The sequence below is a fragment of the Schistocerca cancellata genome, chromosome 7 (assembly GCF_023864275.1).
Source record: "Schistocerca cancellata isolate TAMUIC-IGC-003103 chromosome 7, iqSchCanc2.1, whole genome shotgun sequence".
Lineage (NCBI taxonomy): Eukaryota > Metazoa > Arthropoda > Insecta > Orthoptera > Acrididae > Schistocerca > Schistocerca cancellata.
This window is the reverse complement of record NC_064632.1, coordinates 390,658,791-390,802,969: the sequence shown is the minus strand read 5'-3', so window position 1 is coordinate 390,802,969 and position 144,179 is coordinate 390,658,791.

Sequence of the window (144,179 nt, the reverse complement as noted above, 5' to 3'; positions counted from 1 at the left end):
GTATTCGTCGTGGCATACTATCCGCAAGCTCATCGAGACACTGTTGGTCCAGATTGTCCCACTCCTCGATGGCGATTCGGCGTAGATCCCTCAGAGTGGTTGGTGGGCCATATCGTCCGTTAACAAACCTTTTAAATCTATGCCAGGCATGTTCGATAGGATTCACGTCTGGATAACATGCTGGCCACTCTAGTCGAACGATGTCGTTATCCTAAAGGAAGTCACTCATAAGATGTGCACGATGGTGGCGCGATTTGTGGTCCATGAAGACGAATGCCTCGCCAATATGCTGCTAATATGGTTGCACTATCGGTAGCAGGATGGTATTCGCGTACCGCACAGCCTTTACGGCGCCTTTCATGACCACCAGCGGCGTTCTTAGGCCCACATAATGCTACCCCAAAACAGCAGGAAACCTCCAACTTGCTTCACTCGCTGAACAGTGTGTCTAAGGCGTTCAGCCTGACCGGATTGCCTCAAAACACGTCTCCGACGATTGTATGGATGAAGGCATATGCGACACTCATCGATGAAGAGAACCTGATGCCAATCCTGAGCGGTCCTTTCGGTATGTTGTTGGACCCATCTGTACCGCGCTGCATGGTGTCGTGTTTGCAAAGGTGGACCTCGCCATGGATGTCGGGAATGAAGTTGTGCGTCATGCATCCTATTACGCCCAGTTTGAATCCTAACACGACGTCCTGAGGCTGCACGAAAGCATTATGAAACATGGTGTCGCTGCTGTCAGGGTTCCTCCGAGCCATAATCCGTAGGTAGTGGTCATCCACTGCAGTAGTAGCCCTTGGGCGGCCTGGGCGAGGCCTGTCTCTCTGTATCTCCTCTTTGTCCGAACAACATCGCTTTCGTTTACTCCGAAGCGCCTAGACACTTCCCTTGTTCAGAGACCTTCCTGGCACATAGAAACAATGCGGATGCCATAGGACCACGGTTTGACCATCTACTCATGGTTGAACTACAGGCAACACGAGCCGTGTACCTCCTTCCTGGTGGAATGACTGGAACTGATAGGCTGCTGGACCTTCTTCCGTCTAATAGAAGTTGCTCATGCATGGTTGCTTACATCTTTTGGCGGGTTTAGTCAAAGGGAGTGTGCCTGTGATACAATATCCAAAGTCCACGTATATCTTCAGGAGCTCTGAGAACCGGGGTGATGAAAATCTTTTTTGTATATGTGTATTTTCGCTAAGTTGTGAATTTCTCTGTAATTAATTATCAGACAGTTCTAATTCGCATGGTTTGTAGGTAAGAAATCATTCAATGGCTTCAATTTGAAATCTTGGAAAAATCTACCCCTCATTGATCACAGTTAGAAAAACTAACAATTGTGGGGATTTATCACACCTATCTATATGACATGCTAAATAGAGAATGATATAAAAAGAAGAAATAATGGTAATGGCAGTAATAACAGATATGACACTGAATAGTATTGACAATGAAAACACATGATGTGACAGAGCTGTAGGTATTGTCCTAAGAGTCTTGTGAAATTTATGTACAGTAAACCACCTACTGATACTTGACATAAAAATATATGTCATTTATGTAGCTTTGCCCAGATATTCAAACAAAACAAAAACAAAGTATCAACAGTATGTGCATGCACCATGCGAGGTACATAATTACGAGAATGGCAATCCACAACAAATCTCGCGTTACATGTTCAAATGGCTCTGAGCACCATGGGACTTAACATCTATGGTCATCAGTCCCCTAGAACTTAGAACTACTTAAACCTAACTAACCTAAGGACATCACACAACACCCAGTCATCACGAGGCAGAGAAAATCCCTGACCCCGTCGGGAATCGAACCCGGGAACCCGGGTGGGGGAAGCGAGAACGCTACCGCACGACCACGAGCTGCGGACGCGTTACATGTACTTCCATGATCACACACACGACAGACGTTCAGCAAACAACGCAACATATTTTTTTTTTTCCAAAAGCAGTTTGCTTTTATTTGGGTTTTCAATACATCATATTATTCCCCACACTTTTGGTCACAAAATCCTATCTTCAGAGATAGTCTCAGTTCAATGCGATGGCCTTAGGCCATCTTACTGGGACGGTCTGTGTGCTCACGTGGTACCATGCTACTGGTTGACGTTAGAGCCAATGTCTTGCTGTATCAATAACCTGCCCGTTATCTACGTATTGCTTCCGTGCTGTGCATCCTTCATTGGACCAAACGGATGGAAGTCGTAAGATACGAGATCCAGGCTATAGGATGGATGAGGAAGAATAGCCCAACGAACTTTCGTGAGCTATTATCGAGTGCGCAGACGTCTGTGAGACCTTACGTTGTCATGAAGAAGGGGAAGATCGTTTACATTTTTATGGCGACGAACTCGCTTAAGTCGTTCCTTTAGTTAGGTGGTGTGGTACCGCTCCATGGATTGTCCTTTTGTTTTCTATCCGCAGTGATGAATCCATGTTTCGTCACCTGTGATGACGATCGACACCAACATCGTCATGATCAGTCTTGCAGCATGCAAGCAGTTCGACACAGATGGTCCGGAGGCGCCCTGCTAAACCCACAGGACAGGACAGGTAATTCAAGCTGAGGAAACGAGCCCAAAAAAGCGGCTGTCAGTTAAACTTGAACATATAACCTTTTATTTGATCAAACATTACAAGAGCCATTAAATTATGTTTTTTAAAAAAGCACAGCTTTCGCTTTGGAACTTAATTAGCGGCTGAATGCGCCGTACAATCTCATGCCTTAAGGGCAAGACCACTTTAATTTAAAAACGGCTGAAAGCCAATACCTTAAAACTCAACCAAAATCAGAAATTTAAAAGGAAAACCTTATCTTAAAACAGTTCCTTAATTAAGCTGAAGGCCCAAAGAAACTAACACTTTAAGAGCAAACAACTTAAATTCAAAATCGGCTGAAGGCCCAACACTTAAGACTCAAAGAGATTAATTTTGAAAATTCCAAATCCTTTACATAGAACAGTTCTGACGCCCTAAGGGCGAAACAACCTTAATCTAAAAATCGGCTGGAATCCATACAAGTACAAAGAACAAGAACAAACAAGAAAAGGCAGTACACCCAAGGGCGCTCATAAGATCCGAGAGTCGGCCTGAAATTCAAATACTAACGCTCGCGTAGGTGAGACAGTCAGTCTGCCCAGCCTTTGTCGATCCGACGACAACCCAACCGAGAGATAGTCAACTGACCCACCAACAGGATAACATCCGCTTCACCAGACCAGCATACAACAGGGAGTTCAATGGAACAACGTAGAAGGTACTGGCGCCCACAACCAATTATACATTAAGCTGTCATACTGCTGGACAGCGACAACACGATGAGGGAAATACACTTCCCAAATTTACGCCAACGGCCGGGGCAGGTAACTGGAATGTTAACGGCCACAAGTCAGAAAACTCCGCTGATGCACTTCAATTCCAAAAACCAAGTACAATTAAACTCCAGCAGAGATTGGCTAAAATTTGCCAACTTGAAAACACACATTGTTGCTCATGGGAATATCCCAACAGCCGACAACGAACTCCAAACGACACAATGTGAACAGTCGTGACTTGCTGGTAGATTAAGTCAAAACTCAACTTCCATGGACAGAATCGGTGATCCATGAACCTCATAGCAATGTGAACAGCACCACACATTCTGACACTGCATAAAGGCCGCCAGCGGGCCTGGCAAAACCACGCGCCACAGAGATTTCCTCACTGCTCCACGCCAACTGACCAACTGCCCAGGCCTGGAAATGGGAAAGGACCAAGTATGCGTTGGCCGATGAGACGACCAACCGAACGACCAACCAACCAACGGTCGTCCCGCTCCAATCTCCCTCCATCGGACAGTTGATGTGTGTCGCCAGCGGTCGGCGAGCACTGGTTGTCGGCGCCTCACCGACGCTCTGTCCCCAACTTCACTGCTGCTGGGTCCCAACTCCACTGCTGGTCCATCCCGAACTGACTACCAGACACACGACGACACAGAAATACTATTGGTCGCTCCATAGATGGTACAACATCGCACTTATAGAAACGAGCTGCTGCTGCCGCTCACGGGCAAGTAAGGCATGAAGTTAGAGACGCCAGTAAATGGAATAAGAAAACGAGGCGGCATTACCGTAATAGAAGATGACAAACAATAAATGGGATAAACGCGAGCCGTGCACAGCTCAGGTCATTCAGTGGTCTTTAAGGTTTACTGTTAGACGGCGAGGAACCCAACGAGAACCTACGTTTGAGTACCCCAACTAGTGGATGAGTGTGTTAGTACTATTAACAGAGATGTCCAGTTGTGCAGCGAGGTGTTTGATCGTGGTTCGTCGATCATCTCTTATGAAAGTGTGCACACGCTCCAACATTGCAGGAGTTGCGTCTGTGTGAGGCCGGCCGGCACGCGGGAGATCTGACAGTTTGACGCGGCCTTGTTGCGATTGTGACAGACGCCTCGCTCAACGACTCACTTTTCTTTTGTTTACTACCAGGTCTCCGTAGACATTCTGCATGTGCCAACGAATAACAGCGATAATGTGGTTTTCCGCCAAAAGAAACTCAATGACAGCTCTTTGCTTGGAACGCACCTCCGCTACAAAAGCCAGTTTGAAAGCTACTTACAGCGCTGCCACCTGTGGGAACTTCTTGAAGCTATAGGAGCTGTAGCGGGAATATTCTACAATGTCCCACAACTAATTCCGCATATTCGTAATCGAAATTTCCCGAGAAAAGAAATGGGTTGCATTACTTATTGAACGCCCTCGTACATACAAACGAAATAAGTTCCGAAGAAACCACTGCTGTATCAGAAAATAATGGCAAGAAGATCAACGCTAGCTCGTCAAATGTCACGTTAAGGGCCGGCCGGTGTGGCCGTGCGGTTCTAGGCGCTTCAGTCTGGAACCGTGTGACCGCTACGGTCGCAGGTTTGAATCCTCCCTCGGGCATGGATGTGTGTGATGTCCTTAGGTTAGTTAGGTTTGAGTAGTTCTACGTTTTAGGGGACTGGTGACCACAGATGTTAAGTCCGATAGTGCTCAGAGCAATTTTTTTTTGTCACGTTAAGGGGGCCTCAGTGCTACAAGAGCAAGAACCCAGCACCGGAAAGAAGCAATCTCAATATGCTACAAAGAACTCTGGGAATTACATCGAATCTGTCAAAGTTTCAGAAACACCATTTCATCAGTCACGCAAAGAATCAGTTAAATACCACAATGTTCATAGTTATTCTTCAGGAAAATAATTTTTAGCGAAACAGAAGCATACTTAAAACGTGTGGGTACTGTGCCAGTCGTTAAAGCCATCAAGGAACCTACCTCAAACGGATCCTCAAGACACAAATACTAATGATGTTTCCATTGCAGTTGAATCAACACCTAGTACAACTTCAGTATGAAACATCGAAACCCACTACCCACAGATAAGTCAACAGACAATGTAGTGGGACGCGAAATTGAAGCGTCACCCATACACCAGTATCAGCCAAGTTTGCAGGTGAATATATGTTTAATTTAGTTTTCTGTTTATATATTTTTGTAATATTTGTAATGGTTGTGAATTGTCTAAAGTTTTGTATTTATTTTTTATGTTTCATGTACGGAGAGGACGGCGCAACGAACGGAGACAGCATCTTCGCTGCCGGGACCAGAGAGAAAATTGCTGGCCACTATACGTCGCGGGTCGACAGCCAAAGAGCAACAGAAGATCCTGAAAACGAGTTGTTGCGTCGTGCTTCTAAAATTTGAAAATTAAGAATTTGTAATGTTTCTACAACAATGACGTCATAGAAAGTTTAATCATGTTGTAAATGTTCAGTTCTGTCTTGTCAAGGCTCAGGTTCACGTCTATATGTAGGAAGGTAATAAACCAGTGGATGCTACTGAAGTTGAAATACGTGTTCCGAGAATTTATTTATGAAGAATTATGTTACGTAATTTATTTGACAAGATTATTAATTTTTGACAACGTTAATCGCGAGTTTGAATCTCGAAAGTTTATTCAGTGTGGTTCTAACATTTATTAAAGCAGATAACGTGCATTAATACAATTTCTGAGGAGAAACAAACGAAATCTAAATTGAAAAAGTTTACTCAAACCAATTGGACTGAGTGACGTAATTCTGCGCATACGACTCAAATGATGATGTTTTAGTTACAGTTTCGTTCAAGAACCATTTAGAGACAATTTAAAAATAACTTAAATAATTTTGAAGTGTGTTGTAACTGACGTAGGTGACGAAGTCTGCACATGGTCATATGTCAAAAGAAAATCATCCATACAAAACATACGTCGTTACACTACACCGTGGCGACCTTAAAAACAGGACTTGTGTGCAACTAAGACACACAGGTACGAAACAAAACATCAAGAGTCTTTCGGAAGTCAACGCGAGTTTTCGTGGAGCCTTCACCAGCCAGCGGCGACTTCGCGGGTGTGGGCATCTGATGGAGCGCAGCCAAGCAGTACGGTCACGCAGTTATTCCACGAGAAGGCGCATCTGTTGGGCAGCAGCTGAACGCTGCAAACCCCGACAACCTTTTTTACTCCTAAACTAACATGCCCAGTACGTCAGCTGGGGGGCGTTCCTCCGGCTGGTATTAGAGGTGTTGCTGAGGGCTTCGCCTGTCTACGGTGGTGCCGGGCGTGGTTGCAGCCAGTGACGTCTCCGGTGTTCGACTCAGCGTCCTGCCGGTTGCGGAAGCGGGGTTGCAGCATCTCAGCGGCTGCATAGACGGCTGTTATTTCTGCAGCCCATAGCAGCACACTGATCATTGAGAACTACAAACTAAAATATTAGTGTCCGGTGAGTCTGTTTTAAGTTGGGAGTGGAGTGTTGTACGTAGGGAGTGTGCTTTTACAGGATTGTTGATTACAAGTCTGCGTGTGTAACTAGTTAATATCTTACAATAATGACTGGAAGTGAAATGTCAGACGAAGAGCAATCTATGTCCGATAGGAGCGTGAGATCCCTTTTTAGGGCGATCGCTAAATTGAAACAATCTAACCAAGAATCTACTGCTAGATTAAAAGAGGAAATAAAACAGTCTAACAAAGAATCTACCGCTAAATTGAAACAATCTAACGAAGAATCTACGGCTACATTAAAAGAGGAACTTAAAGGGGAGCTAACAAAATCGACAGACCGGTTACAGGAACATCTTAATGAAACCAGTCGAGAATTAAGTGATAAAATAGAGGCTTCTAAAGTTGAAATGCTGGAAAAACTAGTAGGACTTAGTAATAAGATTTCTGATAATTGTAAAAGGTTAGAAGAACATATCCAGGAATCGCGTAAGGAAAAAGCTCGCATGCGAAATGATATTACTGACTTAACCAAGAGACTAGGTAATGTCAATGTCTTAGTTGTAAATGAAATAGAGAAAAATAACGACAAGTTACGAGATGAATTTTCTATGCAAACAGAAACTGTTCGTAGAGAATTATTAGAATCTATTAAAGAGGTTTCTACCAAACCTGTAGAGATTTCTTCAATAGATAATGTAGAATTAGAGATATTAACTCATCGAGTAGAAAATGATCATACTGAAATAGAAAACATGAAATTTTTATTTACCGAAATATGCAGTAACCTTGAGACTTCCAAAGATAATAACATTGACGAAGGTACAGAGCGTTCACATCGTGAACACAGTGAAGAATCGATATTAGCTAACCGCGTATCCGATACAGAAATGCGAATACAGGAAATTACTAAACGGTTATCGGAATTAGATAATAATAAAAACATTTCAGGTAGTAGAAGTAATAACGTAATCAGAGACAACAGTCACATCGTGTTTGCTGGCTCGGACGACAACAATACGAATAAAGAAATCACGGCAAGCCAATCCGATGCAACTCCGTCTCTGCAATCTAAACAAAATCCAACTATGTCTCTCGCAGAATGGTGGGATGATATAATGGCAAATTCAAATGTAGCAAGTCGATTTCCTCTATTCAAACCAGGAGGCGAACTTCACCCTATAATCTTTATAAAAGCTTTTGAAACTTCATTATCTCCTAAATGGAGTAATGAAAAACGGATTCAATTTGTAATAGGGCATTTAGATGCAGAAGCTGCGGAATGGGTAGTACTGCATAGAACTGAGTTTAGGGACTGAGATGATTTTGTTAAGCAGTTTAAACAAACTCATTGGTCAAGAGGAAAACAACAACACTTAACTTTAAAGTTGTTAGACCCTGCTCCATATTCTAAACGGTGGGGAGGTTATAGGAATTATTTCGAATGGCATTTAAACCGTGCTAAATTAATTGGAGAACCAATTATTGAAAGTCATCTAATACGAGTCCTAATTAGTAGGTTACCGTATTATGTAAAGGAAAGAAAAATGTTATTCTACGAATTGTCCATCCGAACGAGAAAAGGAAGACTTGTATTAGTACGATCTCATCCTAAAAGTTCGAAAATCAATAAGGAATGTAGAAAATTAAAATATAAAATGTTCAAACGTACCTACTCTGTGTATTTTAATTTAAAGAAAACCTACTGATTACCAATTGTTCGTCTAAAATTATGAGCCATATGTTTGTGACTATCACAGCGGCATCTATCACAAAGCGAAAAAAGTGGTCCAACTAAAACATTCATATTTCTTTACGTACTACACGAATATGTAATAAAAAATGGGGGTTCCTATTTAAAAAATCGCAGTTGATATCCGTTTGACCTATGGCAGCGCCATCTAGTGGGCCAACCATAACGCCATCTGGTTTCGCCCTTCGAGCTAGACAAGTTTCGTTCTTCGTAGTCTTTTCGTTTGATGCTTATTATGTGAGATATTTGGCCCGGTCACGATAAATGGACCACCCTAATATATATATATATATATATATATATATATATATATATATATATATATATATATATATATATATATATATATATATATATTTCCGTTCTGCAGCCGTTTGCAAACATGTTGCTTAGGGAGGTATACAACAGGGTAGTCATGGTGTGGTTGGTTACGTAAAGCTGAAAGAAAACGAAATGACTGGTTTCAGCAGCACGCAGTATTTTCTTTCTCGTCGTCGTTTTTAACAGAAAACCTATACAATGTTGTGTAAAAGAATTAGAGTGTCATGTAAAATTTGAAGGAAGTCGATCAAGCACTTTTTGAGCTGAGCATATATTTATAGTGCCTCATGTGCAAAAAAACTTTGATTCCGATGACCGGTAAGATAGCAGCATTGACTGACTGCACACCCTTCTACAAGTATTCCCGGGTGGTGGCTCTGGGGTGTTTGTCGACTGGCAGTAATCGGAGCTACAGAGTTAGTGACAGTGGTTCTACCTGACAGTCACTCATGTGTACAAGTAAATTATTGCTCATCCTCTCAATAGACACTGAATCATGCCAGTCATTGTCTCTGTTGACCGATCAAGTGCTACAGGCATGCAACTCCATCCCACAAACTGACGTGTAGCAAATTTGTATAGCACAATCGACCCACTTTCGCATGATTGCAGTCAGCATTCTGGAGGTTCATCGGATATTACTGTACCAACACTAGGAGGCTCTCTCTCTAGGTTGCTGGTCCATACATTTGATCGGATAGCTTGATTTTCTGTAATGTGACTGTTAACTTCAGACTAGAGATATTCGAAGATGTTATCATTTATATTTGAGATACAATATATTATTTGCACCCTTTCAGGATATTTCAAGACGAAGGGTAAATAATCAGGAGGCTGTGGTATAGATATCATTCAATTGGAATGTATAAATGCTCAGGACCAGGTAAATAGTTATTTGAAGTAATTTATTGACTCAAAAATGCAGTTTACAATTTACAACGGTTTACATTAAATTTTCAAAGTATCTAAATCGATTTCAATAGAACTTATCTTCGCAGTTAAACCTTTAGCTGCTCTGAGCACACCTTGGTCCATATTTATAAGAATAGCATTGTTCACAATGCGTGCAACTGACTGATCTATTGTCTTTATATTTCCTTTGCGGGCTCCATTTTCCGTCCACCCTCATAGGCTCATGTAGGCTCTGTACTACACTGGCATAAGATCTAGTAACGAAGACGAGCAAGCAAATCTGAGCAGTGCACGTGAAGTATTGGTCAAAGGATAACGACGGAAAACGAATAATTGTGTCATACATCATCTCTTCTTGATTTGCGCTGGTACTTTTGACATCTGCAAGCTCTTTCACCCAGCATTCTCGGAAATCTAGTTGAAATGTTCTAAACATTGTCTGACTCCCAATGTTTGCTCTCTTCACTTCATAGCCAAGTTATGTATTCCTTATGGTATGTCCCACAAATCTGTTCCTCTGTCTATTAAATAAGTTACAGAAACATCTGCTTCTACCCTTCTCTTTTGTCTCTGTTGTCTCTGCTTCCCTGTTTGTTGGATGTGGCGAACTATCTAGTAGGTTGTGTATCCTGTGTTACATTTTCGTCTTGTTTACTCGATTCATTATACTGTGGATGTAAAATTTATTTTATGTCGTAATCTGTCCTTTGCTAAGTCGATGTAACTTGGTATCAGGGTCGAGTTAAACCAATGCATACCCAGCATTGTCAAAACACACTGTATAATCACATTTCCAGTGTTGCGATGGCTGCAGCGTAGACGCTATTTAGCATAGACACTTGTTTTGTAATACTGAAATGGGAGAATGAAGCGACGTCGTCCAGGACTGGGGTCAGATGGTTGCTTACTTGCACGGGCCTTTGTGTAATGTTAAGTGTGTCGGCAATTCTAATAGGCCGTGCTGAAATGTAATGCCTCCAAGTTTTTTATGTGAAAACTATTAAAGCTTTTAAATAAAATAAACGTTTTAACACTCCACATCTTTATTGTTCATGTGTAGATATTGGAATCCTTCTGCCGTTAGGCAGCGCGGAATTGTGGTGAATGGAACGCCGATGTGTAACGTAATTATTCGGTCCGTGAGAAACTAATCTAGTTTCCAATCCGAAGGGTTCCTCCACGCTTGGAGTACCCTCTCCACTGTAACAATTTGGTTTATTACCTCTAAATATCAAGTAAATGAATTACCAACTCAATTAAGTATGTAAGCATTTAATAACTGGGCAAAAGGATTGTAAAAATGAAACATGGCCTTGGAACAGAGGAGTGGACCGAAGAAAGCATAACACGAAACTATATCACAGATATGTCCAATGACTGAAAAATTGTTACTGGTTTAAAGAAAAAACTCAGAAAAATAAGTAGAAACACCAGTGTATTCGCCAGTGCTTATGATGGAAGGAACTATCTGGTTGTGAATGTTAAAACCGTGCAATTAAACCGTGATGTAAGTTGAATAGCCTCACATCCCCCTCGATTCAGTGAACGCATCACCGACTTGTTCTCACCATTCTCATATACTATAAATGTGGAAAATGGCAGCAGTAAAGGCTGCAGATACTCAGTACAGCTCAACGTCTATGCTCAGCTGTAATCGGGAAAAGTCACTATTTACGATGGCTTGGAAACAAGAGTCTACTCTTCAACGCCCTGCAGCTAGTGTCCTATCTTCAGTTTGTATGCGGTAAGAGTCCTCTGACCTAATTCTTAGAAACTTGGTTGGTTCTGCCACTGTAGGAGACCAACCTGGGAATTGTAACACACCTTCCAAGTTCTATCCAATAATAATTTTATAAATATGTTTAACAAATTTCTACTCTTCAAGTTTTTGTTAAGGTTAACCAATGATGGCATGACATGGGGAGATAGTCAGAAAATCTGCCCCACTCCATGACCGGTTTCTAACCACAGCAGACCAAAAGGCATACAAGTAGAAGCATGTGAGAAAACACACCTTCTACAGAAAAGGTTATTGTGACCCATTCAGGTTCTCTGTTACTAGGATTTTAAACGAACTATCTTCAACGGCATGGTCGAAGAGGAAATATCCATTCCGATAGTTGCCTGTTCTGAGGGCTATATCTGGCATGCAGATTTTACCTATCTTTGAAATGATTCCTCTTACCCTCTGGCACAAAACAGGTCCATGGCAAATACGTTGCCTCTGAGGCGCCTGCTGTGCATGAATGAGGAGTAGCGAGTTGTTTGTCAGCTACCTGCTAGGGAGCCTTGCTTTCAGCTCTGAACAATTTTGGGACTCTCTAGTCCTTTCGAGCTTAAATTCCTTGACCGGGGCCAGCTAGGAGGAGCTCCCAAGGTTGCAGACAATAACGGGCTCCCTTCTACGTAATAAACAGGAATAAACAGAAAGAAGCAGAAGAAGTAATTAGTTGTGCAGTCATTGGATGTAGAGAATATTGTCTGCAATCATGATGCAGCTTCAAAGGATAGATTGTACTACTGGGATGTGCCTATTACGATGTATATAATATGTTTCATGACAGTATGGACATAAATAGCCACACAACATCATATTCAGTTATCCTCAATTTGCTCCTCAAGCAGTTCATCCGTGGAGTTTGGGTCCTGAGCACAATAGAACACTTTTGAGATGAGTTAGAATGTCGACTTCACTCCATGCTTGAACGTCCAACGTCACTGCCTTCTGTGCTTTAGGCTCCTGATGTAGAATTGTCTGCCATTCCTCCACAGATTTTCAGATGCTCATAAAGGTATATGTCCACTAATAGGTGTCTGGATACATTTGATCAGACAGATACCACACGTTACAAAACACTGCCGACAAACTACATCTAACTCAGTCTACCTTTGTTATTTAGTCTATGTTAGTTATTTTGAAAAAATAGTTCATGAGCCCACTCGAAGCGTAAATGGTTGCTAATCATACTTGACCTTTTAGCAACAAACAATCCTGGACAGCTGCCCAGAGTGGTCGCGGGGTTCTAGGCGCTACAGTCTGGAACCGCGAGAACGCTACGGTCGCAGGTTCGAATCTTGCCTCGGACATGGATGTGTGTGATGTCCTTAGGTTAGTTAGGTTTAAGTAGTTCTAAGTTCCAGGGGACTGATGACCTCAGAAGTTAAGTCCTATAGTGCTCAGAGCCATTTGAACCAATCCTGGACAAATAGTGAGTATTGTGACGAATACAAGGATTAGCGACCACAAGGCAGTTGCTGCTAGGCTGAATACCGTAACACCTACAACCATCAAAAAGAAACGCAAAGTATATCTATTTAAAAAAGCTGATAAAAATGCTCTTAACGCCTTTTTAAGAGACAGTTTGCACTCCTTCCGATCTGATCATGTAAGTGTAGAAAAGTTGTGAAATGTTTTCAAACAGATAGTATCGACAGCAATTGAGAGATATATACCACATAAATTAATAAGTGATGGTACTGATCCCCCACGGTACACAAAACGGGTCAGAGCGTTGTTGCAGAAGCAGCGAAAAAACATGCCAAATTTAAAACAACGCAAAATCCCCAAGATTGGAAAAGTTTTACAGAAGTTCTAAATATGGCAGGTACTTCAATTGGAGATGCTTTCAATAATTTCCACAACGAAATTATCCCTCGAAATCTGGCAGAAAACCAAAAGAGATTCTGGTCATACATAAAGCACACCAGTAGCAAGACGGAATCAATACCTTCATGCGCGATAACAATGGTTAAGTCACTGATGACGGTTTTCCGAAACTCCTTCACCAAACAAGACGAAGTAAATATTCCTGAATTCCAATCAAGAACAACTGCCAAGATGAGAAACATAGGAGTAGATATCCTCGAAGTAACGGAGCAGCTTAAATCACTTAATAAAAGCAAGGCCTCTGGTCCAAATTGTATACCAGTCAGGTTCCTCTCAGAGTATGCTGATAAAATAGCTCAATATTTAGCAATTATATACCACCACTCGCTCACAGAAAGATCCGTGCCTAAAGACTGGAAAATTGCTTAAGTCACACCAATACCCAAAAAGGGAAGTAGGAGTAATCCGCTGAATTACAGGCCAATATCAATAACGTCGATTTGCAGCAGGGTTTTGGAACATATACTGTATTCGAACATTATGAAGAACCTCGAAGAAAACGATTTATTGACACATAGTCAGCACGGTTTTAGAAGACATCGTTCTTGTGAAACACAACTAGCTCTTTACACTCATGAGGTAATAAGTGCTATCGACAGGGGATGTCAAATTGATTCCATATTTTTAGTATTCCAGAAGGCTTTAGACACCGTTCCTCAGAAGCGTCTTCTAACCAAACTGCGTGCCTACGGAGTATCGCCTCTGTTGTGCGACTGGCTTCGTGATTTCAGGTCAGAAAGGTCACAGTTCGTAGTAATAGCCGGAACGTCATCGAGTAAAACAGCAGTAACATCCGGCGTTCCCCAAGGAAGTGTTATAGGCCTTCTATTGTTCCTGATCTTTATTAACGACATAGGAGACAATCTGAGTAGCCGTCTTAGATTGTTTGCAGATGATGCTGTCGTTTACCGCCTTGTAAAGTTTTCAGATGTCCAGATACACTTGCAAAATTACTTAGATAATATATATGTATGGTGCGAAAAGTGGCGATTGACCCTGAATAGAGAAAACTGTGAAGTTATTCACATTAGTACTAAAAGAAATCAGATAAATTTCAATTACGCGATAAGTCACACAAATCTGAAGGCTGAAAATTCAACTAAATACTTAGGGATTACAATTACAAATAAACTAAATTGGAATGATCACATAGATAACAGTGTAGGTAGAAAAACCAAAGACTGCGATTCGTTGGCAGAACACTTAGAAGATGCTACAGGTCTACTAAAGAGACACATAACACCACGCTTGTCCGCCCTATTCTGGAGTATTGCTGTGCGGTGTGGGATCCACATCAGATGGGACTTAGGATGACGTCGAAAAAGTACAACGAAGGCAGCTCGTTTTGTATTATCGCGAAATAGGGGAGATTGTGGTGTCACCGCCAGATACCACACTTGCTAGGTGGTAGCTTTTAAATCGGCCGCGGTCCGCTAGTATACGACGGACCCGCGTGTCGCCACTGTCAGTGATTGCAGACCGAGCGCCACCACACGACAGGTCTAGAGACAGATCCTAGCACTCGCCCCAGTTGTACAGCAGACTTTGCTAGCGATGCTACATTGACAAATACCCTCTCATTTGCCGAGACGATAGTTAGCATAGCCTTCAGCTACGTCATTTGCTACGACCTAGCAAGGCGCCATAGAATTTGATAATTATTATTGTGAAGCCTGTACAGTAACGAGAGATGTTCACTCATTGTCGATTAAAGTATTCTACCAGTTACTCTTGTTTTGCTAGTCTTATTTCTCTGACCTGTTCCAGACCTCACGCCAGCCTGCGAGAGCTTAATCGCGTGCCTTTCGGCTTCCTCAAAACTCCGTGAATTGGCTCCTGCCAAGTCACAACATTGGCGCTGAGGATTGGCGACGAGCCCACTTTGCGTTCGTCTTGATATTGCTTTGCCCTAATTTATTTGTGTCATGGCTTCGCCACAATCTCCAGATGTACTGTCCGAATTTTATCGCTTGCAGAATCAGCAGACGCAGGCCTTATTGGATGCCCTTGGACAGCTGGTCCAGGGTCAACGTGCAATGCAACACGATGCGGCCGCCGCCGCTCCACCGCTACAGCAGCCACAACATGCTGTTGCACCACCCTTTCGTTCGTTTGATGCGGCGTTGGAAAGCTGGACGGAGTGGTCACGCCAATTTGGATTCCATCTCGCCGCCTACAGAATTCAAGGTAACGAGCGGCAGCCTCATCTCCTTTCTTGTGTAGGTGTGTCCACCTACTGTGTGATAGTGAAATTGTTTCCCCGACGCGACGTAGCAACTCTGTCCTACGACGAAATTTTGTCTGCATTAGATGCATATTTCAAAGAATCAGTCAATGTAGTTACAAAAAGGTATACGTTCTTTCGTACAAAACGTACGGCCAGTCAAACTAATAGGGAGTGGGTTGCTACTTTGCAAGGCCTCCCTAGGGATTGTGCTTTTGAGTGTGAATGTGGACTCCCTTATTCAGATACTATGGTGCGTGATGCGATTCCACAGAACGTTTCTGATGTTCATGTACAGGAACAGATTTTGAAACTAGTCAATCCCTCCCTTCAACAAGTGATGGACATATTGGATAGGCAAGACACACTTGACCTTGATCAGAAATCATTTGAAACCTCGCCAGCCGTGTGTCACATTAACCGGCCCGCCGGGCGAGCTGCACGGAACTGTAAACAGCCCTCACGCCCGTCTGCGCAGCCACGTGTGACGCGTAATCAAGCAAATGCAGTGATAAAATCATGCCCGTGGTGTGCAACTAGACATTCATGTGAGAATTGCCCATCACGCCAAGCTATTTGCTTTTTGTGTAATAAAAAAGTACATGTTCAAAGTGTTTGCCAGAAAAAGCTCCGATCGGACACTCACAACCATTCCAGGCCCTTTGCTTCGCGCCGGAATCGAACCAAGAATACTCGGGCTCGTGAACATTCGCCCATGGAAATTCATGTCGTTAATGCCACTCCGCCCAGTGCTCATCTCCCTAACGGTGACTGTGTTCGTCGCACAAAAAGTGTGCGTCGACATCTACGGAAATCCCGTCAAGTCACAAGTGCTTCTGTCCCAAAAACAGTTCACGTTGCACGAGACAGTCGCTCTTGTCGTCAGCAGGACAATAAACTTTTTGTAGATTTGGACTTTGACGGAAACGTGATACCATTCCAGCTCGATACCGGAGCTGCAATTTCCCTAATCAATCATGACACGTACAAACAGCTGGGCAAACCTCCATTGCATGCCGCAAATGTTAAGCTAACTGGTTATTCAGGACAGCATATCCCTGTGTTAGGACAGTGCAGCCTTCTTGCAACATACAAGGGACAAACAAAACTTGTGTCTTTTTACGTCCTTCGTCCTTCTTCTGCTGTGAACTTGTTTGGTTTAGATTTATTTCAGTTGTTTAATTTGTCTATAGTAAATCAGGTCCTATCAGTGAACCAGACTGTCCCTTCAGCCAGTGTTTCTCATCTATGTGAAGAATTTGCAGACATTTTTGCACCGGGCCATGGTTGCGCTAAGAACTATAAAGCACACTTGGAACTGAAAGTCAACGCGCAACCGAAATTCTTCAGAGCGCGCAATGTTCCCCACGCATTGCGTGATGAGGTCGCAAACACGTTACACGATTTGGAAACACAAGGTGTAATTGAACGTGTGCAGGCTTCTCTCTGGGCATCACCCTTAGTCATTTTGCAAAAACCTTCTGGAACATTGAGACTTTGCGTGGACATCAGGGCAACAGTGAATCCACAACTAGTGACTGCCACTTTTCCTTTACCCCGCCCGGAAGATCTTTTTGACAAACTGTGCCCGGGTAAATATTTTTCTAAGTTGGACCTAGCAGATGCGTACTTGCAAATACCGGTGGCCGAAGAATCCCAGCGCGTCTTGGTGGTTAACACGCATCTTGGTTTGTACCGATTCAAAAGACTGCCATTTGGGTGTACATCCGCCCCTGCATTGTTTCAGCAATATTTACAAACTGTTTGTGCATCGGTCCCTACTGCAGCAAACTATCTGGACGATATTGTGATCTCCGGAAAGACGGAAGAAGAACATTTAGCCAATCTCAGAACATTATTTCAGGTCTTGCGACAAAATGGTCTTCGCTTGCGGAAGGACAAATGTGTGTTTTTTGCTCGGGACTTACCTTATCTGGACCATGTACTCAATGCCCAAGGCATGCCAGCCAAAGTGGCCGTGTGGTTAGAGGCGCTGCAGTCTGGAACCGCAAGACCGCTACGGCCACAGGTTCGAATCCTGCCTCGGGCATGGATGTTTGTGATGTCCTTAGGTTAGTTAGGTTTAACTAGTTCTAAGTTCTAGGGGACTAATGACCTCAGCAGTTGAGTCCCATAGTGCTCAGAGCCATTTGAACCATTTTTGAGCCCAAGGCATACATCCCAGTCCAGAGCACCTCCGTGCCATACAAGACTTGCCTTCGCCGCAGAATTTGAAGCAGCTACAGAGTGTACTGGGAAAAATTAATTATTACAACAAATATGTGCGCCACGCCTCTACCATTTCAGCTCCGCTTCATCGCTTACGCCGTAAAGGTGTTCCGTTCGTCTGGACGACGGAATGCGAACGCGCCTTTCGCCAGTTGAAATCGGCGTTGCTTTCCAATACTTGCCTTACGCCATTCGATCCCCAGAAACCCCTTTTTTTGATGGTGGATGTATCAGATTTCGGGATCGGTGCTGTGCTTGCGCACAAAGATGGTTCGCACGATCACCCTATTGCCTTTGCGTGCAAATTGCTCTCGTCTGCGCAAAGAAATTATTCACAGATCGAGAAAGAAGCCTTGGCTCTCGTTTTTGATGTTACTAAGTTTCATGATTTCTTGTATGGTCGTCACTTTACCATCATCACAGACCACAAACCTTTGACATCGCTTTTTCATCCGAACAAGCCTCTAGCTCCACGTACAGCGCAGGAATTCATTCGCTGGTCTATTTTCCTCTCCCAGTACCGCTACGATATCTTGTATCGGTCCACTGCTAAGCACGGAAACGCCGATGCATTGTCCCGTTTGCCTGTTGCTGAGGATAGAGCATTCGATTCCTCCGAACTTGCTTGCATATTCATTGATTCGGAAACCGATGCCGTGGTCGAATCGTTTCCGATTGATTTTCGTCGTGTAGCTACAGCCACAGCTGCTGACCCTGTCCTTGCTACCGTTTTGCGTTTTGTTGCTACTCAATGGCCCTTGTCAAAGTCACGGATCGAGGATCCGTTGGTTCGCCGATTTTTTGCTCACAAGGAGAGACTTTTTGAACGACGTGGTTTTTTGTTGTTGCGTTCTGATAATGATCAGTCCAGGGTCGTGGTCCCACGTTCGTTACAGTCCCCTGTCTTAAAGCTTCTCCACCAAGGACATTGGGGTATAGTGCGCACGAAACAACTTGCTCGTCAGCACTGTACTTGGTTCGGAATCGATGCTGCGATTACGCATATGTGCTCTTCTTGCATGGCGTGTGCCAAACACCAATCCGCGCCACCTCGGAAATTCTTTGCATGGCCAAAAGCCACTTCCCCTTGGCAACGCTTACACATCGATTTTGCTGGTCCATTCTGGAATGCTCGATGGTTGGTTCTGGTCGAGTCATTCAGTAATTTTCCTTTTGTTGTCCGGATGTCTTCCACGACGTCATCTGCCACCATCCAAGCGTTATCTGCTATCTTTTGCATTGAAGGTCTTCCACAGACTATTGTTTCCGACAATGGCCCACAATTCATGTCCGCAGAATTTCAGTCATTCTGCAAGGCCAATAGTGTTCAACATCTGACGTCCGCGCCGTTTTCGCCACATTCAAACGGTGCCGCTGAACGATTGGTCCGGACTTTCAAGTCACAGATGTTGAAGTTGAAAGAGTCGCATTCTCGGGAGGACGCGTTATTGCTCTTTTTTCCTTCGTATCGCTCTCAGCCCCGAGATGGTCGCTCGCCGGCTGAGTTGCTCCACGGTCGTCCTCATCGAACCTTGATGTCTTTGTTACATCGGCTGCATCAGGTTCCTGTGCAGCGGCAGACGCCTGCTTTTGCTCCTGGCGACGTTGTATACTATCGCAACTATCGCGGTTCACGGCGTTGGCTCGCAGGGCTCATTCTTCGCTGCCTCGGCCGCGCGATGTATCTGGTTTTGTGGGCCTCTGGTGAGGTGCGTCGGCATCTCAATCAGCTGCGCCTCTGTCGTCGCACGGGTTCTGCCGCTCCCCGTCTGCTTTCAGCGACGGTGCCGTCCGGTCAGTACCCTGGGGACCCATCTACTGGCTCGCCTCATCCCCAGGTGTTCCCGACGCTGCCTTCCATTTTGCCGCATGGCGACGCGCCGCCACCGCCGCCGCCGCCGCCTGTTCTCTCGCCGACGCCGCCCGCAGTGGACGCGTCGCTGCAACCGCCGGACGCCTCCCTGGGTCACACGCCGCCAATCGCTTCCCGTGACCAGTTGTCCTCCGCCATAGAACTCTTGCCCGCTCCAGACCATCTGTCGTCTTCGCCCGTCGGGTGCTCCGACTCGATGGAGGTCGACCCTTCGGCCCCTCCTGAATATCTACGGGCGCATACACCGCATGTTGGCGTGCACCCTGGACTAGGTTTTCAGGCGTTTCCTAGCTCCCCTCGGACCGAATGGCCGGGTGCGGGTGGCACAGCCTCGCCTGTTGTCAGGCTCCCCACCTCGTCGTATACGTCAACATGGGGTCCTCCCCACGGCGGGCGGAAGCCTTATAACACAACCGTTCGCCGATTTGCGGGGGAGGAATTTCGTGTCACCGCCAGATACCACACTTGCTAGGTGGTAGCTTTTAAATCGGCCGCGGTCCGCTAGTATACGACGGACCCGCGTGTCGCCACTGTCAGTGATTGCAGACCGAGCGCCACCACACGGCAAGTCTAGAGACAGATCCTACCACTCGCCCCAGTTGTACAGCAGACTTCGCTAGCGATGCTACATTGGCAAATACCCTCTCATTTGCCGAGACGATAGTTAGCATAGCCTTCAGCTACGTAATTTGCTACGACCTAGCAAGGCGCCATAGTATTTGATAATTATTATTGTGAAGCCTGTACAGTAAGGAGAGATGTTCACCCATTGTGGATTAAAGTTAACTATTCGACCAGTTACTCTTGTTTTGCTAGTCTTATTTCTCTGACCTGATCCAGACCTCACGCCAGCCTGCGTGAGCTTAATCGCGTGCCTTTCGGCTTCCTCAAAACTCCGTGAATTGGCTCCTGCCAAGTCACAACAGAGATAGTGTCACAGACATGATACGTGAATTGGAGTGGAAATCATCAAAACTGAGGCGTTTTTCGTTGCGACGGGATCTTCTCATGAAATTTCAGTCACCAGTTTTCTCCTCCGACTGCGAAAACAATCCGTTGGCACCCATCTGCATAGGGAGAAATGATCATCACGATAAAATAAGAGAAATCAGGGCTCGCACAGAAAAATTAAATGTTCGTTTTTCCCGCGTGCCGTTAGAGAGTGGAACGGTAGAGAGACAGCTTGAAGGTGGTTCATTGAACCCTCTTCCAGGCACTTTATTGTGAATAGCAGAGTAATCACGTAGATGTAGATGAAGTTGTCTTTCAGTATGTTTATGTGGGCCCATCACTGTACAGACAACACTGAAATTCTTTCTCAGAAATTTACCATCTTCAAACTGGCACTTAAGTAAAAAACTGCCGATTGTAATTCTTTAACAACTGACTCACTCTTATGGAAACGCTATGAGGTAGCGCCAACGAAGCATAATCTACGAGACGAGTTATTTACTTGGTTCAAGATTATCTTCTTTAACAGTCTTGTCTTTGGAACGTATAAGCATTCTTTATAGGTTAAAGATTATTTTATATTCCCTGTAGTTCACATCTGAATCACGATTGCAAAGCTTGAGTTTCGAAAGAAAAATGAGTCCTGATTTGTATAAGTTTTATATTTTGATTGGTGTCTTAAATACCCGACACGAGCCCTTTATAGGTAACAGTTTTACTTATTGAGCTTTATGTAATGTAAGACGAGATCCTGTTCCCGTCTTGGTATCAACTCAGTGGCAAGTACTGAGTCGTCTCCTTTGTTCTGGAAACTAACGCAAAATGAAACGCGTTTCACACAACAATGTAACGATAACACTTTCAGAAACGTCGACATAGATGAGGTGGTTTACTCTGGATAGTACCTTTCCATTCAGCAGTTTAAAGGTACATGTTTCGTTCTATATCAAAAGTACAGCTGTCTGCTGCACAGGAATTATATGCGCTTACACGAGACAAGTGGCCCTTATCGATACGTCACAAAACGATGAATATCTCTTCGCATTAGATATCGGTGCCCTCAGTTTATGCGGCGCGAGGCTGGCGAGACGAACCAATTATGTGGCGGCGGTGCGTGAAATTAACAGATTTTTGCAAGCAGATTGTGGCACATATTTTCTGATATGTTGCTTTCAGAAAGGAATCGGTGCACTTGTGGGTGGATTGGTTCTTCGGAACTCTTCTTCTGTACTGACGACATAGAACACATAACGAAAAAACACTACACAAATCACTGAAAAATTCGGATACAAGGACACAGCTGACTGCAGTTGTTTAATAGCATTTCAGAAGCAGAACATGACATATGCAAACAGATTCAGCGATACAGAAGGTGCAGAAAACAAAGACAGCACCGACGATCCAGGAAATACTAAATACGGCAGCTCCGACTTTTAAGAGATGCTCAAGTATAAAGCTAATTATATTGCACTCAGTTTCACGGGGCGAAGAAAGGAGTCTGTATTGATAAACTTATAACGCCACAAATCTGTGGAAGATCATACATTTTCTACGAGTTTTACGAAGTTTGTTTTATTAGTTGTACTGAATATTATTCTTGTAAATATGTTGTCAAGTTACAAATGCTGTTTGTTATCTAAGAAAGACAATACGCAAGGAATGTTAAAATTTGGTATGTAGACACGCTGGTCTAGTCAGGGAATTGCTATTGTCAAAGAGTGTAAAAACTTCAACTGCATTATCGCTGGGCGTGCAGCGCGCCAAAAAAGTAGCAGTTCAGAGTCGCGAGGAGACGATTGGTGTCGTTGGTTGTCTGTATTCGCCGGTGAGGCTATGCAAAAGTGCAAGGATAAAAAGTCTGTTTCCGAAGTGCGAGCAGTAAAACCGCAATGGTTGTTTTGGCGGATGTTTAATATGAGCAAGTTATGTCTATGGCATTTATTGAGCACACTACAAATGCACCAAGATCAATCCACGTAACATCAGGAGTACCGTGGGCCCTTGTTATTGGCTATGATATGGCAATAAAATCAAGCTGTGCCCTATTTTACCGCTAAATGAAGCCGCTGGACAAACCAACGGCATCATGAAGTGGAGAAAGATATAGACTTTTTATAATTAGTATTGTAATAGGCTGATCAGCGTAGTTGGAATTTTATCTACATCTACATCTACATTTATACTCCGTATGCCATCCAACGGTGTGTGGAGGAGGGCATTTTACGTGCCACTGTCATTACCTCCCTTTCCGGTTCCAGTGGCGTATGGTTCGCAGGAAGAACGACTGCCTGAAAGCGTCCGTGCGCACTCGAATCTCTCTAATTTTACATTCGTGATCTCCTCGGGAGGTATAAGTAGGGGGAGGCAATATATTCGATACCTCATCCAGAAACGCACCCTCTCGAAATCTGGGCAGCAAGCTACACCGCGGTGCACAGCGCCTCTCTTGCAGAGTCTGCCATTTCAGTTTGCTAAACATCTCCGTAACACTATCACGCTTACCAAATAACCCTATAACGAAACGCGCCGCTCTTCTTTGGATCTTCCCTATCTCCTCTGTCAACCCGACCTGCTACGGGTCCCACAATGATGAGCAGTACTCAAGTATAGGTCGAACAAGTGTTTTGTAAGTCACCTCCTTTGTTGATGGACTACATTTTCTGAGGACTCTCTCAATGAATCTCAACCTGGCACCCGCCTTACCAACAATTAATTTTATATGATCATTCCACTTCAAATCGTTCCGTACGCATACTCCTAGATATTTTACAGAAGTAACTGCTACCAGTGTTTGTTCCGCTATCATATAATCATACAGTAAAGGATCCTTCTTTCTATGTATTCGAAATACATTATGTTTGTCTATCTTAAGGGTCAGTTACCACTCCCTGCACCAAGTACCTATCCGCTGCAGATCTTCCTGCATTTCGCTGCAATTTTCTAATGCTGCAACTTCTCTGTATACTACAGCATCATCCGCGAAAAGCCGCGTGGAACTTCCGACACTATCTACTAGGTCATTTATATATATTGTGAAAAGCAATTGTCCCATAACACTCCCCTGTGTCACGCCAGAGGTTACTTTAACGTCTGTAGACGTCTCTCCATTTAGAACAACATGCTGTGTTCTGTTTGCTAAAAACTCTTCAATCCAGCCACACAGCTGATCTGATATTACGTAGGCTCTTACATTGTTTATCAGGCGGCAGTGCGGAACTGTATCGAACGCTTTCCGGAGGAGAATGGCATCTACCTGGGAGCCTGTATCTAATATTTTCTGGGTCTCATGAACATGTAAAGCGAGTTATGTCTCACACGATCGCAGTTTCCGGAATCTATGTTGATTCCTACAGAGTAGATTCTGGGTTTCCAGAAATGACATGATACTCGAGCAAAAAACATGTTCTATAATTCTAAAACAGATCGATGTCAGAGACATAGGCCTATAGTTTTGCACATCTGCTCGACGACCCTTCTTGAAAACTGGAACCACCTGTGCTCTTTTCCAATCAGTTGTAACCTTCCGTTCCTCTAGAGACTTGCGATATACGGCTGTTAATTAAAAATTGCTAAAATAGATTGTTTTCAAGCATAATGTCTCGTAAATAATTTTCCTAAATCGTTATACAAGTAGTATCCATCTCATCCCTTTATACGAACCGAGACAATCAGAAAATGAACTGAACATTAAGCGAACTTTAATTCATTAGATTATCAAAATATAAATTTTCCAGCTTTTGGACAATTACGTAATAACGAAATCTTTGACTGAAGTATTAATAATGCCAGGAATAGAATGATACAAAAGCCAGTATTAATTCATTTGCTAAAAAGAGAGTAACTTTCAAAATAAAAAATTGGTAGTAGAACTTTAGGTAACTTGAACACTGAATTTCTTTGTCAAAGCACAGTTTTAATTTATAGCTTGTGGCATAATTTATAACCTTAATTTCAAAGAAGTGTCAGAGTACCTGATAGGTAAATGACAGTCCTTAGCAATGAGTAAATTCAAACAATTTTCCTGCTTGCTACAATTACGTCAGTCAGTATTACGGAGAGTAAAGTAACAAAACGTTTCTGTCCAGAGCCAGTAAAGAAATCTTACTATCACTGATATTTGAAAATTAATATATGTGTTGTATGTGTTTGCTGTTAGATTATTATTTAACTACTGTGATCATGTGTGGTGTGAAGTACTTGAAAGTGTGCGTTAGGTACTGTTGCTACATTATGACGACAATAACTATTCTTACGTAATATTGCTTACGATAATGACGTTCTGTTTCAATTTAAATGTTGTTGTACCGATGAAGAACTGGCTACCGTAGGTCCTTTTCATTAAAGACATGCATTGGAAACCTTTTTTCCAAATTTACCACCAACTACTGTTAATTAAAAATTAGTTTACGTAATAAAAATTTATGAAGTTAACCGAACTTTGTTTCTAATCGTCATTGCTGAAGTACTGAGCAGTGGCGATTCGGTTATAACTTCATCTACTTATCTCGGTTTTGCATTATTCTTCGGTGTAGATGCCTTTTTCACACAGATTAGGGCTTTAGGTACGCGGTCATATAGAAAAGCCTAATTAGCCGGAGAGGTAGGAGGTTTATAAACACATGTCAGGCATGACAACACATGCAAATTCTAACACCGAAATTTCGAGGAAATCTCACAGCCTGCATTCAGCTATAGGCGGTGGAGTAATGTGTAGACGCAGGAACTTCTTTCAGAAGGAAGTAGAGCTCCTTAGAGAACTTAAAGTTGCGGCCGCAATTACGGTGGTGGGTAACGACACGTAACGGTCGTAAGGGGGGCGCTCGTGTGCTATCGCGCACGTGCCTTGGCGGCGCTCCAGGGCTTCGGAACACGTGTTGCTGCGGCCGCCACTTCCAAGGGTTCATGCCCTCTGACCTTTGCGAACGAGGCTCATTAGCGAAATCTTCGTCAAACATCGCTAGAAACCGCGCAGACGGAGGGCAAATTGCCACTCTCCCTACGTCTCATGCTTGTGAGGTACCGTCATGGGCTTCGGCGACTCACAAGGAACCCCATGAGTGAAAGGTTGCAAGTTCAATCCTTAATAAGTCTCATTTGAAAGTGTTGGATTAACAATTACGACACGAAAAATATTAGCATCAGGAGGCCGACAGAAAAGGAGGCTCTGGGAGGAGCAAGGATCAACCTTCCACAGGATGTATATAATACACTTCACAAAATGAACACCTTCACTATTCAAGAAATATTCAAAACAGACCATTAACTTGCACCATGAACACCGAATGGCAAATGACGTGCCACAGTGATCACAAAGGTTCGCAGCCGGCCACTGTGGCCGAACGGTTCTAGGCGTTTCAGTCCGGAACCACACTGCTGCTACGGTCGCCGCTTCGAATCCTGCCTCGGGCATGGATGTGTAATGTCCTTAGATTAGTTACGTTTAAGTAGTTTAAGTCTATAGGACTGCTGACCTCAGATGTTAAGTCCCATAGTGCTTCGAGCCATTTGAACCATTTGAACAAAGGTTCGCAACATCAAGATTGAAGGCGAACATCTTGGGAGTTATAAACGGTGCAGGAGGAGGTTTAGCAAGTATCCACCCTTTAAGAATACATATGGAATCATATTGGTCTAACGGGGGGATGAGTGCTGATGAAATGTGATGGCACGCAACCAAATGCGAAACATGAAACTTCCTGTGTGCCGGACCGAGACTCGAACACTCCGCTGTAGAGCGAAAATTTCATTCCAAATGCGAAACAGTCTGCCGTGAAGCTTATCGTAAAACTGGCTATCCCTTAAGGCTTAGCTTCAGATAATGTAATAATATATTTATAGGTACGGAAAAAAAATCCAGAGGCTGAATTTGTCCATTGGTTCCAGGTGGTATGAATTGCAATGTCACACTTCTTCAAGAGGGGTACTTTGCTGTAGATGAATATGACTTTTATACGCAGTCCAGTAGTCAAGCAAAAGCAAGTTATTTTGTTCAGCTATTGGCCAAAATCAGTGCTCATATCATAGCTGTGGTTCTCTTGTACCCATTATCGTACTGTTGGCTGCTGTGACGTAAATACTCCGTATTGATCTTGCAAGATCAGGCACACGAGAAAGGATCGTAGGGGGCAGAGTACCTCCAACTTCTCACAGCACAATAAATGACTTTCTAGGAAATTTACCATCCAGATTAACAGTCGGCAAAAGTGTATACGAATACGTTAATGCATTGATTATAGTTTACCTTGATACAACTCTCTTGGCACCTCTAATTTCATGAGTTCCTTTCATACGCAGTTGCTCTTCAAATCCCTACTAGTCGAAGTTGAAAACAAATTCCTTACTGAACGTTGGGATAAACTTTGCTTATCTCTATAAATTTTAGGGTCAATTCCGCAGTTTGCTGCTCATCGCCAAGTTGACACTTTGTTTGAAATTATGTTATCGTAAGTCTTCCAATTCTGTAGCACTGTTTGAAGTTATGCAGCCATCCAGTATTTTCCTTGAAATCACCATAATCTACGTCGCGCGCAATTTACTGTGCATAAAGTAGTAATTCACTGTCATGCATATCCTGTAAATTGTATCGAGAATTCCTGAAACGTGCAAACACCGGCGACTCTTGTCCTTCCTTGAATACTCGTAGTTTTTCTTGAACACTCGACGGTCATATTGCTGCGGACTTATTCGGAATTGGTTCATAATTGTTTCTTTACTATGCTGCAGATGATCCATGTACGCAATTAAGTCAAGTACCCGCTCTTTGGACAACGATTGTCGTTTAATACGTTTCACTGGATACGGAATTTGTGGCTCCCTGTCCAACAAGGGTGATGAACTACATGTCTCGACACATGTTTCAATATCTCTTTCACTTGTTGAGCACGTACCGTCATCATTGTTCTCCTCACGTACATCATCCGCACAGTCGAGCGTATGCGACACCACACATTCCTCTGACTCATCTTGTCGAAACGCCAATGTTCCACCTGCCACTTCTTTCTCACTCTGTAAAATTCCTTGGTTCCATTCTGGTGAACTGTTAACTTCGGCAACTGTTGTTGTAAATGTAGTACTATGTTTTCTTTGTTTGTCGTTACCATTGCTTTGCTTCGTATAACACAACACTGTAGCACTGTTACGAGTTCATTATCATCAGTTTTCTGCTGTATTAGCAGGTCCTTTGCCTCTCCATTTTCTGCAATCCACTGCTTCCTTCTTAAGGCTGCTGTATGTTGCGCTGTCCATCACCTCATCCAGTATCTGAAATCTGTTCCTTCCTCGCTTCCTTTTCCCTTCTACATAACCTTCTAAAACCAGTTTTAGCAGTCGTCAGTGTTTCTTAATATATGCCCAATCCAATTTCTTTTTCTTCTTTTTATTACATCTAGTAACTGTCTTTTCTCTCTCACTCTTCTCAGTACCTCTTCATTTTTTACTCTGTCCATCCAACTTATTTTTTCCATTCTCCGGCATGTCCACATCTCAAAAGCATCCAGTCTTTCTCTGTCTTCCTTCCTCAAAGTCCATGTCTCAGCGCCATATAGAAGAACACTCCATACTCGTCGACTGAATAGTTCAACTACGTTCAGTAGCCTCATACTGTGCTTGCCACTGGATAAATCCAGGCCCACCCCCTGTTGGCATTAGCAGTCAATATCGTGGTTGCATTTTTGACTATAGTGGAGCGCCGAATGCCTTTTGCGACCTCGCATTCAAGCGGTTCCATGTCAGTTATAACTGAACGGAACGGAGGTTGCAAAAAGTTTCGGAGACAGTGTCAGTGTCTTGTCTAAGACTGGAAGAATATGCTCTATACTGTTAGAAGGACGATTTGTCGTTCTCGTTTTATGAGCTTGTCTGTTCTTTCTCACTATTATCTGAACTGGCCAATCACGACTTCCTGTCCTGTGCCAGCATATTCACCCGACGTCCTCAGTTATTTGTTGTGTGTAATCTAATCTCCGAACTAAACATTCTCGGACTTCTTGCTGCGTCACTCCAGGGTGCAATATAGAGCTTTCGATTATTACCTCCACCGTCTTCGTTAGGAGCCACTAGCTGCGAAAACTGCTGGTGTGGTGGCCTTATATAGCCATCACGGGGCTTCTGACAGTAGGTAATTACGTAATGCTGTCGCAGATGGCGTCAACTTCCGTAAACATTGCGACGAATATCTCTACCTCATCTCTGCATCGTTAATTCGCTTCCATGCCCCTCTAGAATTAGATTCACTGCCACGGTTGACGTGCTCCTGCCACTTTCTTGTTCCTACAGCCTCTTTAACTACAGTATGACAGTATGTAAGAGCTGGGACAAGATATTTGTTTCGTCAAATAATATTTTGTGTTTGCGTGTGAGGTTGTGTCAAGCATTTGCAGATTTCTCCAGTTCTCGTTTTTTAATATGCCGTTGATGTTCTGCAGAGACGTCGGAAACGGTACCGACGGATTGACGGATGTAAATGCTTCCCCACTCACAAGGTATGTTAACAATTCCAGGGATCCCGAGGCCGAGATTGTCCTTAACAAGGCGTAGCATCTTCTTTATCTTCTCAGGTCGGAAAGTAGACCTTATACCTTGTCTTCCCAGGACTCTGCCTATTTTGCTGCACACAGCGCGGCAGAAGGGAAGGAGAACAGTCGGTGACTCACCACGTGAATGTTCAAAATTTCCAAGTTTTTTTTGTCTTGGAGAAAACTGACTTCATATCACGTGAATCATAGCCGTTTTGTACGTGTACTTCACGTAGTTAATTTCTGAATTCAAGTGGTTCTTGGCAGAAACAGTTTTTTCTCTGTACGCAAATGCATTTAAAACTGTTCTCTTCCGGACTGGATGATGAAAACTCTGGGCGCCAAGATATAAATCAGTGTGTATTGGCTTTCGGTTCACTGTATGACCGAGAAATCCATCCGACTTTCATTCTACCAAAACATATAAAAATGACAGTCGTCTTTATTTGTCTGTCTCGACAGGAAACAGGGTGTTTGGGTGCATACAGTTCGTATATTCAACGAAGTGCTCAAGAGTTTCTACGTCGTGTGGTCAGACCATGAAGTGTCCTCAACGTAACAATAAAATGAAGATGGACGAAGGGGGGGGGGGGGGGGGAGCAAAATGTAATGCACCTTCCTCAAAATGTTCCATAAAAACCTTGGCCATTGCTGGAGACAACGGAGAACCCATAACCATTCACTTTATCATTTCATAAAATTTACCGCTGTGCAAGAGGTAGGTGGTCGTCATAACATCTCGGAACAACTCCATCGTTCCAGCAGGAAAATACTCTGCCAATAACATGCTCTCCACAGGAACTCTTTGTGAGTAGTGAGACCGCATCTAGGATGGCCAAAATATCATTTTGGTCAAATCTAATTCGTTTAATTTTCTCAATGAAAATTATGTGGTATACTTAGTGCTACACTGAAGCGAGCTCTCTTTACAGAGAAGAGGGAGAAATACTCGTCGGAATGTTTACGCTACTGCAGTAGCAGTGGCATCACCAACCCAAACGTTGGCACCATCCGCGACAGCGTTACGTAATTACCGAACAATCATAAGCCATATGTGGACAATATAGGGCAACCATAGCAGTTTTGACAGCCAGTTGCTCCTACGAAGACGGATAGAGGTAATCGTCAGTATATTGATGTTTGACCCTGAAATTACGTAGCAACTACTCCGAGAGTTAGTTTTAAACATGGCTGTTACTCAGAAACCGTATACAAGTTTCAACAAACGATTACACAGCCAAACGGTTTGAAATTACTGTTTGGTACATTCACCTAGGCTCAGAGACCTGCTAAGGAAGTGTTCATCAGAATGAAATTATGATAAACCGTAAAATTACATTGCGAAAAAGCAATGGTCCCATTTTAGAGCAGCTATGTTCAAGTCAAATAAATCAATAAAATGTTCCAGCCTTCACCAAGTGTGCCTAGCTAGGAACAACTGCTCCAATTTTTTTGTCACCAGCCTTCTGGCTGGTTTGATGCGATCCGCTCCAAATTATTGTCTTGTGACAAGCTCCACATCTCACAGTAGCACTTGCAACCTACGTCCTCAATTATTCGCTGGATGTATTCCAGTCTCTTTCTTCCTCTACAACTTTTGCCCTCTACAGCTCCCTCTATTACCATGGAAGTAATTCCCTGATGTCGTGACAGATGTCGTATCATCCTGTCCCTTCTCCTTTTCACTGTTCTCCATACATTCCTTTCCTCTCTGATTCTGCGCAGAACCACCTCATTCCTTACGTTATTAGTCCACCTAATTTTCAAAATTCGTCTGTAGAACGATATCTCAAATGCTTCAGTTCTCTTCTGTTCCGGTTTTACCACAGTCCGTGTTTCACTACTATACAATGCTGTGATCCAGACGTTTATTCTCAGAAATTACTCCCTCAAATTAAGGCCTACGTTTGATGCTAGTAGAGATCTCTTGGTCTGGAATGCCCTTTTTGTCTGTGCTAGTCAGCTTATGAAGCTCTTCTTGCTCCGGTCGTCATTGGTTATTTTGCTGCCTAGGAAACAGAATTCCTTAACTTCTTCTACTTTGTAGCTATCAATAACTGATGTTAAGTTTCTCGCTGTTGTCATTTCTGAAACTTCTCATTACGTTCCTCTCTCAAATGGTTCAAATGGCTCTGAGCATTATGGGACTTAACTGTTGTGGTCATCAGTCCCCTAGAACTTAGAACTACTTAAACCTAACTAACCTAAGGACATCACACACATCCATGCCCGAGACAGGATTCGAACCTGCGACCGTAGCGGTCGCGCGGTTCCAGACTATAGCGCCTAGAACCGCTCGGCCACTCCGTCCGGCTTTCATCTTTGTTCGATTTACTCTCAATCCCTATTCTGCACTCATTAGATTGTTTATTCCATTCAGCATATCATGTAATTCTTCTTCACTTTCACTCAGGATAGGAATGTCATCAGCGAATCGTGATATACTTTCATCTTGAATGTTAATTTCACTCCTGATCATTTTCTTTTTGTTTTTTTGTTTCCATCATTGCTTCTTCGATGTACAGATTCAACAGTAGGAGGAAAAGACTACATCCCTGTCTTACACCATTTTTAATCCCAGCTCTTCATTCTTGGTCGACCGCTCTTACTACTCCCTCTTGGCTTTTGTACATATTGTATATTACCCGTCTCTCCCTACAGGGCATCCCTATTTTTCTTAGAATTTCAAACATGTTGCACATTTTACATTGTCGAACGCTTTTTCCAGGTGAACATATCCTATTGATTTTCCTTTAGTCTTTCTTCCATTATCAACGGCAAACGTAACTTCAGAATTGCCTCTCTGGTGCGTTTACCTTTTCTGAACCCCAACTGATCGTCATATAGCACATCCTCAATTTTCTTTTCAATTCTGCTGTATATTATTCTTGTCTACAATTCGAATTCATGAGCTGTTAAGCTGATTGTGCGACAATTCTCGCACTTGTCAGCTCTTGGGTCTTGGGAAATGCGTGGATTATATTTTCCCAAAGTCAGATGTCTATCAGTAGAGTCATGCATTCTACACATCAATTCGACTAGTCGTTATGTTGCCACTTCCCCCAACGATATTAGAAATCCTGATGGAATGGTATCTATCCCTCCTGCCTTGTTTGATCTTGCTGTTGACCACTGATGACTCTTCCGCCTTTAGGGGCAGTTTCCCAACCAAAGGAGAAGGGAGTGCCCTGAATTTCTGCCCTCTCCTCCGCCCTCTTTGACGAGGGTGGCTTCTTATGCCGGACTTCTTCGGCCGCCAACGCTGATTATTAATCGAAATTTGTGCGTGGCGGTTTTCGAAACCGGGATCGTAGAGTTTTTGATTACTAATCAAAGACGCTACCCCTAGAACACGTTTTACGGTTTATCAAAATTTCATTCTGATGAAGACGCTCTTAGCAGGTATCGAAACCTTGAGTTATTTACGAAACAGTAATTTGCAGCCGGTTGGCTGTGTAATCCTATGTTGGAAATCCAAGAATGTTTTATACAACAGTGCCGTGGCGAAAGACTTTCTAGTCGGAGTATAATCTGTCTTATGCTGGAATTGTTGCTCTCTGCACCTTGGAAGTTGTATGCATATCTCTAAGCATGTCCTATTTACTTATTACTGCTTCAAGTTGTTGTTTTCTATACATTTCTTCCTCATTCTGTCGAGATGCACCTAATTACTTAACAGTCCAATCGATTTTCGGCAGTCTTTTGTAATACCATATCCCGTATGCTTCCATTCTCCTTTTGTCTGACTTTCCCACAGCCCCGACCCACATTCACATACTTCTGTGCCCTGTACGCAAATTCTCAAAAATTTCCAGTTTAAATTTAGACCACCTGTGATACTATTAGACTACATTGACGAGAAATGCTCTCATTATCTGTGCTATTGTGATTCTTATGTATTCCTTTCTTCGACCAAGGGACGTGGCACAGTGATTATCACGCTGCACGCTATAGGGAGGCCAAAGGTTCAAATCCCCATCCGGCCATCCAGATTTACGTTTTCCATTGTTACCCTAAATAGCTCCAGGAAAATATCGGAATCGTCCCCTCAAATGGGCACGGATGATTTCTTTCCCACAGTTTCATAATTTGAAATTTTATTCCGTCTCTAATTACCTCATAGTCGACGGGACGTTAAATTGTAGTGTTCCTTCCTCCTTTCTTGTTTCCTCTGTGTTATTCTTCCAATAGTTGTTATAATTCATGCAACAATCCTTTCAAAAATTTAATTAATGATCGAAAAATCCATGCTTCATTTGCGTTCCAAGATAGCAGATTTCCCTAGCTACGTCTACTCATACGATAGTAGTTCGGCCAGTAACTTCATTTTTGCCGGTTCTCAATACGTTATCTCTCTTTGTTTAATGTCAGTTCACATTCTTTTGATATCCTCATTATCTCAGATTTTAAGAATACCTGCAAATGTTTTTTTTTATTTCCTTCACTGCTTCTTCGATATAGATATTCATCCAAACAGGGCAAATACTGCACTAGTTCCACTTATTTACACTGCTTGACATAAAAAGTGAAGAACACGAAAGGACATGAGGAAATGAAATGAAAAATCATGCGTGATCTAATTTGAGTGATATATTGAGACAAGTTCGCAAAAATGGCAGTATGATGATGATGTTTGCTTTGTGGGGCGCCCAACTACGCGGTCATCTGCGCCCGTACACAGTCCCAATTCTTTTTTTTTCGCAGTCCTTTTGCACAGTCCAACCTAGCCACTGTTACGAATGATGCTGATGATGAAGAAATGATGAGTACAACACAAACACCCAGTCCTTAGGTAGAGAAAATCCCCAACCTTGCTTGGAATCGAACACGGAACTCCGTGATCCAGAGGCAGAAAATGGCAGTATGAGCCCACTTATCGCATGTCGTTGCAGCCTGCATGCATGCATTGATTTGGTTGATTTCCGAGCTGGTACCCACATGTTCTATCGGGAATTGATCTGAGGATCTTGATGGCCACGGGAATACCTCAACATCACGCAGTTCATACAGGTACGTCCCATGTGTGGACGAACATTGTCTTATAGGAAGATGGCACCACGATACTGGCTCACGAGAGGTAAGACATGAGAACCTAGGAAGTTCTTGAAGCACTGTTGTTTGTCGGAGTTCCCTCGATCACTATCAGCCGTGAACTGGGGTCATTCTACACACAGACAGCACGCTCAGTGGTACTGCACGCACCGTTCGTGTGTCTGACTAGCAGTCACTCCTCACCAGGTGACGCTGTTATCGCCTGGACGATGCGAAAAGTAACACCTCTGTGCATTCCCAAAACTTTGACAGAATGACACCTCCCCAGGTTGCCGTCATGCTCACTGGGTGTTTTCCGGGGTAGCGCAGAACCGAAAAACATCGCTGAACACAATGCGACGACATTCATCAGCAGTCCGCGTTGCCCAGTCACGGCACTACTCACGAACCCAGTCGTCTGTGTTACGGTGTTAGTAGCAGCGACACATGGGGTGGTAGTTCCCTTGTCAGACTCCTGCTGGTTTCCGACCATGGTGCGGGATGATAAGGAGTGTTGCAAGGAGTCCATTACTTGTACTCGCATGGCAGGTGCAAATGTGAAGGCGTTACAAGTGCTTGGTGCACATTGGCGATCCACTCACTATTGATGTCCAGATGTAGATTTGACATGTCCGGAAATAAATCAAACAAATTCAACTGGGGAATTGCAACAACTGCTACAGTATTTATCTTTTCCGCCAAAATAAGAATTTCACATCTATTACAAGAAAGTGAACGTGTGATAATTACACGTATAACACTCCTGTCTGCTACTGCTATACCATAACCTCGAAACTGGAGGCAGTTGGCAAACAGAATTATTTTGTTAGCGTAATAATGGTATAAAGCAACAGAGCAGTGTTACCCTCTGGGAGGAATTTTGTTATGTTGACCGTGTTGTACCTAACAGAGGTGGCTTATCGGAAATGAAAGTCAGAATTACGTAAATATTTAAACAGTACGAACAAAATTTTGCCTATCTGCACTGTTTAACTGATGAAGAAAACGGTCGCCAGCCTAACTAGGTAAGAGAATGATTAACATTCTCGTTTAAGAAAGTAGGTATAAGTAACTCTAACGGACGAACACAACCTAGACTTGGCCACACGCGAGTGCAATGAACTCTGACACATACATATGTTTTAAGATTGAAACTAACAACTGGAGCAGCACAAACTATTTGCAAAATTATAAAAGATACCGAAGAACACTATTACTTTCAGGGCTTACACAAAGTGAATGGTCTTTATAACATTACTATTAATATGCACTTCTAATACACAAGAGAGACAAACACTTAGCAAACATGAGTATATAACGTTTCACAACTGCAGCTTTCTACTTTTACTACAGTGAGACACAAAATTAACTTATATGTAAGATACTGACTCACCTTCTGCGATTTACAACAGGCAGTAATGTGATCATTTACTTTATAAGCCTCAGTCTTAAGAACTTTTAATTTTGAAGTTAGCAACAGCACTTTAATAAGCAGTTTTAATAGGAATATTTTCAGCAAACAACATTTACTTTAACTCACTCTCTTGCCACCTTAACTTTAACTTTCTTTTTACTATGTTGAAGAGGCATTAATGAGCAAAATATTGGGCTTTAATGTTCTTTTAGTAAGGACACTCGGATATCACTTTAGCTCAAACGGAGAGGAACCTGAGAGGTGTTATGATGAGGAGAAAAATCAGGGTAGGTACATAAATTCAAATATAAATTACCTTATATTTGAGCACACTAACTCATCCATTGAGCTGATCCTCCACTGTACATCATTGTAGTATTCCGATGTAATGATTGCGCAATGTGGTGGCAACTGCATGTTGTTAGGTGGAATTGCAGGTAGAATTGCTGGACTCTGTCATTTCTTGGTGGCGATGATCGATACCAATCCCAGAATATTTCCAGCTATTTAACCATTCTTCCGAGGCATTGGAAAGCGGCAGGAAAAGCCTCTCTCGGAACCAGCACAATATGCATCTTTTACATGGCAATGCACGAACTCGTAGCTCGTCCCCGACTCGTAGCTCGTCCCCGACTGACTATCAGTTCCAACTTTTCTACCTACGCCAACCACAATTAGCGCGCGCTACACAGTTCCGTTCCCGAGGGGAACCACTACACCTTTCACATACAAATTAACTAAGAACCCTAAGTGAAGGTCAGCAGTTTACATAACAACAAACAAACACATTAAATTAAACAGAATATTTTCACGTATTGACACTTCTACAAAAAATTATTCACACAAAATTACAATCATATACAGTAAGTTTTGTCCCCTCCAAATGGGACAAAGAATTTAAATAACAGATACACTACAGTGCATAGGATCAAATCATGACATCAAGGTTTTAACAAAGAAAGGGGTATAAGTTTTGTGTTATCGTTCAATCAAACAATATTTACAGAAGCACAGCAATGTAACATTAAATGAAACAAAAGCAAAATAAATCAGTACAGCATTAGAGCTATGGTGTTACACACTGATCAGCCAGAACATTGTGAATACCGATCTGCTATCGACATAAACCCGTCCAGGCGATAACAGCGTCACCTGTCGAGGAATGACTGCTAGTCAGACACACGCACTGTGCGTGTACCACCAGTGACCGTGATGTCTGTGTGTAGAATGGGGAAGGCGCGCCATCTATCTGAGTTTGGCCGAGGGCAGATTGTGTTGACCTGGAGGCTCGGCACGAGCGTTTCGGAAACTGCACGACTTGTCGTGTGTTCGATGAGAGCTGTGATGAGTGTCTTTAGTCAGGTGAAACCACGTTCAGACGTCGGGGATTGGGCGGCTACCCCTCATTATAGATGTCGAACGTCTTAGGCTGGGCAGACTTATAAAACAGGGCAGCCGGGGAATTGTGGCGGAACTAACATCAGACTTTAATGCTGGGCAGACTACAAGTATGTCTGAACACACAGTGCACCGAACACGCATGTGCCAACGTTGACACCACGACATCGACAACTACGACTGAAATGGACAGGTACCGCCGATGGGAGGTCGCGAATCTGTCGCCTTCCGGGAGAACAGCTCCTTGACACCGGTACAGCGGCACGGAGACAAGCTGTTCTCCATTAGATTCTGGGGAACATTCTTGTAGGCATCTATGTGTCCAGTGGACTAATGCAAAGCACAGTGATGGCCAAGGGGTACCATACACAGCTACCAGACCACGTACACCCCTTCATGAAGATCATGTTTCCTGACGGCAGTGGAATTTTTCAACAAGATAATGCGCCATGTCACAAGGCCAGGAGTGTGACAGAGTGGTTCGAGGAACGCATTGGCGAGTTCCAACTTGCCCGCCCCCCTCCCCTCACCTCCGCTACCCAACTCGCCAGATCTGAACCCAATTGAACACACCTGGAATATAATTGAAAGTGACATCGGAGCTCATTGCCCCTTCTCCACGGGAATTGGGTTACTTGTGTGTGCAGATGTGGCGCCAGTCCCCTGCAGCGACTTACCGGGACTGATTGCTTTCAACCACGACGCGTCGCCTCTGTTATCCGCGCTAAAGATGAACGTACCGGCTATCACGTAGGTGTTGATAACGTTCTGGCTGATCAGTGAAAGTTAATTCAACCATTTGTCTCTATTTTTCTTTATTTTAGAGGAATTATTTCGCGCATTTTTTGTTGGTTAAGCTGTATACTAAATAAAGTTAGTTGCGAGACATAAAACATCCATTTTCTTTCCTTACACTCAAAAAAAGAAGAAAAAAATAAAGAGTACACCAAGAACCTTTTGTCTCTGTTGCACTCTCATAGATAGGCATAAAACAGTCCGCGCTTAAGTCTGTTTTATTTGTACTTCCACATGATTTACCCAACTGGCTTGTTCCATGTGCCACTGACATGAACGCTAACTCTTCATCGTCTATTTGCGTTCTTAATAAGTCTCGAGAATCACGCGCAAATAATTGTGCACTGACAATCCATATATTGCTCCCACCTAAGATTTAGGAGTCCTGTGCTGCAGTGACAGTCGATAAACTGCTGAATATCGGTGTCCATGTGTTTGGCAAGAAACAATGTCAAGTGACCAACAAAAGGCATTGTCTTTAGCCTCAGAAAAAATTCCAGTATAGTCACAGAACTTGATCAACGTTTTGATATCAAATCACGGCTCAACATCTGCCCAAGAATTTACTTTCGCCTATACCACCTCTCCTACTTGTCAAAGTTCACAGTTTTATTCCATACCTCGCCCAACTAGCCACAACCTAACGGACAAAAATTCTTTTCTATTCTACAGTAGAGTATACTGCGGTAATTTTAAATTTTCTGACAGATTAAAACTGTTTACCAAATCGGGACTCGAATCCTCGACCTCAAAACTCTGAAAACTCGTGGCAGGTCGTGAGACGTCCTTCAGTACCACAGTCGGTCGGGCACCTCCGCACCGTAGGCAAAGATCCCGGTGTATAGTCACTCTTCGGCAGAGCTTTCCGTTGCTTACATCCCTCAAAAATCACTTTATATCCTACAATGAAGCGCCAAAGAAACTGGTATAGGCATTCGTATTCAAATACAGAGATATATATAAACAGGCAGAATACGGCTCTGGGGTCGCCAACGCCTGTACAAAACAAGTACCTCGCGCAGTTATTAGATCGGTTACTGCTGCTACAATGGCAAGTTATCAAGATCTGAGTGAGTTTGAACATGGTGTTATAGTCGGCGCACTTGCGATGCGACACAGCACCAAAAAATAGTTCAAATGGCTCTGAACACTATGGGACTTAACTTCTGAGGTCATCAGTCCCCTAGAACTTAGAACTACTTAAACCTAACTAACCTAAGGACATCATACACATTCATACCCGAGGCAGGATTCGAACCTGCGGCCGTAGCGGTCGCGCGGTTCCAGACTGTAGCGCCTAGAACCGCTCGGCCACTCCTAAAACGTGACAGAAGTGCAGCCATTCCGCAAATTGCTGCACGTTTCAACTCTGGGCCAACAACAAGTGTCAGCTTGCGAACCATTCAAAGAAAAATCATCAATATGGGCTTTCGGAGTCGAAGCCCCACACGTATACCTTTGATGACTGCACGACTCAAAGGCTTACGCCTCGCCTGGGCCCATCATTGCCGACATTGGACTGTTGATGACTGGAAAATTGTTGCCTGAGCGGACAAGTGTCGTTTAAAGTTGTATCGAGCGAATGGACATGTATGGGTATGGAGACAACCTCATGAATCCATGGACAATTATTGGGATAATAAATCTAATAAAAATTCTTGTAGATAGAATTAGGATTGTTTTTCTTGATTTATATCAAGCTTTTTGATTGGAAGTCAGCAGGGTACATTTCACGCTGGTGTAGGCTCTGTAATGGTGTGGAGCGTGTGCAGTTGGAATTATATGGTACCCCTGATACGTCTACATACGACTCTGAGAGGTAAAACGTACGTAAGCATCCTGTCTGATCAACTGCGCCCATTCACGTCCATTGTGCATTCCGACGACTTGGGCAATTCCAGCAGGACAGTGCGACACCCCAAACTTCCGGAATTGCTACAGAGTGTCTCCAGGAACACTCTTCTGAATTTAAACTCTTTCGCTGGCCACCAAACTCTCCAGACATCAATATTATTGAGCACATCTGGGAGGCCTCGAACCGTGCCATTCAGAAGAGGTCTCCACCCCCTCGTACTCTTACGGACTTATGGACAGCCCTGCAAGATTCATGGTGTCAGTTCCCTCCAGCAGTATTTCAGATATTAGTTGAATCCATGCCACGTCGTGTTCCGGCACGCCTGCGCGATTGCTGGGGGTATACACGATATTAGACAGGTGTTCCAGTTCCTTTTTCTCTATACCGAATGGGTTTTTCTACTTATTTGTATTACCGTCCGACTCATGTTGCATGTAGGATTATTCGACGGAGGTTTTCGCCTGATATACAGGGCTATTACAAATGATTGAAGCGATTTCATAAATTCACTGTAGCTCCATTCATTTACATATGGTCACGACACACTACAGACACGTAGAAAAACTCATAAAGTTTTGTTCGGCTGAAGCCGCACTTCAGGTTTCTGCCGCCAGATCGCTCGAGAGCGCAGTGAGACAAAATGGCGACAGGAGCCGAGAAAGCGTATGTCGTGCTTGAAATGCACTCACATCAGTCAGTCATAACAGTGAAACAGACACAATGTGTGAATCTTGGCGATAGAGAATCCTCACGCATTCGTGCAGCAAATTCGCAATTCACCAAAAGTTAATGTGTTTTGTGCAATCTCACGGTTTAAAGTTTACGGCCCCTTTTTCTTCTGCGAAAAAAACGTTACGGGACACGTGTATCTGGACATGCTGGAAAATTGGCTCATGCCACAACTGGAGACCGACAGCGCCGACTTCATCTTTCAACAGGATGGTGCTCCACCGCACTTCCATCATGATGTTCGGCATTTCTTAAACAGGAGATTGGAAAACCGATGGATCGGTCATGGTGGAGATCATGATCAGCAATTCATGTCATGGCCTCCACCCTCTCCCGACTTAACCCCATGCGATTTCTTTCTGTGGGGTTATGTGAAAGATTCAGTGTTTAAACCTCCTCTACCAAGAAACGTGCCAGAACTGCGAGCTCGCAACAACGATGCTTTCGAACTCATTGATGGGGACATGCTGCGCCGAGTGTGGGAGGAACTTGATTATCGGCTTGATGTCTGCCGAATCACTAAAGGGGCACATATCGATCATTTGTGAATGCCTAAAAAAACTTTTTGAGGTTTTGTATGTGTGTGCAAAGCATTGTGAAAATATCTCAAATAATAAAGTTATTGTAGAGCTGTGAAATCGCTTCAATCATTTGTAATAACCCTGTATTTCCGGGTAAGCTGAATAAATTCTTAGGTAGAATTCACATTACAGTTGTTTTAAGGAAGAATGCATATTTCTCTAATAACTGATAATTTGTGGTAGCTTGTGGTTCTGCGTAGTTGTATGCAACCAGAAACAACCAGAAAACTTCTTCACTCCTGTCCCTTTTTGTAAATTTGTGGTAAGATCTTATGGGACCAAACTGCTTAGGACAAAGGTCTCTAAGCTTACACACTACTTAATCTAGCATAACTAACTTACGCTATGGACAACACACACACCCATTCCCGATGGAGGACTCGAAACTCCGACCGCGGAGGGAAGGGGGGGGGGGGGGGGAGAGGACGCGCGGACTGTGACAATACACCTCAAACCGCGTGGCTACCCTGCGCGGCTCCTTTTTGACAATATGCAAAATATCATATATTCCTTTAACCAGTTGGCTGCATTTTTCTTAATTTGCGGGTAAGAGTCTTCATGTGGATGTAGAAGGTTTGTCGGTATTATCACGTTGGGCAATGTCGCCTATGAAAATCTGCGATGCTCTGGTTCTCCGCCAAAAGAAACACGATGACAGCTCTTTGCTTACAACGTACCTCTGCTACAGACGCAATTTTGAAAGCCACCTATCAGAAATTCATGATACATTAGGGGTTGAGGCGGTATTATTTCACGACGTCCCACAACAAATTCCGCGTTTTTTGAACCGAAACCGGACAAGAAAAAACTGTCCTGCATTATCTCCTTTGTACATGTCCGCAGATGACGAAGAGGCAGAGAACGAATGAAATTCTTTTGGCCAAATCTTTCGGCAGTGGCAGGACGTTTGCCACATACTTTATTTTGGGCGTTATGAGGATCTTTACCAAATCCACCCTCTGTATACCATCAAGAATTTTTAGATTGTGTAGTATACTGATTCGTGTAGGGTGGGAAAAATGTTTCATCCACCTTAAGATAGGCAATCCAACTTACACCATCCACATTCATTGCGGATTATGTAACTTGGGTTGCCTATTTTAAGGTGCATGAAATATTCTCAGGACCATGTTAAATTTGCCCAGCCTGTATAATCTCTTGACATACCTGTGTTAATTAATAATGATTCAGTATCAACTTCATCTGCAAACAATAGTACTTTCTGACGCTAGTATCGTAGCTCTCACAAAGATCTGCGTAGACGGATATGTGGCTTTTACCTACGCCGAAATCGTATCCATTGTCGACCATGCCATGCGAAACTGTGTTTCAGAACGCAGAGTCCAAAGTTCCGAAGTAACTCCCATGGTGTACAGAATTTTCAGTCGGGGGCCGCCGGTTGGAGGTCGGAGTTTGGCCGCCTCTTCATTCATAATGAAAAAGCTGGCCGCCTGCGCCGGCAAGCAGCCGCGATACAAAGAGGGGAGCGGGAGGCGGACAGTGGAAGGGGCAGAGAGGGGGAAGGGGGAGAGAGGAACATCATTACGGAGAGACAGGGCGGCGTGGCGTGGCATTGTCCGGCCCAGGATGGCCCGTAATTAGTAGAGGAAGATTCCATTAAGCAGTACTTTGAGGATTAGTGCGGCAGCCAGGGTCCGCAAGAGGCTCCCCATTTAGGGAGGCGCGCATGTTAATACCCGCAGCGTGCCTGGAAGCAAGGGGCGCTTCACCAGCTGCTAATATACCGCCGACTAGGCCAATGCAGAGTATACAGCTGAACGCCGCGCCACATTCCTTACGCATTTGCCGCGAATGCTGTCACAGATAGACTCGCGGCTACGGATATCTTTCCTTACGCTCGAGACTTTAACATGCATAAATTTGTTAAATTCCGCGTGTAAATACGGTGGGACCACCCCGCCCCATTGCCCCCCCCCCCTTCCCGTTTACGTGGTCCTCGTTAAAACGGATCTGCGGTTCATCCAGACCGGTTTTTTAGGGTTCCGTACCTAAATCAGTAAAAAAGGAAGCTCCGTGGGATCACTTTGTTGTCCGTCTGTCTGCCTCTGTTGAAAGTCATTTTCCCCAGTAATCTTATCAAGTTGAAATTTATGTCACATACTAAGATCTATGGTTTCTTGACGGTGTAAAAAAGTGTAGCTTCGAAGCCAATGCAGTCAAATGATACGACCCTTTTTGTCACATATTTCGACGCTCGCTAACTCACTCAAAGCGAGTACTCCCCGTTGACCAAGAATCATGGAAACAATTTTTCACAGAACAAGTAAACGGAAAAAAGACAGAAAATGGTTAATTTGTAATTATACGAATATCTCACGAAAAACATGTTTCTTTTGCTATTTGTTATCCGTCTCCGAACTTGGAACTAAAACATTGTCGAAACTCTTGTAATACCCAGAACTAGGATTTTGCCAGTGTCGATGTCGATGATGTTAACAAGCAAAAATCGTCGAGATTCTCAATTACCGGGATGGATGAACTGTCGATATACATATTTTTGTGCAGAACCTTTAGAGCGCGATTGCTATACTCACTTGGGCATCTCTTTTTTATTATTATTATTATTATTATTATTATTATTATTATTATTACTGTGCTGTATAGTACACTACTGGCCATTAAAATTGCTACACCAAGAAGAAATGCAGATGATAAACGGGTATTCATTCGACAAATATATTATACTAGGACTGACATGTGATTACATTTTCACGCAATTTGAGTGCATAGATCCTGAGAAATCAGTACCTGAACAACCACCTCTGGCCGTAATAACGGCCTTGCTACGCCCGGGGAATTAAGTCAAACAGAGCTTGGATGGCGTGCACAGGTACAGCTAGCTGCCCATGCAGCTTCAACACGATACCACAGTTCATCAAGAGTAGTGACTGGCGTATTGTTACGACCCAGTTTCTCGGCCACCATTGACCAGACGTTTTCAATTGGTGAGAGATCTGGAGAATGTGCTGGCCAGGGCAACAGTCGAACATTTTCTGTATCCAGAAAGGCCCGTACAGGACCTGCAACATGCGGTCGTGCATTATCCTGCAGAAATGTAGGGTTTCGCATGGATCGAATGAAGGCTAGAGCCACGGGTCGTAACACATCTGAAATGTAACGTCCACTGTTCAAAGTGCCGTCAAAGCGAACAACCGGTGACCGAGACGTGTAACCAATGGCACCCCATACCATCACGCCGGGTGATACGCCAGTATGGCGATGACGAATACACGCTTCCAATGTGCGTGCACCGCGATGTCGCCAAACACAGATGCGACTATCATGATGCTGTAAACAAAACCTGGATTCATCCGAAAAAATGACGTTTTGCCATTCGTGCACCCAGGTTCGTCGCTGAATACACCATCGCAGGCGCTCCTGTCTGTGATGTAGCGTCAAGGGTAACCGCAGTCATGGTCCGAGCTGATAGTTCATGGTACTGCAAACGTCGTCGAACTGTTCGTGCAGATGGTTGTTGTCTTGCAAACGTTCTCATCTGTTGACTCAGGGATCGAGACGTGGCTGCACGATCCGATACAGCCATGTGGATAAGATGCCTATCATCTTGACTGCTAGTAATACGAGGCCGTTGGGATTCAGCACGGCGTTCCGTATTACCCTCCTGAACCCACCGATTCCATATTCTGCTAACAGTCATTGGATCTCGACCAACGATAGCAGCAATGTCGCGATACTATAAACCGCAATCGCGACAGGCTACAACCCGACGTTTATCGAAGTCGGAAACGTGATGGTACGCATTTCTCCTCGTTACACGAGGCATCACAACAACGTTTCACCAGGCAACGCCGGTCAACTGCTGTTTGTGTATGAGAAATCGGTTGGAAACTTTCCTCATGTCAGCACGTTGTAGGTGTCGCCACCGGCGCCAACCTTGTGTGAAAGGTCTGAAAAGCTAATCATTTGCAAATCACAGCATCTTCTTCCTGTTGGTTAAATTTCTCGTCTGTAGCACGTCATCTTCGTGGTGTAGCAATTTTAATGGCCAGTAGTGTATATGATATTGGTAACGACGGCAGCAGTAGACGACAACAAAACTATAAATTTAATTCAGTCATATGCCAATCTGTTTCACCGATTCCCCAGTGTTTTTGCACGCCAGAACCTCGCAAATGACATTAAGTAGCTGTTAGCTCATCACCACAAAGTTCCACCTGTCTAGTATCATAGCTGGGCCCTTCCACAGAGTTAAAATGTTCGCAAAATATTCGCTGTCGTCCGCCTCTGCAACAAGCAGCCCTGCGCTCTACGCACTGTCCAGTGCATGTCGCTTTAAAGAAGGAGCTGAAGTACTTCGTTTACTCAGCAGTTTTTCTCTTTTATTCCTCAGTCACGTTAATTTCTTCTCCCTGATCCTCAATAATAGTGTTTTATCACATCCTCTTTGTCTCCTTCCTCTACTTTTTCTCTCTGTCCACTGTTGCTTAAATCTACGTTCCTATAATTTTCATTGTTGCTGTGCATCTAATGAGCAGACGTAGACCTTTTTTCTACATTATAGTAATTTGTAAAAGTTGTGTGATACACTCCTGGAAATTGAAATAAGAACACCGTGAATTCATTGTCCCAGGAAGGGGAAACTTTATTGACACATTCCTGGGGTCAGATACATCACATGATCACACTGACAGAACCACAGGCACATAGACACAGGCAACAGAGCATGCACAATGTCGGCACTAGTACAGTGTATATCCACCTTTCGCAGCAATGCAGGCTGCTATTCTCCCATGGAGACGATCGTAGAGATGCTGGATGTAGTCCTGTGGAACGGCTTGCCATGCCATTTCCACCTGGCGCCTCAGTTGGACCAGCGTTCGTGCTGGACGTGCAGACCGCGTGAGACGACGCTTCATCCAGTCCCAAACATGCTCAATGGGGGACAGATCCGGAGATCTTGCTGGCCAGGGTAGTTGACTTACACCTTCTAGAGCACGTTGGGTGGCACGGGATACATGCGGACGTGCATTGTCCTGTTGGAACAGCAAGTTCCCTTGCCGGTCTAGGAATGGTAGAACGATGGGTTCGATGACGGTTTGGATGTACCGTGCGCTATTCAGTGTCCCCTCGACGATCACCAGTGGTGTACGGCCAGTGTAGGAGATCGCTCCCCACACCATGATGCCGGGTGTTGGCCCTGTGTGCCTCGGTCGTATGCAGTCCTGATTGTGGCGCTCACCTGCACGGCGCCAAACACGCATACGACCACCATTGGCACCAAGGCAGAAGCGACTCTCATTGCTGAAGACGACACGTCTCCATTCGTCCCTCCATTCACGCCTGTCGCGACACCACTGGAGGCGGGCTGCGCGATGTTGGGGCGTGAGCGGAAGACGGCCTAACGGTGTGCGGGACCGTAGCCCAGCTTCATGGAGACGGTTGCGAATGGTCCTCGCCGATACCCCAGGAGCAACAGTGTCCCTAATTTGCTGGGAAGTGGCGGTGCGGTCCCCTACGGCACTGCGTAGGATCCTACGGTCTTGGCGTGCATCCGTGCGTCGCTGCGGTCCGGTCCCAGGTCGACGGGCACGTGCACCTTCCGCCGACCACTGGCGACAACATCGATGTACTGTGGAGACCTCACGCCCCACGTGTTGAGCAATTCGGCGGTACGTCCACCCGGCCTCCCGCATGCCCACTATACGCCCTCGCTCAAAGTCCGTCAACTGCACATACGGTTCACGTCCACGCTGTCGCGGCATGCTACCAGTGTTAAAGACTGCGATGGAGCTCCGTATGCCACGGCAAACTGGCTGACACTGACGGCGGCGGTGCACAAATGCTGCGCAGCTAGCGCCATTCGACGGCCAACACCGCGGTTCCTGGTGTGTCCGCTGTGCCGTACGTGTGATCATTGCTTGTACAGCCCTCTCGCAGTGTCCGGAGCAAGTATGGTGGGTCTGACACACCGGTGTCAATGTGTTCTTTTTTCCATTTCCAGGAGTGTATATTAATGTAGCATGGTAGATCAGTGGTTCGTAATCCTTCCTGAAACTATCACACACGACTGCAATGAGATATTAGCTGGTTCTTCCCCTCCGCCTCCTCCGGCCTCCATCATCAGGTAATTAAGCTTTAGAATGAAAAAAATTATCTTTGAACACTTTCACTTTCATTTCTAAAATAGCGAAGGATAAATGGTATGAAGGTTTTGTAGGTGTTTTATTAAACCATAAATAACGGGTCAGTGAGACAATTATCACGACTCATTCCTAATAACCATTTTTATAGAACGATCCATGAATTTTCATTGTATTGCCCTTATTACCTAAAATTAATTCTCAGAGAAGAAAACTAACCATTTATATTGAGGGTATACACTAAATACAAAATATATTTCCCTAGCAGTACTTCCTCCATCTTCACCCTACACTATAATTTAAAATTAACGAAATTAAAAGGCATGAACTAAACGTAAGCCTTCTGTTCGTAAATCCTTGATTTCTGGAGGAGGAGGAGGAAGGAGACGAGGAGGAGATTAGTGTTTAACATCCCGTCGACAACGAGGTCATTAGATCAAAAGCTCTGATTATGGAAGGATGGAGAAGGAAAGCAGCCGTGCTCTTTCGAAGGAACCATACTGGCGTTTGCCTCAAGCAATTTAGGGAAATCACGGAAAACCTAAATCAGGATGGCTGGACGGGGATTTGAGACGTCGTCCTCCCGAATTCTAGTCAAGTGTACTAACGACGGCGTTACCCAGCTATCTTTGATTTCTGGAATCCTTACTTTTCAACTGGAACAAACTTAAAGAGTTCAACCGAGCGAGGTGGCGCAGTGGTTAGCACACTGGACTCGCATTCGGGAGGACGACGGTTCAATCCCGTCTCCGGCCATCCTGATTTAGGTTTTCCGTGATTTCCCTAAATCGCTTCTGGCAAATGCCGGGATGGTTCCTTTGAAAGGGCACGGCCAATTTCCTTCCCCATCCTTCCCTCACCCGAGCTTGCGCTCCGTCTCTAATGACCTCGTTGTCGACGGGACGTTAAACACTAATCTCCTCCTCCTCCCCTCCTTAAAGTGTTCAGGATGGCAATGTTCTGTATCTGACCACTGTCATTAATAATAATAATAAGAATACACCGTGGTCTCTACAGCACTAGTAGGCGTTAAGTACTGGGCTATCAATCAGTTCGTTTCCTCTTGCAAAGTGAATAATGAAGCAATTTCTAGTCTATTGTGGCAGCTACCTAAGACGCGAAAAGACGTTTTGATGGGATATTTAAATACATGTGATGTCTATATATCAATTTTACTTTCAAAGATGCCTGTAAAAAATACAAACTACGCTTTTAGTGAGTGGGCTAAGTGAAGGAAATATCCATCCATCTGTTACCCAACACACTGCATCATGCATTAAAGTTTGTATCTGAAAACGAATTAAATAACGGTAACTTATTGATCCAAGCGCGGCTCGTGTTCGTGCCGTTTATTGCTTGACATCTTGTCTTTGCGGTGCTGCTGTCCTGTTTCTTATTCGATTTACTGGCGTCATTAAGTTGCTGGCTTGCCTTCCCGTGAGTTGTACTAGCAGCGTTTATCGATAAGAGCACTGTCGTACTATCTTTCGAGGGACTACTTGTATTTCCGGGTCGTCGCGTGTCAGGAGTTCAGTCGGACGGAGCAGCAGTGAGGTCAGGACAGCTTTGACTCGCCCGACTGTTGCCGACACACATGACTCCAGTGGGGATGTCCTCTGTTGGTCGTTCGCTCGGTCGTCTCATCAGACGACCTGTATCTGTTCGCCGACTGCTTCTGGGTTCTCCGTGTGTGTCGCCTTGTGGTTCATCCTTGTTGTTCCACAGTCACTGGTTTTAGTATTGTTCGAGTTGTTGGTGGAAGTGTGTAGCTTGCGTGGTTTTGACTGAGCAGTTATTTTAATGCTGTCTGCATGCTGCATGTAGTCAGTCGGTTGGGACAGAGCAGCGAGGAACTCTCCGCAGCATGAGGCCAGGCCGGGACCACTGGCGACGTGCATGCGCTGTCGGATCATGAGGCGCTAGCTGCGAGAGCGACAAAGTTCGTTTCCCACCGAACCTGGACGCTGAAGTTGAGTGATCAGTTAACCTGTTATGAAGCGTCAGCTATTGTGACATCTCTTCGCTCATCTGCAGGTTTTTGCTCCCTGTGCCACTCGGGCTAGCAGCAATGTATGATGCGTTGTTGAAGTCGGCGAAATCTTGCGGCCGTCTTCCTATATTGTGATTAATTATTAAATTGACTGTTACTTACCAGTGAAGTGCATCAGAGGTATTTTCTGCCCTGTGATCGTTAACGTCCAAGCTACCTGCCCTGGTCGTTAGTGTACATTTCCGGCAGTGTGCCTTTCCCCATCATGTTCATGCTGGCACACCGTGTAGTTGGAAACCTTTTTAAGTTGTTTGGTTCATATTTGCTTAGAGTGGTTATTTACCCTTGGCTGTTTTAAAGGCCTGTTTCTGAAGACATAGTGGTGTTCGTATCCTCGTCCTCAGCCGATATTTTCCATCGTTGTGCCGTTGGTCAGACGAAAGTGAATTCGTTAAATTGTTGGTCAGTTCTTCGGCTGTCCCTAGTTTGGGTTGCCATCCGATTATTTAACTTCAACTCTTGGCTGCCTGTCTCACCTCACCTTACGCTTGAGCTACCTTCGCAGGCCGACCCTTGAACACTTGTGAGCACCACTTGTTCTGTTTGTTTTAGATTGTGATTTTCATGTTAGTTTGAAGTGCTGTGTGAGACCTTTGGCTGTGTGTTAATTCAGTTCCTTTTAAATTTTACATGAAGGCCTTCAGCCGTGTTAAATTAAAATTTTGAAGATTGATTTTATTTTTAATTTTTTTTCCATAAAATTGGTTCTATCTGAAATTGTTTGTAATCCAGGCCCTAAGCCGTTAGTTGTTCGATGTGTTATTCGTGGCCTTCAGCCAAGGAATTACGTGAACCCCTTTTAATAAGCCATTCAGCCGTGTATATTCTTTAAAGGAAATTTTTTATAAGAAGGAAGGGGTTTATTTTAAATTGTTTGACTTGTTGTTCAGGCCTTCAGCTATTGTTTAAAATTTGTTTGTGGCCTTCAGCCATGCAATAAGTTAACATTTCCTTAATTAGGCTATTGGCTGTTCTGTTGTATAGTGGTTGAAAAAGTTGTTTATCAATGTGTTTTAATTATAGTTGTCCTTCAGACTTGTAGTGTAGGCTTTCAGCAGCTAATTGTTTTCAGTAACATGTTTATTATTAAGAAAAAAATTTTTACCTAGTATTCTTAATTGCTTTTGATTTCTAAGCCAAGCCCTCAGCCGTTCTTGTTTTGGTGTGTTCTTGGGCCTTCAGCCCAGAATGCATCTCAAGTTCAAAAAAATGTGTCAAATCTTATGGGACTTAACTGCTAAGGTCATCAGTCCCTAAGCTTACACACTACTCAACCTAAATTATCCTAAGGACAAACACAAACACCCATGCCCGAGGGAGGACTCGAACCTCCGCCGGGACCAGCCGCACAGTCCATGACTGCAGCGCCTCAGACCGATCTCAAGTTCTTTAACTAGGCCTTCAGCCGTATTGTTTGTTTGTGATCTTTTAAACCAATGTGTAAATGAGTGATTCTTAGAAAAATAAAGTTGTGTGTTTGATTGTGCATCCACAATCATAACCTTATCCTGTGCGCTCTCTGAAACCAACTTGGTTTCACTTATGTAATCATTATTAAAGTCTTTCAAAAGAAACGATGATACAAATGGGCTTCTAAAAGTAGTTTAGTTTCGTGACCGAAACACAGTTGAATCGTTATCGTTTTTGCTCTTCAAAAAATTACATTCTACCCCTGAGTGGTAAATTACCCTAAAGCTTGAGAGCCTGTACTAGATACTTATCGTTATAGTTGGTTGTTTTGGGGAAGGAGACCAGACAGCGTGGTCATCGGTCTCATCGGATTAGGGAAGGATGGGGAAGGAAGTCGGCCGTGCCCTTTCAGAGGAACCATCCCGGCATTTGCCTGGAGTGATTTAGGGAAATCACGGAAAACCTAAATCAGGTCGGCCGGACGCGGGATTGAACCGTCGTCCTCCCGAATGCGAGTCCAGTGTGTAACCACTGCGCCACCTCGCTCGGTTTATCGTTATATGTGTAGTGTAAAATATGTGAACGCATTGTTAAATGTAATAAAGAGCCTGATGGCCCTAATCTCGCTAAATGAAAAAAAAATAAAAAAAATTCACGGACCCTAACACGCTGTCGGTGAGAAAGTTAACACTGAGCCGTACCGTACTGTATTGGTCTCATTTGTTGCGAGTATTCAGTGACGTGTAAGAGAAAGAAGGTGTCAGTGTACATAAACTCCGTCAGAACGGGCCTTGGAAGGCCCAACGGTACCGACCGGCCGCCGTGTTATCCCCAGCCCACAGGCGTCACTGGATGCGGATACGGAGGTGCGTGTGGTGAGCACACTGCTCTCCCAGCCGTATGTCACTTTACGAGACTGGAGCCGCTACTTCTGAATCAAGTAGCTCCTCAGTTTGCCTCACAAAGGCTGAGTGCACCCCACTTGCCAACAGTGCTCGCCGGACTGGATGGTCACCCATCTAATTACTAGCTAGCCCGACAGTGCCTAGCTTCGGTGATCTGACTGGAACCGGTATTACCACTGCGGCAAGGCCGTTGTTAGTGTACACGGAAAAAGATTTAAATGCACAGCATGATGGATAATAGAAAATTTTTGAAAAATCTTTTCGGTGAACAATATGAAAACTTTCCAGGATGATCAGACATAATTGTCAGGAAATCTATGTATTAGTTACGAAATGACAATTAAGCTACAATTACGATACAATTCATGATTACGAATTTCTCGCTGTTTGTTCGGCGGTAGATAAAGACGGTAGTGCTTATGAATTAAATGAAGTTGGATTCAATCTGAAGATATTATGAAACATACTGAGGCAATAACGTAGCTGGACACAACATTTGCAGCCACACAGGGCCGAACAAATGCCGTTGAACATCTGTGTCATCGTGCTACAAGTAAATGACATACGATTCTGCCTGGGAGCAAACTTGTTGATTATTTCAGGATGTAAGGCTCACTGTATTATTTTTCAGTATTTGGTCAAAATACTGTAATTGGTATGTTAACGTGAAAACAACTATAGGATGTCCCAAACGCTTTGGCTCAAATTAACCACGTGATCGTAGGTCCACAACCGATTATTTTGAGATAGGAAACCAAAGTCGAAAATGCATATTTATTATTTTATGGACATACACAACATACATCGCAAAGCAACAACGCTGCTGATACTAATTGTTCGAAACGACCACTGTTAACCTCAATGCACGAGTTAAAATGTAGGATGCAATTCTGCTGCACTGTCGACTGTATTCCAGATGTACTCTGGGAAGGCATTGTCCAAGACCACCTAATAGAACCTTATTTGCTGCCTCCCCGTTTCATTGGTCCACGTTACCCGGTGTACCTGCGTGATGAGCTTCTCATCGATGTTGGAGACCCTGCCCCTTCATTTCCGCGAAAGGATATCGTTCCAACACGACGGTGCACCAGTCCACTTCGATGTTCGTATCCACGAGCACCTGAACAAAACGTGCTCTCATCGTTGGATTGGAAAGGGAGGTCCTGCCTCAGGACCAGAGATATCGCGGGACCTCACATCTCTGGATGTTTTCCTCCTTGGTTACGTCAAGACATTGGTGTGTGAAACCCCGTAGATACCGACGAAGACTTGCTTGCTATGGTCCAAGCTGCCCGTCTGTTGGTACAACAGACACCAGGGATCTTTGAGAAAGTCTTCAGCGGCTGCCATGCATCCATTGAGACTGGCGGTTGACTGTTTGGACAATTGCTATGAGCCACGTTGTTGCTATACGGTGTACTCTCTATATGTCCATAACATAATAAATATGCATTGCCGATCATTGTTCCCCTATCTCAATGTAATCGGTTATCGACCCACTATCACTTGTTTCAGCTGGAGGCAAAAGGTTTGAGGCACCCTCTATAATGCATCGTTCGGTGTCATCGCCATTCTGTTTCTTTTTTTTTCTTTTAATTTCGGATTTTTCGATACTGCTTGGACGACGACCTATTTACCTTTAGAATATTGGTTGAAGGAAGTTGAGAATTAAACCTTGAGGTACATCTCGCATTTGTTCATTACGAAAAAGCCTTTGATAGATTCGGAAGAGCCGGCCAGTGTGGCTGAGCGGTTCTAGGCGCTTCAGTCTGGAGCCGCGCGACCGCTACGGTCGCAGGTTCGAATCTGCCTCGGGCATGGGTGTTTGTGATGTCCTTAGGTTAGTTAGGTTTAAGTAGTTCTAAGTTCTAGGGGACTGATGACCTCAGATGTTGAGTCCCATAGTGCTCAGAGCCATTTTTAGACTCGGAAGATCCCCCTGCCGGACGTACTCATTAAACAAAGATATCCCTTTCATATTATTGGTGTCATAAAAATATTATGTCATGGCAAATAAATAATATTCCACGTCAAAATAAACGGTTGGAAGCGATTTATACTAACCAAGGAATACCACAGAGCTGTACATTACCCACTACAGAATTTAATATTGACATTGTTTACGTTATGTAATTGGAGAATGGAAACACAGAGCAAGCAGAGGAATTAAAATTAGTCAAAGCAAGCGCTTAAATATGATGCTGTTTGCTAATCATCAAGTTATTATTCAACAAACGCAACAAATTAAGGATAACCTTCAGAGATCAGCTCAGCATATAACATGAAAGTCTCTGCACATAAACTTTTAGAGGTAGATATTTACAGCGAACAAAAATAATCTTAGATAATAGACCGATTGAACAAATGACTTACTTCCAAAACCTTGGACGTGCCATAATTTATGACACTGAATTCGATACGGATCACAAACTGAATAACTACGAAACCATACCGCACCCCGGCAAGAAAAGCGGCACAAGTCTAAAAATGGCATCTTTAGCTTGTCACTGAAAACTACGTGTGAAGTGCCCAAAAATGCACGAAAAATATGATGGGGTTTACAGCCCACAATGCTTACTTCGAATTTAAAGGAATCTTATACTATTTCAAACCAACTTTAAATCGAAAATGTGTAACATTATCTGCGGAAACGAGAAAAGAATTCTATAGAGTGATGACTGTCCCAGTTTTACTGTACTGCTCAGAGACATGGCTGTCGAATGTTCAACATCTTAATAAAATGCAGTGTTCAGAAATGAGGTTTATGAAATAGGTGGAAGACTGCACGATAGTGGATAGATTTGGAAACGACTGTGTGCTGAGAGAAATAAATACTTTAAGAAGGAAGTTATAACGGAATTAAAGATGGCTCTAACACGTAAACACAATACAACAAGGAAGAAATTTTACCATATAGACCGTATGGTAAAGAAGACATTGGAAGAGCAAGGCAACTATGGCAACAGCTTCCTCCGTGACTGGAACAGGTGAATTGCTTTATTCTTAAAGGAAGAAGAATTGTGTTATTGTTATACACTGTAGTTCCTCTGGGTGGTCGGTGTTGTTTAAGAGGCATTCCATCAACGTTCTGCTGAGCTTGTTCCTCGTCTGTTAGAAAAATACACTATAAGCAAAGACTATTCAGATGAGTGTCTAATCAAGATAATAATATCAGCGAACGAGGATGGAAGAAGAATGGTAAGAATTTTTCCACTTACATTGCATCGATAATCTTACAAAACTAATACGGGGGTCCTATCTTCAGTTTTAAAATCCAGGTACGCATTTAGCTAATGTTATTAATCATAAACGGTTCTGCTTACTAAAAATCTTGGAAAAATTACAAAGTTTGAAGATTAAGTATTAAGTGAGAAGTCTAAGCATAGACCACAGCCTTCCGTGTATCATTCTTACGAGGACCAGAAAGCCAGGACAATACTGATAGCAGCAGGCATAGAAACATTTAAATAGTCGTTCGTCCCTTGCTCCATAACTGGAAGGAATTTTTAAAATTAAAAAAGTTAATTGTATTACGCCTTTTAGGGAATTTGACAATTACAAATTGTGGACGAGTCACTAAGTAAAGCTTTCCAAATACAGTTAGAAACCCAACGTACTCAGTACTGAAATAAACGGTCCCTTAAGAGAAAGTTATAAAAAACTTAATGTGCCAGGCATTTATAGAAACTTTAAGCACAGCAATTATCAATTACTTCATATAGCCACTTTCGCAAACTCCTTAACCAGTTGTTACAGTAAGATTGCCACACTTAAAACATTCTTCACTAAAATTCCCTTATAAACTTACTATTTCAATCCGTTGAAGAAGCACTTGTTAAAAGATCAATTACAAACTTAACGTTGCCTGGCACTAATAACTCTCGCTTTATTTTCCTTTATTAAGAAAACACAATTACAGAAAAACTTCAGAAATTCAAATTCCCATATAGGATTTCCCTTAAAATACACATAATGAAAACAGTTACCAATAAAGGATGACTTAATGACACTTGAACACTAGTGCCAAGCTAAGATTCAGTTACATAACATGATATATCCATGTTACACTAATCTTTAAAAATGAATGTTCACATGCTCTGACGTGTTAATAAAAGACTACTAGAAAGAGCTGCGCAAGGAACTCAGCAGATGCTATGCAATCTAAAGTTTAACCATTTCCCAGTCGCTAATATTTAAGGAAACAAGTTACATCAGTACATATTTATATATCTACCAGCTTAATCCGCTTGGCGTAAGGAAGATAAATACTGAACTTTGGAAGGCGGTATGTGAACAACTGCTGGTAGTGGCCAGGCTCTTAAACACTATCAGGCCTAGACCTCGGATGATATTTCACTCCCCGCCAAGGCGCTGGCACAATCAAAAGTTTTTGCTAGAGTCACAAAGACATTCCAGTAACTCTGAAACATAGAAACACTCGGCAGAACCTTTGACTCGATATATGAGTAACCGTGTAAAGAAACACGTTACACTACTGACAGCCGGCCAGTGTGGCCGAACGGTTCTATTCGCTTCAGTCTGGAACCGCGCGACCGCTACGGTAGCAAGTTCGAATCCTGCCTCGGGCATGGATGTATGTGATGTCATTAGGTCAGTTAGGTTTAAGTAGCTCTAAGTTCTAGGGGACTGATGACCTCAGATGTTAAGTCCCATAGTGCTCAGATACATTCGAACATTTTGAACACTACTGACAAATTCGCAACTTTGACCTTAAGCATTTTACACATGGACAACTGTATTAGTGGAGTACAGGCTTTGGAAACGACAACATAAAATCATTTGATTACAAGAAACACAGAGCACTAGTAAAACTTCTGAGAAAACTTTCAAATAACGGCCATCATTTAACTAGTCCAACTGAACTCTTCCACACCATCTAAGTTCGACTGTGACAGTCTCACTATAACAATAAAATTTAAATGCCTCCGTGTGCGTCGGTCAACAAAACAAAATTAGACCACTTACTTCATATCACGTACCCATTACGAAGGAGCGGGTTCCACAGATTCACCGCTTCACTCCAAATTTTGTTCCCAGCGAAGTCACAGAACTTGTATCTCCAAGCTGCCCATGTCACCAAAACACTCGACCAATTTCATACCACAACATCACGCTCGTTCGGCAACCGTCGACTCTCGTCTCCCAGCGTATGTCACGAGATCTCGAGGTTTACCAGTCGAAGGTTAACAACCAATTCACTTCGCCCGCCAACCCGGGAGATATGACACGCGAAATGCAAAGATAGCTTAGCTCAACCACACTCTATCTCAACGATACATGAACAAAATAACAGTGGCACCAACTCACCACGGCTCACTCACTATCCCTGTTTGTGCGATATGTAGTACATTGCTAGAGTCATCATGTAAATCCTATTCTTTAAGCTTTGTTAGTAGACTTTCTCGGAATAATTTCCATCAATCTTCAAAAGTCTGACAGTTCAGAGTGATTTGTAAGCGATCTCCTTTGTAGACTGACTGCAATCTCCCATTACTCTACCAGTGATCCGAAATCTGCTACCTGCTTTACCAGCGACTGAGCCTATGTGATCGTTCCATTCCAGCTCCCTAGTAAGTGTTACACCCAGGTACTTGGATCAGTTCATCGATTCAGACTCTGACTCGGAAATATCATTTACATAGGATACCATGCTCCTTCGTTTTGTGAAGCGATCCAAATGTTGCCTGTCTTAGCACCACTTTGAAATCTTGTTCAGGTCTGACTGAATGTTTGTGCAGCCTCGTTCAGACTGTACTTCATTATAGATAACTACATCATCTGCGAAACTCTGAGCTTGCTGTTAATATTGCCTGCAATGTCATTAATACACAACATGAACAGCACTATTACGGGTACATCCGAAGGTACTTCAACATTTGTCGATTACTCTCGATCGAAGATACTACGAGCATTTTGCGCCAGCCCTACCAAGAAATCCTCAATCCGGTAATAATAGGTAGGTATAGTAAAGGGTCAAATGACTTTGGGAAATCGAGAAACTCTGCGTCAACCAGACTGCCTTGATCCACGGCTTTCAGGATGTCCTGTGACAAAAGTGTGAGCTGCTCTTCATATGACCAATGTTTCCGAAATTCATGCAGGTCGATATGGAAGAAGTCTTTCTGTTCGAGGTACCTTATTATATTTGAGCTCAGAATATATTCTAAAATGCTACAAGGAACCAATGTCTAGGCTATTGGACGGTATTTTTGTGGATCACGTCTGCTACTGTTTGTGTAGACAGGTGTGCAGTGTACTCTCTCCAGCTATTAGCTAAGGTTCCTTGTTCTGTGGGTCTACTTTAGATTACTCGTAGTTACCAAAGGAAATAACTTAGTCGAAAATTGGGTATAGATTCTGATAGGTATTCCATCAAGCCCTGGAGCTTAGTTCAGTTTTAACCATTTCAATTGTTTCTTAAGGCCACTGACACTAATATCTACTTCACTAATCTTTCCAATAGTACAATAGTTAAATCGGGACAATTCTCCTGTTTTTTTCCTTTTTAATGGAACATTTGAAAACAGGGCTAAGCATTTCTCCCTTTGCTTTGCTATTCTCCATTTCAGTTCCTGTCACGGATGTGGGTGACTGGACACTAACTTTGGTGCCACTGATAGTCTTTACGTACGACCAGAATTTCTTTGGGTTTTGTGGATGGTTTTCTAATATGGTAGTCATTGAAGGCTTCACGCATTGCCCTCTTGAGTTTCAAACGCGTTTCACTCATCATGTCATTATTCATAGCACTATGCTTGGTTTTATATCCATTACGCTGGAGTCTCTGTCTCTTAAGAACTTTCCAGTGACTGTACACTACGGAAGAACTCTCCCATCATGAACTGTTCCACTAATATGCAACTGTTCTTTCAAACTGGAGCCAAAGATCCTCTACATGCTTCTCTCCTGAGCTAAAAATTTCAAATTCTACGTTGAGATATGACAGTACAACTTATTTGTCTAGTTTGCTGAACATATCAGCCGTTATGTTTGTTTGTGTTACGATGACGACGAACGAATCGTCGCCAGTGTAGATGACTGGTGGCCAGTGCTAAATAGAAACATACAAATCTCTTCTTTGCTCATACAGCAGGTTTGCCAGTGAAGTCGATAAGGAGCTGGCTGCGTGGTCCGGGTCTACAACGACTAAAATAATTAGAAGTCCTTGGTAAAAATGATATATTGTACTTAACTGGTGGTACAGGAGTCTTCATAGTCAGGAGAAATATAATTACAAACAGAGAGCTATAGAGTCGTCACATAGGTCATACTTCAACTAAGCGCCTTGTTAGAGGTTGCTTCCTATCAGCTGAAGGCTATACTACTTTCCTACTTGACGTCCCGAGCAAGAGTGGCCGAGCGCACGCTAGAGACTTGCTGCAAGCCGCGGAGCGGCGCTAGTGGAGCTAGTCTCGATTCGCGGGTCCAGCGATATTAGTACGGACAGCGGTCGATAACTGCAACCCCAAACAAGTGTGGTATCGAACGTTGATACCACAATTTGTCTTGCCCTTTGTACTTTGGTGTTCATTGTTGCTATAAGTGCCTCATGTTCATCGATAACATTTTCGATGTGGACATGTTTAAAGAGGTCAGGTGTGTTCTGTTGCGTTTAAAACTAATATGCAGGGTGATTCAAAAGTCCGTTAACATTTGTAAGTTCAATATTCCAGGGAATAACGTAGGTAGAGAGGTAAAAATTAACACACATGACTGAAATTATATGGGATTTTATTGAAACCAAAAAATTGTACATAATGGCCAACAGACGGGGCTTCACATGATACAAAAGCAATAATTAGCGAAACAATTTTTATTTTTTGCAAGACAATGTCTGTTATAACAAATACTCTACATATCGGTCGCCATTCATCAACGATACCTGTAGCCAAGAGACACTGTACAGAATAGAAGTAGGTGTGGTGAGAAACTGCCGTCAGATGTAGGCTGTTAGCTTCCCTAAAGAGATCTGACAATCGCAGTAGACTTACGACGTCAGATAACCCCACAACCAATAATTACACGGATTTAGATCTCGGGACCTGGCAGCCCAAGCGTGACGGAAGTGGCAGCTCAGCAAGCGATCCTCAACAAATGATGTGAGCAAAAGATCTTTCACACATTTAGCAATATTGTGTGGAGCTCCACGCTGTATAAAAGTCGTATCTTCCAGCAAGTGTTTATTGAACTTTGTGATCAGTTTCTTCACAGTGACACTTGTCACAGGACTTTTACCGGTTCATATAGGCTTCTTATGGTGACAGGATTGTAAAGCTACAGTAGCGTATGCTTCGTTCTGTTGGTAAAGCTTCACAAACAGTGTCTTGCTCGATAGACTAAATAACATGCAGCGATTGCTTGCATAGCTGACTGCTTCCCTCACTACAGCTCATTTTAAACACGATTCTCACGCAGCATCACTGACGTGTTACTGTCCAGCACCATCTGTTAGCCGATTTTTGTACTCGTTTTAAGTTTCAATAAAACTTCTTGTCATTTCAGCTATGCGTGTCAAATCTTACCTCGCTATCTACATTATTCCGTGAATTAGAGCATTTTCGAATGTTTACGGACTTAGGGGTCACTCTCTATTTACACCATGAATGGGCTTCCGAACTACCTGTTCTAGGTAATTTTCAATTTGTTCTTCTGTTCATTTCTATAATTGTAAAGTTTCTTAAGTAGAACGTACAAGGTATCATGACGAAATTAAATATAAAAACAGTTGATGTCGATTTGGTTTATTATCTTATTTTATACATTACCGGGTTTTGTAAGACCTCCTAACGTTGTATACCACCATCAATTAAACGATGTTGCTGAGAGCTTGTTGGCTACTTAACAAATCACTTTATCTATAAAAGTAATTACTACGCGAAAATACTTGGCAACTACGTTTTCCCATTGTTACAGTTATTTTCGAAGAATGTATCCTCATGTGCATGCTTCTCTGTCGCGAAAACACGCACAGAAATGCACTGTCCAGTCACACCGACGCATATAGTGGACATCAGCGTCTAATAAGCACTCAAAAACGGCAGTTGGTAGCATTAGCAGTGGAGGGTACATAAACTATGCCAGGAGGATGCGGAAAACAGTGCAGTCGTCGTCGTAATGTGGAAACGGAACGATTTAGCTGACGGTCAAAAGGGCATGAACATTGTCTTTCACGCCAAGGATGGAAGTATTTCCGAAACGGCTAAGCTTGTTAACAGTTCGCGCAACCCCGTTTTTAAAGCACACCGCGCATGGCAAAAATGGCGCTATTCAAAACAGGTAGCGAGGCAACTGTTATGCATCACGGGACATAGATGACAGGAGTGAATGACGGCTAAGGAGATGTGTACGGGAAAACAAAAATGCAACTGTTGAGCATCTGATCGCCCAGATAAACCTAGGTCTTACCAGCAATGCCTTCTCAACGATCATTCAGCGAACCTCGCTGCATATGAGTCTACACAGCAGGCGCCTGGTTGATGCACCCATGCTGACTGCTGTTCATCGGCGACTGAGGCTTAAATTCGCACGTCAATAACGCAAATGGACGTCCACCGAGGCGTCCACCGAGACGTGAAACGTCTGAAAGCAAACTCCCTGCAACAGTTGTAAGAAGGTTCGAGGCTGAAATAGGGGGCGATATGGTCTAGAGAATGTTTTCGTGGCATTGTCTAGGTGATCTCGTCATTCTGGAAGACACAAAGGATCAACTCAAGGATGCATCTATTCATGGGGCTATGTCCGCTCCTACATGCAGTTTGGTTTTCCACGGTACGACGAAATCTACCAGCTGGAAAATGTAACTTGCCACACGGCCCAGTTGTGCGTAAATGATCCAAAGAGCACAAGGATGAGTTTACCGTACTTCCCTGGTCAACAAAATGCCAGGATTTAAGCCCAGTCGCCGGCCGCGGTGGTCTAGCGGTTCAGGCGCTCAGTCCGGAACCGCGCGACTACTACGGTCGCAGGTTCGAATCCTGCCTCGGGCATGGATGTGTGTGATGTCCTTAGGTTAGTTAGGTTTAAGTAGTTCTAAGTTCTAGGGGACTGATGACCACAGATGTTAAGTCCCATAGTGCTCAGAGCCATTTGAACCATTTAAGCCCAGTCGAGAATATATGAGACCACTTCTACAAGCATGTTCACGCCGTGGATCTTCAACCGAGAAACCTTACGCAGCGGCCATGTAATTGGATTCGGCAAGGCTCAACATCCCTGTCCGTACCTTCCAAAACTCCACCGACTGTCTTCCTGCACGTTTCGCAGAGCTCCGTGCTGGCAAAGGTGGCTTTTGTTAGGCCACTTAATGAGATTGGACAGTGCATCTATGAGTGACTTATGGAGGCTCCGCATAGCACACGAAAGTGGCGGGAATGCTCTGAAACTTCGATGAATCATTATACAAAGTGATTCCGCGATGATGTTTCAAATTTTCCCAGTTGATGGAAAAGGTAAAAATATCAATTTGAGGTAACAACCGACTCGAAATGTAGAACTTCCTGATACCTGAGTCAATCGATCCAATCTATCGCTTTTCGTATTTTCGGAGGAGGTAGTATGGACCAAAACAAGAAAAAAAATGTTCTGTAAACGTGGGCTCTGAAGTGCATACTTTAAGAGCTATGAGCATCTTTGCTGCAATCAAACACGTTTCTTCTGCTGAATAAGTGCTCATAAAGGTATACTCTAAAAGGGCCGTTTTTTCAAGACAATTTTTTCTTGTTTTTTGTCCATACTACTTTCTCTTAAAATATGGAAAATAAGAAACTTGCAGCAGAAGAGATACAATGTCAGAGGTATCAGAACGATTTTTGTTTATAACTTTCGACTAGCTCGTTTACGGACCAGGGTCCCTTACATGAAAGTGGTATACTCGTGCTTCATCATCCGGGACAGTTCGTAGCGTCATCCCCGAGTCACGCTGTATAGAGATATCTGACAAAACTGCAGTAAAAACTAGAATAGTAATACAGCTGCTAAGGGTTTTTCTCCATTTGATATCATGTCAAGGTCTTCTGTATTTGACCAGATAATCCAAGGGATGAGCTACGGTATTGGTTTTACCTGACAATGATCTATAAAACTGAAAAAGGGTTACCAATAAACAAATACTTGTGGAATAACATGTAATTACTTTGTTTTTGAGTGGTCTAGCGGTTCTAGGCGCTCAGTCCGGAACCGCGCGACTGCTACGGTCGCAGGTTCGAATCCTGCCTCGGGCATGGATGTGTGTGATGTCCTTATGTTAGTTAAGTTTAAGTAGTTCTAAGTTCTAGGTGACTGATGACCTCCGATGTTAAGTCCCATAGTGCTCAGAGCCATTTGAACCATTTTTTTGTTTTTGTTTTTTTTGCTTTTGACTGATGAAAAAACAAGAAAGGGGCTTGTATTCATGTCGGGTCTCCAGCCGGAACAAATCGTCTTGGGGACACGATATTTCGGCGGTCCACCTGGCACCATCTTCAGGTGTGTAGGCCGTCGCACTATCTCGCCGGTGAGACAAGGCGACGACATACTCACCTGAAGATGGCGGCCAAGTGGACCGCTAAATACTATGCCCAGATGACGAGATGTTCCGGCTGGAGACCCGATGTGAATACAACCAATTACTACACAGGGAAAGTTTACGGAGCCACAAGAAACGGTCTTGATGGGTTACGAATGCAGTCTATAAACGGTGATCAATAAGTTTTCGTTCGAAGCCCATACAGTCCAGAGTCGGTATGCTAATCAGGCAAAATCGCTTTGGGTACTGAGGTAATCATCTCACCGACACATCAACGTGACGGTACCCGTTTGGTAAAACAGCGTGTTCTTCTGCGTGGAGAGCTCCGTAGCTGCCTGTTGACCATCCTCGTCCGACAGGAACTGTCTACCCTCCAACGTCGTTTTATAAGGGACCAGAGGCGTGAGGACTACAATGAGTGCTTGAGTGTCTCCCACTTGTTGTCCGTAATGGATGAGACTGGCCTCCCAGATCGACAAGTGTCTTCTGTCGTATCGCGATCTGCACGGAACTTGGAGCACCATTCCACGACTGCGGTATTCGATGGACATACTGTCCCATACATATTCTTCATTCTCCGATGGATGTCCTCCGGTGTTTGTCCTATGGCGGAAAACAATAGAAAACCAGAACATTGATACTATTTGGACTCATTTGATAATAACGTCACTGTAGTTTACGCTTCCACACTGACCGCATGCAAGTCGGAAAAACACGAATGCCACACTGGTCCCTTGTCTACATGTCGGTGCTTATATACACACACATCAGGTTTGCTTTAGGTTGCCTATACGCTGCAGGGAAGCCCTCAAACTTATAATTATTGATCTCCCTTTACATGTGTTTGACGCCAAAATAATATTTTTATCTCTTATAGTTACAGATTAAGGGTTTCGGATGTTTTTCCTTTACTTGTACTGTGAAACATTGCTTCTTGCAGAATTTCATAATTCTAGGTCAGCGTGAAGTACCTGTATGTTATGATGATAGAGTTCCCGAGAGTAAAAACAAAAAAAAATTGTCCAGGTGCTAGAAGAATTCGCCCACTAAGGGCTCCGTCCAAATTTTAACATGTATACATATATTTCATCCATCCCGGGAATCGAGAATCTCAATGATTTTTGCCTGTTACTGATATCGATACTGGCATATTATCAGGAATTCCAAGGCCATATCAAAACCTCTACAGTAGTTCCTGAGACTAGCCCGGACATACAAACAGAAGTGAGAAGGGGATTTCAGTCTGCATCAAGGAGTTCAGTTTGTATCAATAAAGAGAGATGATTTAATAAATATCCAATTATTTGCTTACTAAAGCATATCTAAAACTTGCATTTTACGATTGTATGCAGTAATATTTTTATTATGCTTTTGACGGATGATGAATGAACGTAAGATATTTTTTATATTGTTTGATTAAAATTTAACAATTTTCCGATTTTTTCTCTTTCTTGTACAGTGAAACTTTGCTTCTGGTCAAATTTCATGATTCGATGTCTACTGGAAGTACCCTATAGTTTTTGATGAGCGAGTTTTCGAGGATCAAAACATGTAGCATAAACGACCGTATCTGTTCACTGTTTTGTCTTCGAATCTTAAATTTCTTACACTGCCAAGGAACCGTAGACCTTAGTCTCCGACGTTAATTTCAGCTTGGTAATTCTGCCTGTTCCTAAGAAAAAGTGGTTTTAATAGTCGGATAGTCAGACAGGCAAAGTGATCCTATAGGGGTCCCGATTTTACAAACTGAAGAATGAAATCCATAAACCTGTGTTGACGCCCTCAGAAGAGCATAATTACAAATAAATCCTCCTTAGCACATTGATACCGTTCCTAGACCGGATTTCGAACCAGCAACCTTTGCCTTTCGCGGTAAAATGCACTACCTTACGAACTATTGAACCACTACTCACGATCCGCCCATGCAGCCTCACTTTCATCTGCACAAGTTTCCTATTTTGCAAACTATACAGTGTTTCTCCTATGTTACAGGAGTGCTAGTATCACTAGGTAATCAAGGAGGACTGTGAGTTCTGAAAATAATGAGGTACTGGCATACATAAGGCTGTGAGAGTGGGCCTTTACTCGTACGTGGATAGCTCAGTCGATAGAGCCTGTGTTGAGGCCAGTGCCTGTCAGACTAGGACACAGCTTTTATCTGCCGTACGTTTCATATCAGTTTCAGAGTAAAAATTTCATTACCAGGTGGCCAACACATTCCACGTCAGCTCCTTGCGTGTCTTTATCGCCGTTACTGTAAATCAATTCCGGAAAGTATGTAAGGTGGGCATGTCATTTTGATTTTTCTAACTTATCGATGCGCATGTCAGAGCAAGTTATGATATTTTTTTAACACGTTGCAGGCCTGTCAGCAACTGTGATAAATGAATGTCAAAAATCCGCCTCAGTAGCGAAATCTTACTAGTCTTTACCCAGGTTTCAGCTAGAGTGATCTAGACTTCTTCAGAAGCATAAAATAAACTAATACATGCCAGAATAAGGCAAGATCAAACATAAAAAGCTAAAGTACCGTGTTACCATGTCAAGCTACCATGTCCATGTCCATGTCCAACGTAGACTCCACGTCTAAACGACCGCTTTCCACGAAGTGGGGCCAGGGCTGTACCTCAGCTAAGTAACGTAGCTTGGCATGATACCACGGTACTTTAGCTTTTTATGTTTGACCGTGCCTTACTATGATATGTATTAGTTTATTTTATGCTTCTGAAGAAGGCTAGATTACTCTAGCTGAAACCTGGGTAAAAACAAAAATGGATCGTAGCGGTCGCGCGGTTCCAGACTGAAGCGCCTAGAACCGCTCGGCCAAACCTGCCGGTCTGGGTAAAAACCAGTAACATTTCACAACTGAGGAGGATTTTTGACATATTATACTTAGTTTAGCTACTGTTAAAGAATCTTTGTTCTTGTTGCGTCAGTCTTTGCCACTTCGGAGTCTGATTGGTTTTTAGTTGTAGTGTGGTAGGTGATGGACATATTCAGTAGTGCTGCAGTGTTGTGTTTACTTGTCATTGTCTCTGTTAGATAAAGAAAGAATTATTGTAAAGGACAGCAAGGGTGAATGTAATGTATATGTTTGAAGGCGGAAGAACATAAGTTTTGAATATTTTTTTTCTTGGAGTGTCGTTTCATAGGAATAGTTAGCGTCTCAATCCCACTGTTTGAAGATGCTTTACCATGGCGCATTACCACATGGCAATATGTGGTATGCACCAGTTTGAATATTGTTTAGAAGTTTTATTTGAAAACATAAAGGTACCTTAGTAGCTGCCTGCTTGCTGTCTGCTGTTGTGCTTTCGAGAAATCTGAAACAATGTTGTCAAGACGCGAGGTAAGAGGAAATTTTGATTAGACCCAGATAATAGTTTTGCTTCATTTGCACATGTAATGTAAAGACAAGTTGTATTCAGACCAGTTACAGTTCAGATCGAATTAGGTTCTGTTTTGTTAAAGGTTAGCTTACGAGTTTAGGTAGGATAACAGTTTGTGAGCACATAGTTATGGTAATATGTAGACTTTTTATAGAGTGGGAGGTAAATTTGGACTAAATTTCAAACAGAAACACATAGTGAACAACTTACAAGTCTTAGCTCAACCTCTCTCTCTCTCTCTCTCTCTCTCTCTCTCTCTATCTCGTGTGTGTGTGTGTGTGTGTGTGTGTGTGTGTGTGTGTGTGTGCGTGTGTGTGTGTGTGTGTGTGTGTGTGTGTGTGTCTGTGTCTGTGTCTGTGTTTGTACCGTATGTGTGCCGTGTCGATGCGGAGCTAGGAAGCTGATCCGCCAACCGAGACACCCTCTGGCGCGGCGCACAAAAGACGTCCACGGCAACTTCTATTTAATTACGCGCGTGAGCGCCGAGGAACAATGGCCGCAGCGTGAATCATTAGGGAGCTCCGAGAGTCGCCACGAAGCGCCGCGACGCCACAATAGCGTCCCGTCGCCGCGTCCTAAACTGACAACCGGCGCCACCCTCCGCCTAGGGGGAGGGGGATGCAGCCGCGATCTGGGCGCGTAAGTACACACATACACACACACGTACACGTACACGTACACATACAATCACAGCGGCAGCGCCGGCAGCGTCCAATCGATACACGCTGTGGTGCCTCGGCACCGCTTACATAATGTCTCTGGGTTCCCTGTACTACCTGTCCTCGCCGTGCCGGAACGGTCCCGACGCCGGATCAGCAGCACTTTCATGGTATTACCTGACCATGAAAAGGTTAAAGTCTATACTTTAGCTAGAGGTTTAGGTTCTCGTTCGAAAATGTTCAAATGTGTGTGAATTCCGAAGGGACCAAACTGCTGAGGTCATCGCTCCCTAAACTTACACACTACTTAAACTAACGACACACACATCGATTCCCAAGGACTACTCGAAGCTCCGACTGGAGAGGCAGCGCAATCCGTGAAATGACGCTTCAAACCCTGCGGCCACTCCGCGCGGCGTTCTGGTTCGAGATTCAGCCTTACCGCACGGAACGTGACAGAGATAGGCGCTGCAGATACATACACTACTTTATCGAAAGTACCGTGATCCTTTTAGAGAATATCAATTGGGAATGTGTCCCCCCTTCGCGCTTAGGACACTTGAGCCCTCCTGGAGACACTTTCGGCGAGGTGTCTGACGCTATGTTGAGGAATGGCAGTACATAATTAGCGGCATGAATAGTTGACGTCAATATGCTGCAGATTTATGGAAAATGTTTTACGCTCACGTATTGTGACGTTTCCGAAACGCTAATATCTCCTTTCTATTCATTTAATTAATAAGTGAATTAGTCCTGTCTTGCCATTTTCTACTTGCTCCTTTCCCTGTTTGATGCGGTCCGCCACTAATTTCTTTCCGGTGCCAATCCTTTCAGCTCAGATTAACAATCGCAACCTACGTCCTCAGTTCTAAATGTATTCTAATCTCTGTCTTCCTCTACAGGTTTTACACTATAGTGCCATCTAAGTTATTCCTAACAAATTTCATATCATTGTGTCCATCGTCTCCTTATTCCTTACATTATCAGTCCACCTAATTTTCGACACCTTTCTGTAGCACCACATCTCAAAAGTTTCGATTCACTTCCGGTTTTCACAAGCTCCATGCCTCACTACCACAGAATGTTGTACTCCAAGCGACATTCTCAGAAATTTGTTCCTCAAATTGAAACCTATGTTTGATACTAGCTGACTTCTATTGGCCAGTAATTCCTTTTATGCCAATGCTAGTCTCCTTTTTATGTCATCCGTGCTCCGTCCACCATCGGCTATTGTGCTGTCTAAGTAGCAGTATTCCGTAATTCGTCTGCTTCGTGGTTCCAATTGTGATGTTATATTTCGAGCTGTTCTTACCTCTGCTACTTCTCATTACTTACATCTTTCTTCGATTTACTCTCAGTCCATATTCCGTACACAGACTATTCTTTCCTTCAACTCATCCCGTAATTCTTCTTCACTTTCACTGAGGGTAGCAATGTCATCAGCGAATTCCATCATTGATATCCATTCATCTTGTATATTAATCATATTCTTTAACCTTTCTTTTATTCCCCTCATTGCTTCTTCGATGTATAGACTGAACAGCGGAGGGGAAAGATGTCGTTCTCGGTCTTCCATGGTTATTGTTCCCTCTTGATTCTTTTACGTATTGCATATTAGCCACATTTTCTAACAGCTTAGCTCTCTTCTCAGGATTTCGAACATCGTGTTCCATTTGACATTATCAAATGCCTATTACAGGTCGACAAATCCTATTAACGTGTCTTGATTTTTCCTTCAGTCTTGTTTCCATTATCAACAGCAACGTCAGAACTGCCTCTCTGGTGCCTTCACTTTTCCGAAAGCCAAACTGATCGTCGACTAAAATATCCTCAGTTTTCGTTTTCATTCTTCTGTATATTGCTCTTTTTAGTAACTTGGTTGCTTGAGCTGTTAAACTGTTTCTGTGGTAATTCTCGAGCTTATCGCGCCTTGCAACCTTGGACATTGTGTGGATGATTTTTACCGGAAGTCTGTATGTCGTCGAACATTCTACGCACCAACGTGAATAACGGTTTTGTTGCTACTTCCCCTACAATCATTTTAGAAATTCCAATGGAATATATTCAATCCTTTTGGCAAATTTGATTTAAAGTCTTCCAAAGCTCTTCTAAATTCTGATTCTGTTACTGGATCCCCTATCTCCTCCCTATCGACGTTTGGTTCTTCTTCTATCACGCAGTCAGGAAGATCCTACTCCTCATAGAGACCCTCAATGTACACCTTAATCGTATCCGCTCACTCCTCTGCATTTAACAGTGAAATTCTCATTGCACTCTTAATGTTACCGTCCTTGCTTTTCATTTCACCTTACTTTGTTTTGACTTTCCTATACGATGAGTCAGTTCTTCCGACAATCATTCCTTTTTCGATATCTTCACGTTTCCTCGCAGCCATTTCGCCTTAGCTGCACTCCATTTTCTGTTTGTTTCGTTCCTAAGTGACTTATTTCTGTATTCTTGAATTTCCCTGAACAACTGAAGTTATTCTTCTGTTACCAAAGTATTTCTACCGTCACCCACGGTGCGATGACGCAGTTACCTTCTTTGTGCATACGTTTTTCTCACCAGCTTCTGTGACTGCCCTTTTTAGAGATGCCTACCGAGCTATTCACTATCGCAATATCTATAACTTAATTCCTTAGTAGAATCGTATCCCACTTCGGGGGGTTCTTCCTGACTAGTCTCGTAAACTTCAACCTACTCTTCATCACTACTACATTGTGACCTGAGTCTATATCTGCTTCTGGGTACGCCTTACAGCCAATATCTGATTTCTGAATCTTTGCCAGACCTTGATTTAAAATAATTGAAATCTTTCTGTGTATCCCGGCCTTTTCCAAGATACCTCCTCACCTGTGATTGTTGAATAGTGTAGCCGGCCGTGGTGGCCGAGCGGTTCTAGGCACTTCAGTCAGGAACCGCGCTACTGCTACGGTCGCAGGTTCGAATCCTGCCTCGGGCATGGATGTGTGTGATGTCCTTAGCTTAGTTAGGTCTAAGTAGTTCTACGTTCTAGGGGACTAATGACCTCGGTTGTTAAGTCCCATAGTGCTCAGAGCCATTTGCTGAACAGTGTATTTTCTATTATCATCTGAAAATTATTGCAGAACTCAATTTTCTTTGTCTCTCATTCCTACCACCAAGCCAAAACTCTCCTGTAACCCTTTCTTTTGCTCCCTCCACTACAATTGCATTCCTTTCTCCCATGACTCTTAGATTTTCATCTTCCTTAATGTACCAAATTACCAGTCAATATTATCTCTCTCTTCATCTTCTGCTTGCGACGTCGGTATATTTACCTGACTATTGTTGTCTGTGTTGGCTTGCTGTCGAAAAAAAAAAAAATCAAATGGCTCATGGCACTATGGGACTCAACAGCTAAGTTCATCAGACCCCTAGACTTAAAACTACTTAAACCTAACTATCCTAAATACGTCACACACATCCACGCCCGAGGCAGGATTCTAACCTGCGACCGTAACAGCAGCGCGGTCCCGGACTGAAGCGCTAGAACCGCTCGGCCACAACGGCCGGCTTTTTGCTGTCGATTCTGGTAAGAGTGAACCTATCACTGAACTGTTCACTGTAACTCTCTCTATGCCCTACCTTCCTATTCGTAACGTATACTACTCCCATGATACCATTTTCTTCTGCTGTTGATATTAGCCTATACTCGTCTGACCAGAAATCCTTGTCTTCTTTCCTTTCCACTTCACTGTACCTACCATATCTGGAGTCTTAGCATTTTTCAGATATTCTAGATTCCCTACTAAGTTCAAACTTCTGACATTCCGCACCCTGACTTATAGAACGTTATCCTTTCGTCGGGTTGTTCGATCTTTTTCTCATTGTCACCTCCCCCTTGGCAATCCTCTCCCAGAGGGCTGAATGAGGGCTAGCCCGGAATCTTTTCCAATGAAGAGATCATCACGACACTTTTTAGGTTACAGGCAACATGTTTTCTGTGGATACACACTATGTGTCTTCGAGGTAATGGTTTCCATTGCCTTGTGTGTCCTCATGCCTTTGATCATTGATGATTCTTCCGCCTTTTAGGGAAGTTTCCGACCCCAAGGACAAGAGAGAGCTCTGAACCTCTTCCGCTCCTCCACCCTCTTGGACAATGCCGTTGGCTGATTTAGGGTGACTTCTCATGCCAGAAGCCTTGGGCAAAAAAATTGTGTGTGAAATCGTATGGGACTTAACTGCTAAGGTCATCAGTACCTAAGCTTACACACTACTTAACCTATATTATCCTAAGGACAAACACACACACCCATGCCCGAGGAAGAACCTCCGCCGGGATCAGCCGCACAGTCCATGACTGCAGCGCCCCAGAACGCTCGGCTAATACCGAGCGGCAGCCTTGGGCAGCCATTGCTGATGATTTTTATTTTCCGAAACTTGAACAGCGACATTTTGATTACTAGTCACAGACGGTACCACTAGACAACGAAGATACACCGGGATAGACCGTGGCATATACACTTAGAGGAAATCACCAGTCCTTCACCTAGCTCTGCTTTCTGTCGACTCGCACTTACACTAATCCGCTGCTACCGATGAACGATTAATCGCCTCGTAACGATGTACTCTCCACTCACAGTCAAACTGCAAAGGTGCTGATGTTACATATTTACAAGGTGAAAATTATTTAAATCGATAAACCCGGCCGGCCGAAGTGGCCATGCGGTTCTGGCGCTGCAGTCGAACCGCGAGACTGCTACGGTCGCAGGTTCGAATCCTGCCTCGGGCATGGATGTGTGTGATGTCCTTAGGTTAGTTAGGTTTAACTAGTTCTAAGTTCTAGGGGACTAATGACCTCAGAAGTTAAGTCCCATAGTGCTCAGAGCCATTTTAACCATTTGATCCGATAAACCCTGAGATGTTGCACGGGACACCGAAACAATTATTTTCTGTAATGTCATATTTTCCCGTGAGGATTTTTTTAAACCGTTGTAGAGAGTTTTCTCTGGATCAAAATTAAGTAAAATAACAAGCTCTGGGAAATTTCATGCGACAAAATTGTCCTAATTTGTTTTCCCGTAAGGACAAAAAGGTTCACAAAAAAGATTTGATTTGTCGGGTTATCAACCAAGTGGCGTCGTCGTCTTGTTGTAACGTTTCACTCTAATATGATGGATATGGAATCCATTGAAACGTTTCAAAAAGACAACGACGCCACTCGTCTGATAACCCGACCAGATGTCATAGGTGAAATACGCCGAGAAAGCTTCCAAACACACATGTTTTATTTGTTCATTACCAATAGATAACAACATTAATACTTTAGTTACAGCACAGGTTCAAAAATTCCTCCATTGACAGAGGTTACACCGGTATGTATGTTATGTCTAACACAGTCGAACGCTGGAGAAGTGTTAATTCGTACTGCTGCTGCCATTCTCAGGACATTCTGATCCTCTTCTGATTCAACAGGAGTTTTGTAAACAACGTTTCATATCTTTCCTCTCACATAAATCTCCAGAGGGGTCAAATCAGCGGGTCGAATTGGCCACGGCACAGGACTATCTTTACCAGTCCACTTTTCTGGAAACTATCGGTTCAAGAATCGACGCCAGGACAACAGAAATGTGGCTGCGCCCCTTCATCCTGGATCCACACATGCTGTCTTGTAGCGAGTGGTACGTCATCCACCAAGTCCGGCAACGCTCTGATGAGGAAACTGTAACGAAGACTGTCATTTAATGGCCTACGTAGGGGACTGGATAAAGTTAAACAGTCACCCACAATACCTGCCCAAACATTCAAGTACAGCAGCGCTGGACTAGCCGAGCGGTCTGAGGCGCTGCAGTCATGGACTGTGCGGCTAGTCCCGGCGGAGGTTCGAGTCCTCCCTCGGGCATGGGTGTGTATGTTTGTCCTTAGGATAAGTGACGTTAAGTAGTGTTAAGCTTCGGGACTGATGACCTTAGCAGTTAAGTCCCATAAGAGTTCACATACATTAGAACAAATGGTTCAAATGGCTCTGAGCACTATGGGACTTAACATCTATGGTCATCAGTCCCCTAGAACTTAGAACTACTTAAACCTAACTAACCTAAGGACAGCACACAACACCCAGTCATCACGAGGCAGAGAAAATCCCTGACCCCGCCGGGAATCGAACCGGGAACCCGGGCGTGGGAAGCGAGAACGCTACCGCACGACCACGAGCTGCGGATACATTTGAACATTCAAGTACAACCGCAATTGATGAAGTGAGTAAATGTGGCATGTGGATTAACCTCACAAAAAACGTGGGAACTGTGGGTGTTGGAAAACACATTACACTCGACTGTTGTTTCATATGTAAACAACACGGAGGACGGAAGTGTAAGATGCGTTTGATACTTCCAAATACCACTGCGTAAACAGTGAATAATCATCTTGATCCAGGCTGCACAAACGCTGTAAGTGAAATGAATTAACAGTTGCTCATGAAGGACGTTTGTCACATTTGTCTGATTCGTCCCCATGTTCTGCGCAACTGCACAAGTACAGAGAGCGATTACTTAATGCTTATCTATAATAATGACGTTAGATAAAAAAGACTGTTTTGGTGTCCTGTGCAACTTCCCAAAGTTTGACGATTTAAATAATGTGTGTGTGTGTGTGTGTGTGTGTGTGTGTGTGTGTGTGTGTGTGTTGGCGCACGCGCGTATTAAACACCCCCTCAAGCACACTGGTCACTTTTGGATGAGCGTAGTTGGTGGGCAATTGGAATCAGGAGATCATGTGAGCCTCCATCGCTGATCTAAGTGATGACAGTGAAGTACCAGCTGTGATTGACGCGGTACCGTATGCTGGCTGCCAGCTGAGCATCTTGAAATTCGCAGCTTGTTGGCCGAGTTGATGGTGTCAGTATTGGACAAGGAAGCGGACCGCTCATTACTGCTGATGTAGAGAACAACTTTACCTCGAATAGTGTTGGAAGTCTTATCGAGTTTGATGGGACCGTCCGCTAGCTGCTCAAGGGGATACTTCAAGAATTTCCGTACAATAAGGTACTGAAGGAAATTTCTGAATTTACACATATGTATAACTGGATGTCGAAATGCTTCACTGTTTTACGTTGTGCGAATGGCAGTTTTAGTATCGATTAGAAATTTCTGGCTGTTGCGCATAATTTCTAAAGTGTTTGTTAAAATTATATTTTGACTAAAGTTCAGTCTTTATCACTCATGTATGTTTTAATGATATAGGTAACCGGTTTCGGTTCTTTCTACAGAACCATCATCAGACCCATGGCACCCTTAGGATGGAAGGCGGAGCTCTCCTCGCTGCTACGCAGTCAACTGATGCGTAGCAGCGAGGAGAGCTCCGCCTACCATCCTAAGGGTGCCATGGGTCTGATTATGGTTCTGTAGAAAGAACCGAAACCGGTTACCTATATCATTAAAACATACATGAGTGATCAAGACTGAAATTTAGTCAAAATATAACAATTAATTGATCACTGCTTTCCAAAAATGTTTACCAAAGTTTGTTAAAATGTTGGTAAAGTGGCCTCTGGGCGTAATTACCGTACTCAGATTGCTTCCTGTTGAACTAACTGTCGTGTCTGCCTAGTTAAATTCAATATTCAAATGTTTTCGGTAGCGTGACCGCTCGTTCTAACTGCTCCAGATGTGATTTTTAGAATTGTGTCAATTGGAAGTGATTAAGGTTTCTTCAAACTTACATTTTTTACTAAAAGCTGGCAAGAATAACCCACTTAATGAACCAGCTCTTCCACTCTCCTCTGTCTCTGAGACACAGTGGAGCATATGAGCCAGTCGGTTGCAAGGAATCGGCACAGTAAGATTGGTCGACGTGGAGAGCTTGCAAAAAGGAACTATCGTATTTCAACTTGTTGATAATCTCGCGGTAGAGGAATTTATCCCATTTTTGGCGCATAAATGCTGATTGTTCAACTTGTCTACAGGGAATGGTGTAATACTCGCAGCCGTGTAACATGGCGTAAGAACAGTAGTCGTAAAGAGATCTTAATCCAGAAGGTACGTTACGAGTGTCACGCCTTTCAATCACCAATGGTTTCAAAACCGGAAAGGAAATGCAACTGTCAGTGTAGTGAATGTACGGCAGATTCATCTCATACAGTTGCCGAGCAAAAATTGTGGAGAGGACATTTGTATCCAAGCACCTCGTAAAATTCCGTTTCCCACAGCAGCACATAAAGCTGTACGTCTCCAGTGGACCAAACAACACAGAAACGGTACAACAGCTTACAGTAGTTGTATAGTGTGGTCTGGCGAGGGCGATATTGCCTATTGTCAAATGGTACAGGGTTCCCAGTGCATATATGACCCAGTAAGGCATTAAACTCGCCATATGTGGAGACTGTAGTTCAGGACAGAGATACTTCTGTGGTGTTTTGGGGTAGTTTCTCGTACAAAGAAATGGGCCCTCTCCTTCAGTTACTGTCAACATTATGCAAGATACTTAACAGAACATTCTCGACGAACAAGTGTTGAACATCCTGCAACAGCCATTCCTACACGGATGCATACGTGCACAGTTCTGACACATTAATGTGACCACTTGTTGAAAGTCTGAATAACCACATTTTGCAGCGATGACCACTCTGAGACCACTGCGAGACGTGCAGGAAGAGAATCAGTAAGGTTCTGGAAGGTACCGAAATGGATGTGGACTCACACGGAATCCACAGCCGTGATAAGCTGAGCTAGGTTTCACGGTTGAGGATCCAAGGTGCTATCATCCCAATCGAGATGGTCCCACAGATTCTCGATTGTGTTTAAATCAAGGCAGTTTCAAGGTTACGGAAGAGAGGAGTGGATACGATATACTCATGCTGGTGGTCTTCGAACCACGCAAGTACATTACAAGCTGGATGACACGTTGCATTGCCCTGCTGGTAGATGGCATATTACCAAGGCAAAACCAAATTGCGTATAAGGGTGATCATGGTCCCCAAGGATATATGCATAATTGTGTTGACATATTGTGCCTTCCAGGATAGCGATATCACCCAGGGAATGCCATGAAACCATTCCTCAGACCATAACGCTCCCTCCTACTGCCTTGACACTCCCAACGATTGTTGCGGAGTCACACGCGTCAATGGCCATATGCGCGGTACTGGCGTGCAAATTGCAGCCTTCGTACCGATGAACAGCAGTCATCATTAGTGCATGAACCAAGCACCTGCTGCGGAGGCCCATATGCAGCAACCTTCGCTGAACGGTCGTTGAGTAATCGCTGTTGGTTCCTCTGGGTGGTCAGCTGCTAAACATTTACACATCTAGTCACCCTTGAACATCTCTGCAGTGGTCGTTCATCCTGTCATTAATGGCCTGTGGTGCACCACAGTTACATCGGCGCCGGTTTTGGGTAGCGCCATTTTGTGCCATGCACAGTACACTTTAACCACGGCAACACGCGAACCCGTTTCGCAAGTGTTTACACTGTTTGTCAGATAGGCAATGATAATGACCTATTGGACGTCACATAAATCACTATGTTTCCTAATTACGACGTCCCGCGACATGGTTTATATACCATCCACTGATATTAATGCAACTTGCCGTCTGTATGTAATTATTGCACTTTGACTTCGAACATTGGTGATGGTCACACAAAGTGAGTGGACCGTGTACGTTCCTCGTTTGAAAAAAATGGTTCTGAGCACTAGGGGACTCAACATCTGATGTCATCAGTCCCCTAGAACTTAGAACTACTTAAACCTAACTAACCTAAGGACATCACACACGTCCATGCCCGAGACAGGATTCGAACCTACGACCGTAGCGGTCACGCGGTTCCAGACTGAAGCGCCTAGGACCGCTCGGCCACCACGGCCGGCGTTCCTCGTTTGACGAGGCACCCCGGCGCACTTTCGCTGTCCTACGAAGTCACCCGTCTGTTCTACACATAGTAAAACGTGATTCATGTCAAAAGACCACCTATCGTTAATCAGTGGACATCTAGGTGTGGTAATCGCTTGGAAATTTCAGACTTCGTGCAGATGAACTGCAGTCATCATGGGTGCATGAACTAGGCACCTGGGACTATTCAGCACAGCGACTGAAACGTAGCTATAAAAATTCTAGCACTTCAGTATCATCATGGGATCAAATGGCTTTAGTTGGATATGGCATTCCTAAATAAAGTTTTCGTGGTGCAACTGAGGAAATTGCCAAAGTAGATATAGTATCACACGATTTCGCCCACAACGTTTGTTCCTCATTTGCTGAACACATTTCCTTCTCCTCCCTCTCTCTGTCCACCTGCTCCTCTCCTAGGGACCGATGACCTCAGCAACTTCGTCCCATAGGAACTTACCACAAATCTCCAAAATTTTCTCTCTTTACTCCTTCTCTTCCCTCTCTCTGTCCAACTCCTCCTCCACTTCGCTCTATTCATTTCTCACTCTCCCTCTCTATCGGTGTCATCCTTGCATTCTCTCAGTCCACCTCTACCCCCCTTTGTTTGTGCATTTCCTCCTCCTCCTCCTCCTCCTTTCTCTCTCTCTCTCTCTCTCTCTCTCTCTCTCTCTCTCTCTCTCTCTCTCTCTCTCTCTCTCCCCCTCTCCCTCTACCACCTCTCTATGTCTTTGTCTCTATGTATTTGTCCTATGTCACTCAGGGTTTAACAGGAGATGTGGAAAATACTTACATATATGTATTCTAATAATATACATATTCTACATGAGCAAGTACTTAACCATATGGCTTACAGCTTGTGCATGCTCTCAGACAGCATGATAACTATGCCGTAGTATAGTTAGGTCAGTAGACATATGTGAATACACGTAGCTGGCACTTTCGAAATCCATAGTACAAATCTTGCATTTCACTTATGGATAGGGAGAGGGGAATTCACATGAAGTGGGTTTATAAATTTAAACATGCCTACACTTCGTATACTTTAAGGTGACGACGGAGCAAGACTTCAGCCATTAGTTAGTATTAATGTGTGTCCCAAATGTTTGGAAGAAATACTCTTAGATCATTACGCTTTACTGAATAAATTTACAGGTGCTGTTTATCATCTGTAGAACAAAGCACCAGTCATAATGGATAATATTACGTTACACAAAGGCAACGGATGTGGTACACCCATTACCTTATTACCTAAATTTTATACAAGAATAGTCATTGCTAATGCTACTGCAATTATTTTTAATTTTGTCTTCGAACATTGCTTTGAGGGAGATCTTCGCCCTGCTATGTTCCGTGCTAGCCTCTTCATCTCAAAATAACCCGTCTTACCTTTACAGCTCTGGATACATAATCTGTGCCGTCAAAAGTACCCGAACACCAATTAGTGGACTTTAACATGGAGTGTATCCATCCTTCACAGGTTGAACTCTGTTGGGGACACATTCAGTGAGGTGTCTGAATATCTGCGGACGAGTGGCAACCCATTCTTCCTCAAGAGCCGAAACCAGAGAAATTAGTATTGGTGGACGCTGTGTGTCTGGAGCGAAGTTGACCATCTGCGTCATTTCAGAGGCGCTCTACTGGGTTCAAGTAGGGACTATGGGCAGACCAGTCCATTTCAGGAACGCTATCTTCTACAAACCATTGCCTCATAGATGCTGCTTTATGGCTGAGTTCTTTGTCATACTGATACAGGTACAAACAGTCATCATCTCCGAACTCTACTTTGCGCAATGTTATAACTTTCTTTATATCCTTTCGCAATTAGCATTTTCTTAATGCTAATGAGGGGCCACACTCTAACCACGGAAAACAGTGCCGGCCAGAGTGGCCGAGCGGTTCTAGGCGCTGCAGTCTGGAACCGCGCGACCGCTACGGTCGCAGGTTCGAATCCTGCCTTGGGAATGGATGTGTGTGATGTCCTTAGGTTAGTTAGGTTTAAGTAGCTCTAAGTTCTAGGGGACTGATGACCACAGCAGTTAAGTCCCATAGTGCTCAGAGCCATTTCACCCATTTTTTTTTTAAACAGTGCCATACCATATCAACACCTCCTCCGTACTTGGCACTACTCATAATGGCAGGTAACATCCAACAGGCAGTCGCCAAACTCAAATTCGTCCATCAGACTGCCATTGCCGCAGGTCGTGGCGTCATTCACCACACCAAATGACTCGTCATCTACTGCCCAGTGGCGTCGCTATTTACACCGCCTCAAGCGTTGCTTATCATTGACTACAGATATTGTAGCTTACCTACATCTACATCCATACACCGCAAGCCACCTGACGGTGTGTGGCGGAGGGTACCTTGAGTACCTTTATCGGTCCTCCCTTCTATTCCAGTCTATTCCAGTATGAAGAGCTGCTGGACCACAGTCCCACATTAGTTTTAATTCCTTGCGCACAGTCATTGTGCAACCTGGACTTCGGGCAGCATGAGCTGGGCGTGGCTTGTGTTCCCGCCATCATCTATTTTTACACCCTGTTTTTAACGTACTTCCACCTTACTACGTTAATTTAAATTACTACTGTCACTGAGCTGCTGCTTTGCCTGACCGTGAGCGGCGTTAGCGGCGCGTATCGTTATATCCCCACTCGTAATATCTTGGCTCGACTGCTATTATTTCCTGATCGTTATCTGTCGAAAACCATTTCAGCTAAGCGGTTAGGATTGGCAGTTCGTGTCGGGAGTTCGGGCTGCCAGTCATTTGGAACGCGTTTGCAGCGCAGTCCGCACCTGCCAGTCGGGGAGTTGTAATGCGGCACTAGTGAAGTCGGGTTGGAGCAGCAGTGAGGTCTGCATCGACATGGCTCGCCCGACCATTGCCGCCACGCAGCACTTGAGCTGGGCCACGGTCTTGGTGTATATCGGTCGGTCGTCCTACCGGACGACGTGTTTTCGCTCGCCGATCGTTCATGAGTCGTGTGTGTGTGTGTGTGTGTGTGTGTGTGTGTGTGTGTGTGTGTGTGTGTGTGTGTGTGTGTGTGTGTGTGTGTGTGTGCATCGACTCCCGATTTGTCTTCATGCGTTTAGTTACTGTTGGTTATCGTACAGGTTTTCGTGCAAGTGTTTGTCAGGTTGTGTGTGTAGTTTGCGTAATTTTCTTTGACAAGTTATTTTAGATGTTGTCGGCATACTGGCTCTGAGAGTCGGTCGTCTCATCGAGAGACGTGTAACTGGTTCTCTGAGCGCTTCGGGGCCCCTTGAATTACCATTTGTGGAACTTGGGTCGGTCCTTTCCTGGTGCAGGGATGTCGTTTAGGCCAGCGAGCGTGTTTCCTCTGCATGGTTGCGTCCGAGCCAGTATTTCCGCCGTCGTGTGTCTGGAAGTGAGTGGGAGACGCACTAGCAGTGCAGTCGCGACGGACCAGCAGTCGGGGACGGACCAGCAGGCAGTCGATCGGTTGGTGCGGACCAGGGAGGACATCTCCGTGCGGTGCAGTCGCCTGGGTCCACTGCGCAGTGTCGCAGCGTGTGTGGGGCTGCCCGATCGCTACGAGCTTCATGGTTCTCAGACCCAGGACGTCAAAGTAGAGTAGTAGTTTCAACTACCCAAGCCACGTCCATTCATGTTGTGTTGTTCGTTTCGGTGGTTCGCTGTTGTGGAGATTTTGTGTTTGAATTCTCATGTACCGATTGGTGGCAAGCAAGTCGTTAGTCGGTCGGTCCATGGCTGCCTCCTGGTTGGGTTCCGACGGATCAAGTGTAGTTGGGCTCACCACCTTCTCGCCTAAGTGAACGAGGGCAGACCGACCTCCCTGGAGGCTTTCTGAGCGCCACCGGTGTTTAATTATCTGTTGTCAGCTATTTTAAATTTTATGCTTATGGTTACTGTTGTTTCTTAAAATTTTGCAAATTTACCTTTCAAGCTTAACCACTGCGGCCTTCTGCCTTTAAAGATTATGGTAATGTATTTTGAAATTTTGAATTTTGATTGTGGCCTTCAGTCATTGGTATTGCACCTTGCATACGTTGTTTCTTTAAATAATTTTATTGCTATCTTTATTAGATTTTTATCTTGTTGATTTTTAAGATTTCTTGTTGCTAAACATGCTGGCCTGCTGCCTTTAAAGGTCAATGGTAATATATTCCGATTTTTGGAATTTAATTATGGCCCTCAGCCATTTTTGTTGCACCTTGTATATGTTGCCTTTTGAGTTTTAAATTATTTTATTACAATCTTAAATGAATTTTCGATATTTTTAAGATTTATTGTTGACCCTCTGCTTTTAAAGGTCTATGGTAATATATTCTAAAATTTTGGAAAGTAATTGTGGCCCTCAGCCATTTGTATTGCACTTCGCGTATGTTGCTTTTTTGAATTATTATACTGCTATCTTAATTGGATTTTTATCTTGTTAATATTTCTTGTTGGAGGCCTTCAGCCGTGAAAGAGTTGCTAAATTACAATAAATGACAATTAGAAGCAGAAACTGACTTCAGCCCTCGGCCCTTTGCACAGTCCTACTACCCGTTCTGCCCAGCGGGTTTATCGGGAGTTTAACAGCACTTTGAAACTCACGAGTGATTCCTTGCGCCAGTTTCATGTGAATTTTTATAACCACCCTCCGTAATGCTCAACGGCTCTGTTTGTCAGAACATGAGGTCTTGATGTAGCTGTGTTTTTTCCTTCGCATTGCCACGTCACAGTCACAAATATCGATTAGTACAGCTTTAGAAGGATTTGAATGGATATGTTACTCAGGTGACATCCTGTGAGCTCTTCTGACCTAACACCTATGCTGTAACTGCTTCTCTTCTGACAAGACAATACTCCCAGCCTCATTTTACACTGGCAGATCGGCCTCTCGTAACTCGTCAGTTCCGGGTATGTAGCGGTTTGTGAACTACTGTGATCGGACAGTGTAGTTATAACAATATTTTAAAAATTATGGACATATGGTATACACAATACTAAAATTCTGTAGTCTGACCGCTGATGTACATCACCATTTACATATGTACTCCGCAAGCCACGATATGACGCATGGTGGAGGGTACCTTGTATCTCTACGAGTCATTCCCTTTGTTCAGTTAACAAAATGCTGCTCAAATTGATTTTTAAAGAGCTTTATTAAGTTCACACGACCGGTTTCGGTCTTTATATTAGACTATTATCAAGTGCGTCCGAAAGTTATGCTGCAGAGAAGCTTGCTTCTCTACAGAATAACCTTAAGAGACACTTGATAAAGGCCTGATATGAAGTCCGAAACTGGTCGTGTGAACATAATAAAGTTCAACTGTAACGGCGTTTCGTTAATTTCCCAGCAGTGTTTCGCGAAACGAAATCTTTCCCGTAGACATTCCAGTTTGAGTTTACGAAACATTCCTGTAACATTCACGCGTTCATCATACCAACCGGTAACAGATCTAGCAGCACGCCCCCTAACTGCTTGGATGTCTTCCTTCAATCCTACCTGGTTGGGATTCCAAGTACCCAAGACTGGGTAGACTAATGTTCTGTTCGCGTTATCTTCTGTAGATGAGCTACACTTTCTTTTATTTCCCGCAATAAACCGAAATCGACCATTCGCTTTCCCTACAACCTACATCACGTGGTCGTTCAATTTGCAACGTTACGCCTAGATATTTAATCGATCTTAGTATGGCCGGCCGTGGTGGCCGAGCGGTTCGAGGCACTTCAGTCTGGAACTGCGCGACCGCTACGGTCGCAGGTTTGAATCCTGCTTCGGGCATGGATGTGTGTGATGTCCTTAGGTTAGTTAGGTTTAAGTAGTCCTAAGTTCTAGGGGACTGATGACCTCAGATATTAAGTCCCATAGTGCTCTGAGCCATTTGAACCATTTTTTTGATGTCAGTATGTAAAGCTCCACATCACTTCTGCTGCAATAATGTACAATAAATTTTTTTTCCTACGCATCGGCATTACTTTATATTTTTCCACATTTACGGCAAGCTGCCATTCACTGCAACGAATAGAAATCCCGTAGATCTAAGAGTCGGTTTAGGTCGACACTTTCCCGTACACTAGGCAATAGGAACGGTCCTGGCACGCTTCACTGGGCTACTCATGACGACGCCTTTGCGTCCGATGTACGCTCGGCGCGAGGTCAACGTATGAGTTCTATTGCCTAGGAAGACATCGATTACGACAGACCTTCGAAACATAATAATGTCATTACAAGTATCATGCATAATGGCATTGGCGCAGATTCGCACTCTTAGAAAGGTGCTGGACGCGTCAATGAAGTCACGAATTTCTGGGTCTAGCGCGCGAGCTGCACAGAGGCCGGGGGCAGTGTGAAGGCAGCAGTCCCCGGGCAGCGCAGCGCGGGTTGCAGCAGCGGCAGGGGTGGGGTGCGGCAGGGTGGCGGGCTTGTTGCAAGCGGGGTGGTGGGCGTGGCCTGAGATGGGACCGCCTACGCCCGCAGCCGCCGCCGCCTGCCGCTGTTTCGGCCTCGGAATCCCTACTTACCTCTGGCGTCGGCGGCAGTGGCGTAAGAAAATGAAAAAGCCGGGTGGTAGAAGAGCGACGAGAGGGGTGGGGGGAAGGGGGGGGGGTGGCCTTTTCTGCCGATACGCAACAAACTTCGTGAAAGTAGCAGCGCTGAAAGCAAGTGAGCAATTTGCCTTTCGAGAATTTGGTTCCAGTTCGAACTGTGCCACTTCAAAAGCGGTTTGTAGAAACCGCATTTGCATTCTGTCGTCGGTGATGACGTTACTATTACGAAATGCGGCACCAGATACGTGGAACACAATTCTGGCGTCTACATCCCTACCTTTCCTCCGAGCACCAGAGCACGGTGCGTGACAGAGGATTGATACAGTACCTGCACCGCATGTCCTAACTTCCAAATTCAATTAAAAAATAACTATGAGACGTACATACTTGCAGTTTTCGGAATCATGTAAAGTAATTCAAAAATTTTGTGCAAGAAATTCATACTCTTTAGTGTCGGCTCCTTTTGTAACTCTTCGTATGTCTAGACGATACTCTGTCTCAGTCCATGTCCGCACAAGCATCTGTGGGGTGATCGAGGCTATTGCACCCCCAGTTCTTTGGTGGAAATCGTCAAGGTCACGGAAACCAGTAGGGTGGAATCCACAGTGGTTATGTCCGAAGATCGCATAGGCCACTTGGTTGGCCAATCACGCCCTAGCTATTGGTGTGGAAATGTTCGGTGCAGGAAGTCAAGAACAAGTAAACTCCAGTGCTGTGACGATCACATCTGACGCAAGGATGCAGAAAACTGCTCAAGCTTGTCAACGTTTGTTTGATGAAGAGACATGATCCAACTACGCTGTCTTTCATCAGCACACATCATGCTTTCATATTTTCACTGTCGCTGACGTGTTCCCCAAAACTGTGGGGGTTTTTCGAGTCCTAGATGCGAATGTTGAGCCGATTAGGCTTCCCACACATGTGAAAGGTTGCTTCATCAAATAAAACATTTCCCAAATAGCTGGAGTTTTGTCTGATCAGGTCCACCATGTTAATACCAATTCGTGGCTAAGGAGCAAGCCGTTTCGCGTCAATGCTTAGCCAATTTGAAGTTTGTATGCCTGAAAGGGAAGTCATTTACGCAACACCTTGTGGGCTGTTGAGTGTGGCATGTTTAGCTCACATGATAGTCGGCGAACTGACTTTGATGGGCTTCTGTAAACGATTTCTCTGGTCTCCTCTACCATTTTCTGCCAGAACCTGTCTGTCTGCTTATACTCCCATTGGCTAGGAATTGTTTTAACTTCTGTGGGCTCGATTTGAAATTCTGGCCGGAAATTTCTTCGGACAACAACTGACGATTTCGCTTCCGTAAACCACGCCACCATCTGGGCCCTCTACTGAGGTGTAGTCATATCTGATAATTACTTACCATCTGAAAACAAAGTAATCAGTGACGAATACATCTACACAAAACTTCATGAGTTGATGCCAAAACCACAAGCAGCTATTCCTCATAGCTTTTTAACTGTAATTTGGAAATTAGGGACGTTTCATGAGGACAGGCTGTATAATTTTCCACCCACAAGTGGGCAAATCCACTCACACAAGCGGTTTTCACAACTTATCGCCCGGTGTGTTGGAAAGAGCATCCTGGAAACGCTGAAGCTGTTCGGCTGTTCGTGTACCATGGCTGTGAGAATTAATGAAAAGTGGCTGAATAATGGGGAAACTACGAGTAGCGGACAGAGTCCACGCCTCGTCACGGAACATGAACGTCAGACGTTTGCCAGATATGTAATGCAGGATAGACGACACAGTAAAATGCTGATGCAAGCAGAAGTGTTTCGTAGTACACCGTTCAGTGGACATTGTTGATCACGGGGCGCCACAGAATATGACCCCTACGTGTTCTCATGTTGAATCAATGACATTATCAGCTTTAAATAAAGACACTATCAGATGGGGCAGCAATTGATTGCACCCATACTGCTTTGTATGTCTTGACCATAGTAGCTATTGCCTTAAGCATTTCGGCTTTCGCAATTTTCAAAGGCAGAAATGCGTAAGATTATTCGTGGTAGTAACCCAAATGGGCCTGTAAAATATTGATACAAAATATCTAGTCAACCTTCAGTGATGACAAGCAAGTGCTAATAGCTACCTAGTCATCTCAGAAAGCTGATTAGATACATTATATCCACACTGGACAGACTCTGAGGTTACTATTCAAGAATGATATTATTTTTTTGCCCTTGAAAATGGAAAAAGTCGAAACACTAAAACAATAAGCGAACTAATATTGTGGTGAAGACGTACAAAGCGTTTGAATGACATTGTTAGTGATGACTGTAGTGGACACAGGATCACCGAGATTTCCCCGTGGATCATTGGAGGATGTGTCGCCCATTCGGATCAGCCACATTTCTTGATTTCTTGTTACATCATGTGAATGGCCGTGTCCGGATAAGCCGTCATCCAGGCGAACGGATGTTCGAAACATGCACCGCGAGATGAATGAGGGCCAATGGGGCCAGCATTATGTTACGGGTGGCATTTTCGTGAGCTTTCACGGTTCCTGTGATAATATTAGATCACAGCTGCGGATTAATTGGGACTACATGCAACTCTAAAAGGCAATGATGCCATCTTCCAGAAGATGTCAAAAGGCCAGAATCGCGCTACAGTGGTTTGAGGAGTGTAATAGTGTCTGATCTGACCCCAACGGAACAAGTCTGGAGCGCTATCAGTCGCCAGCTCCGCACTCACAAATCACTGACCCGTAATTTTCGAGAATTGCATGACCTGTGGTAGACATCTGGTTCTACATACACCCGGAAATCTACCAACGACTTGTAGAGTCCATGCCATGCAGAATCTGTGCTGTATTCCGTTCCAGAGGTGGACCAGCACGCTACTAGGCAAATGGCCACAATGTTTTGGTTCAAGAGTGCGTTTTTTACTAATAGCCTGCGTTCAAAACGATAGAATGAGTTCAAAACGATGCGTTATGTTCTGTGAGATGCAGAGAGATAACGTGAATGAGATTTTTTTCACTCTGCAATGGAGTGTGCGCTGATATGAATCTTCCTGGCAGATTAAAACTGGTTGCCGGACCGGGTTCAAGTCTTGGTTAACGTCATTAATACACGTTCTGTGGATGATCCAACGACGAACTAAGTAATTCTGGTAACTCACGTAACATAATAAACCTAGATTCTAAATAAATAATACTTGCTGCACTACAGTAATAAACAGGACAGAAATTCTTAGGATGCCTGTACCGCAGTTGTATCGTAGTGCCGGAAGAGACCACCTTCACGAGCGCTGTTCACTTTTTATTTACTTCATTTGTGCCGTAAATTATTGTATTTCCAACGTGGCAGTCATCTGCTTCGTGGCATCTAATCTTCATGTTAAGTTCACCACTAATGTATTTATGTTACTCCTCATTACTTCGTATTTCTTCGGTTTACACCCAACCCATAACATGTGCTCATCAGCCTGTTCAATCGATTCAAGTGGTCTGCAGTTCTTCCTCTCTTTCACTGAGGACAACAGTCACATCAAGTAATCTTATCATTGATGTCCTTTGACCCTGAGTTTTAATTACACACCCTTTAACCTTTCTATTGTTTCCGCAATTTTTTCGTCTATGAATTGATTGAAGAGTACAGGTGAAAGACTACATCCCTGGTTATACCTTTCAAATTCGAGAACCTTCTTACATTCTCACTGTTCCTTTTTTTATTGTTGAACGAGTGGATGCTGAAAAGAAATGCCTCTTAATTTTTATGTGAAAACTCTTAAAGGTTTTTAAGTAAAACGAACGTTATTAACGTTCTACATCTTTATTTTTTATGTCTACTATTAATTTCTCAATATAGTCACTCTGGCGACATACACATTCCTCCCAACGAGAGACCAGTTTGTTGATACCGTGACTGTAGAAAATTTGATTTTGTTGACGGAGCCACAAGCTCACCTCTGCTTTCACCGCTTCATCACTATCGGAGTGAAGTCCTCGAAGGTGCTCTGAAAGTTCTAGAAACAGATGGAAATCGGAATGGGCCAAGTTAGGACTGTATGGAGGACGATCGATGACAGTGCACACAAGGCGTCGGATTGTTGCAGATGTCGCAGCGCTCGTGTGTGGTCTGGCGTTGTCATGGTGAAGGAGAGGATGCACCATGTGTGGACAAACTACTCGAAATCGTGCTTTCAGTTTCCTGAGGATCTCTCAAGCACTGGCGAAGTTATGTTACACACAGTCACGTTATACGCAGCAATTCGGAGCCCTCTTGCGGCAGCGAGTGCAGCTTGCATCAGCGAAGCCGGAAAATCGACGGAGTAATGTGCATGACATGTAATACCTCAACCATATTGAGAACAGAATAAAGAACTTGGAGGCATTACTTTTCATTGCGCCTCAGTACCTTCAACGTGTATTTTTTCTGAAAAGTTCGAACATTTAGCAAACTTTTACCTTTCCCTCCACTTTCAATTTATTTATTTCCTAAGTGACATATTCCTTGGCTTTTACTGAACATTTTTGTATGTCATTCTTTCATGCACAGTTGTGGTATTTCTTTTCTTACCCGTGGTTTTCAAGTAGTTACCTTCCTTTTACCTAACCGATCTGTAAAACTTTTGTGATTGCCTTTTTTGGTGCGATGAGGGCCAAATGAGAGAGACTCAATCTTACACGCTTACTGTCATTAGTCATTCATGCAGACCATTCGTGATGGAAGAGAAAAGCCCATAAACGGCAGTGGTGCACAAATTACCGACTGCCCACATTGTAAAGTGGCTTCAGGAGAATATTTATTTATTGCTTATTTAGCCTGACTACATTACGGCCTCAAGGCCCTCTCATACATCTGACTGGGATCAAGACATACCAAAGATATCAAAAAACATTCACACGGAATAATAACATGAAAATAATAATGACTGTAAAATAATAGGAAATGACACGAATAATAATAATAATAATTGGCATCAATAAGAATAATAATAATAATGAAAACAATAGTTGACACTAATAATAATAATGATAATAACGGTAAAGCGTATTAAGAGTAATATAGTTTAGTTTACCAAATTTGAATACATGTTTAATATTATAGAAGCGGAAGAGATCAAGAAAGAGGAGAAGATTGACAGTGGTGGTCGCTGTTAGGAAAGGAGATAATTTAAATAAAAAAATAACTCTGCCAACGTGGAGGAGCGAAAATTCGTGGTACAGGGAGGGAAATTGACGAAGGTGTGCTGCAAACTAGTGTACAGGAATTATGGTTATTGTGATAGGAGGTGGGCAATTAACTGTCTTTTGAAGTTTGCAAGGAATTTAATTTCTCTGATTTTTTAAGGAAGATTGTTCCAAAATCGGCTTCCTGATACAGAAAATGATTTAAAGAACAAGGCAGTGTTGGTACAAAGAGGATTTTACTTTGTTGAGAAAGATAGTAGTGTCAGAGTTGAAGATAAATAAGATTGAGTTCAATGATTGACAACCCGATGGAGCAGACATGTAGAACGATAATCTTTAAGGATATCGACACGCAGCCGTGACAGTCATTCGTAGGAAGGAGTGATATGCTCGAAATAGCGTACGTCAGAAATGCGTAGCACGTAAGCATTCATCGCGAGTTATATTCCGTGTGAACTTTCGTACGAAAGTCCTTGCGCTGCAGTCATGGACTGTGTGGCTGGTCCCGGCGAAGGTTCGAGTCCTCCCTCGGGCATGGGCGTGTGTGTTTGTCCTTAGGATAATTTAGGTTAAGTAGTGTGTAAGCTTCGGGACTGATGACCTTAGTAACCCCATAAAATTTCACATACATTTGAAAATTTTTGAACGAAAGTCCTTGAAGAATATCATAATCACGTATGAGGAGAATTAGTGACTTCTTTCTAAGCTCGAAAGAAAATACTTCTTTTATTTCTGTAGTGAATGAAGTGACAATGACAGCTTCTTACAAGCTGCAGTAGTTGTGTTTTCAGTCCAGTGAACCTGATGGCTCAGAATTAACATCAATCTCTTGTTGTTGTTGTTGTTGTTGTTGTTGTGGTCTTCAGTCCTGAGACTGGTTTGATGCAGCTCTCCATGCTACTCTATCCTGTGCAAGCTTCATCTCCCAGTACCTACTGCAACCTACATCCTTCTGAATCTGCTTAGTGTATTCATTTCTTGGTCTCCCTCTACGATTTTTACACTCCACGCTGCCATCCAGTACTAAATTGGTGATCCCTGGATGCCTCAGAACATGTCCTACCAACCGATCCCTTCTTCTGATCAAGTTGTGACACAAACTTCTTTTCTCCCCAATCCTATTCAATACTTCCTCATTAGTTATGTGATCTACCCATCTAATCTTCAGCATTCTTCTGTAGCACCACATTTTTTGTCCAAACTAGTTATTGTCCATGTTTCACTTCCATACATGGCTACACTCCATACAAATACTTTCAGAAACGACTTCCTCACACTTAAATCTATACTCGATATTAACAAATTTCTCTTCTTCAGAAACGCTTTCCTTGCCAGTGCTAGTCTACATTTTATATCCTCTCTACTTCGACCATCATCAGTTATTTTGCTCCCCAAATAGCAAAACTCCTTTACTACTTTAAGTGTCTCATTTCCTAATCTAATTCCCTCAGCATTACCCGACTTAATTCGACTACATTCCATTATCCTCGTTTTGCTTTTGTTGATGTTCATCTTATATCCTCCTTTCAAGACGCTATCCATTCCATTCAACTGCTCTTCCAAGTCCTTTGCTGTCTCTGACAGAATTATCAATCTCTTAAGGAGAAGAAAAGATTATTTTGTGTGCCGTTTAGAATTAAGGGTGGAAGAGATCATCTGAACAGCGTGATAAGTTACTTGTGAGCGACTAAGACTGCTTGCATTTTAAATGGGTTAAGTTTCAAACCTATGTTATGCGACCACTGAGATACGTGTTTACGTGATGAACAGCTGTGAACATGTTTGTTGGACCTGTACTTAGATATCATTGAAGGTCATCAGCGTCCAGTTGAAATTTTCAGTGGAAAAGAATTGTTGACACTTCATCAACATACAACGAGAATAGTGATGGGCCCAATATTGATGCTTGTTGGACCACTAATACTACATCCCTCCATTGCGACCTGTTAGCTGCTCAAATGGTTCAAATGGCTCTGAGCACCATGCGACTTAACTTCTGAGGTCATTATTCGCCTAGAACTTAGAACTAATTAAACCTAACTAACCTACGCACATCACACACATCCACGCCCGAGGCAGGATTCGAACCTGCGACCGTAGCGGTCGATCGGCTCCAGACTGTAGCGCCCAGAATCGCACGTTAGCTGCAATTACTACACATTGTTGATCGGACAGAGACAGATACAAATATAGATGTAGCTGTACAGAACCACATTTAGTAGGACTTTCGATGGTCGTGATTACCAGAGGAACAAATATGTACATTTCTATGAGTGTTGTGCTGAGAACGCAACGTTGCTTACGCGCGCTGCAGTTCGGTGTCAGCCATCGGCTACGTCCTGAGGGGCGAGGAGCAACGGGTGTCTATGTGAAGGGGTGGAACCGCAAACAGAGCCGCTGTAATGAAGCCAAGTCTCTGCGACCGCCCGCCGGGCTTACAGCACCGTGTGGGCGGCGATTTGGGCGTGGAGGCCTGCAGCATCCACACTGCAATGCCAGCTGCGCACTGAGCTCATGTATTCCGTAGTATTCCCATATTGTCCTACTGTGACTCATCTGATCACCGGCACAACTACCTTTTATCACACACACAGATGAATGAAAACTCAGCTCGCTCTGTTCGTCCGTGTTGAATATGGGGCCGTAGACATCGGCGCCCAGGTTGCTGCCGCATTCCTTGAGTTCAGGAAATGATTTAACACAGTTCCGTACCGTTTTTAGAGGACAAATGCAAAGCTCATCGAGTAATGAACCAGATTTGTTGCTGGATACGGGACTCTCTTGAAGGCAGAAGTCAACACGTCGCTCTTAAAGGTAAAAAAATCGACAGAGGTAAAGATGTGGAACTTCAAGTGTCTCCCGTCATATAAAATGTTCAAATAACTTAAGGGAATGCAGCCGCCTGACGTCTTCGACAAAAACCGAAGTTTCTGCAGGCGCAAATCCTGTACCACGCGTTGAAAATAACAAGGTGTGCACCTGTCGAAATATTTGTGGCTGTCGAATGTGTCACCTACCTGCATTCCGTAACTTATTCTAAGATGTAACGGCAATTTCAAGATCACCCTAATGAAGTGTAATAGGACTGTCGCTATTTATGGTACGTATAAATAATCTGGATTTGTTCAGTGAAATTAACAGTGTAATGGGCACAGAACATGATTTTTTAGAGTAAACCAGAGAAAGACTAACGTAAAGAGAAGCAGCAGAAATGAGAACAGCGAGAAACTTAACGTGAGGATTGGAGATCACGGACAAAGTTAAGAAATTATGCTACCTCGGAAGCAAAATAAGTGATGCCCCATGACGAATGAAGTAAGGAGGACATAGGCCCACCAGGAACGCTTGATCCGCGGCACGAATCCACCCGGCAGACTAGTGTCGAGGTCCGGTGAGCCGGGCAGTCTGTGGATGATATTTAGGCGGTTTTCCATCTGCCTCGGCGAATGCGGGATGGTTCCCCTTATTCCGCCTCAGCTACACTATGTCGGCGATTGCTGCGCTAACAAGTTCTCCACGTACGCGTACACCACCATTACTCTACCACGCAAACATAGAGGTTACAATAGTCTGGTGTGAGACGTTCCCTGGGAGGTTCCACCGGGGGCAGAACCGCACAATAACCCTGGGTTCGGTGTGGGGCGGCGGAGGTGTGAAGTGGACTTTGGTAGTCGTCGTAGGGTTGTGGACCACTGCGGCTGCGCCGGGGACGGAGCCGCTCCGTCTTTTCTAGGTCCCTGGTTAACATACAAGACAATGAGAACATAAAAAGCAGATTAGCAAAGTGGCCTTTCCTGACCGAGAGAAGTCCAGTGACATAAAACATAGGACTTAATTTCAGGGAAATTCTGAGAATCTATGTATGGGAGTGAAACATGGACTGTGGGAAAACCAGAAGAGAAGAGAAACGAAGCCTTCTGAGACGTATAGTTACAGGAGAATGCTGAAGAATAGGTGAACTGATAAGATAAGGCATAAGGATGTCACTGAAGAAAGGAACATATGGACAAAACTTCAAGAGGTGGGGGCAGGATGATAGGACATGTGTTTAGACGTAAGGGAATGACCTAAATAGTACCAGAGGCTGTAGAGAGCAAAACGTGTAGAGGAAGACACAGAATGGAATACATCCAGCAAATAATTCAGAACGTATGGTGCAAGTGCTCAGCTGAGACGCTGGCGCTGTCCCAGGAGAGGGATTCATGACGGACTGTATCAAACCAGGCAGGAGAATGAAGTCTCAAAAAAACTAAATAAAACATATACTGGATAACGATTGAATTTCCACAAAGCTGTTTACGCTCTTGTCTATAAGAAAGTAGAAACGGCAAGAGACTGTAGCGAACTGAAGAGAGGATTGAGAATGGGGTTTGGCCCTGGATGTGAGGAAATATTACGTGTTGCGTGTAAATAGACGAAGAAATTCTTTACTTACGATTACACTATTGTTTATCACTGGAAACAGTAACTACATTAAAAGATTTAGCAGTAACAATCCAGATCGACTTACAGTGGAATGACCACAAAACAAACGGTAGGAAAAGCGCATGCTTTTCTCAAGAAAACGTCCTTAAACTTGGACAGAATTAATTTACAGCAGAGTTGTTACATCGATTGTTGAATGTTGCTCTACAGTCTGAGACCATTGTCGGGTTGGATTAGTAGGAGAGCAATTCAAGATCCAATAAAGGACTATGCGTTTTGTCAGGGTGAATTCGTGCATCGTAGAGATGTTCATTGGTGAAACGCCGAGAGAGCCTGTTCAGGAAAGCGTCCGACTCCCTCCCACACACGCCTCGTGAAATGACCACAACGAGAAAATCCTACAAAACAGACCTAATACGAAGTCATTCTTCCCATGCGCCATTCGTAAACCTGTAACCTCTCCACTCGAATATATAAATGAAAATGAGCCAAGTGTAACCTCGCCACAAAAAATTTTAATTAAACGAATTAAATGTAACCTCTCCATAAAATAATAATTAAATGAATTTTTAATTATTGTAACCTCTGAACAAAATTAGTTTTAATGTAACCTCTGAACAAAATTGGCTCCCATTTATAGTCTGTGCGCAGAAACGCATTCACATTTAACGTTCCCACAAAATTCTTTTCTCATTTAATATCAAGTTCGAAACAGAAAAATTCCTAAACACCAAAAATAATAAAAAAGTTTAGTAACCTGATAAATTTTATGAGGACAGCAGCGCTGGCCTTCGGCCCTGTATTCTGAATAAAAAAGCAAAAATTCTTACCTCAATAAAAACCGCAATTATATCTGCTCTTAAGTTGGAATTTTTCGACACAGCTTCGTGCAATGCTGGCGTATATTTTTTTTTATTATTGGAAGGAATGATCATGCATTGGAAATATTCTATAAATTGAAATGAATGCTTTTCTTTAAAAGAGTTACTTCATATTATAAAAATTATTATTGGGGCATTTTTTGGAACAAATTAATTTACAATTAACATATATTATTAAATATGCGCAAGGCTGCTTCTTTACCTTCTACAACAATACTCATCCTCTAGAGTCCTGACCAGAGTCGCGAGCAGAGCATACAGCCGGCGCATGCCGACTCCCGCCGACTCACGCAGACTAGCACGGATTAGCACGGACTGACGACTACTGTTCTCGACTCACTACTACTACCGACTCGCGCAGTCAAGCGCGGACTAGCGACTACAAACTACATACTACTCTCTGGTCAGAGATTCTGTCGTGCCTCGCCCATCGCCGGCGAAGCATACATCTTACAAACCTAACAGAGTATAGGAGATGGGGTGGAGGGGGATTACATAGCAGTACTTGAAGTACCCTCCTCTAAACACCTTACGGTGGACTACAGAGTACTTGCAATCGAGGAGCAAGTAATCGTTTGGGGGACGACTCCACATCTCGGACGCAAACCAAAGACGGCATGGACTTTCTAACAAATTTGTTCTACGACAAATATGCTTCCATAAAAGCTGGAAAAGTAAGAAGGACACCCTCATCTTGGCTGATGAAATAGAACAGCTCATAAATGTCAAAGACGCTGCACAGTGGGCATACAAACTACGCCCTGCACCTGAGACTCATGCTGCTACAAGTAGAAGCGGAACAGTCAGTCTAGCTGCGAGAAATGCCTATGACAGAAGTAGACCAACTGTCCTGTGGAAAAACCTATGTAGGATTGGTATAAGCAAATTAAAAACTGCAGCTGAACCCATTTTCCCATTCGAAGAACTGACCCAGTACTTCACATTACTTACACCCACAACTGGACAACAAACATAGTAGAGACGCCTTGATGATCACTTCATGAGGGTAAACGACCGTAACGACGAAATATTCTATCTGAAGCATGTTACTTCCAATAGCCGTCGTGCGTATCAAATCAGCATCTACTGGACACGATGGCATCACAATGCAAATCAAGAAGCTGATTATTAGCCCACTGCTGCCCACTACAACAGATATCTTCAACCACTTCTTAACACCAAGTGCTTTCCCTTTGGCCTGGGAACAGCCACTTGTTAACCCACTTACTAAATAGGACGTTGCCACAGCCCCTTTCATTACTGAACTATTTGCATTCTTCTTGTACTGTCCAAGGCCTTAGAATACGTAATCCATCACCAGCTTTCAAAGTACTTAACTAGAAACAACCTACTAGAAGAACAACCAGGTTTCCGAAAACATCGCAGCACAGTGTCTGCTTTAATAAAGCTAACAGCTGACCTGAGGCTTCCTATGGATGCACAAGAGGCAACTATCTCATGATTAGACTTCAGGATGACTTTGACACTGTCGACTTCGACATATTACTTGCAAAACTTAGCAGTCTAAATTTCTCAGCAAGTGTAGTGCAATGGGTTCGCTCGTACGTGACGTCTCGTCAACAATGTATCGTGTGCTTCACCATGAAGTCAATAGAGGCAGGTGGAATCAGGCGTCCCGAGATTTTCGGTATTAGGTCTTTTCATTGTACGTCAATGATTATCATCAATTTTGTACTATCTCAAATACCATATGCGTGCTGATGACCTCTTGTTGAGTATAAATGCAAAACCTGAAGACAGCTATCGAGAATCTCAGTACTGACCTGTATCCACTAGCCAAATGGGCACAGAATATTGAGTTAAAGCTCAAGCCATACTAAACGCAAGTGGTACTGGTTGTTCATTGGTTCATACATGCTCATTAGCCCGATATATCGGGAATTTCTACCATATTTAATCCCAAATAGAACAAATATCAACCTCCCTCCCTCACCTTAGGGTCACGGTGTAATAGTAGATGAAAATCTACATCGGTCTGAGTACGTAACTCCAACGTGCACGAAGGCAGCTGCATCTCTCCATGTCTTACAAAAATGTAAAACGCTCTTCTCTTGAACTGAAAAAAAAGCTTGTACAATCACTTATACTTCCAATTACTAATAACGGTGATGATGTCCTCAAATACCTTTCTCAATAAGGCTCAGGGCGCCTGAAACGCGTTATGAATGCCTACGTTCGATATATTTGTTGCGTTCGACTCTTTGACCATATTTCACCATAATATGCACAACAATCGTGGCTGGGTGCAGAGATTTCCGTACACTGTCTCCTCTGCTGCCATATCAATGTACACTGTCCCTCATATCTCTCATAGGCCTTAGCACTTGTCTAAATAGCATGGCAAAAACACCCATTCCCAATATACTTTCCTTCATGCTCCAGCGCTTAGCCACTTTCTCGAAGTCCTTCCCAGCTCCAGGAGCCCGACTCTGGAATAACGTCCTTTATTTCAGAACTGAGTAATATCCCCAGTTTCAAAATACAAGTTAACGGCACATCTACTGAAGCAACAATAATGACCATCATTGTCCCTGTATACAGTCGTTACCCCTATTCATCCTTCTTTCGGACCAGGTGTTCTTCATTTCGTGATATTCTTAGTTAGTGCAGTCTTCTAAAATTTCCTCTCCATAGAACTCTCTACATCAGAAAATGTCTATTTAGTACACCTACAAATTCTTTTCATATCTGCCACTATCTTTACTATTATCATATTATTATTTTTAGTGGCAGCAAGAGCAGTAGCAGAGGTACTGTCAGTATTAACTCACGTTGCCTCTACAGACAGCCAAATTATTTTAACACTATTTGTCATATTTAAATTATTGTTATTTATTAGGCAACTACGATGTAAAAATGCACTTACTGTATGTGTGAATCCTTGGTCCGATGTAACTGAGGACCTCATGACCACCAGACGTCACTAAAGACGGATCCACAACTATAAATAGAGGCGTGGAGTATTGTGTAGTCATTAGAGAACTGGGACAGCAGAACTGGTCAGTCAGGACAGGTCAATTACTTCTAACATGGGTAAGTCATTGTATGTCACCTGAATAACAGATCCATCTGGGGTCTCCCAACCTTGATACTGCTACCGACGTCGACTGATATGATTGTGAAGTGAAAAAGTGAAGGAAAACCAACAGAAAGGAAACACTCGTGAGCTCCAAAGTGTTCCCAGCAGTAAACCTGCTACAGTGACTGTGTGTGTAGGGCGTTAGAAGGAACGGGGCTTCTCACATTCTGTAGTCACTTGAAGATGTCGCTTGAGGTGGTGTGACGAACGACACCACTGTACTGTTTATCCCTGGAAACGACTGACTTGTACTGACGAATAATGCTACCCCTGTGGCAATCCAAGGGAAGGTTTTGCGTTTGGCGAATTCCTGGAGAACGATCCTGCCAACATGTGTACTGCCATTGGCAAAGCGCAGAGGTGTTAGCGTAAGGGGCTACTTTTCGTGGGTACCGTGTGGCTCCCTTATAGTCCTTAATAAAACACTAAATGTTTGCCCAAGAAATTCACAGTGCCGTAGACACTGGCGAGCAGATTGATGCCGTATTCCTGGACTTCAGGAAGGCATTTGATACGGTTCCGCACTTACGTTTAGTGAAAAAACTACGAGCTTACGGAATATCGGACCAGGTTTGTGATTGGATTCAGGATTTCCTAGAAGAAAGAACACAACATGTCATTCTTAACGGTTCAAAATCTGCAGATGTAGAGGTAATTTCGGGAGTACCGCAAGGAAGCGTGATAGGACCTTTATTGTTTACAATATACATAAATGACTTAGTTGACAACATCGGTAGCTCCATGAGGCTATTTGCAGATGACACGGTTGTCTACAAGAAAGTAGCAACATCAGAAGACTCGTACGTACTCCAGGAAGACCTGCAGAGGATTAATGCATGGTGCGACAGCTGGCAGCTTTCCCTAAACGTAGATAAATGTAATATAATGCGCATACATAGGGGCAGAAATCCATTCCAGTACGATTATGCCATAGGTGGTAAATCATTGGAAGCGGTAACGACCGTAAAATACTTAGGAGTTACTATCCGGAGCGATCTGAAGTGGAATGATCACATAAAACAAATAGTGGGAAAAGCAGGCGCCAGGTTGAGATTCATAGGAAGAATTCTAAGAAAATGTGACTCATCGACGAAAGAAGTAGCTTACAAAACGCTTGTTCGTCCGATTCTTGAGTATTGCTCATCAGTATGGGACCCTTACCAGGTTGGATTAATAGAAGAGATAGACATGATCCAGCGAAAAGCAGCGCGATTCGTCACGGGGACATTTAGTCAGCGCGAGAGCGTTACGGAGATGCTGAACAAGCTCCAGTGGCGGACACTACAAGAAAGGCGTTACGCAATACGGAGAGGTTTATTATCGAAATTACGAGAGAGCACATTCCGGGAAGAGATGGGCAACATATTACTACCGCCCACATATATCTCGCGTAATGATCACAACGAAAAGATCCGAGAAATTAGAGCAAATACGGAGACTTACAAGCAGTCGTTCTTCCCACGCACAATTCGTGAATGGAACAGGGAAGGGGGGATCAGATAGTGGTACAATAAGTACCCTCCGCCACACCGTAAGGTGGCTCGCGGAGTATAGATGTAGATGTAGATGTAGAAACGATATGAAGTTATTTCACAGCACTGTGTACGGCTTACAGTAGAGGACAGTGCAGCCTAACATATAGCAGCATCTTTCAGGCAGTGTTTCGTGGACAGTAACATTCTCGAAATGCACTAGCCTGCCCATAGCCCGACCTGAACCCAGTGGAACACATCCAACGTTGTTTCCGGCTCCTGTGGAATGAATGGCTACTATTTCTCAACAAATATTCTGACACCTCACTGAAAATGCCCTCAGCGGAGTTCTGACCGTCATAAAGGGGTAGAATAGACATAAGCCGTATTAATGTCCACTAATACTTGTACGGGACTTTCGATTATATGGTGCAGATATAGATGTTTTTTGTCTGGTTTAATGCTAATCTCTTCATCTTAGTTACACCTAACACCCTCAGCAGTAAGTTGTACATATTGTGTCTTCTGCACACTGAGGTGACAAAAGTCATGGGACACCTCTTAATATTGTGTCGGATCTCCTTTTCCCCGACGTAACGCAGCAACTACACGTGGCATGGACTCAACAAGTCACCGGAAATACTGAGCCATGCTGCTTCTATGGTTACCCATAATTGCGAAAGTGTTACCAGTGCAGGATTTTGTGCACGAACTGGCCTCTCGATTACGTCCAATGAATGTTCTATGGAATTCATATCGGACAATCTGGCTGGCCAGATGTGCTGTTACCAAAGGCACTCGCGTCATTCGTCTGTTGCCATAGCTCATTACCAGAAAATTTCGCCTCACGCCAGATTCCGCCCTACTGTCCTAACGGATACGTCCCACATTGATTTCTGCGGTTATTCCGAAATGGAATGTACCATGCGTCTAGCGTCATCTACCATTCCGCGTTCAAAGTCTGTTAATTCCCCTCGTGTACTCACAATCACGTCGGAAACCGTTTCACATGAATCACCTGTATAGATATGACAGCTCCGCCATTGAACTGCCCTTCCAAACCTTGTGCTCGTGATTCTACAACTATCTATACAGTGTTACAAAAAGGTACGGCCAAACTTTCAGGAAACATTCCTCACACACAAATAAAGAAAAGATGTTATGTGGGCATGTGTCCGGAAACACTTAATTTCCATGCTAGAACTCATTTTAGTTTCGTTCATCTAGGCTCAATGGAGCACGTTATCATGATTTCATACGGGATACTCTACCTGTACAGCTAGAACATGTGCCTTTACAAGTACGACACAACATGTGGTTCATGCACGATGGTGCTCCTGCACATTTCAGTCGAAGTGTTCGTACGCTTCTCAACAACAGATTCGTGACCGATGGGTTGGTAGAGGCGGACCAATTCCATGGCCTCCACGCTCTCCTGACCTCAACCCTCTTGACTTTCATTTATGGGGGCATTTGAAAGCTCTTGTCTACGCAACCCCGGTACCAAATGTAGAGACTCTTCGTGCTCGTATTGTGGACGGCTGTGATACCATACGCCATTCTCCAGGGCTGCATCAGCGCATCAGGGATTCCACTCGACGGTGGACACGGCATCTAAGGGTTATATCTGAGTTCTAAACTTCACGTACTATGAACATAAGAAACTAAAAAAATCCTATTACGGGTTGGTCTCGTTGCTAGTCTCCCGTGGTCTGTAAGGGTCAAATAATAGAGCACGCGTTCCCCAGCTCCATATTTCTTTTTCCAAAAATATTTTCTTTATCAAGTACTGGTAAATAACATCATTTCAACACTCAAAAAGGACATGATTCTATAGACCTGCATGTGATCCCTGACGTTTCGCTTCGACTTGCGGTGGGAATCTTCAGAAGTGTCGCGATCCTCGACGATCGGTCTTTATTTTACACTGTTGCGTGCGACAACCCTTTCATCTGCACGGTTCTCTAGGCCACGGATTGTTCGGAGTTGTTAGGAACTCCGACCTGATCAATAGACTATCCATCTATTACATGTTCAGTATCTGATCAAAAGTATCCCCACACCTGTTGGATGCATCCATCCTTAGCCTCGAACTCAGTTGGGGGCATTTTCATGAGGTATCATTGTCTGTAGAGCCTGTCATGGTCTGGAGCCCATTACTCCTCAAGAGCGGAAACCAGAGATGGTAGTGATGCTGGACGCTGGGGTCTGGAGCAGCCGACGTTCTCGTTTCAAAGCTCTTCCACTGGGTTGAACTCGGGCACTGTCACAAAGATGATGTCTGATGACCGGGTGCATTGTCGTGCTAATGCAATCATCGTATCTGAACTAATCCTCTACTGTACGCAGTTCATAATGGTTCAAAATGGCTCTGAGCACTATGGGACTCAACTGCTGAGGTCATTAGTCCCCTAGAACTTAGAACTAGTTAAACCTAACCAACCTAAGGACATCACACACATCCATGCCCGAGGCAGGATTCGAACCTGCGACCGTAGCGGTCTCGCGGTTCCAGACTGCAGCGCCAGAACCGCGCGGCCACTTCGGCCGGCTTCATAATGGTGTAAAATGTGATTATATTCTTCGCCTCTCAGTGCGTTCTTAAGCGCAATGATGAGACCACACCCTAACCAGGAGAAGCACCCTTGTACCGTTGTATTACCTTCTCCGTACTTCAAATGATGCCATGGAACGCTCTCCAGGTATTCCACAAAACTAAATGCATCCATCGGATTCTCGTAGCGTGTACAGTGATTCATCACTCAAGAACTCATTTTCAGTCAACTACTGTCCAATGATATCGCTCTTCAGCCGCTTTTCACACCACCTGAAGCTTCCCTGAGTACTGGCTACACAAATGTGTGGCTTACGAGGAGCTGTTGAACTATTGTAAGCCATTCTTTTTAACTCACTATGCACAGTCATTGTGCTGACTGGTCTGTGGGTAGCACTTTGGATTTGATGAGTGTGTGCTTGCGTTAGCTTCATGCGAGTTTTCACAACCACTCTCCGTAATGCTCGAAGGTTCCTGACCGTCACTACTTGAGCCTGACTGGTCTTTTTCTTATCTCACATTCTCAACACGAACGGTCTACTTGGGGAGCTCGAGATGGGGTTAAACGTCTTTGTTCGATGCGTTACTCAAGCGAAAACGGAAAACTACTACACTTTCGAAGTCACCAGGCTCCCCTGGCGGACCAGGTTTGCTATTACTGCTTCTCTACTGATAACACAACACTCCCCGCCTTCTTTTATACTGGGTGGTATACCTCCCCTGAAACCTAGAGATAAATTCCACAAAACATTAGGGTGTCCTAAAACTTCTGACCAGATACTGAACGTTAAGCTGCACATTGGGCATCATGTATTACAACGACTACAAAAAACAGGTTTTACGTAAATAAGCATCACATCAAGGCACAAGTGGAATGCAGGTGGGTATCTCTCAACAACCGTGAAAATGACATAAAAGGAACGTCTAACATATGCAGTATTTATAAGAACTCAGATATGATTCTGCAGATTTTCTGCACGTCAGGTGAATTTCTTTAGACTCTTGATTTCTCTTACGTGGGCTTCACAGTTTCGATAAACCCAAAGAAAGACTTTTACTCCAGGTTGTGTGGTTAGAACAAGTACTTTCCTGCACACTATTATCGATTTCGAGGCTATCCTTCTGCAACGTATACAGGGTGGTCCATTGATAGTGTCCGGGGCAAATATCTCACGAAATAAGCATCAAACGAAAAAACTACAAAGGACGAAACTGTCTAGCTTGAAGGGGGAAACCAGATGGCGCTATGGTTGGCTCGCTAGATGGCGCTGCTTTAGGTCAAACAGATATCAACAGCGTTTTTTAAAATAGGAACTCCCATTTTTTATTACATATTCGTATAGTACGTAAAGAAATATGAATGATTTACTTGGACCACGTTTTTCGATTTGTGATAGATGTCGCTGTAATAGTCACAAACGTATAAGTACGTGGTATCACGTAACATTCCGCCAGTGCGGACAGTATTTGCTTCGTGATACATTACCCATGTTAAAATGGACCGTTTACCAACTGTGGAAAAGGTCGATACTGTGTTGATGTATGGCTATTGTGATCAAAATGCCCTACGGGCGTGTGCTATGTATGCTGCTCGGTATCCTGGACGACATCATCCAAGTGTCCGGACCATTCGGCGGATAGTTACGTTATTTAAGGAAACTGGAAGTGTTTAGACACACGGAAACGTTAACCACGACTTGCGACAATTGATGATGCCCAAGTAGGTGTTTTACCTGGTGTCGCGGCTATCCGCTCACCAGCAGCTAACAAATTGAGCGAGAATGGAGAATTTCTAAAACGTCGGTGTCGAGAATCAACATCGATTGCCCCCGTACCATATTTCAATGCACCAGGAATTGCATGGCGACGACTTTGAATGTCGTGTACGGTTCTGCCACTTGGCAGAAGAGAAATTACGGGACGATGACAGATTTTTTGCATGCGTTCTATTTAGCGATGAAGCGTCATTCACCAACAGCGGTAACGTAACCCGGCATAATATGCACTACTGCGCAACGGAAAATCCACGGTTGCTGCGACAAGTGGGACATCATCGATCTTGGCGGGTTAATGTACGGTGCGGCATTGTGGGATGGAGGATAATTGGCCCCCATTTTATCGATGGCAATCTATGGTGCACTGTATGCTGATTTCCTACGTAATGTTCTATCGATGTTAGTACAAGATGTTTCACGCATGACAGAATGGCGATGTACTTCCAACATAATGGATGTCCAGCACATAGCTCGCGTGCGGTTGAAGCGGTATTGAATAGCATATTTCACGACAGGTGGATTGGTCGTCGATGCACCATACCATGGCCCGCACAGTTACCGGATCTGACGTCCCCGGATTTCCTTCTGCGGAGAAAGTTGAAGGGTATTTGTTATCGTGATCCACCGACAACGCCTGATATTATGCGTCAGCGCATTGCCAATGCATCTGCGAACATTACGGAAAGCGAACTCGCTGTTGAGAGGAATGTCGTGACACGTATTGCCAAATGCATTGAGGTTGACGGACATCATTTTGAGCATTTATTGCATTAATGTGGTATTTGCAGGTAATCACGGTGTAACAGCATGCGTTCTCATAAATGATAAGTTCACAAAGGTACATGTATCACATTGGAACAACCGAAATATATTTTAATTTAAAAAATTTACCTGTTACCAACTGTTCGCCTAAAATTGTGAGACATATGTTAGTGACTATTACAGCGCCATCTATCACAAAGCAAAAAAAGTGGTCCAACTAAAATATTCATATTTCTTTACGTACTATACGAATATGTAATAAAAATGGGAGTTCCTATTTGAAAAAAAACGCAGTTGACATCCGTTTGACCTATGGCAGCGCCATCTAGCGGGCCAACCATAGCGCATCTGGTTTCCCCCTTCAAGCTAGACGAGTTTCGATCTTTGTAGTTTTTTCGTTTGATGCTTATTTCGTGAGATATTTGGCCCGATCACTATCAATGGACCACCCTGTATAGGTAATTTATTTGCTAGGAGGATGTGTCCACATTCATTTGTGCACCTGAAAATGAGCTAAAGCTCATAACTGGGCTTAAGTGCTGAATAATGTACTTATTTTAACCTGACAGCCAGATATAAATGGTATCTTTCTATAAATTTCATTCTAGACAGCTTGCGAATTTTTTTCCGTAGAATATACACACATCAAAAAGTTTTCCATCACCCCGGTTACCAGAACTTCTGAAGACAGATATTGACAGTGGATATGGTATCAGAGACACAGTTCCTTTGACTGTTCACAGATGTCACTAAACCCGCCCAAAGGTGTAAACAACCATGCATGAGCAGCGCCTGTTAGACGGAGGTGGTCTGACAGTCGGTCAGTTCTAGTCATTCCAGCAGGAAGGAGGTGCACGGCTCGTGTTGTCTGTAGGTCAACCATGTCTAGACGGTCAATACCGCGGTTCTATAGCGTCCGCATTGTTACTTTGTGCAGGAAGGGCTCTCAACAAGGGAAGTGTCCAGGCGTCTCGGAGTGAACCAAAGCGATGTTGTTCGGACCTGGAGGAGATAGAGAGAGACCGGAACTGTCGATGACATGCCTCGCTCAGGCCGCCCAGGGGCTACTACTGCAGTGAATGACAACTACCTACGGATAATGGTTCGGAGGAACCCTGACAACAACACCACCATGTTGAATAATGCATTTTGTGCAGCTACAAGACGTCGTGTTACGACTCAAACTGTGCGCAATAGGCTGCATGATGCGCAACCTCACTCCCGACGTCCATGCAACCACGACACCATGCAGCACGGTACAGAGGGGCCCAACAACATGCCAAATGGACCGCTCAGCATTGGCATCACGTTCTCTTTACCAATGAGTGTCGCATATGCCCTCCACCAGACAATCGTCGGAGACGTATTTGGAGGCAACCAGGTCAGACTGAACGCCTTAGACAGCGACTGTTTGTGGTGGCCGCAGTGCGCTGCTGGTGGTCATGTGGTGGATATGTGAAAGCCATCCTCCGACCGATAGTGGAACTATATCGGCAGCATATTGACGAGGTATCCGCCTTCATGGACGACAATTCGCACCCCCATCGTGTTCCTCTTGTGAATTACTTCCTTCAGTATAACGACATCGCTCGACTAGAGTGACAGGCATGTTCTCCAGACATGAACCTTATCGAACATGCCTGGGATAGATTGGAAAGGGCTGTTTATGGTCGAAGTGGCCCATCAACCACTCTGAGGGATCTACGCCGAATCGCCGGTGAGGAGTGGGACAATCTGAACCAACTGTGCCTTGATTGACTTGTGGATAGTATGCCACGACGAATACAGGCATGCATCAGTGCAAGAGGACGTGGGGTTAGAGGTACTGGTGTGTACAGCAATCTGGACCACCACCTCAGAAGGTCTCGCTGTGTTGTGGTACAACATGCAATGTGTGGTTTTCATGTGCAATAAAAAGGGCGGAAATTATGCTCATGTTGACCTCTTTTCTACTTAGCTACAGATCCCGGACTCTCGGAAGCGAGGTGATGCAAAACTTTTTTTGGTCTGTATATTTCGAGCGCTACGTTGAAAATAGCGCTAGCCGATACAAGTCACACAAAAAAATAAAATAATGATTTATGGGAGCCCTGCTGCTCATTGAATCTCAGTATTGAACTAGCCGTTGCTGTTCATAATGTCATTATACAACAACAAACATGATTTAAATTTAATTATTATCTTTTTGTATTATTCAGTGCATTATGATATTCTTGTAGAAAGAAACATGTAGCAGTGTAGCAGCTGTAGGTGTTTTCCACAGTGTCACACTGTCCACCCATGGATCATCGTCTGCCGAAAAGGAAATTATTTATTTACTACGAGGCCATGCCGAATAATAACCGGCCTTCGGAGGCTCACGAGACACCTGAAGATGCGTGATGCTACCCTTAGCGAAACGTTGGAGGTCTAGACCATTTGGACTACTCTCAACCACTTTGAGAAACTTGGCATAATGTTCTTGGAGTAAGAGCACAATCACTGGTCTTGGGAAAGCAGATTCTTTCACTGACTGTCTTGATTACATTAATTTGTAAAATTGTAAAATTGTTAAATATGAAAAATCCCGAGACCTGATAAAACCCTATTACAAAACATTAACTGGTAGGTAAATCGTATTTGTAATCGATACAATTTGATCTGTGAATGAATTATGTCATACTGAAACCGATGATTTTTTTTAAAAAAAATTAATGCTATCAAGATGGATAATAAAAAAAATCCACATTCAACCATCGCATTCAGCTAGTTACACAGCATGTCTAAGACAGAAGTGCCCCGTGTTCATAATACGGCAGTCTATAGTTGAATAACTCATAGGACGACGAAAGGCAGACACACACACACACACACACACACACACACACACACACACACACACACACACACACACATCACTTTGAAGAAACAAGCAACAAATGGTTCAAATGGCTTTAAGCACTATGGGACTTAACATCTGAGGTCATCAGTCCCCTAGACTTAGAACTACTTAAACCTAACTAAACTAAGGACATCACACACATCCATGCCCGAGGCAGGATGCGAACCTGCGAACGTAGCAGCAGCGCGGTTCCTGACTGATGCTCCTAGAACTACTCGGTCACAGCGGCCGGCAAAACAAGCGACAACTGAAGCCACGACACTTAACCACATCTGTCACGTGACCGAAAGTTTAGGCAGCGTAAAATAATAAAATCACAACATGTCGCTTACGAAGCGTTTTCATCTTGGACCCAGTGTGTACTATCGATGCCAGTTGTGAATGCCTTAGCATACAAGTAATCCTACAGACCTGGTTACGGGAGGATTCTGTCTACGCCATCATAGGTATTGGTGTATTAGGCGAGTGTTTATGCACTTTTGTCGGAGTCCTATCCAGTTCGGCAAGGATTCTACACACCCGTCATGGGAAAACTCTGAATATGTCGGGTAGAATAATGTACTGTTTAACTGACAGCTGTGTAGCGGCTGCAGTGCGCTCAGTAATCGGCCGGCGGAGCTTGCGCCGGAGTTAATATCTGCAGTCGGCAGCCGCAGCCGATATCGACGCGAGCCGCGCAGTGGCGGGGAGGCCGAGATTGTGTTTGCCGAGCGCACTGCTCGGCCCACGCCGCGGGCTGAGGATGGGGGCGGCGGCGGCGGCGGCGGGGGCGGCACTGCAGGTGCGGGGGCGGCTCGGAGTAGCGCTACGTCGTCCGGCGCACCTTGTTGCGGCAAATGCACCACGTGCACTACATCGCCCAGCTATCAGCTGCAACGTCGCAGCAGCGGAGCGGAAGCAACCTGGGCTTGCACAGATTCGCTTGTGATTACAGATATATGCCAACCGGCGGAAAAATACTCCTATCGAAAAACGAAATGGTGAATATTCCCCCGGTTAAAGACTATAAAAATTGGGATACCAGCTGACTCACTCTATCTTTCTCGAGACATTTAAAAATTTCCACAAATATTTTTTCATGCGAACATATTCGCGCTTTTTTATCATGTTGTTCACCTCTCAGTCCCACAAACTCCCCTGCCTATAACTCGCTCATAACATTCCACTGACACTTCCTCATTTTCACTCGCTCGTTCAGCCCAAGTCATTGTCATTATCTCGTTGTGTATCTCTGTCACAGTCTCGTTTCTCATAGCCTCGGTTCCTTCGTTGCTTTCCTACTGCTACACTTTCCTCTGACCGTCACTGTCTCCCTCTTCCTCCTTATCACTGTCGGACTCTCTCATCGTCAGTGCCTCTCATCCACCTCCACCTGCCCCTTCTCTTTATTCCTCTGCCACTGGTACTGTCTCTACACGTTCCTAGACATGTGCTGTCACTCAACTATTTTCCACTGGCACTGTGTCCCTCTCTTTCTCTCACACTGTCTCTTTCTCTTCTCTATGCCACAACCATTCTCTACTCTCTTCTAGTATTTATCAATTTTCCGTCTCTTTCCCACTGCCCCTGTCTCCTTCTCTCTCAGCATAAAAAAATTCGAAATTTTCACAAGGCAAAATTTTTGTGAAAAATTTTAAAAGTGCCGAAAAAGGTAGAATGATACAGTTGGTATCCCAGTTTTTATAGTCTTTCAAACGGGAGCATATTCGCCGTTTTGTGCTTCGATGGGAGCATTTTTTCACCTTTTTTGAGCTCCGACATGAGCATTTTTTCACTGGTTTCTTTCTTTACCCTGTTACAGCAGGTCATATCACTCACATGAAAAGAACATCATGGGTCAATAAAATTTTGATAGTTTACTTGAAATAACACAGAACTATTTTCACACATCTAACGGAATTTTGGGTGCACAAAAATTTACATGTGCTTCAATATTACAACATAGGGTTCCCAACAACCTCCTGACGATAATGGAGATACTTTATAGCTTATGTATTCGCACTGCGTCACGTTGTAAACACCGGATTTTATGTGCAAATTTTACGTGTACAAGTAGGGTAACTTTGAACCTCTGAATCTCAGAAACGGATAGACATATCAATAAAAAATTGTAAGCTTATTAGTGATTGGGGTCTTAGGAGTAAATCGTAAAAATTGTAGCCATTTTCTGCGCACAGCCGTCTTGGAATCCGCGGCTTCGTTTTGGTACCAAAATCAAGATTTTTGAATACTTTTAGATAAATCTTTGGAGAACAGAGTTAAAATTTGAGCCATTTTTTGCAGTTATTTACTTTTTAGATTTCGCCTCACAAATGGTATTAAGTGCATATTTTACGTGTACAGGTAGGGTCTTTGCACCTCTGTATCTCGAAAACGGATAAAGACATCAAGAAAATGTTCAAGATATTTTGAGATCGGTGTCTTAATAATATATCGTAAAAAATTCAGCCACTTTCTGTGCATAGCCGTCTTAGAATGCGCGACTCAGTTTTGATACCCGAATACATGGATTCTGGGGTGGTTCTCGATGAAACTGGAAGATGGCATTTCTAGATAAGTGCTTGGAAAAAAAGACCGGTAAAATTGGAGTGAGTTTTGCTGTTGGTTATTTAGATATAAGGAGCTGAGGGCGGAAAAAATGGGAAAACGCTTTTTTCCGGTTTCTCAGGATCCGTCCATTAGCTCTATGGTGCCTCTGCAAGCACCTTTAGCTACACCGAAAATCACGTCTAACGCAAAATAACAAACCGAGCCGCATAGAGTGGCCGCGCGGTTTGAGGCGCCATGTCACGGATTGCGCAGCCGCTCCCGCCAGAGGTTCGAAAAATGTTCAGATGTGTATGAAATCTTATGGGACTTAACTGCTAAGGTCATCAGTCCCTAAGCTTACACACTACTTAACCTAAATTATCCTAAAGACAAACACACACACCCATGCCCGAGGGAGGACTCGAACCTCCACCGGGACCAGCCGCAGGAGGTTCGAGTCCTCCCTCGGGCATGGGTGTGTCTGTTCTTAACGTAAGTTATTTTAAGTAGAGTGTAAGTCTGGGGACCGATGACCTCAGTAGTTTTGTCCCTTAGGAATTCACACACATTTGAACCAACCGATTTTCTCCATTTGCCTACGCTAGAGGAAATGAGTAATATTCACAAATTGATCCTGTGCTATAGGATAGTTACATCAGAACTATCCTTCTGTTGGATATACAAATGGCCCATAGCCTAAGTGCTATCCAAAACACTTGACTCTACCTATAACATAGAACGCGTGGGAAAAAGGAACACCTAAATCTTTCCGTTCGAGCTCGGATTTCTCTTATTTTATTATTATGATAATTTCTCCCTACGTATGTGGGTGTCAACAAAATATTTACGCATTCGGAAGAGAAAGTTGGTGATTGAAATTCCGTAAATAGATCTCGCCGCAAAGAAAACCGCCTTTGTTTCAGTGACTGCCACCCCAACTCGCGCATCATATCAGTGACACTCTCACCACTATTGCGCGATAACGCGAAACGAGCTGCCCTTCTTTGCACTATTTTAATGTCCTCCGTCAATCTTAGCTGGTAAGGATCCCACACCGCGCAGCAGTATTCCAGCAGAGCACGGAGAAGTGTAATGTAGGCTGTCTCTTTAGTGGGTTTATCGTATCTTCTAAGTGTTCTGCCAACAAAGCGCAGTCTTTGTTTCCCCTTCCCCACAATATTATCTATGTGGTCTTTCCAATTTAAATTGCTCGTAATTGTAACTCCTAGGTATTTAGTCGTATTGAGAGCCCTCAGATTTGTGCGATTTATCGTATACCCAAAATTTATCGGATTTATTTCAGTACCCATGTGACCTCACACATTTCTTTGTTTAGTGCCGATTGCCATTTTTCGCACCATACAGTAATTCTCTAGAGATCATTTTGTAATTGGAATTGATGGTCTGATAATTTTACTAGACGGCAGATTACAGCGTCATCTGCAAACAGTCTAAGAGGGCTGCTCAGATTATCACCTAGATAATGTAAAGTAATGCAATAAAAAGATGGGAGAATGTTGTTGTAACATGTCGAGATTATTTATTTCTGAATAGTGGCTGGAATAGCAGTGTTTGGGTGTTTCATTGCAAGAAAAGATGTATTCTGAATGAAAGAATTTAGAGCCGTCTTGTTGGCCCACGTACCGTATAACTGGAGCAGGCTGACCAGGACACGCGCACGACCGTGGGGTCGGGGATTTGTCCGCAATTGTGTGTGGTGAAAGAGGACCCCTAACACCTCACGTGTTTAAAATATTAGGACGCACTACTCGGAAAATCCCGAGAAAAATCGATCCAAAGTTTCTTAGGTGCCGTATGAGTATAAAATGTTAGTCCATTGCCGAGCCACCGTTTGGCCTACATGTCCCTAGCGTTCGGACCTATATGCCAGAGGTCTCGGGTTCGATTCCTCCTCCCAGACATTTTTTTTCTTCTGTTTCTTGCAAAAATGCAGCGCATTGTTACAGGAGAATCGTGAAAGTAATTCCTGGGAAGATTGTATAAAAATTCATTCTATAATTCACCATCAGTTACCGTCATCATTATTCCGAGACATGATTCAATATTCCTGGTTTGCCTCAGAATTATCAGAAACTCAAAAGATTTTCGTAAATCTTAATGGGGCATGTTTTGTACAGATTTATTGCAAGCGCCCTGTGATTGTAAAAAATCCGCTTTCATATGATGCGCAAGATGTCGAAAAACTATTGCTTTGTTTGTTTTTACGATAATTACCACTGTGGTTCTTGTTTATAATTATTATATGTATAAAAATTGAATGTTTCCCAAACGACTTCGCTATTCTAATTAAAAACTCAATGTTTCTCCTCATATACTTTACAATGAAAAATGGAAAATCCACCACCATGAATTGTGTTGCTGGACAAAAAGAAAATAATTTTTATTCAATAATGTAACTAATTTGTTAAAGATAATGTAGGTTTGGGAAACTTTCTGAAAAATTGGTGGAATAACAAAAGAAAATGAAACAGAAGAAAAAAAAAAGTGCCGGAGGAGGAATGGAACCCGAGACCTATGGCGTTAGAGTCCAAGACCTAAACATATAGGCCAGACGGCGCCTGGGCAATGCACTAACGTTTTATACTCATACGGCACCTAAAAAATTTGGATCGATTTTTCTCGGGATTTTCCGGGTAGTGCGTCCTAATATTTTAACCACGTGAGGTGTTAGGGGTCCTCCTTCACCACACAAAATTTCGGACAAATCCCCGACCCCACCATCGTGCCGTCTCCTTGTAAGTACCGCACCGAGGTTCGCGCAGCTGGGTGACGCGTGTTGATGGGCGACCAGCAGCAGTCAGCGGCTGCCCGTGCGAGTCGCTTTGCGCCCCCTCGCGGGGCCGCGTCCCCTGCTAATGCACGCACTCGACCGTGAGGCGGCTGATAGCCTGTGGGCCCGTCATGTCAGCGATACCCTGCGCTGCTCCTCCCTCCCTACCGCCGCCGTCACGCCAAATCTGCCGCCCTGCTGCTTGTTACTCGTGTCCATCTTCTTCCTCATCCCGTGATACGTAGCGCATTACACATAAGTCGATGGAAGTGAAAATTGCTGCTGCAGTACCGGTGTCTATATATGACCGATATGAAGTTTATACTGTAGGGCATTAATTACGTGTGCTCTAAACTGAGGGTGGGAGAAGAGTCCGGTAAAATGTCAATAAATCTCACTTTAAGGAGGGGCAGAATGGGAATTGGAACGCCCTGCTTAAGTAAGGGTACAACAGGTAGTTGGAATTGTGGAAAGGGGCCAAAAGGGGCTGTCAGTTACACTCAAACACATATAAATTTATTTAGTTGTCCAAACAATACAGCAAAATTTGATGGCAGAAGGCCTCACGTAAGTAAGTTCTATAACTTGGCTGAGGGCCGAACAAATCTAACACTTGAAAAGCAAACAACTTTGATTTACAGACGGTTGAAGGTCCATGATTTAAGACTGCAGATAAAATTAATTAAAAAGACACAAGATGGCCTTATCTTCAATTAGGCTGAAGGCCCCACACAGTCTGATACTTGAAAGACAAGAACTTTAATTTAAAAACGGCTGAAGGCCGATTACTTAAAACAACTAAAATATTTTTTAGTAGGCAGAAGGCTCAAAGCTTTATCCTTAAACAATATTTTACACAGGCTGAAGGCCCAAACAATCTAAGATTTAAGAAGTAAGGAATTAAAATTTTTAAGCAGCTTAAGCCCCATTATTGAAAAACACAACTACAATAAATTTTCACAAGGCAGAAGGCCCAAAGCTTTACCCAAAAAATATTTTAAATGAGGCTGAAGGCCCAAACAATGCAAGACTTGACAAGTAAGGAATTTTCGAGTTTAAAGTGGCTGAAAGCCCATTATTTAAAACAGCCGGCCGTGATGGCCGAGCGGTTCTAGGCGCTACAGTCTGGAACCGCACGACCGCTACGGTCGCAGGTTCGAATCCTGCCTCGGGCATGGATGTGTGTGATGTCCTTAGGTTAGTTAGGTTTAAGTAGTTCTAAGTTCTAGGGGACTGAGGACCTCACAAGTTAATTCACATAGTGCTCAGAGCCATTTGAACCATTTCTAAAGCATACAAGTTTAGCTCATAGCTATTAAAATACACAATCAAATACCAATAAGAAAAGGCAGTACAGCCAGCGACGCTCAGAAGTTTCAGGGGATCGGTCTGCACTTGAAATATTAACATTCGCTTAGGGGAGACAGCTAGTTGGCCCATCTACATCCGATCCGCCGGCAACCCAACCAAGAGACAGTCAACAGACACACCGACAAGACGACTTGCTTTCTACCCGACCAGTGCACAAGGAACTCCAAAGCCAACACGTAAAAGGCGTAGCCGCCCACAACCAAGTATGCATAAGCTGTCAAAACCACACACACGTGTTGAACAACGACAACAGGGTGAGGAAAGGACACTGCCTGAATTTTACGTCAGCGGCCAGGGCAGGTAGCAGGAACGCGAACGGGCACAAGGCAGAAAATTCCGCTGGTGCACTTCAAACAACCAAAATACAGTTAAACTCCACCAGATGGTGGCCAAATTTTCGCCAACTTGACCACTCGCTGTTGCTCACGGGAATGCCCCCAGTAGCCCACCATGAAAACCAACGGCACAATGATAACAGTCTGGCTTCGGTAATTAAATCACCACTCAACTTTGATGTCCTGGGTCGGTGAGCCACGAACCCCGTAGAAATCGGAACAGCTCCCATACACTGCGCAGCGCGGAGATTTCCTGGCTGATCCACACCAACCGACCGACGTCCGCACACCGGCTAGCCGGAAACTATCAGCACCAGACCAAAGATAGTACAAGGTGCGAATATCGATACACACCACTGCTGCCACACGTAGAAAGAAGAAGAACCACGGCATAACCGCAATAACCGTGGAAACCAGACGCAGAGTAACAGTTCAAGGTATAAACCAACGCATAAGCCGTGGCCAGCACGCCTCAGAAATATTACTTAGTGCCATTTTAATTCAGAGAATATGCATTATTATAACAGCTAACATTTTGTTTTCTGAAGGTAATCCCTAGCATATACAATATTTAAGTGTCAATTATTGTGCCTCTTTGAACTGAACCGAATGTTTTTCACATGTGCATGCCCGGGTGTCTCCGATTAGAAACAAGTGCCGCACAAGTGTCAGATTTCTTTCGGGGCGTTCCCTGGCGTGTCGGTCTACATTACAGCATGTCAGTACTAATATTCTGCAACACGTATGAACAGTCCTAGTCGTACTACTGAACAGAAAACTTAAGCACGCTAAATTCTGTCGTGGAAGGACTGTGGACGCAAACCCGTAAAAATACACATAAATTGTATACGTTTATTCTGCTCTGGCGTAACGACAAACGCCGGAACGAAGATGTGGTAAGTACATGAACAGAGAAGGCGGTGAGGAAACGGCGGCCAATGGTAAGCGGGACCGCGCCGCTCCAGGACTGCTCCCTGCAAGACATGAATGAAAGCGACGCTCCTGCTAGCTTCGCAGATCGGCACCGGACCATAACTGACGTGTGTCAACTTCCAGGAACTTTGTGTATGGCAAGAACATTACTGTTTTCATGTCGCCTCTCGCTAGTGACATTTGATGTATCTCCAAAGTTAAGTATTGTCAATTGCTTTCTAGAAATAAAACTACTAATGTTATTTCTTTGAAATTGTTGTATAGCATTCCGAGAACGCTGCAACCCGTAGGCAACCTAATAGCGACGAGTGGGCAAGACTCCACATATTCAACAATATGTTATCAACAAATAATAGTCTGAATAGTTTACAAAATTTTCAAATGAATGTAGCACTGACACTCAACGAACGGCACACCCTCCAACACAACAGGCCCTGCGGACTTGCTGACAAGTGCCTTCAAATAATACATTAACACACGTCGGGTAGATCCTAAATCAAAACTTACATATATTAAAAATTACAAAATGTACAATGGCAAACCATCATTCAACATATTTAAAGAAAAAGCTGTTTGACACTTATGTACTACATCACATTAAATTAGGCGAGTTTCAGAACAAGTAGCAGAACTTAATATTCACTAAAAAATTTATGCCCAAGAGTTACAAATAAAAAATTTTAACACAAAATACGCTTTACCTTAAGGCAGAATTTTAAAGCTTGCAACTTATGTAAACTCAATTTCGGGTCAGTACAATCAGCTGAAACAGAGCCACAAGGCATTACAAGCTGTCTGTAATCTTTCGTAACTTGCTTGAAGCATCGTAACCGTTTGAATTCAAAATGAACTGCTGAAAGTTTAACAGCGCTAACATAAGTAGGCCAACACAACACGAACGCTTTACTGATATTGTCTTCAATAAGCACATAATAAATCTGAACAGCTGAACCTCTATTCTTAAAATCGCAAATTCTTAAACCAACAAAAGCCTTACAGCCAGTCAAATTCAGGAACTTCAAAGCCCAGACAGAGCCAAATGAAGCTCTTCTCCTAACGCTAGTGACAACAGTCACAGATTGTTTCCATCCAGACGTGATGTTCACCATGCCCTTAAGTGTTGCTTTGTTTTCCAGCAACAAACATGTCTCAGGAATCATCAACAATAAGCGACCAATATGGGGAGTTTTTGTATGTCCATACTTGTGCAGAAGATCTGGTGGACTACGGCAGTTGACTATTGTAAGAAAATGAAACACCTACAGCCGTCCTGATGTCATTTACTGGGTAGATACCAATTTCGGTGCATCAAGGCACCATCTTCAGGCCCTAGTTGATGCCGAAGGGGCTATCACGATCCATATATACGATGAATCAGTGTCTAACAACTGGTTTACGAAGCCTACTTATAACTGTGGTGTCTTCACAACCCCTTCAGCATCAACTAAGGCCTGAAGATGGTGCATTGAAGACCCGAAACTGGTAGCTATACAAAAAATGAGAACATAAGGCCGGCTGTAGGTGTTTCATTTTCTTACAATATGGGGAATGGCTGACGGTATCGCCTGATGTTTCTGATCGCAGATGTGGGGAATGTCTATTAATAGGCTGTGCCTGGCAACCATCCTCTATGGCTAACACGGTCACTCCACTGCAAGATGCATTTAGTCGACCAAACAACGACAGCATGCATCCAATTGCCAGAGCGCCACGGCCTAACTCCCGCCGAGCCTTCCTTCAACTCACACACAGAGCACTAGTGGCAGACGGAACCCAGTCGGGCCGTGCGTGCTACTTTATTTCGCAGTTGGAACTCTATGGCCTTCTAGGGAGGCGTCAGGTTTGCGCGGCTTCGAGCGCGGCTTGAGATCATTCAAAATCGATTACCGCCCCGCTCAACATACACTGATGAGCGAAAACGTTTTGACATCTGCTTGGTATCTTGTTTGTCTTTGGTACGAAATACATCACTGATTCTGCGTATCAGGGATCCATCAGTTTGTTGGTAGGTTTTTTGAGGTGTGTCGTATTAGATTTCTACGCTCAGTTCATGAAATTCGCGTAAATAACGGGCCGCTGATATGCGTGCGTGGTGATTACACCCAATAGCGACCCGGATGGGTTCCATAGGATTTACGTCAGGAGAATTTCGTCAACGAGACATCAACGTGAGTTCACCACAATGCTCCTCAAACCACTGTAGCACGACTCTGGCTCCGAGACATGGACACTTATACTACTAACAGATGACATCGCCGTCGGTGAAGTCATCAGCACAATGGGAAGCAGGTGATTCACAGCTTTGGTTCAAATGGTTCAAATGGCTCTGAGCATTATGGGACTTAACATCTGTGGTCATCAGTCCCCTAGAACTTAGAACTACTTAAACCTAACTAACCTAAGGACATCACACACATCCATGCCCGAGGCAGGATTCGAAACTGCGACCGTAGCGGTCACGCGGTTCCAGACTGAAGCGCTTAGAACCGCACGGCCACACCGGCCGGCGATTCACAGCTTTCAGCGCGTCTTCGTTTACTACCACATGCTCCACGCGAATGCAAGAGAATGTCTCCCGTAGCATAACACTGCTCCCTCCAGCCCGCGTCCGTGGCGCGCTGCATTCTCGAGCCGCCGTTCACCTCGATGACTGCGTTTGTCGAAACGACCATCGACCTAGTGTAGCAAAAATGTGATTCACCCGAAGAGCCGACCTGCCTTCAATGATCGATGGTCGCATCCAGATGGCCCCGTGCCCATTGCAATCATAACTGACGATGTCGTTGAGTCAACATGTGAACACGTAGGGCTCGCCTGCAGCGGAACTCCGTATTTAACAATGTACAATGAACAGTGTGCTCCAAACACTTGTGCGTGCACCAGCATTGTGCTCTTTCGACAGAGACGCTACAGATCACCGTCTATTCTACTTTACAGGGCAGGCAAGCCTTCAAATGGTTCAAATGGTTCTGAGCACTATGGGACTTAACATCTGAGGTCATCAGTCCACTAGAATTTAGAACTACTTAAACCTAAGGACATCACACATATCCATGCCCGAGGCAGGATTCGAACCTGCGACCGTAGGGGTCGCTTCAAATGGTTCAAATGCCTGTGAACACTGTGGGACTTAACATATGAGGTCATCAGTCCCCTAGAACTTAGAATTACTTAAACCTAACTAACCTAAGGACATCACACACATCCATGCCCAAGGCGGGATTCGAAGCTGCGACCATAGCAGTCGCGCGAATCCGGACTGAAGCGCCTACAACCGCTCGGTCACAGCGGCCGGCGCGGGCAAGCCTTCGGTCTCCAAAGTCTGTGAAGAGTCGTAGATGTCCAACCATTTAGCACCTAGTGGTAGTTTCACTGTCCCACCTATTTCCGGACATGCTCGAGACAGTAGCACATTTGCAACCCATATCTTGGCTAGGATGATCCCTGTCCGTGTCTGGTGAGCTTACATACTTTTGTTACCGCGTCACCTCTCCGCAACCCTACCAGGCGGTTTTCAATGTCGCTGTGGACAGTGGTCATAATGTTTTGAATGATCAGAGTATAAAGCTGATGTTACTGTGTCCAACATGAATTTCTGTCAAAACTTTTGCAGTGTATATGTTAAGCAACATGCCGACAGAGAGAAACCAATGTGCCAGCGAGACGTTAATCGTTTTGGGAGGAAGCTAAGCTAAAGTCCGTCAGCGCTGCATGCAAGCCCGTGAGCACCTGTGGTCGCGATTTGATCAAAGCGTGTGGTTATACATCAGGCTGAAGAGCGGCTGAGCGCCGCAAACGATAGGATGGATGACTGCACGGGGAGGTTTTAGATATGTCTAATGACTGTCTTCCTGTGCTGTAAATGAATGTCATGCCTCCAGTTTGGTTGGTTTGGTTGTTTGGGGAAGGAGACCAGACAGCGAGGTCATCGGTCTCATCGTATCAGGGAAGGATGGGGAAGGAAGTCGGCCGTGCCCTTTCAGAGGAACCATCCCGGCATTTGCCTGGAGTGATTTAGGGAAATCACGGAAAACCTAAATCAGGATGGCCGGACGCGGGATTGAACCGTCGTCCTCCCGAATGCGAGTCCAGTGTCTAACCACTGCGCCACCTCGCTCGGTATCATGCCTCCAGTCATTGCAATAGACGGAGCACATGAATGGCCACGAAGAGTGAGAGAAGGAGGCTCGTAGCCCATATTTTATTTGCCCCTTTGCCAAATATATTGACAAAAACCTCGATACTTCGAGGCCCATTTAGCAGCTTTCAAGACAATTTAATTATATACCTCCTAGTTCACCGTAAACGTAGTTACCATAATCACCTCTAATTTCACAGGACAAAGTAGTGCATAGAAGATATGATTTAGGTATTTTCAGTGGTACGATGCTAACACAACAGATAAACTTACTGTTTAAGAATTATAGGGTTAACCTCTCGTGAGGGGGAGAGGGGTCCCACAACATCTCACAAATTTTCACCAGGGGGGAGGGAGGTCCAAATTTTTGAAAAAAACCTCACGTTGTTAAAGGACATCCCCGCAGATGGTCACGAACAGAGATGGCTCATGGTTTCAGGAAAGGCTGTGAACCTTTGAGTGACGTGGTCAGGCTCTGGATTACCATTGAGTCCTACAGACTTTCTTGTTCCATTCAATTACGCCCCAAAGAAAGGTTATTAACTATACTGTCTAACCTACACGTTGCAAAAACATTTGAAAGGGTACCTGAAGTAATAAAAATAACCGTGTAGTAACGTACTTTGTCGAACAAACACCGTTACCAAGCGAGGAATTTCCTAGCAACTATAGGTAACGACACGTTTCGTGCCATTATTTCTTTTAATCGTTGAGCCGTCGTCTCACGGGGCGTGAACACTCACGTGGCGAAGGACCTGGTGGCGTCGCAGCGTGGAATTCCACGCTCCACTATACTACGGAGGGTGAAATGAAGAACCTAGAGTGTCAGATTTTTGTTTCGTGGATAGGAACGTGGCGAATGAGATGCGACATCGGTTTTACGTCACAAACAGAACTTAGGATTTGCCCTATTGTACTGAGTTAAGCTTCGTATTTGGTAGGTTTTCTTTGTCATAGAAGACGTGGTATTAATATAAGCTGTGTCGAGGCATTAGCAGACTGACGATCTCTCAGAAACGCGTCATTTTAGACAGGATTTGTTATAATAAAGTGAGAGAAAAATGTGTATTGGCAGCTAAAGACTTCTTGTATTTAAAGTTTCCAGTTTATAACTTGTGTGCTATGAAATTATATATTTTCAATGCTAAGGCACAACGATGACCTATCAAAAAAAAAGTCTCTGAGCACTATGGGACTTACCTTCTGAGGTCATCAGTCCCCTAGAACTACTTAAACCTAACTAACCTAAGGACATCACACACATCCATGCCCGAGGCAGGATTCGAACCTGCGACCGTAGCGGTAGGCAGTTCCAGACTGTATCGCCTGGAACCGCTCGGCCACCCCGGCCGGCACCTATCAAAAGCACACCGTTTTGATACAAATACGAAATAGTGACATTTGTAGATACAGTTTTCGGAAAGTGTGTACCATTTATGTAGGGCTGACTGCCACCTTGATAGCGTGGTGAGCTGTAATGAAAGAGGTAGCAGATTCACGTCCACCTCCTTCCACATTTTGTTTTCCAAAAGTTTATTTTTACTTAAACAGTTTTATTGCCTGCTGTAGTTGACGTTATTTATAACAAGTAATGTAGTTGCTGCGATTTTTCTGCAAAGCCTAACTACTGGAATGTTTCCCCAATGGTCAGAAATGTTGACGTGGCTGTCATTCTATGGTAGAAAGTAGCCGCGAAGGACTGTGCGGCTGGTCCCAGCGGAGGTTCGAGTCCTCCCTCGGGCATGGGTGTGTGTGTTTGTCCTTAGGATAATTTAGGTTAAGTAGTGTGTAAACTTAGGGACTGGTGACCTTAGCAGTTAAGTCCCATAAGATTTCACACAATTTGAACTTTTTTTTTTTTGTTAGAAAGTAAACACAAGTCACACACTGGAACTTTTTGCTACAATGAAATCATTTGTAAAATATTCAACCATGTACGAACTCCAGGTATTGGTCGATGAGAGGATACGGAATGAAATACGTGTAATTAACTTACGTCCGGAAATGTACGGTTTCCATGCTAGAGACCATTTATTCAGTTATGCATTGTTACAGAGAATGCGGTCTAATACGCGCTGTACCATGCAGCCGCAGTTGCAATATGTGTAGAAAATGGTTTCCATATGCTTCAACGCATGCGTATACGCTCCATAGCACATTCTGTCTCACGTTCACATCGGCCCGACTGCATCCGAACAGTGCCGAAGGCAGCGTGAATACGCTGTTCCGGTGTCTCCACATCTAGAATGGGCTATACATACACGATACTTTCGAAATGGCCCCACAACCAGAAATGGAACGGGTTGAGATCTGTGAACGAGCTGGCCGTGGAACTGGACGCCTCGTCCGATTCATTGACCAGGGAAGACATGATTGAGATGCGTCCGGACGTTAACGGCGTAGAAAAGGAGAAGGGGGGGGGGGGCAAAATGACCCGCAAGAAACGCCGATAGTTACTGTCGCTTAGACGACGTGGAAGAAAGACTGATCCCACAAATTCCGGCTGCGCCGATGTTAATGATTCGCTACCACCATGCCATGGAGTTCTGCATACAGTTCCACATATGACTTATGAAAGTTGAAGACACCATTCCGCGTAAAGGTGACCTCATCTGTGAATAGGATAGATGACACAAATCCCGATATAGTGGTTGCCTGGTGAAGAAACCAGCGACCGACAAAACTGCTCCCGACGTGGAAAATCTGTCGCTAGTAAGCGCTGTACACGCTGAAAGTGCTAGGATAGTAACCATTGTTGTGGAGAATGATCCGCGCGGTCGTCTGACTTACTCTATAGTGGTGGGCCAACTACCTTTTACTGACACGGCGATCGCCTTCCACATTGTTAATCACATTTTCCTCCAAGTCTTGTGTCCGAACATTTCGGTACGTTCTTCATGACTTCCTGCTTCCTTAAATTACCCTGTCTCAGACAAACGGCGAAACACTGTTGCAAATTTTGAATGCTGTGGTTGTTGTCGGCGAGGATAGGTTTCCTGATACAACTTTGCTGCTCGCCGCCCGTTGCCAATTGCCTTTCCGTAAGTAAACACGGTGTCGGCAAACTCTCGATTTGAATATGGAATCATTGTGTGCAGCGCTGAATCACATTCACTGCAGTGTGAGTCAGCAAGAGAAGTAAATTGGGCACAACATTACCAGTTACTATGGCATTACTACGGCATAACTTTTGGGGAACAGTACCACACTCTAGGAGGAAATCATGCATACTTTCACTCTGGCTGCATCGTACAGCACATATTAGACCGCAGTCCTTGTAACAAAGGATGATTGAATAAATGGTCTGTAGCATGTAAACCGTGCATTTTCGGTCATTAAGTTGATTAGACCATTCTGTTCCGTATCCTCTCATCGATCAATCCCTGAAGTTTGTATGTATCTCTCTCTTGGTTTTATGGATTGCCTAATGTTTCTATCTTGGTAGTAAATTTTGTTTTCAGTGATGGTGGATGAGCAACAAAGAAATCTGATCTTCCATTCAAAAAAAGCTACAAAACGAATTTTTGTCTTGAAATTAATGTGATGAAATATATCACGTCAGAGTGCTCCAGAATGAGATTTTCACTCTGCAGCGGAGTGTGCGCTGATATGAAACTTCCTGGCAGATTAAAACTGTGTGCCCGACCGAGACTCGAACTCGGGACCTTTGCCTTTCGCGGGCAAGTGCTCCACCATCTGAGCTACCGAATCACGACTCCTGTAGGAGAGCTTCTGTAAAGTTTGGAAGGTAGGAGACGAGATACAGGCAGAAGTAAAGCTGTGAGTACCGGGCGTGAGTCGTGCTTCGGTAGCGCAGATGGTGGAGCACTTGCCCGCGAAAGGCAAAGGTCCCGAGTTCGAGTCTCGGTCGGGCACACAGTTTTAATCTGCCAGGAAGTTTCACGTCAGAGCGCTGGTAATCAATGCAACATCGATAATATGGATATTATGCATGCGCAAAGTGGTATTAGACACTACTTTAACTTCGTTCAATTTAAACTCGAAAACTGGGTGAAGATTAAGTTGAGTTAACGAATAACGTCTACTAGTATGTATGTCATATAGTAGTACGGGACTCTTCTCTCTTCAAGGCATCGATGTGTCCAGAAACTTCTTCGTGATTTTCTCCGCTTTTCTTCGACATGCTAACGCGTCGATTGTCGTAGAGAAACTGTGTGATATAGGCTCTAGATGCAGCAGAGTGCCGCTAAAGAGCGCTGGGTCCAAACAACGATGAGGAGCACGTTCCAGAGGGCGCAACACTCACGACTGACAACACGTCTGGCGTGCTTCGCGATGACAAACACGGCCCGTGTGAGGACGGGTTTAGGGAAACTCTAGCTAAATGGTAACAATTATGCTACTCTAGAGAGACATTTAAAAAACTTACCATGCCTTTGCAACAGTGAATGGAAATGACATTGTTAGAAACACAAAAATTACGTCTTCATAGATCTTTGATTCATATCTATATAAACCAGATAATTAACGTTGAAAATCGGGTATCAAAAGGGCTCAATGAAGAACACAATAAAATCGATGTCCGCGGTGACGAATTCCTTCCTTCTAGGCATATGACAATCATAGATAACACCACAGTGTATACCAATCTCCAACACGTTGAGTCCCACATACGTACTGTGATCGATGTTTCACAGCCAGGCCACGGTGTCAGCAAAGAGGTTCCGCTGTGGCACTCGACTTGTTAAAAGAACCACCAAGAGAAAACTTTTTGAGGCACCAGTGTTCTGACTGCTTTGATGAGGCCAGCCACGAGTTCCTCTCCTGCGTGAAATTCATCATCACTTAGTAGCACTCGCAACCCTCGTCCTCAGTTATTTGCTGGAGGTACGAGTATTCAAATCTCTGTCTTTTCCTGCAGTTCCCTGTAGTAACATGGAGGCTATTCTCGGACGTCTTAACACATGTCTTGTCATACTGTTCCTTCATCTTCTCGCTGTTTCCTTTCTTCATTGATTCTCCTCATTCACTCCCTTATTAACCGACCAGATTTTCAACATTATTCTGTGGTACCACATCTCAAACGCTCCGATTTTCTTCTATTCCGGTTTTCCCACTGTCCATGGTTTAAATAACACAATGCTGTGCTCCAGACTCAGAAATTTATTCCTCAAATTAAGGCCTGTGTTTGATACCAGGAGACTTCTCTTGGCGAGGAACACGCTATTTGCCTGTGCTGTTGTGTTCCGTGTCCTTTTAGCTTCTCCCGTCGTGGATGAATGGATAATTTTGCTTCCAAGGTAGCAGAATTCCTTAGCTTCGCCTACTTCGTGATCCTCAATTTTTATGTTAAATTTCTCGCTGTTCTCATTTCAGCTACACCTCATTACCCTTAACTTTCCCCGGTTTTTCTGAATCCATATTCTGCACTCGTTATATTGATCGTTGCATCCAATAGATCCTGCAATTTCTTCACTTGCACCAAAGATAGCAATGTCGTAATCGGATCTTATCATTGATATCCTTTCACAATGAATTTTAATCCCAGTGTTGAACCATTTCCTTATTTCCGTCACTGCTTCTTTGACATATAGATTGAACAGCATGGCTGAAAGACTGCATCACTGTCTTACACACTTTTTAATCCCAGTACTCCATTCTTTGTCTTCTAATGTTATTGTTCCATCTTATTTCTTATAAATATTGTGTACTACCTGTCTTTCCCTATAGCTCGCTCCTATTTTTCTCAGATTTTCGAACATCTTGCGGAATTTTACTCTGTCGAACGCTTTTTCTGGGTCGACGAAAGCTATGAGCAACGTGAGAATTGCCTGTCTGGTGCCTTCACCTTCCACATGGTTGAAACGAATCTTAAAAATCAAAAATGCTCAAGAAAACTCGACCGAGGATATGCTAAATTCGTATAGAACAAAGTAACAGACATCTGCAGTGTACAGAGGATTGTTAAGAGTTCCCCCGTAAAATTTCTGTAGCGTACTCGAAACAACCGTGGCAACATATGGCCCCGTTCAAAAGTTGTCAAAGTCGTTTCGCGTATGTCGCCGAGGTTTCGCAGGAAACCCAAACATATCCCTCATACAGCCCCCATCTCCCCTCATGCGTTTTTCATATTTTTGGGGTTCTGAATAAAGACATTCATGGTCATCGATTTGCTTCGAAAGAAGAGGTGAACGCCTGGTTACAATTATGGTTTCATAGCCTGCTGTAGTCAGTTTTCCATGAGACAATGACCATCTCTTCTCATATTGAGATGCATTAACAGTTATAGCGGTTAGTTTTAAAACAACGAACCGTTTACTTACTTTTCTTCTATTTGTCTTGTTTTTCAATCGTCTGCCCTTTATAATTTGAACGTAGGGTTAAGTGTATAAATTTTAAAGTTGAATATTTTGAGAAACAATATAACCATTCGTGCCAACAAAATGTTTTCTTTCCATTCTCGTGCCAATACTGCGTTATTAGGAGTGTACGGGAGAATTCTATTATCTGTATTCATGTCATGAAGAGCACTTCAGTTACTCAGTGTGTCAGTTAATATATCACTGTCAGGTCTGATCACTGTTGGTTGTACATGCAAGTCGCACTCCCCCCTCACCACCACCACACTTCATTCTTATTTGCTGTTACACTTTTCAAGATTTACCCCGAGTTTGATTCAATCTGTTCATTCTTTGTGTATGACGAAATTTTTAAAATTTGCAGTGATAAGTAAAAGGCCTTAAACTTAATGCGTACAGAGTTAGTAGTAACGGTGCAAAGTTTAAACAAATACTTAAAGCGGAGGCAGTGCGAAGAGGAATTTTGGGCCTGCAAACCACTCTTGAAACATCATGAGATTATTAAATTCACCAAACAGAGCAGATTACTGGTTCCCGATTAATCAGTGAAACCCCGCCATGGCACGCATCAAATGATCGAATTAACGTGAGCCACCTCGACGCGGCTGGTACAGGTACCAGATTTCCGGCCTACCTAGACGCCAAGCGACGACGGAAGTGACGCCGTGGGAGAAAGCAAACATCCCTCTGCTCCAGGCCCAGGGTACAGGAACGCGTCGTCTGCTGCCAAAGAAACTCTGTCAACACACATCAAAAGAGGACAGTAATCTGTGCAAAAAGGGCTATACACAAGAAACGTGAATTCGTCGCGCAAGCGACTACCGATGCAAGTTACAAGCTTAACAGTCTTCAAAATTACTTATTATTTAGAATTGGAAATATCAGCGCCTGCTGATCCAGAGACTCAAGCCGACATATCTACAAAGGGAGATTTGCCTCCGACACAGATTACGTCACAAATTTAATTCTGTCCATTGAACTTATTATAGGGAATACTGTTACACTTGCATGACATATGGCGTGGAACACAATCTGCGAACATTCAAATAACTTCCGGGAATTCAACCAGGTAACACTTTCAGCGACCGCCGATATTTCGGCGGGAGAACACCCCGCCATTTTCAAGGCAAACTGCAACGGACAGGCGGCGTACATGCAAATTTAATACCTCGGTTCTCGGACCGAAGCAGGAAAGATAACACACACACACTGAACACTAGTGCCACCAAAGATGACCAAAGTCAGAGCTATCGATAGTGAGACTATGAATTCGCAGGTGAGGCAGCATTGACTCTGTTCCTCTGTTTTTTGACAAGGGAGAGAGCCGGATTTCAAACAGAGTTTAAACAGAAACCTCCATCCCTGTTAACGAGGTTGCTCGCTAATTTAATCTCAACTGCCTCCCTAATCACACTGTCCCAATAGCTGGACGTGCATGCCAATACCTCGGTGTTATTATATAACATGGGGTGACCAGTATCCAAGCAATGTTCGGCAATAGCAGATCTATTTGGCTGCTGTAATCGTGTGTGCCGTTTATGCTCAATACATCTGTCCTCCACGGTCCTGATAGTTTGACCAATATATGCCACGCCGCAGCTACAAGGGACACGATATACACCCGCCTTACGCAGTCCAAGATCATCCTTAACGGAACTCAAAAGTGCTCTAATTTTAGATGGAGGTCGGAAAACACATTTCACATCGTATTTCCGTAAAATACGACCGATCTTATTGGACGTGTTTCCTACGTAAAGCAAGAAGGCAGTAGACTTAGGTGTTGACTCAGAATTTTCATCAATCACCTGATGTACAGTTGGTCGATAGCGCAACGCACGTTCAATCTGTCTATCACTGTAACCATTTTGACGAAATGTAACTTCAAGATGGGACAGCTCAGCTGGCAAAGTCTCAGCGTCAGAAACGACATGTGCCCTGTGTACCAAGGTACGAAGTACCCCTTCACGCTGAGCCGAATGGTGACAACTATTAGCTTGCAAGTACAAGTCGGTGTGAGTACGTTTCCTGTAGACTGCATGTCCCAATGATCCATCATCCTTCCTCCTAACCAACACGTCGAGAAAGGGAAGGCAACCATCCTCTTCCACCTCCATCGTAAAACGAATGTTCGGGTGGATCGAGTTCAGATGTTCTAGAAAGACATTCAAATTCTCCCTACCGTGACGCCAAACAACGAAGGTATCGTCAACGTATCTAAAGAAACAGGCGGGTTTTAAAGGCGCCGACTCCAATGCACGTTCCTCGAAGTCTTCCATAAACAAATTTGCGATCACAGGAGACAACGGACTACCCATCGCAACTCCATCTGTCTGCTCGTAATACTGGTCATTAAATAAAAAGTAAGTGGATATCAACACATGCCTAAAGAGATTAGTTAAATCAGCACCAAACCTGGCTTCAATTAACCGCAACGAATCAGACAGAGGAACACAAGTGAAGAGAGAAACCACATCGAAACTCACTAAAATATCAGAGTCATTCAGCCTCAGTCCCTCCAAACGACGTAAAAAATCAGCTGAGTTCCTGATATGATGTTCACACCGTCCTACTTGTGGACTCAACAGAGAAGCAAGATGCTTGGATACACAAGAAACGTTGTATACGCCAGGAGAAACTCAGGTCTCAATTTGCGAACAGTTACACTCATCGAAGATCATGCACACAATCACTTGTAGCCATGCTAATATAACAGGTCCGCATAACACAGACATGGCCTTGCAATAACAAGTACCACAAAAAAATAAGAAAACAACACTTCATTCCACTCAGGTGTGAAGGAACCATGACTTGCAGGATTCCAGCCGGGGTGTTATTGCGTCCAACCGTACAGCTGGTCTTCGAGGTGCCGTAAAATTTACGCTTGTAGGGACCGATGACCTCAGCAGTTTTGCCCCTTAGGAATTCACACACATTTAAGCTTGCAGAGTAGGCAGGGAACTTACCGAAGAGGTTGCACGCGACCTCCGCTGCTTTTTCCGAAACTGGCCACTACCAATTCTTAAGCGAGCCGACAAAGCTTACCCACCACCGATTTAATCATTCGCGACTTCTCGAGGACCGTATATGAAAGTTGGAGTCCCCCAAAAGCCACAACTTGCCTGCCACGTGCCCTCCAGCCAAATGAGTTTCCCAGGCCCCGCCAAACCAACAACATACGCCTCGACCAAAGACCCTAGTTCGCGACATACGATCAAATCGATATCGCCAATGTAAGTAGGTAGTGGCGTCAGTGGAGTGCCATGCCGCCAAGATTAAAGCCGCCACTGCTCATTTAGTTTTGTATCCGGCGACCTGCTCATTCCAGTGCGCCATCCATGTAACTAATAGTGTTTAGCGTATGTTTTTGGTGTTACAGCGTTCTTCAGTGACAGAAGTCTGTTCTTATCAGTACCGTAACTGGCACGTAACTGAAGGAGAAATTCCTGCAAGTGTACGTATGTGGCACAGCGTAGTATGGACCATTGGAAATTTACAGAAGTAGCAACTGGAAGTACAGTGGTTGTCAGAACACGTAAAGGCCCCAGAACACGTGGTCGGTTGTCAATGTAACTTCGTACAGCTAGACGCCATCGGCGGTTCTGTAAATAATTAGAGCGACAGTTATCTTCCCAGGTACAACAGCCACCAGAGTGCAGTGGTGTTTATGGTGATTGGTGGTGTTACCAGGCATGGTAGGGTACATATAGTGCGACAACAGCGTCCGATGTAGAATGATCTCTGTGAAGCATACGACGATGCTTCTTGCACTTATGTGAGCAACGTTATCAGCATCAGATGGCATTTCAATGGGCCATCATTGTGGGTCTCCATTTGGCTGGCTGGTCGGATCGTACAGTCGAATGTGAGAGTGGACTGTATGGCAATGTGAGGCGAGGCAGACTGTGTCAAGGTTCCGATCGACCAAGGCCGGCCGCTATGACCGAGCTGTTCTAGGTGCTTCAGTCCGGAACTGCGCTGCTGCTACAGTCGCAGGTTCGAGTCCTGCCTCGGCCATGGATGTGCGTGATGTAAGTTAGGTTTAAGTAGTTCTAAGTCCAGGCGACTGATGACCTCAGACGTTAAGTCCCGTAGCGCTTAGAGCCATTTTAACCATTTGATCGACCAACTCTGACCACCACAAAGACGAATCGTATGAGTGTGTATTCATTCACTTCTGAGCCTGCCATCCGGGAATGGGTGAAGGACTTCTTGCAACGTTCCGTGTCATCTCCACTGGTCGAAGACTAGCAGAATTCTTATTTATTTCTGTTTCTGCTACCAGTCACTTTTTTATGTTTAATCTAACATAATACAACGCGTTTCGAACATGTTCTGTAAATCTTCATGCCTTTATACATACATACATACAGTGAAATGTTACTTAAAAATAAACAGTTTTAAACTAGTTTAGTCTAGAACAATTTGTCCATTGTTTTTTACTGTAGCGGCTGGTGTGGCATTTGCCCCCCCCCCCCTAAATGCCACAACAGCCACTACTGTAACAAACAACGGACGAAGAGTTCTAGATTAACCTAGTTTAAGGCTGTTTATTTTTAAGTAACGTTTCTCTGCATGTATGTATGTATAAACGCCTGAAGATGAACAGAACATTTTAGAAACGCGTTGTATTATGTTACATTAAACATAAAATAAAAAAGTGACTGGTAGCAGAAACTAGAAATAAATAATTATCCCACACAGTCACGGTTCACAAACATAGTTATTATGGCCGAAAATAAATAGCAGAATTCTGACTAGGGAACTACTGTTCCATGTGCAGGCTGCTGTTAATACCAGAGCACAAACGACTCCGTTTGGAATGGTGCCGTGATCGGGAAGCATTGGTTGGTGATTAACGGCATCGCATTGTGTTCAACGAGGAATCGCTGTTCTGAACAACCCCAGATGGCCATTATTGGTGAATATGGCGGCGACCTGCGAAGAGGTCCCATTCTCCCTTGCTTTGGAGAGGCACTGCAGCATTACGTGTGGCGTTATGGAATGGGGAGCCATCGGGTATGACTTCAGGTCACGACTGGTTGTGGCTGAGAGGACTCTGCCGGCAGAACGCCACCTCACGGGCACCCTACGTCCTAATGTGTCACCTCTCACGCGACTGTACTGTGGTGTCGTTTTTCAACAGCGCAATGCTCGTCCACACGTACCACGTGTCTCTGTGAACTGTTTGGGTGGGTATGAGGTTCTCCTGTGGCCAGCAAGATCCCCTGGCGTGTCCCCTACAAAATACACTCCTGGAAATGGAAAAAAGAACACATTGACACCGGTGTGTCAGACCCATCATACTTGCTCCGGACACTGCGAGAGGGCTGTACAAGCAATGATCACACACACGGCACAGCGGACACACCAGGAACCGCGGTGTTGGCCGTCGAATGGCGCTAGCTGCGCAGCATTTGTGCACCGCCGCCGTCAGTGTCAGCCAGTTTGCCGTGGCATACGGAGCTCCATCGCAGTCTTTAACACTGGTAGCATGCCGCGACAGCGTGGACGTGAACCGTATGTGCAGTTGACGGACTTTGAGCGAGGGCGTATAGTGGGCATGCGTGAGGCCGGGTGGACGTACCGCCGAATTGCTCAACACGAGGGGCGTGAGGTCTCCACAGTACATCGACGTTGTCGCCTGTGGTCGGCGGAAGGTGCACGTGCCCGTCGACCTGGGACCGGACCGCAGCGACGCACGGATGCACGCCAAGACCGTAGGATCCTACACAGTGCCGTAGGGGACCGCACCGCCACTTCCCAGCAAATTAGGAACACTTGCTCCTGGGGTATCGGCGAGGACCATTCGCAACCGTCTCCATGAAGCTGGGCTACGGTCCCGCACACCGTTAGGCCGTCTTCCGCTCACGCCCTAACATCGTGCAGCCCGCCTCCAGTGGTGTCGCGACAGGCGTGAATGGAGGGACGAATGGAGACGTGTCGTCTTCAGCGATGAGAGTCGCTTCTGCCTTGGTGCCAATGATGGTCGTATGCGTGTTTGGCGCCGTGCAGGTGAGCGCCACAATCAGGACTGCATACGACCGAGGCACACAGGGCCAACACCCGGCATCATGGTGTGGGGAGCGATCTCCTACACTGGCCGTACACCACTGGTGATCGTCGAGGGGACACTGAATAGTGCACGGTACATCCAAACCGTCATCGGACCCATCGTTCTACCATTCCTAGACCGGCAAGGGAACTTGCTGTTCCAACAGGACAATGCACGTCCGCATGTATCCCGTGCCACCCAACGTGCTCTAGAAGGTGTAAGTCAACTACCCTGGCCAGCAAGATCTCCGGATCTGCCCCCATTGAGCATGTTTGGGACTGGATGAAGCGTCGTCTCACGCGGTCTGCACGTCCAGCACGAACGCTGGTCCAACTGAGGCGCCAGGTGGAAATGGCATGGCAAGCCGTTCCACAGGACTACATCCAGCATCTCTACGATCGTCTCCATGGGAGAATAGCAGCCTGCATTGCTGCGAAAGGTGGATATACACTGTACTAGTGCCGACATTGTGCATGCTCTGTTGCCTGTGTCTGTGTGCCTGTGGCTCTGTCAGTGTGATCATGTGATGTATCTGACCCCAGGAATGTGTCAATAAAGTTTCCCCTTCCTGGGACAATGAATTCACGGTGTTCTTATTTCAATTTTCAGGAGTGTATGTGTGGCATCGTATCGGGCGCCAACTCTGCCCCATTGCCCGTATCCAGAACATCAAGGACCATTTACAACAGTTGTAAACGAACCTGTCCCAAAGAGGATGCAACGGCTTTATGATATCCATCCCAATTGTATCACTGCAAATGGGGTGCACTGATAAATTGGCTCATGATGCCACGTTCTTTGTAAATATATATCCATATTTTAATCACTGAAATAACATCACATATCTTCTCAACTATAAAAGTTTCACTCCGTTTCCTCCTCCCCTTCCGAGTGCTTCTATTTTCTCGTCAGGCAGTGTTACTTGGGCAGTTCTGTGAACACTTATCTGCGTCAGTCGTGCCATGGTATCCTGTGTGAGCAGACTTTGTGGAAGGCTTTCATTTTGTGTGGAAGGAACTGAAATGTTCCTGGCAAGCTAAACACTCCGTCTGACCATCTACAAGCTGGAAGTCTGCCAGACTGATTTTCTCCCTTTTTTCTGCCGATTGTCTGTCCCAGTAGAGTAATGGATTTGTTGATTTATTGCCGACGTGGCTCCAGGAGAGGCAGTGCCGCAGTGGAACATGCACGGTCAGGATACACCGCGTCTCCGTAGTAACAACAAGGAGAAGAGCACCAGAAAAGAGAAACACGTTATAGAGCACTGCTCCGGATGTTACTGGAGCATAATGAAGTGGTAAATTTAGACAATCTGTAAAAATACCAGGTGGTTATAATTAAAATGCAGCTGTTCACAGAAATTTTGGTGTGGGCTGTAATCATTGTATGGCAGAAAAACTTGGTAGATAGACTAATGCGTTAATGCGGAACCGATTTACGATGCAAAACAAATTAATTCAAATTTTGGCCACCAAGTGCATTTCTGGCCCTGTGAATGCAAGAAAGACGTAACTGATTAGCGACGGAACGTGGGCAGAATAGGTCACACGAGTGAGAAAGGCAATAGTGTTAATTTCATTATTAACCACCCCTTACAGAATTTGATCAGTATGGGCACCAGGGGCGTCGACGAGGTGCTGTACAGCGCCACATTGGCACCTAGTGGCTAAAATTGAAACATTTTTCCCAGCGTAAATCGGTTCCGCATTAATGCATTAGCATAACTGCTGCCCACAGTGGATCTCTGTAGGTGGCTGCTCTTTAATTATAACCAGCCTGTATGAAAAGAAATGACTTGCATTAGAATACAATACAACACTACATTCGCTGTTGCAGCAGTTCATTACCCTCGTAGAACCCACTTGACCTCATGTCGGCTCGCATCAGGCGCCTTTTCATAGCTTTCGGTTCCTTTCAGCACTCCACTCCCCATATCCAAGACACTCCCGTATTTTTTTTCCATTCGTTCGGCCGTGATGCTCACAGGGATGCTCTGTTCTGTTCAGTCCATGTATCTTTCCCCTGTGAAGCAGTTGGTCCTCGTACTCTAGTTTTTATAGGTTGACAGACGTAATATCTTCACAGCAATTAATCTGCGTCACTGTGTAACTTTAGAATTACAAGCTATTGCATTACATTCACTTTAATAAGTTCACAAAGCTCTACATCTACATACAGATCTCGCAGACCATCGTACGGTGCATGGCAAAGGAACGTTGTGTAACTAGGAGTCATTTTCTCTCGTGCTCCACTCGCAGATAGAACGAGGGAAAATCGACCGTCTAAAAGCCTCCGTGTGAGCCCTAATTTCTCTTATTCTTATCTTCATGGACCTTACGCGAAATGTTCGTTGGCGGCTGTAGAACCGTTGTGCAGCCGACCACAAATACCGGTTATCGAAATTGCCGCACTAGAGACTTCCGGAAAGAGCACAGTCTTCCCTCCAGGGATTCCAGTCTGTGTTCACCAACATCTCCGTAATACTCGTGTGCTGTCAGTAACAAACGTAGCAGCCAGCCTATGAACTGCTTCGATGTCTTTCCTTAATCCGACGTGATGGGAATCCCTAACACTCGAACAGTACTGAATAATGGCTCGCACTAACGTTCTAAACGTTGTCTGCTTTATGGATGAGCTACATTCTCCAAAATCCTCCCAATAAAACGAAGACTAGCATCCTGACCTACCTCATTTCATATCGCTTTGTAACGTTACGCCTTGCTATATAATCGAAGTGATTGTTCTGCACGTACTTACAACAGTCACAGCTGCGTTATCTCTGCTACTGCGACAGAATATCAATATCCGATTTTCGTTGATGAGGTTACATGTCAGGCCTGAATCGATTTTGATAGCCGGGTCGCATATAGGTGATCTGTTGTTGTTTTATGCGAATGGCCTCGCGATCCTCTCTCCTATCATTCGGTCAGGACGACGGCTTTTCCTCTTCATTTAAAACATCGGAGATGAACAACATCGTGATCAGTTTAATATTTCTTCCCTTCCTTCGATTCATAAAACGTTGCTGCGTCCGTATAAAGATACAGTTTTAAAATCTTGTTTAGAAATAGTTGAGACTCTACATAGGAACCAATAATACCGATTGTAGAAGAGGATTGCGGCAGCCAGAACAGCATTTCGACAGTCGATTTTGGAATATTTTCATAGCCAGCCAGAAGCGGTACTGGAAAATCTGTTTGAGAAAACTAGATTTGAAAGGCTAATGTAAACTGAGTGGATCTGTTGGTGTGCTACAACTCCGTTAATTCGTTGTTCGACCGCTCTGCGAATTACGTCGTGAGCGGGCCGCCACCGTGCTCGACGTCGTATAGTGGCAAATAACCGGCGTGGAGAGGAACAGCCTATGGGTAATTGTCAGAACATGCACGATATGTTCTCACGTGGCTTGCAGTTATTAAGGAAATATAGGAGACATACTGTTGTCATATCTTTGAGAAAGTTTTAAAGATGGTAACTAATTTAGAGAGATCCGCTACAGTAGTACTAATATTTATTTAAACCACGACGCGTTTCGGAACGTTAAGATTCCATCTTGAGTTGTACGAAATTATAGTATTTGGTAAGACGTGGAAGGCTACGCTGGAGGTCTGCAGACCCCTCCACATAGTAGTGGTTGGCGTTCCTACCGTGGAGCTCTTGCACTGACTGGCCCACCCCATGCCATGTATTACCAAATACTATAATTTCATACACCTGAAGATGGGATTTTAAAATCTCAAAACCTGTCCAGTTTTAAATTAATATTAGTACAAGTGAAACAGATACCTCTAAATTAATTATCCCTCTCAGTTGCAGATGTCATACGTACTAAATCTTGTGCAATTTTAAAGGTGTTTTCCTGTATGAAGCGTATAGCGATTTCAACAATTCTTACTTTTATCTCCTGTGCAGAGGAGAATGTCATAGCGCCATATAGATATCAGTATCTACCTGTCTCTTTCCACGTAGCAGCGCTATTGCACCTTGCACAAATGTAGGAAGGCTGCTACGATGAGAAACAATGTTTTTTTTATTACAATTCAATCGTTTCATTAGCCCATTTTGTTACAGAACATGGTACTGTACTGAGAGTTCCAATCCAGACTACATTATGCGCAGTTATTGGAATTCTACCTAAGATACTAGTGTTCCAGCGTGCAGCGTGCAGCCTCTTGCAAATTCTCTTAGATTGCGGACAGAATTTTTCTAGCCCCATTTTCGCCGCACGCCAGTGCAATCGTCCACACTCAATTATTGTTTGCCACAAGAAACATCTTCATATGTTGATGTTGTTCTAGGAAGGCGAACCATTTACTAAATGTTAAGTTGTTAAATGTTACCTTGCGGTATCGCATAACTTATCATCCCTTGCAATGACATCAGTCTGGAGGTCAAGTAATAACGTCAGCAATTTCAAATACGGAGAGAGAATGTACGCAGATAAAAGGGTCTCTTTTATATGTATATATAATTAATTTACAGGAGAAGGCATAATAGAGTGACTGAAGAGTTTATAAAATAAAAGGGAAACAAAACGAAAAAAAATTAAGTAGTTCGTTATACAGCACATTGCTAACTTCTTATTTGCATGTCAGTCCTTCCTGCAAAGACTGCGATAGTTTACACGCTTGTTATTTGTAACGTGAAGTCTATAGACGTTGCGCTGTAGGCGGATGTTGTACCAAATTCCCTTGAAGTATTTGGTGGAAATCGTGTCTGCAACTGCGAATCGGATATCGTGGACAGTAATGCGGATAACATGCTGTGCGCTATCTAGCGGCAATGACGCTCAACAGTTGCTTTGGCGAGCTGCCGCAGAGTAGCGCTGTCGTCGTCTGCACGTGCTATCGAGTCAGATTCCGATAATCCTTCCGGGCAGCAAACACAATAATCGCCCATTAAATTCCTTTTCGTTGCCATAATTAGTTTCGAATAGCAGTCCATTTATTAAGTCGTCTATTCATAGATATAAATAAAATCAGAACTGTTCTTTTCTTTTCGAAACAATTATCCGTGCCTAACCAGATGTAGTAGTAATAACAGTGACTTTTCATCTTGTTTCTCTGTACAGCTAATCCTGTACAGTACCCTGACAGAATTTTATGGACATCAGAGCATTAGTAAAGCTCTACAATACAAAAAATCCCAAAATGAAAATATTCTCTACAGTGATGTAGTGGAATATTAAGTGAAAATTTAGCTGGTCCAGGCTGTATATTCTGAATTTACAGTTTTTGTGATTTAACCGGAACAACCCTGGGAATAACAGTTGCAAAACAACTGCATTTGGTATGGTTCTAGGCGTACTCTGTTTGTCTCTGCAGCTTGGTAATGTCTGCATCGAACTCTAACAATGGCACGGACGAATTGCAACTAAAGCATAAAAATGCTACAACATTAACCATAAAGTTATTATTCTACTTAAAGACATTTACTTCCCGTTCTAACGGCGATCATCCGCCTCCGAAATATTCAGTAGCTCAGATGAAATTATAGTAGAGGAAAACTTTGATATAAATGCATAGACTCAGTGTCAATTTTATTAAATCTTCCTGACCAGATGAGCCCACGGCATCAGCGATGCAAAATAATACAGAAGTAGTTGCTTGAGACCTTCTGAGCCACTGAACAGGATAGTAAAACAAAGTTCGACAGTAAATTAGACTTAGAAATAACGTAACGTATTTTATATATATATATATATATATATATATATATATATATATATATATGAAGATGCTTTCGGGTGTGTCGGAAACAACAGATACCACCTTCATATATATATATATATATATATATATATATATATATATATATATATATATATATATATAGTTCAGGCTCACCGGTCATTTGGCCATCTTCTTCTGTGTGGATGCACAAACTGCCCCTTCTCTTACGGGAATCGGCAGTAAAGCCGCGAGTAATAAGTATAATGGGCAGGGGCACTATGAATATAGTGCGGGACAATACGCCGCGAATGTGGGTCTCACGGGAGGCGTGTCAGAGATAAGTCCCTGTAGTCGCACTATCCTCTGTGTCCTCGGTGGATCAGATGGACGCCGGCGCAGTAGATCAGCGTGTTTGGTCAGAAAGCTGCGTGCTCTCTGTAATAAAAAAAAAACTGAGTCAAGGAATCAACGATCAACTTCAACGAATGTCTTGTAACGTCCGCCTAGACTAAACGCAACGAACTACAGGGCTATTACAAATGATTGAAGCGATTTCATAAATTCACTGTAGCTCCATTCACTGACATATGGTCACGACACACTACAGATACGTAGAAAAACTCATAAAGTTTTGTTCGGCTGAAGCCGCACTTCAGGTTTCTGGTGCCAGAGCGCTCGAGAGCGCAGTGAGACAAAATGGTGACAGGAGCCGAGAAAGCGTATGTCGTGCTTGAAATGCACTCACATCAGTCAGTCATAATAGTGCAACGACACTTCAGGACGAAGTTCAACAAAGATCCACCAACTGCTAACTCCATTCGGCGATGGTATGCGCAGTTTAAAGCTTCTGGATGCCTCTGTAAGGGGAAATCAACGAGTCGGCCTGCAGTGAGCGAAAAACGGTTGAACGCGTGCGGGCAAGTTTCACGCCTAGCCCGCGGAAGTCGACGAATAAAGTAAGCAGGGAGCTAAACGTACCACAGCCGACGGTTTGGAAAATCTTACGGAAAAGGCTAAAGCAGAAGCCTTACCGTTTACAATTGCTACAAGCCCTGACACCCGATGACAAAGTCAAACGTTTGAATTTTCGGCGCAGTTGCAACAGCTCATGGAAGAGGATGCCTTCAGTGCGAAACTTGTTTTCAGTGATGAAGCAACAATTTTTCTTAATGGTGAAGTGAACAGACACAATGTGCGAATCTGGGAGGTAGAGAATCCTCACGCATTCGTGCAGCAAATTTGCAATTCACCAAAAGTTAACGTGTTTTATGCAGTCTCACTGTGTAAAGTTTACGGCCCCTTTTTCTTCTGCGAAAAAAACGTTACAGGACACATGTATCTGGACATGCTGGAAAATTGGCTCATGCCACAACTGGAGACCGACAGCGCCGACTTTATCTTTCAACAGGATGGTGCTCCACCGCACTTTCATCATGATGTTCGGCATTTCTTAAACAGGAGATTGGAAAACCGATGGATCGGTCGTGGTGGAGATCATGATCAGCAATTCATGTCATGGCCTCCACGCTCTCCCGACTTAACCCCATGCGATTTCTTTCTGTGGGGTTATGTGAAAGATTCAGTGTTTAAACCTCCTCTACCAAGAAACGTGCCAGAACTGCGAGCTCGCATCAACGATGCTTTCGAACTCATTGATGGGGACATGCTGCGCCGAGTGTGGGAGGAACCTGATTATCGGCTTGATGTCTGCCGAATCACTAAAGGGGCACATATCGAACATTTGTGAATGCCCAAAAAACTTTCTGAGTTTTTGTATGTGTGTGCAAAGCATTGTGAAAATATCTCAAATAATAAAGTTATTGTAGAGTTGTGAAATCGCTTCAATCATTTGTAATAACCCTGTATATCGAAAAAAGAAGAAAAATAAAAAGATGAATAGAGTGTCTGCCAAGTAAGCAGGAGATCCCGGATTCGAGCCCTGGTCGGGGCAAACATTTTCAACTGTCCCCATTGACTTATATCAACACCTGTACGCAGCTAAGGGTATTCATTTCATTGTAACACATTTTGATGGCACGCTTACGACCAGGGCTTCAGACAACAAGTAAACAGGAGCTTCGACGAAGGTTCGTCAAACAATTTCTCCAGAATCTGGTAGGCTCCACCATGTGAGCAATAAAAGCTGTCAGTACTGCAGGTGTATACGAGATAAATTGTGAGTGCGTTGCCACCTATTTTGGGGATACTCAAAGAAGACGATGGATGTTATATTCGATTGGGGCGTCAGAACAGGTCGGCACTACAAGAGAACCATCGCTATTGTGGGCAGTTTGTGAATTTACAGAAAACCCGAGTATTTGCAATACAGCCGTAACTGCGCCACGCAGATTACAAGAGGAGGAATTCCTTTGTCACCAGCCGGAGTGGCCGAGCGGTTCTAGGCGCTTCATTCTGGAACCGCACGACCGCTACGGTCGCAGGTTCGAATCCTGTCTCGGGCATGGATGTGTGTGATGTCCTTGGGTTAGTTAGGTTTAACTATTTCTGAGTTCTAGGGGACTAATGACCTCAGATGTTAAGTCCCATAGTGCTCAGAGCCATTAGAACCATTTTGAATTCCTTTGTCACATGTGGGAGAGTTGCACAACGTTTCTCATCAGTCAAAAGCTAATACAGTAAAAAGTGGAATCGCATGGGAGTAAAATAATTTTCCAAATTGTGGAGGTTTCCGGAATACACAAATCACATGAAATTTGCCAAGAATGCACATACAAATGCATAAAAGTATAAATTCGTAATTATTCACGTATTTACGCACATTTTACTCGTGTACAGTATGTGGTCACTTGCCTTGATACTTGATGCGGAGTTTAGAAATTATTGTGTTTCCTATAGTTTCTCCACTGCATAGGTATTCAGTCTTTTGCGAATTTGGTTTGAATCCCCACTTATATTCTTCCAATAATTTTGTTAGCGTAAAGCAGGTAATTATCTTGTTCACTGCCCACCACTACCTGATCATGTGCAAACATTGATTTACCTCCATACAGTCCTGTGCCCAGAGGTACATTCTCAGAACTTCTTTCTTAAATTAAGAGCAACGCATAGTACTAGCAGACTACGGATAGTAACGAACGCCCCATTTGACTGTGCTAGTCTTGTCATTACGTCGTCTTTGGTCAAGTCAAGTGTTATTTTCCCACCAATGTTGCATGATTCCCTTATATCACCTATTATATATTATCCAGTTTTGATGTTCTGCTGGTTCTCAATACTTATTTACTTCTTTGGTTTCTGTACTCAGTGCAGTATTCAAAATGGTTCAAATGGCTCTGAGCACTATGGGACTTAACTGCTGAGGTCAGCAGTCCCCTAGAACTTAGAACTACTTAAACCTAACTAACCTAAGGACATCACACATATCCACGCCCCAGGCAGGATTCGAACCTGCGACCGTAGCGGTCTCGCGGTTCCAGACTGTAGCGCTTAGAACCGCTCGGCCACTCCGGCCGGCAGTGCAGTATTCGTTCCAGTCAGTAGATCGTGTATTTCTGCACAGGCACAGAAGACAACAATCTCATCAGCGTATCTTATCAGTGATATCCATTCACGCTGAGTTTTAATCTCATTTCTGAAGCCTTTCTTATTTCCCTAATTGCTTCTCCGATACACAGATTTAGCAGTACAGAGTGCATTCCTGCATTAATTCCTTTTTAATCCGAGTATTTCTCTCTTGTTCTTCCATTCTTATTGGTCTTGTGCATATTATGTTTTACCTCTCGTATAGCTGTTGCTATGTAAGCTGACGATTTTAAGACTGCTTATCTCCGCCGTAGGTCATCACAGTACCTCACATTTTGGTATAAGTCAATTGGCGTGGAAACCAATACACAGAATGGCCAAGTTGACTGCATACTTGTCGTTTGTTTAGCTCATTCAGAAATGGTATCTTCCCCGTCTCTGGGTACCTCCATAGCAAATGTTAAGTTAGTGCAAAACCGTTCTTGTGAATCAAAATAGCTGCAGCGTGAATTCAGGGTGAAGTAATATCTATTAAAGAGTGGCTTTAATGCGCCGGTAAATACGTTGTTGGTTGGAGGAAGCCAAACTTTCCGTTGATTCTATGGCAAGTTCCAGAAGCAAATTTTCTGTAGAGGGTAACAGCAGGAAACATGTCTGTCTGCGGTCTGAGGTGTTAAGTTTAATAGACGCCTAACAGAAAATTTGCTGTAGAGGGTGACAGCAGGAAACATATCTGTCTACGGTTTGAGGTGCTAAGTTTAATAGATGCCTGACAGAGAATGTGAGATGAGGATAAACTTAGCATTATCAGATTTTAGAATAACTGAGAATGGAACAGCGATATGCTAAGAAGGCTGCATGGGTAGAAGAAGTAAAATTCTCCTGCTTACATAGCAACATTACACAACCGAAGCAAGGAAGAATTGCGAAAACTCTAATATCATAGAGCCTATGCCAGTTTTCCAGGTCAGCCAGCATGACAATGCGCTATCTTGGATTTTTGAATTAACCGCCAATCTATACTTAGGGCAACAGCCCTGCATCATAGAGGAGGAGTGGGGGGGGGACCCTCCTCCAAAATATGAATTTTCATCCAAAATTTGAACTTACCGCCAAAATTTGAATTGCATGCCATTTTACGCATAGGGCAACTGGCCCTTCTCAGAGGGGTGGAGGGGGGAAGATTTGGGAAATCCGATGAATCATCGATAACCTCATCGATGACGTCATAGGTGACATACGTTGGTGCCACAATTGGCACTTTATACTACTCTAGCTATCTTTGGAACTATGTGGATGATACTTCTCCATAAAGTCTTATGGTATCTGTCCGGACTCGCAGATTCTACAAATCAACTTGAGCAGCTTAGGTGCTACATCCATTAATGAATTCTGAAATTTCGATAGAATGTTATGTGTTTCTTCAGCCTTATTTGATATCAAGTATTCCAAAGTTCTTTTAAATTCTGACTAGCATTAGACCCCCTATTTCTCCCATATCGACTTCAATTTGTTCTTCTATCACCTCGTCACACAGTTCAGTCCCTGCATAGAAGCCTTCAGTTCACACATTCCACCTATCCTCTCTGTCCTCCGCTTTTAACAATGCAATCCCCATTGCCCTCCTAACGTTGCCTTCCTTGCTTTTAACCGATTCGTACTTTTTTGACAGCAAGTCAAATAACCTCCTAGCTCTGAAACACCCACTGAATTTAATTTTCGCAGCATCGTAACCGTAAGTGATACGTATCTTACCGTAAGTAGTGTTAAGAAACGGCTGAAAATGCTAAAATTGAACAAATCTCCTGGGCGCGATAGGATCTCTGCCAGATTGTATGGAAAATTTAAAGCTGAGTGACCCCTTTTTAACCATAATATACCGTAGATTCCTCGAACTGAAGATGTGTCCAGTAGATGGTGGACAACACAGGTCACACTACAGATTTGATCCACAAGAAACCGTCCACTATCCTTCTCGTCTGTTTACTGCAGAATGTTAGAGTACATTGGCATAAACGTAACGAGGTATCAAGAAATGAATGACCTGCTCCATGTCAACTAGAATGAATTCCGAAAATATCAAAAAATGTTCAAATGTGTGTGAAATCTTATGGGACTTAACTGCTAAGGTCATCAGTAACTAAGCTTACACACTACTTAACCTAAAGTATCCTAAGGACAAACACACACAAACCCATGCCCAAGGGAGGACTCGAACCTCCGCCGGGACCAGCCGAACAGTCCATGACTGCAGCGCCTTATACCGCTCGAAAATATCAATCATGTGAAACCCTTGTAGTACTTTTCTGACATAAAATCCATAAAACCACAGATTGAGGTCGTCAGGTAGATGTAGTACTTCATGACTTCCGAAAAGAATTTGGCTCGGAGTCATTCATCATCACCTGAACAGTTTCCAGCCCCAGAGTGGATCTGTTTGGAACGTAAGGCTCGCCATCTAGTCCTCTTTTCCATGTTTCTGTTTTCAGCCATCATCTCTTTTCTTTTCTTTCTTTCTTTCCTTTTTTTTCAACTCACTCCGCCACATCTTTCAGCCATCTTTCCCTTGGTCCTCCTCTTAGTCATTTCCTTCTCATCTCCATTTCATGTATCTCCTTTGGAATCCTCTTGTTTTCCATTCTCCTTAAGTGATCGTTCCACCCTATCTTTGACGTTTCTGTAATGTTGTGCAAGGGTTCCTTCTTCACTATTTCCATTATTCTTTCATTCCTTATCCTATCTCTCCTTGTTATTCATATCCTACGAGGTGCATTCAAGTTCTAAGGCCTCCGATTTTATTTCTCCGGACTGGAAAGAGATAGAAACATGCGCATTGTTTTAAAATGAGGCCGCGTTCATTGTCAATACGCCCCAGAGATGGCAGTACCGTATGGCAGATGGAATTTTACCGCCAGCGGCGAGAATGAGAACTGTTTTAAATACTTAAAATAGCGACGTTTTCCTTACTTGAACAGCGTGCAATCATTCGTTTTCTGAATTTGCGTGGTGTGAAACCAATTGAAATTCATCGACAGTTGAAGGAGACATGTGGTGATGGAGTTATGGGTGTGTCGAAAGTGCATTCGTCGGTGCGACAGTTTAATGAAGGCAGAACATCGTGTGACAACAAACCGAAACAACCTCGGGCTCGCACAAGCCGGTCTGACGACATGATCGAGAAAGTGGAGAGAATTGTTTTGGGGGATCGCCGAATGACTGTTGAACAGATCGCCTCCAGAGCTGGCATTTCTGTGGGTTCTGTGCACACAATACTGCATGACGACCTGAAAATGCGAAAAGTGTCATCCAGGTGGGTGCCACGAATGCTGACGGACGACCACATGGCTGCCCGTGTGGCATGTTGCCGAGCAATGTTGACGCGCAACGACAGCATGAATGGGACTTTCTTTTCGTCGGTTGTGACAATGGGTGAGACGTGGATGCCATTTTTCAATCCAGAAACAAAGCGCCAGTCAGCTCAATGGAAGCACACAGATTCACCGCCACCAAAAAAATTTCGGGTAACCGCCAGTGCTGAAAAAATGATGGTGTCCATGTTCTGGGACAGCGAGGGCGTAATCCTTACCCATTGCGTTCCAAAGGGCACTACGATAACAGGTGCATCCTACGAAAATGTTTTGAAGAACAAATTCCTTCCTGCACTGCAACAAAAACGTCCGGGAAGGGCTGCGCGTGTGCTGTTTCACCAAGACAACACACCCGCACATCGAGCTAACGTTACGCAACAGTTTCTTCGTGATAACAACTTTGAAGTGATTCCTCATGCTCCCTACTCACCTGACCTGGCTTCTAGTGACTTTTGGCTTTTTCCAACAATGAAAGACACTCTCCGTGGCCACACATTCACCAGCCGTGCTGCTATTGCCTCAGCGATTTTCCAGTGGTCAAAACAGACTCCTAAAGAAGCCTTCGACGCTGCCATGGAATCATGGCGTCAGCGTTGTGAAAAATGTGTACGTCTGCAGGGCGATTACGTCGAGAAGTACGCCAGTTTCATCGATTTCGGGTGAGTAGTTAATTAGAAAAAAAATCGGAGGCCTTAGAACTTGAATG